Genomic DNA, 134,999 nt, shown 5'->3' with positions numbered 1-134,999 from the left:
TTTCTAGGGTGCAAAGCAAAGAATACGAATCCCAATAGCAGACACTAGAGAAGGCTAACTTTAGTTTAAAAAATGCTGAAAGTGAAGTTTGTGGTGGAGAGGCCAAAAGAGAAAAGAGCAGTCTCTGACTGACTTATTTAGCTAGGGGTGTTTATTATTCTAGTAACTATGTCTTGGTATTAACCAAGTGAAGGTAAATACTTTCACAAAACACAAATAATAGATATTACTCTGTGATCATGATGCAGTGAGAAAAAAAAATATTTAAAAATTTTAAGTACTAAAGTTAGAAGTTTAGTTATCACAATTTTTGTTTGAGGGGGAATCCAAAGAGTGCCAGGTGATCTCACTGAGTTATGAAGACAGAGACTGGAGTTCAGAGAGGACAAAGGGGCCTTTTACAAAAAAGAGAACTAGAAAGGAGTTAGCACACAGAAAGAACTCTACATGTCTAAAAAAAGAAATTCCATCAAATCTTTGGCAGAGTACTGACACACACATCTATGAGAAGAAAATACCTCTTGTAGAAGATGGGGAAAAAACTACTGTAAGCAATAAACCACATTATCCCTAGAGCTCAAAAAAGAAGTTTAAGCTCCCAACAGCCAGAGTAGACTTTGTAGGACACACAGCACAAGGTAGAATCCTCATAATGGTATTTTCTTAGCAGTTGGAATAAATCAGTACTAGTTTAAAGGCTGCTCTGATGCACTTTAAAAAGCTTAAGAGAAGGCTTAAAATTATTTAACTGATTTTAAATGAAATAAAGTCAGATCTGAACAAGATATAATCATACTTAATACAACAAATGTTAGCAGCAAAAAACATAAAATCAACAATTTCTGACATCTAATTAAAAGATATTAGACGTTCAAAGATGCAGGAGGAATATAAACCAGGAGCAGGAGAAATATTATTCAATAGAAACAGATCCAGATAAGTTCACTGGCAAAAATTACCAAATGTTTAAGGGGGAAATAATATCAATTCTACACACTCTTTCTTATGGACTGAATGTTTGTGTCCCCTCAAAATTCATATGTTGCAGCTTCAACCTCCAATGTGATTGCATTTGGAATAGGGCCTTTGTGCAGATATTTAAGGTTAAATGTGGCTGTGCTCTCTCTACCCTGTGAGTGCACAGAGACAGGTGCCTATCTACAAGCCAGGAAGAGTCCTCAGGGGAAATGATTGGCTTGGACCTTGATCTGGGGCTTCTAGCTTTCAAAACTACAAGAAAATAAACTGCTTTCTGAAAGACACTTTTAAGAAAATAAAAGGCAAGTCACCAAGTGGAACAACATATTAGCAAAACATATCTGACAAATAATTGCACCAGAGTATAAGAAGCATTCTTGTAGCTTAATATATAGTAAGACAAAAACCCTAACTTAAAAATTGGGCAAAGCATTTGATTAGACACTCCCACAAAGAAGTTGTTTTTTGTTTTTTTTTTACAAAGAAGTTTTATAAATTTTAAGAAAGTCAATGAAAAGATGCTCAACATTAGGGCAAAGCAAGATAAAACCAATGAGATACTGAAAATGACCGCATCAAAATTCTAACATTACTAACCATTGGTGAGGTCATAAATCAACTGAAAGTCTCATACATTCCTTATAGGAATGTAGAATGATTCAGCTACTTTGGAAAATTTGGCAACTTTTTCATAAACTTAAGCAGGAACTTATCATACTGTCCAGTAACAACACTATAACAACTCTCATCTCCTGAAGAGAAATTAAAGTTTACATTTACAAAAAAAAAAAAAAAAAAGAACTTATCTTAATCTTAAACATGCATAGAAGACGTATTAATAAAAGCCCCAAACTAGAAATAGCCTGAATGTCCATCACCTGTTGACTAGAAAAACGAATTGTGCTCTACCCATGCAATGGAATAACACTTAGCAATTCCATATGACTGATATATATGACTACATAGAAGAATATTAAAGTCATTATGATCAGTGAAAGTAGCCGGACACAGAAGAGTACATATTGTGTGATTCCATTTAAATGAATTCCTAGAAAAGGCAAAGTTAAAGTGATTTAAAAAAAAAAAAAAAAAGCATATCAGTTGCCAGTCGCTGGGTCTAGGGGTATGGGTAAGAGATTTAGTTAAAAAGGACACAAGGAAACTTTTAAGGATGGTGGAAATGTTCTATATTGTGATTGTTGTTGTTTTACAGCTACATACTTTTCCAAAATTCGTTAAACACACTTGAAAAAGGTGAAATTTATTAATGGAATCATACTTTACAAAGCTAATTTTGAAAAAACTAACTGTAATAGAAGAAGTGAAAAGTAATTTGTCATAAAATCTATGGTAAGGAAATATAAAAAAACTGTTCTTTTAATGCTTAAAATCTTGAAAACACAATGTTTCTAAATTTTTACTTGTTTTTCTACAAATCTTGGGCCACTCGTTGGCTTTGAACCTTTTTAAATACAAATGAGTCAATTAAGATGAGATGGTAACTTTACTTAGATTGAACAGATGTCAATATCTTTTGTGGAAAAATAGAGAATGGGGGAATGTGGGGAGGGAGAGAGAAAGAGAGACAGAGGGACACACAGAGAGAGACACAGACACAGAGAAAGACACAGAGAGAGAGGGAATAAATCTACAAATCTATAAAAGGAAAGATGGAACAAAAAGAGTGAGATTTATAAGGGAAGAAAGTAAAGATAGCTGAAAAATGACAAATTAGAACAGACACAATCGGAAGGGAGTGAGGGAGGAACCAGAAGGCCCATAAAATCAAAATGTGTTCACAGGAATTCCCTAGTGGTCCAGTGGTTAGGACTCCACACTTTCACTGACGAGGGCGTGGGTTCGATCCCTGGTCAGGGAAATAAGATCCCGCAAGCTGTGCAGCACAACCAAAAAAAACCCCAACAATACAAAATGTATTTACAATTCCCATCTTCGTCTTCTGTGTTCAAACATGTATATATTCAATTATCCTTTCAACCAATATTTATGAAGCACCTACTATGTGCCAGACACAGTTGAATGTACAGATAATTTTATTTTAATTTTATTATTATTATTTATTATTATTTTTAACATCTTTATTGGAGTATAATTGCTTTACAGTGGTGTGTTAGTTTCTGCTTTATAACAAAGTGAATCAGTTATACATATACATATATCCCCATATCTCTTCCCTCAGACAGCTCAGTGGTGTCTAAAGACTAGATGGTTGTGGCTAAAACTTCCAAAACTATGTTGAATAATAATGGTGAGAGTGAGCAACCTTGTCTTGTTCCTGATCTTAGTGGAAATGGTTTCAGTTTTCACCATTGAGGATGATGTTGGCTGTGGGTTTGTCATATATGGCCTTTATTATGTTGACGAAAGTTCCCTCTATGCCTACTTTCTGGAGGGTTTTTATCATAAATAGGTGTTGAATTGTGACGAAAGCTTTCTCTGCATCGATTGAGATGATCATATGGTTTTTCTCCTTCAGTTAGTTAATATGGTGTATCACACTGATTGATTTGTGTATACTGAAGAATCCTTGCATTCCTGGAATAAACCCCACTTGATCATGGTGTATGATCGTTTTAATGTGCTGTTGGATTCTGTTTGCTAGTATTTTGTTGAGGATTTTTGCATCTATGTTCATCAGTGATATTGGCCTGTTGTTTTCTTTCTTTGTGACATCTTTGTCTGGTTTTGGTATCAGGGTGATGGTGGCCTCGTAGAATGAGTTGGGGAGTGTTCCTCCCTCTGCTATATTTTGGAAGAGTTTGAGAAGGATAGGTGTTAGCTCTTCTCTAAATGTTTGATAGAATTCGCTTGTGAAGCCATCTGGTCCTGGGCTTTTGTTTGTTGGAAGATTTTTAATCACAGTTTCAATTTCGGTGCTTGTGATTGGTCTTCATATTTTCTGTTTCTTCCTGGTTCAGTCTCGGAAGGTTGTGCATTTCTAAGAATTTGTCCATTTCTTCCAGGTTGTCCATTTTATTGGCATAGAGTTGTTTGTAGTAAACTGTCATGACCCGGTGTATTTCTGCAGTGTCATTTGTTACTTCTCCTTTTTCATTTCTAATTCTATTGATTTGAATATTCTCCGTTTTTTTCCTTGATGAGTCTGGCTAATGGTTTATCAATTTTGTTTATCTTTCAAAGAACGAGCTTTTAGCTTTATTGATGTTTGTTATCATTTCCTTCATTTCTTTTTGATTTATTTGTGATCTGATCTTTATGATTTCTTTCCTTCCTAACTTTGGGGTTATTTTGTTCCTCTTTCTCTAATTGCTTTACATGTAAGGTTAGGTTGTTTATTTGAGATGTTTCTTCTTTCTTAAGGTAGGATTGTATTGCTATAAACTTCCCTCTTGAAACTGCTTTTGCTGCATCACATAGGTTTTGGGTTGTCATGTTTTCATTGTCATTTGTTTCTAGGTATTTTTTGATTTCCTCTTTGATTTCTTCAGTGATCTCTTGCTTATTAAGTAGTGTATTGTTTAGCCTCCATGTGTTTGTATTTTTTACAGATTTTTTTCCTGTAATTGATATCTAGTCTCATAGCATTGTGGTTGGAAAAGATACTTGATATGATTTCAATTTTCTTAAATTTATCAACGCTTCATTTGTGACCCAAGATATGATCTCTCCTGGAGGATGTTCCATGAGCACTTGAGAAGAATGTGTATTCTGTTGTTTTTGGATGGAATGTCCTATAAATATCAATTAAGTCCATCTTGTTTAATGTACCCTTTAAAGCTTGTGTTTCCTTATTTATTTTCATTTTGGATAATCTGTTCACTGGTGAAAGTGGAATGTTAAAGCCCCTACTATGATTGTGTTACTGTCGATTTCCCCTTTAATGGCTCTTAAAATTTGCCTTATGTATTGAGGTGCTCCTATGTTGGGTGCATAAATATTTACAATTGTTATATCTTTTTCTTGGATTGATCCCTTGATCATTATGTAGTGTCCTTCTTTGTCTCTTGTAATAGTCTTTATTTTAAAGTATATTTTGTCTGATATGAGAATTGCTACTGCAGCTTTCTTTTGATTTCCATTTGCATGGAATATCTTTTTCAATCCCCTCACTTTCAGTCTGTATGTGTCCCTAGGTCTGAAGTGGGTCTCTTGTAGACAGCACATATACAGGTTTTTGTATCCATTCAGGCAGTCTATGTCTTTTGGTTGGAGCATTTAATCCATTTACATTTAATGTAATTATCAATATGTATGTTCCTGTTACTATTTTCTTAATTGTTTTGGGTTGGTTATTGTAGGTCTTTTCCTTCTCTTGTGTTTCCTGCCTACAGAAGTTCCTGTAGCATTTGTTATAAAACTGGTTTGGTTGTGCTGAATTCTCTTAGCTTTTGCTTGTCTGTAAAGGTTTTAATTTCTCCATCATTCTGAATGAGATCCTTGCTGTGTAGAGTAATCTTGGTTGTAGGTTTTCCTCCTTCATCACTTTAAATATGTCCTTCCACTCCCTTCTGGCTTGCAGAGTTTCTGCTGAAAGATCAGCTGTTAACCTTATGGGGATTCCGTTGTGTGTTGTTTGTTGTTTTTCCCTTGCTGCTTTTAGTATTTTTTTTTTTTTTGTATCTAATTTTTGATCATTTGACTAATAAGTGTTTTGGCGTGTTTCTCCTTGGATTTATCCTGTATAGGACTCTCTGTGCTTCCTGGACTTGATTGACTATTTCCTTTCCCATATTAGGGAAGTTTTCAACTATAATCTCTTCAAATATTTTCTCAGTCCCTTTCTTTTTCTCTTCTTCTTCTGGGACCCCTATAATTCGAATGTTGGTGTCTTTAATGTTGTCCCAGTGGTCTCTGAGACTGTCCTCAGTTCTTTTTATTCTTTTTTCTTTATTCTCCTCTGCAGTAGTTATTTCCACTATTTTATCTTCCAGGTCACTTATCCGTTCTTCTGCCTCAGTTATTCTGCTATTGATCCCTTCTAGAGAATTTTTAATTCTATTTATTGTGTTTTTCATCACTGTTTGTTTGCTCTTTAGTTCTTCTAGGTCCTGGTTAAACGTTTCTTGTATTTTCTTCATTCTATTTCCAAGATTTTGGATCATCTTTACTATCATTATTCTGAATTCTTTTTCAGGTAGACTGTCTGTTTCCTCTTCATTTGTTAGGTCTGGTGGGTTTTTGCCTTGCTCCTTCATCTGCTGTGTGTTTCTCTGTCTTCTCATTTTGCTTAACTTACTGTGTTTGGGGTGTCCTTTTTGCAGGCTACAGCTTCGTAGTTCCCGTTGTTTTTGGTGTCTGTCCCCAGTGGCTAAGGTTGGTTTAGTGGGTTGTTTATGCCTCCTGGTGGAGTGGACTAGTGTCTGTGTTCTGGTGGATGAGGCTGGATCTTGTCTTTCTGGTGGGCAGGTCCACGTCTGGTAGTGTGTTTTGGGGTGTCTGTGGCCTTATTATCATTTTAGGCAGCCTGTATACTAATGGATGGGGTTGTGTTCCTATCTTGCTAGTTGTTTGGCATAGGGTGTCCAGCACTGTAGCTTGCTGGTCATTGAGTGGAGCTGGGTCTTTGCGTTGAGATGGAGATCTCTTGGAGATTTTCACCATTAGATATTACATGGAGCTGGAAGGTCTCTTGTGGATCAGTGTCCTGAACTTGGCTCTCCCACCTCAGAGGCACACCCCTGATGATTGGCTGGAGCACCAGGAGCCTGTCATCCACACGGCTCAGAATAAAAGGGAGAAAAAAAAGAAGGAAATAAAGAGTAAGATAAAATAAAATAAAGTAAAATAAAATAAAATAAAGTTATTTAAATGAAAAATAATTATTAAAAAATATTTTAAAGAAGTAATTAAAAAAAAAAGAAAGAAAGAAAGAGAGAAGAGAGCAACCAAACCAAAAAACAAATCCACCAATTATAACAAGTGCTAAAATCTTTACTAAAAAAACCCAAAAAACAATAAAATGGACAGACAGAACCCTAGGACAAATGGTAAAAGCAAAGCTATACAGAGTAAATCACACACAGAAGCATACACATACAAACTCACAAAAAAGAAAAAGGGAAAAAATAATATATCGTTGCTCCCAAAGTCCATCTCCTCAATTTGGGATGATTCGTTGTCTATTCAGGTATTCCACAGATGCAGGGTACATCAATTTGATTGTGGAGATTTAATCCGCTGCTCCTGAAGCTGCTGGGAGAAATTTCCCTTTCTCTTCTATGTTCGCACTGCTCCTGGGATTCAGCTTTGGATTTGGCCCTGCCTCTGTGTGTAGGTCGCCTGAGGGCGTCTGTTCTTCGCTCAGACAGGATGGGGTTAAAGTAGCAGCTGATTCAGGGGCGCTGGCTCACTCAGGCCGAGGGGAGGGAGGGGTACGGAATTCGGGGCGAGCCTGCAGTGGCAGAGGCTGGTGTGATGTTGCACCAGCCTGAGGCTTGCCATGTGTTCTCCCGGTGAAGTTGTCCCTGGATCACGGTACCCTGGCAGTGGCGGGCTGCACAGGCTCCCGGGAGGGGAGGTGCGGATAGTGACCTGTGCTTGCACACAGGCTTCTTGGTGGCTGCAGCAGCAGCCTTAGCATCTCATGCCGGTCTCTGTGGTCCGCGCTGATAGCCGCAGCTTGCCCCTGTCTCTGGAGCTCCATTAAGCGGTGCTTTTAAGCCCCTCTCCACGTACCAGGAAACAAAGAGGCAAGAAAAAGTCTCTTGCCTCTTCAGCAGCTCCACACTTTTTCCCTGACTCCCTCCCAGTTAGCTGTGGTACACTAGCCCCCTTCAGGCTGTGTTCACGCAGCCAACCCCAGTCCTCTCCCTTGGATCCGACCTCCGAAGCCCGAGCCACAGCTCCCAGCTCCCAACAGTCCCAGCGGGTGAGCAGACAAGCCTCTCGGGCTGGTGAGTGCTGGTCGGCACCGATCCTCTGTGCAGGAATCTCTCTGCTTTGCCCTCTGCACCCCTGTTGCTGCGCTCTCCTCCGTGGCTCCGAAGTTTCCCCTCTCTGCCACCCGCAGTCTCCGCCTGCTAAGGGGCTTCCTAGTGAGAGGAAACCTTTCCTCCTTCACATTAAAGGCTGTGCCTCCACAGCTCCCTCCCACTGGTGCAAGTCCCATCCCTATTTTTTGTCTCTTTTTTTTCTTTTTTGTTTTGCCCTACCCAGATATGTGGGGAGTTTCTTGCCTTTTGGGAGGCCTGATGTCTTCTGCCAGCATTCAATAGGTGTTCTCTAGGAGTTGTTCCACATGTAGATGTGTTTCTGATGTATTTGTGGGGAGGAAGGTGATCTCCATGTCTTACTCTTCTGCCATCTTGAAGCTGCTCCTCCTGAAATTTTTTCTGCCCAGCTAGTGACTCTAGGTATTCTTTGATAATTCTATATCTCATTTAATCTCACCCTCCTTGTACTTCCACAACATGTTTTTCTTTATATTTAATGCATTCCCTCATTTTTGTGTACATTGACCTATGATTTTTCCTCTACTGCACATCAACATAATTAATAACTCATTTGTAGAGCACACATTTTGCCAAATTCTTTCATATGTTTATTGAATTTATTCTTCACAACATAAAGTAAATGACATTGACAAGTATGAAATGTGTAAGGCAGGTGTGATTATTTTTTTCATTATAGAAATAAGATAATTATATCTATGAAGTGTCATATTTGTAACAATAATCAAACTGTTTTGACTTAAATGGTACTTTTTTTTTTTTTTGAAATTCACGTTCTTTTATTTATTTATTTATGACTGTGTTGAGTCTTCGTTTCTGTGTGAGGGCTTTCTCTAGTTGCGGCAAGTGGGGACCACTCTTCATCGTGGTGCGCGGGCCTCTCACCATCGCGGCCTCTCTTGTTGCGGAGCACAGGCTCCAGACGCGCAGGCTCAGTAATTGTGGCTCACGGGCCCAGTTGCTCTGTGGCATGTGGGATCTTCCCAGACCAGGGCTCGAACCCACGTCCCCTGCATTGGCAGGCAGATTCTCAACCACTGCGCCACCAGGGAAGCCCGGTACTTTTTTTTTTAATTTATCAATGTTTTCTCCTTGAGGAAACAGACCATGAGTCATATATGTCTTCACTTTTAAGGGTACTGGAGAGCATTTCAAGAATAATGATTTATTGTAATTGTTGGATGAGTAGGTCAATTTTTTTTTAATCTGCTGAATATATAAAAATTTCTATTTTATTTTGTTATTCAACAATGTATAGCATGTGATCTTGGGCATGGAGATTAACAGACCTTTCACTGTTCATTAGATTTGGTTCAGGCTAATATTAAGAATTCTTATGGGAGATAACCTCATTGTAGTTTTGATTTACACTTCTCTAATAATTAATGATGTTGAGCATCTTTTCATGTGCTTTTTGGCCATCTGTATGTCTTCTTTGGAGAAATGTCTCCTTAGATCTTCTACTCATTTTTGATTGGGTTGTCTGTTTTTTTGATATAGAACTGCATGTGCTGTTTGTATATTTTTGAGATTAATCATGTGTTGTGCACTTCATTTGCAAATATTTTCTCCCATTCTGTGGATCGTCTTTTTGTTTTGTTTATGGTTTCCTTTGCTGTGCAAAAGCTTTTGAGTTTAATTAGGTCCCATTTGTTTCTTTTTGTTTTTATTTTCATTACTCTAGAAGGTAGATCCAAAAAGATATCACCTCACACCTGTCAGAATGGCCATCATCAAAAAGTCTAGAAACAATAAATGCTGGAGAGGGTGTGGAGAAAAGGGAACTCTCCTACACTGTTGGTGGGAATGTAAATTTGTACAACCACTCTGGAGAACAGTATGGAGACTCCTTAAAAAACTAAAAATTGAACTACCATATGATCCAGCGATCCCACTCCTCAGTATATATCTGAAGAAAACCATAATCAAAAAGATACATGCACCCTGATGCTCATTTCAGTATATCCAACAACCAAGACATGGAAGCAACCTAAATATCCATTGACAGAGAAATGGATAAAGATGTCGTGGCACACATATACAATGGAATACTACTCAGCCACAAAAAGAATGAAATAATGCCATTTGCAAGAGCATGGATGGACCAAGAGATTACCAGACTCATGAAGTAAGTCAGACAAAGACAAATATCATATGATATCACTTATATGTGGAATCGAAAAATAAATGATACAAATGAACTTTTTTACAAAACCAAGCAGACTCACAGACTTCAAAAACAAACTTATGCCCACCAAAGGGGAAATGTGAGGGGGGGAGGAATAAATTAGGAGTTTGGGATTAACATATACACACTACTGTATATAAAATAGATGATCAACAAGGACCTACTGTATAATACAGTTAACTCAGTATTCTGTAATAAACTTTATGGGAAAAGAATCTGAAAAAGAATGGATATATGTATATTTATAACTGAATAACTTAGCTGTACACCTGAAACTAACACAACATTGTAAATCAACTATACTCCATATAAAATTAAAATTAAATTAAAAAAAAAAGCATTCTCAAGGGAGAATCTAGCTAGTAACTGTGAGTCAGAAGAAGCACTAGGAAAATGGTTTAAATTATAAATGTTTCCAGAAATATTTCACAACCTACTGACTCTACCGTATAGATCTCTTTGATTATTTGTCCTCTTAGACCTGACAAGACTTTTGTTCTTTCATAGTCACACATGAGTCACATGACCTAATTTTTCCTGTGAAGTCTTTCTCCATCCCTGTTTCCCTCTCTCACTGTAACCACAGCTTCTTATCTGTAATTATCTCCCAAAGAGAAGACTAGAGTATTCCTCTGACTGTTTTCCTAAGCATATATTATGTTGGACAGTGTTGAATTGATCCATGGGCTTCATCAATACAGCCTTTTAGGTAAGCCGCCTAGTATCCAAACTCAGTGTGAGTCTCCTTGGTACCCAAATCTATGCTTGCAAATTACTGTTTCACTTTCCCCTATAAACAGCTTTCTGAAGCATTCTGGACTGCTTCAAAAGAATTTATCTCCCTGTCAAGAAATACTGAATTCTAATATGCCCCTTTGTCTCTCACTAAGCCATTTGAAAAATTCCATCAGTAAAGCAATTTACACACTAAAGTTTGTAAAGTCTCATGACTCTTCACAGTAAATACGTAATAATGCAACTATATGGATTGTGACACTAAGGATTAACTAAGTACCCCAAATTGGGAAAATATATATTATTTATGTATATATTTATATTTATCACATATAATCATAAATATGTATTTATATTTATTATATTATATATGCTGTACCCTACACTCAGCTATCTCTGAAATTGTCGCTACGTCAGTTATTCTGAAATTTAACTTGGGATATGGATTTACTGACAAAAGAAATACACACTCTTTCCAAAGGTAAAGAGAAATGATAATTTGGAGAAAATATAGTGACAATTAGTTATGATGAAAAGAGAATCAGACCATCTAGAACAGTTTCCTACCTTGTGTATTTTATCAGGGTTCCAATGCCAATTCAGTGTTACAGTTATATTCTTCCAAAATAGTCTTCACATTGTTGGAAGCATACTTTGTTCTTCACTCAAAAGAGGCAAAGATCAACTTAGTATGAAAATCACTGGTCAAAGACTCTGGATTCTTAACTTTATCACTCCTAATTTAGTGACATTGGGAAAGTCCCTGTACCTCCTGGGTCTATGTTTCCCCACCTAGGAAGTGAGAAAAGAGGTCCTGACTTTGTGTAGTTCAGCTTTCTATGGCTCTAGAGTTTTTAGACATGAGGTGTGAGCCTAGGCCAATGTGCTAGTTCCCAACACTCAATAAATTGCAGTGGCTTAGAGCCTTGCCACCTACTCTTTTAGAGATAGTATCTGATAATCATCAGGGATTGAGGTTCCTCAGTTCTAGAGCCTTGGTTCTGGTTAGGAGTCCTTCAGGGACTTCTCTCTTCTTTCATCAGAGAGAGTAAAAGATTTTTCTTTCTCAACTTTGTAATTTCTTCTCATTAGTTGCAGGGCTTTGTGTAATATGTAACTTGTAAAACTCTTCTGGTCATCTCTGGGGATTTAAAACTTGCAGGATTCATATTCTGCCCATAACCAAGGCTTCCTGCAACTTCATAAGTTTCGTTTTGGCAGGGAGGGGAGTAACCTGCATCCCTAATGCTCATTCAATTCACTTTTCCACTCATTATAAACACTTTCCCTCTAATCACTGATTCTTCCCTGGGTATCATTTAAGAGCTTACAGTGTTTAAAGACTGTACTATGGGAGAACTCAGAAAAGTATTAGGAATAGTATCTTCTTACAGGGATGGATACCTTGGTGGAAGAAATGTTATGGACCCAAATTGGGTCTGCTCACCCATTCCCACTAAAACCAATGTACTGACTTTGGGTGTGATGAAGGAAAGTGTAGCATTTATTACAAGGCCAGGCAAGGAGAATTGGTGGCAGTGCTCAAAAAAATCTGAACTCCCAAATGGATTTCAGGGAAGGATTTTTAAAGGCAAGTTGAGGGAGAGAGTTGCAGGTTGTGTGATCAGTTCATGAACGATTCTCTGATTTTTTGATGGTGAGGTAACAGGGTGGTGTCTCAGGGGTTAACACCACCTCATCAATCTTCAGGGTCCAGGCAGATTGGGAGCTACATGCTCATGTCATCATGAAATTAACTTCTTCCACTCAGTGGATGTTTTAATATCCATAAAACAACTCAGGAATGTATGTCAGACACTGTTATCTATGTCCTCCAGGGAGAAAGTAAAGGTTGTGTAACTCTGCTATGTGGCTGATGTATTGTTTAGTGTTACGAGTTCTCCTGGAACAACTACTGTTTTTGTTACTACGTGTTCACATTCTTCCAATTATTAACAATTGAACCAGACTTTTGTGACTCAGGGGAGGTCTGGGAGACTAAAGCTTTTCTACAAATAAGATGTAGGCAGAGGACATCGGGGGAGGGAAGGCCCCATAGGGACCTGCTTGATTACAACTCCCCATTTTCTCTGATATTCCTCAGTTGTGAGGGGGAACAAGTGCAGGACAAGAAAGGGAATAAAGTTATGGATAGAGAGGTTAATCATAAACTTGACAGAGGAACTTGGTCTTAGGGGGACTCATTTTCAGAATAAAGGTAGAGCCAATGAAAGTGAGTTATCCTGTAGTGTGTTGAGAACTCAAACAGTGGTCAGACAAGATAAGAGAAAATGAGCCAGAGTGGTCAGAGAAGGTATCATGGAGAAGTGTTGGGAAGACTTCTAAAACAAGAAATGTTGGTATTCTAGTTCATGGTGGGATAAAGTATCTTGTTGTAGTCCAACACTTCCACTGATGTAATGACTACATAAAATTTGTTAAATAAACATATTTCAAAAGTAGTATAGATATATAGATATTGGATTGGCCAAAAAGTTCATTCGGTTTCAAGTAAAAATAAAAGACACATTTTTCATGTTCACCAAGAACTTTATTGAACAAAGTGTTCATTAATCTAATGAACTTTTTGGCCAAACCAATACATAGATATAATGACACTGAGATTTTAAAAACCCTTAAAGAATATATATGGATGACTAAGGGGAACCTGGAAAGATGTTCAGCTTTATAAGTCATTAGGATATACAAATTAGAAGTACAATATGATTCTACTACAGAACTATTAGATGTCTAAAAATTAAAAAAAAAAAAAAGGCCATACTAGTATTAGTGAAGATTTAGAAAACGGTAACTCATACACTTCTGTTGGTGATATAAAAATGACAAAATATATGGGCATTTTGGTGAAGTTTTTGACAATTTTTTAAAAAGTTTAATTTGCTTATATCCCAGACTAAATGTTATATATTAAATTTATTTGTTATCCCCTCTAAATACAACTAAATAACCTGGAAATAATTCAACAGACAATAATAAATGACTCTGAAAAGGGAAAAGGAGAATATGGATAGACTGGGGAATTCAGGACTTGAAGAATATACCACAGTGAGTCCCCAAATATTTTATTTTATCCCCCATTTATCTCAGACTGGGATGTGGAAAGCCTTGTAAACTTCGACCTGAAGCTGTCAATGGGCATGAGCAAAAAAAAAAAAAAAAAGAGGAAGGAGATTAAATTAAATACTAAAAATATGTTCTCTCTTGCCAAAAGACCAGGAAACCAGAAGGGACTTAATAGAGAGACACATAGTCAATGGCAGTGGGGACTCTACTCTGCCTGTAGCTGTAGTGTCAGCAGACCTGGAATTCTAACTCAGTCCCCACTTCATACCAGCAAGCCCTGCCTGTCTGTCTAAAGTAGCATTGCCAGCAAGGCCTGGAAAGTAGCCCATCCTACATCTAACAGGAAGATAAACCATATCCTGTACCACAAGATCAAAAAATTAAAGGGATGAAACTGTACAGAATTTATTATGGTTCTCCAACCTGATAGAATCAGTTAGAAATCAACAGCAGAAAGACTATAGGAAAATTTATGAACATGTGAAAAAAATTTCTAAACAATCCATGGGTCATAGAGGAGGTCTCAAAGAAAATAAAAACAATACATATACCTGAATCAAAATGAAATTACAACTTAAAATTTGTGGGATGCAGCTAAAGCAGTACTGAAAAGTACATTTATAGCAATAACTGCTTACATTAGAGAAGAAATGTCTCAAATAAATAATCTAAGTTCTATCTCCAGAAACTAGTAAAAGAAGAACAAAATTGTTTCCCAACTTCATTATAGGTTTAATACAATGCCTTTCAAAAATCCCAGAAAGGTTTTGTTTGTTTGTTTTTGTAGAGAAAGAAAAAATTAATCTGTAATTTATATGGAAAGTCACAAGCCCTTGAATATCTACAACAGTTCTTGAAAAAGAAGAATAAAATGAAAGTAATCACTCCATCTGATATTAACATCTACTGTATAGCTACATTAATCAAGACAGTGCAATATTGGCAGAATTTATTAAAGAGCCTGACTTCATATTTTGGTTTTCTGACAGTTTATAAACCATTATATCCCTTCCTCTTCCCCTTCTACCACACATCTGGGCAAGCTGATAAAAAAGGCCAGTGCTCCAACCAGGGAAGGCTTCTGCATGGGAAATCTCACCCTGCATTCTCTCCCTAGTCCTCATAAAAATGCCAAGCCAGTCTCCTCTTCCCACTGCATCAAGTCATTTAAGATCTCTTTGGGAAATGTCCTTTATATTGGGAGTTGTCCATTCTTAGTAAGGGGAGGTAAATAATCTCCCCACATAAAATATTCCCTTACATTGCATATATTGATATTTTAATATACTTCAGTAGTTATTTTTTTTTTTAATTTAATGGAATTTAAATGCAATAGTAATTTGTTACCTTGCATCTTACATTTAAAACATAACTTTTATTTTCTCTATGAACTTTGCTGATATATGTTTATATATATACATATATACTACTTATAAGTTTCTAACTGATCATCTTATCAAACTTCTCTGCAACAACATATTTACAGGTTGATTTTTTAATCTTTTAATATATTTTTGGTAAAAGAAAATTTGAATAAATGTAAATAAAAATTTGATAGAAAATTATCCATGAATAAGAGATGCTTCAAAAATTAATATATATCTAATATATATCTAATGGATAATATGTATTCATTATATTTATTATAATGAATAAATAATATTTATTCATTATAATATATTTATTAGATATGTTCAATAGATATATCTAATATATCCATGAATAATATTTCTTTTTGCTAAAACAAGATTGATCAGGATTATTTTTATTCCAGTTTTCAAAAAAATAAATGCAGCTTAATTCTCTGAATTCCTTCTAAGTTATATTTCATTAGTAGCCTAATGGTCCATCATTAAAAGTGAGTTTTAATAATTTATTGGAGGACAATATTATTACTTCTTTTTTCCTATTGTTTTTTAAAAACAATGATGTGAAATCTACTGGGCTTGCAAAAAAAATTATTGCCTATCGTTAACATTCAACTTTTCAATTTCTGAAAATCTTATCATGAAAGGATTTTCCATTTATTATCAAGTGATTGTCAGTTATAATTGTTTATCTATTACTTATAAACACTTTGACAAACTTTTCTATATTCAGAAGTTTGGGGGAAATATAAATACTATTGATTTCAATCACCTTGTTCAGTAGACTTTTTATTAAAATCTTTAGCTTATAACATACTTCAGCTATCTATAGATCTATCCCTCTATTTCCCTAATATTCAAAAATGTTTGAGTTAACAGATTTCACTCATTCTATTTAGGAAACTCTCTGTGATAAAACTTATCTGACAAAAATAGGACCTCTGCTTCCAGAGGATGAAGTAGGAATACTTTTCCTCATTCCTCCCACTTAGTACAACTAAAAACTGGGCATTATATCTAAAACATATAGAAGTCTCTGAAATCAACACAGATGCTTTCCCAACAAAAACAAACAAACAAAAAAGCCCTGCTCCTTCTAGTCAAAGGACCAGAAAAGCGGCTGCCTATTAAGACAGAAGAAAAACTATTACTTAGAGAAGTACCATTTTACTACAGATAAATACCATAGAAAATACTCTAACACCACCTGCACCCATACCAAATAAAGTAGGGAGCTTGAATTTCCACGCTTATGAGGCTGTAACAAGGTGCCCTAACATCTTCTCTGGGATGATGTCAGAGAAGGGTAAGTAGGGAACTAGAATCCCTGAAGGTTGGTAATTAGCTCCCCTCATTGCTGAGTGAACACCAAACAGGAAAACCCCAAAGAAATCCACACCAAGATACAAATAGTCAAACTTCTGAAAACTAAAGATAAAGGAATAATCTTGAGATCGCTGAAAAAAAAAAAAGACATTTTACCTATAGTGAAAAACAATTAAGTACAGATTTTTCATCAGAAATAGAAGGAAGTGTTTTGCAGAGAAATGAATTTCTTTGCCAGCTGATGGGTGGTATGTGTTTTCAAAATTTCATAAACATGAGCACTTAAGAGAAAAACCTAATTTTCCAGAGAAAGCAACATCTTCAGCTTAATATAATTTAATTGTCCAAAGAGCAGATGCAAATGGTCTAACACTAATAACCTATTTCAAACTTTTATTATTTTAATTTTTCAATTTACTTTTTATTGAGATAATGAGGAATCATTGGTTTATAACATTATTAAATTTAATGTGCACAATTTTATATGTCCAGTTCTGTATATACTATAGTGTGGTAACCACCAAAATTTTAGTTTCCATTCATCACCATATAGTTGATCCCATTTACCCTTTTCCCTCTCCCCAGATGCTTCTCCTCTGGTAACCATTACTCTGTTTTAGATATCTATGTGTTTATTTTGTTTGGATTGGTTTGTTCATTTATTTTGTTTGCTTGTTTGTCCTTATATTCCACATTAAAAGCTTTTATTTATTTTTTAAAATTTTTATTGGAGTATAGTTGATTTACAAATTTGTGTTAGTTTCAGGTATACAGCACAGTGAAATCAGTTATACATATAATCACTCTTTTTTTTTTTAGATTCTTTTCTCATATAGGTCACTACAGAGTATTGAGTAGAGTTCCCTGTGCTATACAGCAGGTTCTTATTAGTTATCTATTTTATCTGTTAGTTATCTATATCAATGTGTATATGTCAGTCCCAGTCTCCCAATTTATCCCTCTCCCTGCTTATCCCCTGGTAACCATAAATTTGTTTTCTACACCTGTGACACTACTTTTGTTTTGTAAATAAGTTCATTTGTACCCTTTCTTTTTTAGATTCCACATATAAGTGATATCATATGATATTTGTCTTTCTGTGTCTGAGTTACTTCACTCAGTATGATAATATCTAAGTCCATCATATTGCAGCAAATGACTCTTTAAACTCTTCCCAAAAAATTGCAGAGGAAGGAACACTCCCAAGCTCATTCTACGAGGCCACCATCACCCTGACACCAAAACCAGACAAAGATGTCATAAAAAAAGAAAACTACAGACCAATATCACTGATGAACATAGATGCAAAAATCCTCAACAAAATACTAGCAAACCAAATCCAGCAACACATTAAAAGGATCATACATCATGATCAAGTGGGATTTATCCCAGGGGTACAAGGACTCTTCAGTATACGCATATCAATCAATGTGATACACCATATTAACAAACTGAAGAATAAAAACCATATGATCATCTCAGTAGATGCAGAAAAAGCTTTTGACAAAATTCAACACCCACTTATGATAAAAACTCTGCAGAAAGTAGTCATAGAGGGAACCTGCCTCAACATAATAAAGGCCATATATGGAAATGACTATTAAGCTAATGATATGAAAAACCAGAGAATCGTGACTCACCAAAACGTTGAACATCAAAGACAGCCTCTTCAATAAGTGGTGCTGGGAAAACTGGACAGCTACATGTAAAAGCATGAAATTAGAACACTCCCTGACACCATACACAAAAATAAGCTTAAAATGGATTAAAGACCTAAGTGTAAGGCCAGACACTATCAAACTCTTAGAGGAAAACATAGGCAGAACACTCTATGACATAAATCACAGCAAGATCCTTTTTGATCCCCCTCCTAGAGAAATGGAAATAAAAACACAAATAAACAAATGGGACCTAATGAAACTTAAAAGCTTTTGCACAGCAAAGGAAACCATAAACAAGACAAAAAGACAACCCTCAGAATGGCAGAAAATATTTGCAAATGAAGCAACTGACAAAGGATTAATCTCCAATATATATAAACAGCTCATGCAGCTCAATATTAAAAAAACAGACAACCCAATCCCAAAATGGGCAGAAGACCTAAATAGACATTTCTCCAAAGAAGACATACAGATTGCCAAGAAGCACATGAAAAGCTGCTCAACATCACTAATTATTAGAGAAATGTAAATCAAAACTACAATGAGTTATCACCTCACACTGGTTAGAATGGTCATCATCAGAAAATCTACAAACAAGAAATGCTGGAGAGGGTGTGGAGAAAAGGGAACCCTCTTGCACTGTTGGTGGTAATGTAAATTGATTCAGCCACTATGGAGAACAGTATGGAGGTTCCTTAAAAAACTAAAAATAGAATTACCATATGACCCAGCAATCCCACTACTTGGCATATACTCACAGAAAACCATAATTCAAAAAGACACAAGCACCCCAATGTTCACAGCAGCACTATTTACAATAGCCAGGTTCTGGAAGCAACCTAAATGCCCATCGACAGACAAATGGATAAAGAAGATGTGGTACATATATACAGTGGAATATTACTCAGCCATAAAAAGGAACGAAACTGGGTCATTTGTAGAGACGTGGATGGATCTAGAGACCGTCATACAGAGTGAAGTAAGTCAGAAAGAGGAAAACAAATATTGTATATTAACGCATATATGTGGAACCTAGAAAAGTGGTACAGATGAACTGGTTTGCAGGGCAGAAATTGAGACACATATGTCGAGAACAAACGTATGGACACCAAGGAGGGAAAGCGGCGGGGGGGCTTGTGGTGGTGGTGTGATGAATTGGGCGATTGGGATTGACATGTTTAATGTATACACTGATGTGTATAAAATTGATGACTAATAAGGACCTGCTGTGTAAAAAAATAAATTAAATAAAATTCAAAATTTAAAAAAAATAATAAATTAAAAAAAAAATCTACAGACAGTAAATGCTGGAGAGGGTGTGGAGAAAACAGAACCCTCCTACACTGTTGGTGGGAAAGTAAATTGGTACAACCACTATGGAGAAAAGTATGGTGGGTCCTTACAAAACTAAAAATTGAACTACCATATGATCCAGGAATCCCAGTGCTGGGCATATATCTGAAGGAAACCATAGTCGAAAAGATACATGCACCCCAATGTTCATTGTGGCACTATTTACAATAGCCAGGATATGGAAGCAACCTAAATGTCCATCAACAGAGGAATGGATAAAGAAGATGTGGTACATATACACAATGGAATATTACTCAGCCATAAGAAAATAACAAAATAATGTCATTTGCAGCAACGTGGGTGAACCTAGAGTTTGTCATATTGAGTGAACTAAGTCAGACAGGGAAAGACAAATATATGATATCACTCATATGTGGAATCTAAAAAATAAAAGGGTACAAATGAACTTGTCCACTAAATAGAAATAGAGTTACTGATGTAGAAAACAAACCTATGGTTACCAGGGGGTAAGGGGTGTAGGGATAAATTGGGAGACCGGGATTGACATATACACACTACTATGTATGAAATAGATAACTAGTAAGTACCTACTGTGTAGCACAGGGAACTCTACTCAATACTCTGTAATGACCTCTATGGGGAAAGAAGCTAAAAAAAGAGTTGATAAATGTATATATATAACCGATTCACTTTACTGTACAGCAGAAACTAACACAATATTGTAAATAAACTATACTCCAACAAATATTAATTAAAAAATTAAAATAAAAAAATAAAATGAGAAAAAAATGTTTGATGTGTTAAGTGTATAAATTTGTTTCTGTTTTCTTTAAATAAAATCTCTTTCAGAAAAAAAAAAAGAAAATGATACAATGTTTGATGCAAAATAGATATATAAATTATTGTTTGAATCACAATCTTAGCATCCCTTTGTTCACATTTCCTTTTCTGCTTTTCCCAGAAGAATATTTCCATTCAATGACAAGCACAAATAGATTGCTTCCTGAAACATGGCCCACTGGGACTGGAGAATCTTCAGAGAGAGAAGCTGTTTTGATGGAAGTAGATATGACTCACCACATGGGCATAGGGGTTTGGAAGATTCCCTGTTATCATTTGGGAACATCACTCTTTGTTCAGAATAGGAGTTTCTGAGCTGGATCTCAGGTCCCTTCTCCCACAGGCAGTGGGTCAGTCTAGTACATGGATGCTGAAAGGCAGGACTAGCCCTCATTATGAGCCTCTTCAGGTGAGTGGAGAATCCTCTTTTGCCTAATCTGTCAGGGACAGTGGAGCCTGACAGCTGATCTTTGGCTAAGGGATATGCAACTTGCCCTGAGCTCTGACTTTTCCTTCAGTGCTCTGCATAGACTCACATGAAAAAGGGCTTGTGGAACGGGTGTTATAGATACAAGAGATTATTGTTGAGCAAACTGTGTCTTATTCTGTATTCATGTTACTGTCCTACAGTGTCTGAGAAGAGTCATCATTGTTTGGGGGAAATAATGTTAGATTAGGACTCAAGGCACTTTTTCTCTGGTCTTGGCTTTCTATGACTTCAAGAAAGTCACTTTACCATCTTGGCTCTGTTGCTTAGTCTATAAAATAATATCCATCAATCCACCAACCTCAAGTTCTAACAGGCAACATGTCTGTGTCCACATGTGTATTATGTGGCAGTGTTATGTACGAGGTTGGTATGAATGTATGTGTGTTGTACATATCTACATATGTATGTGCTCTCTGAATATATATGCATTTACAATGTATGTGCACTGTAATGGTAATGTAATATTACCATTAATGTAATATTAATGGTAAATGTGCAGTGCAGAGTTTTGAATGTGTAAAATGTGCATAATTATGTGTGAGTGCTTTGCATGGGTATGCATGTATATATGTGCCTGCATATGTGTAGTCATGTATGTATGTGCACATATGTGCATATTGTGTATATTTGTATTCATGTATGCACATATACACATGTGAGAATAGATCCATACCTCCGTGTGTCTAATAAGTGTATTTCTGAAGTTTATTGCTGTCTAAAAAAGAGCTTTCTTTTTGAGTTACAACAGGTACAAAGAAATGAGAATCCACCTCATCTTGCCTTCTAAAGAAACAAGGCATCTTCTGGCAAGGTGGAAAGAATCAAATCTATCAGGGATGTCACTCAGAATGGAGCAAACCAATGCAACCTTCTGCAGGGGCTTTGTATTCCTTGGCTCCTCCATCTTTGGGAAACTGCAACTCCTGCTCTTCGCATTGTTCGTCTCCCTGTATCTTTTCACCCTGACCAACAATGTCTTCAGTATCATAGTCATCAGGCTCAACAGCCATCTGCACACCCCCATGTACCTCTTCCTTTCCTTCCTACCTTTCTCTGAGACCTGCTATACCTTGGGCATTATCCCTAGGATGCTTTCCGGCCTGGTCAGGGGCGGGCAGGTCATATCCTATGTGGGCTGTGCTGTCCAAATGTTCTTCTCTGCTTCGTGGGCCTGTACCACCTGCTTCCTCCTGGCTGTCATGGGCTTTGACAGATATGTAGCCATCTGTGCCCCACTACACTATGCCAGCCGGGTTGGCACCTCCTTCTTGAGTGGGTATCTCTTTGGGATGGGGATGACACTGGTCATTTTCCACCTTCCGTTTGCATCTCCCATGAGATCCAGCACTTTTTTTGTGACACGCTGCCAGTGCTGAGCCTGGCCTGTAGAGATACAGGCCTGAGTGAGCTAGGGATCCTTACCCTCAGCCTGTTGGTCATCCTGGTCTCCTTCTCCTTCATCACTATCTCCTACACCTGCATCCTGACAGCAATCCTGAGGATCCCCTCCAATGAGGGGAGGAAGAAGGCCTTCTCTACTTGCCCCTCACACCTCACAGTGGTCATTGTTCACTATGGCTGTGCCTCCTTCATGTACCTGAGACCCAAAGCCAGTTACTCTCTTGAGCGGGACCAGCTTATTGCTGTCATCTATACTGTGGTGACTTCCCTCCTCAATCCCACTGTTAATAGTCTAAGAAATCGGGCTGTGCAGACAACCCTGAGAAATGCTTTCCGAGGGAGATTGCTGGGTAAAGGATGAAGGCTACCCTAATGGGACAGTCTCCTCTATGTAGGCTGGACATACCCCAGAAACCCAGGCCAATGGGCCAGATATTCAGGGCTTTAGGCCAAAGCTACCCCACCTCCAATTCCCCGAGAGAGCCCCATCCTGTCTCTTGCATGCCCCCCCAGGGCTTCTGGGGAATGCAGATGCAGGGCTTCCTGCTCTTGTTACTGTGCTTAACTCACACTGATCTCAGAATCTGAATTTTCACTTTCAGCCTCCCATACACCATGCTTAGTTCCTGAAACCCAGCTCATTAAGAATTTTCTAACTGAGCTGAACAAGATGAGGGGAGTTTCAAGTGCCCAAGTTCAAAACAGGGCTGGCTGGGGCCCTGCCAGGGATACTGTAGAGATTTCTAAAATCATTACATAATTAGATTATCTGACCAATAATGTTCTTTCAAGATCTGAAACTCAGTGACTATCAGGTTGGCAAATCAGTTTGAATGCTTTCCTAAATGAAGAGGTCAGTTATTATTATTTTTTCTCTCCCAAAAGGTGTCTTTAATCTTTTTATGTAGTTGTCTTCTTTATCTCTGGCTCATTATTACTTTGGCCTCTTCTTTTTAATTGGCTCTTCTAGTTGGGTAACTTCTATTTCAGAAAATATATTTATTTCCTATTTTCCTCAATAATAGCTGTTGCTCTCTAATGGCCTCCTAATCTTGGGTGTAAGGACCTCCTCACTTGGGTCACTCCCTAGTATGGATACTACTCTTTAGAATCTATGGTGGAACTCTCTATCCTGCCTATTTTACTTTCCACTCACAATATGTCATGCACGGTACCAGACATTTCTAGGGATAAGTAAAGGTGGAATGAATTCACACAGTTGTCAGGAAGGAGTTTGAATACAGATTCTGCCACTTACAGTGTGACCCTGGGTAAGTTATTTAATCCTTCTCAGCTTCAAAGTCCTCACCTGTAAAATGGTTGTAGCTTTGTAGTTTTGTGTTGCTGACTAAACAGGGTCATACATGTAAATAATTTAGTGCAATAACTGGATCATAATAATCTTCCAATAAATGTCAGCTGCTACTATTAATAATGTGCTAAGCAAAGTGATACTGGCTTTTAGTTTAGGGAGAGGTTATTCTCGGTGGAGGATCAGAGCAGATTTCATGTCTAAGGTAGTACTTGAATTTGTTCCCAAAGAATGAGTAAATTTTGAATGCAGTAAGTGGAAATAAAGTACATATATTCTAAGGAGACGGAACAGAATAACTACAGTCTCAGTGACAAGACAATGTAGGCTTATTACAGAGTGTGGTGAGTTGTCCAGAGGGACAAAAATATCTCACAAATGATGGGTGAAGTTAACTTGGGTTAAGATTTCTTTGAGGAGAGCATTGTGAATACCTTGCTTCAGACTTGATGCTTTTGGCAGTGGAAGGTAGGACACAGTATACCTTTGAGCAGAGAGTGGAGTTGAATCTGGGAAGTGATTTAGGAAGATTAATCCAGAAGCAGAGAGGATGATAAATCTCACCAAGCAGAAAACAGAGGCAAGAAGATCAGTAAGAAATCCATTGCCATCATTTAAAGAAAGGCAAAAAGACCTGAACAAGGATAGAGGTATTGGAAACTGAAAGAAATTGAAACATAAGAGATTTTGAAAATGTCAGATTCGTGTGATTCTTCAGTGAGTTAGAAGTGGGACAAGACTTAAGAGAGAGGAAAGAACTTACATTGGGGGAATGTTTTTTCAGATAGGAATCCATATTTTTCCATGCTCTCAGGGAAGAAACACATCCTTAGGGAGATTTCGGTGGAAATCAAATTTGGCAGGAAGAAAGCGAGTCCAGGAGAAGAGAATAGGTTGTAGAGAAGTAGGAGATTTAGTTAAATGGCAGAAAGGACTTGGGTTAAGGGAGAAAAGCCATGTACTCTAGGTTCCTTTTCACTAGGTCTGGAAGTAATCTCCTCATTGCATTGAGGTATTTGAGCAAATTCATTTCCAAAACGTATTCAGTTCATCTAGCATAACATTCCCTAAATGCACACTCAGCAATGATGGGTAAAGATGTTCTAAAAATTGCTATGTAATACTCAAAGGTCAATCTACCTTCCAAATGTGGTAGTCTTAAGTATGAAAGGGTATAAAAATCACATGAGGGGTCTTTCAGTATATGTTCCTGGAAGCCATCTCAATAGACCTTGACACAATTGATCTGGGGTGACAGGCAGAAATAGTTTACAAAATGTGCCTAGGTGATTCAAATTCCCTCCTTGGATTGCGAATATGGCCATGTGCTTAAAAAGAACAAATCCTCCTCCCAGTTATATACACAGATATACACATAGCAAAGCAGAGGTTCCTCTGATGTGAACATGACCACATATGCCCAACTCATGGTTCTTTAAAGAGCCAATTAATTCCATAAAGCTCTGGAGTCAGATTTCCTGAGTTTAAAGCCTAGCTTTGCCACTTTTTATATGTGTGACCTAGAGGAAGTTTATTAACATTTCTGTGCCTCCATTCTCAATGGCAAAATGAAATTTTAACAGTATCTATTTTGTAGGCCTTTTTGTGATGATTAAGATAAAATCTTTATAATAGAGTCTGCCATACATGAAACACCCAATATGACCATATTTTATTTTATTTTTTTTAAAGAAATTCCTTTATTTATTTATTTATTTTTGGCTGTGTTGGGTTTTCGTTTCTGTGCAAGGGCTTTCTCTTGTTACGGCAAGCGGGGGCCACTCTTCATCACGGTGCACGGGCCTCTCACTATCGCGGCCTCTCTTGTTGTGGAGCACAGGCTCCAGACGCGCAGGCTCAGTAGTTGTGGCTCACGGGCCTAGTTGCTCCGCGGCATGTGGGATCTTCCCAGACCAGGGCTCGAATCCGTGTCCCCTGCATTGGCAGACAGATTCTCAACCACTGCGCCACCAGGGAAGCCCGACCATATTTTATTATTTGGAGTTTCTAGGCAGTATCACTTTAGCTTGACATATTTGTTACCTAGTTCATGCTGGCAGAAGCCAGCGCCGGCAGTGTCCAGCATCTTATATTTCATGATATAACCATCTAAAGAAGAGTAAAGTGCTGTTACCTGGCACAGTGTCTGACTGGAGAATGTAGGAAGATGGACCTAGATCCAGAGACCTGAGAAGAGTAGATACTGGGAAATGGATCAGGCTATAGGAAAAAAGAATCAGATGGCTTCCAGGCAAATGTTTGGCATCAGGGAAGCCCATAAAATGTAAAAGGGAGAGTTCTGTTAAGAGTGGAACAGTTTTTGAATCCCAACCAAGCAGTAGGAATCATAAAAGAAAAATCAAGAATGTAGCCACAGGGCTGGGTCTCAGAGGCAGGTTCCCCTCTATAAATTGTAAAGAAGAGAGTTACCAAGAAGCAGCAGGGATTCCAGTTCAAAGTAAGTAAACAGAACGTCAAGAAAAGATCACTATGAAATATGAGGAACTTAACCCTGAGATCAAGAGGAAAATTTGATACAAGTTCTAATTGTTATAATATTATAAATTGAATATTTATAGTCCCCAATTAAGTTATGTATGATAATTCCCATATTACCATTTTTTGCTTGAGTGTATGGGTGGTCAGAATTTGATTTCAGAAGACGCTGTATGTAACTCTAACAGTACCATCTTCTTAGGGCATTTTTGTTGATTCTTTAGATAAATACTATCTTCTTTAGCCTCTACATTATTAATCTCTTTTTATGAGATGGTACTAATGGTCCTTTGCCTTAAAGACTCACCACATGCCTAATAATCTGATTTAGGACTTACAGATACTTGGCAGGGTTCAGGAGAAGAATGGAACCATAGTCACCTTTGCCTTTGGTTATTACAAACATACATTTTTTAGATTTTCCATATTCGGGCAGTGTGATATTAAATGATACTGAATTTTGATGGCTTACTGGGCTATGAATATTTTCACCTGTAATCATATTTGGTAACTCATAATTTGGTAACACAATTTAGACATTTATGAACATTTTTTGAAATACTTTTTTTATTGTCATATTTCATAGCACCCAATTGTTTAAGCAAAAATCAGTAAAAACACTTATACATTATTAGCAGCAAAGACAGCTTTATAGTTTTAACCAAAATTTCTTTAAATGGCTCCTTGTGACAGGATTTGTCCCTTAGCAAGGACTAATTTCTATGCAAAGAATGGGATTGAGACTTGAAATGGTAACCAAGTGGCAATATACATGGATTGGGAGGTAGAGACTGTTCGTGCAGGATACAAAAACAGCTAGGCAGTTTCATACTGAGCAAAGAAATGAACTAAGTCTTCTCACAAGCAAATGACACCATAAATTTTGACAAGTCAGAACAGAATGTCAGCATTCAAACCTGTTCAGATCAAACCTGGTCTGGAAATTATTTGGAAACAGCACCACCTCTTGTTTCTTTTCTTTTCTTTTCTTTTTTCTTTTTGAGCTATTTTTTTTTATTAGAGTATAATTGCTTTCCAATGTTGTGTTAGTTTCTGCTGTACAGTGAAGTGAATCAGCTATATATATACCTATATCCCCTCCCTCTTGGATTTCCTTCCCCCACATCCCACTCATCTAGGTCACCACAGAGCACCGAGCCGAGCTCCCTGTGCTATACAGCAGGTTCCCACTAGCTATCTATTTTACACATGGTACTGTATTTATGTCAAACCTAATCTCCCAATTCATCCCACCCTCCCTTCCCCCTCTGTGTCCACATGTCCGTTCTCTACGTCTGTGTCTCTATTCCTGCCCTGCAAATAGGTTCATCTGTACCATTTTTCTAGATTCCACATATATGCGTTAATATACAATCTTTGTTTTTCTCTTTCTGACTTACTTCACTCCGTGGAAGCAACCTAAACGTCCATCGAAAGATGAATGAATAAAGAAGATGTGGTACATATATATATAAAGGAATATTACTCAGCCATATATAGGAACAAAATTGGGTCATTTGTTTTTTTCCTTAATTCTATAAAAATTCTACTGACTCTTAACACTAATAGGAGATATAAGTAAATCAAAACAAGGATTCTTTTTATCACATTAAAATTTTGGAGAAAATTCAGGGACATACAGGACAAAAAGAAGACCTTCCATGCTCATATTTTGCTGTTCTGAGAGTAATAACATTCACTCTAATGGGGAAGTATGAAAAATGGACAGATTGAGAAGAAAATGTGTGTTGTGCTGGTCTTCTCTGTGTGATTCCATTTCATAGACTAAAATATTGGGGTTTCCCAGAATATCAAATATCTCCATTTTCAAATGTAAGAATTTAAACACATTTCAAGCTCAAGAAACATTGTTTGTAAGTTATCTTGCATCTTATGTATCTACTGTATCCAAGCACTTATTTACAGTGTAATTAGCTGCCTATATTTACATTACAGTACAATTCTCAGAAATATAGAAACCCAATTGAGTCAGGAACATTTTACTTCATATTGCTCTATCAAAAAGAACTTCAAAAATGTTTTTTTAAAGGAAATACTTTATTCTATAATCAGAAAAAAAAAACCCCAAAATAATAAGGATAGGTAGAACCCAACAAACGAAAAATAGAGACCTTGTTTAATACCCCTCAGCAGTGACTAGTTGCATGTAAAATAAACCCATGGCCTCCTCTCCTCCAATTTTGTTAATGCCTTTATCTCCCAAGCTCGAGAATTTTTTCAGGTCCTGCAATAAATGTAAAACACACACACACACACACACACACACGACTATCTTTCCACTCTCTGTACTTGCCTGTCTCCTTCATCTCCCAATACTTCCCACAACACCAAGATTCTCTGACCCAGGAAAAGCTGCTTATCACTTGCCAAAGTAGGAATTGATGAAGCCAACATAATCATAGCCAGCAGGCTGGCTTCGGCCCCGTGGGTCCATGTATTGCTGCATATGTGAGGCACAGAATGACACTTGTTCTGGGGTTAGGGCCTGAAACATAAAAAAAAAAAAAAAAAAAAAAAGAAATACAGTAATAAGAATTAAAAATAGCTGGCTCTTTGGGGCTTCTAATATGCCCTAAACTCAGGAAGTGGAGAGACTTTGGAAGAAGAAACCAGCCCTGGTCCTATCACGTGCTTTACTTATAGAAAGAAATCTATAATTTCTAATGAATAAGACCAACTCATCTCTTCAACTTAGTTCTTATCCAAAGAGTCCCATCTCACTCTGGCTGCACTATCTACACCATTCTCTAAATTTGACTTATTAAATAAACAGGATAAATAAATAACCTTAAAAGCCAAGTAGCATGTTTGGGATTGACATTGATAGTCATTAGAGATTGACTGTAGGTTTTTGAGTTGTGTCAAGACAACATGAGTGAGCAAAGCAAATGATATCTAGTGCATAATACTATCTGAGAAAAAGTGGGGGAGGGGAATGTGGTTGCCTATGGTAAGTAGGCAGCCAAGCCCGAGATGAACAAAATATAGATTATGATGAGAGTGTAATGAGAGTGGATGCAAACTGGAATCTGACCTGCTTCATGTCCTCTTTGGTAATATAGGCCTTGCCCTCTGCCAAGGCTTGGAAAGCATCCTCTAGTTCATTGCTGGACTTGATGTTCTCTGACTCCTTGTCGATCAGGAAGTCGGTATAGTCGGTTTGTGAGATATAGCCCTTTCTGTTGGAGAAATAGATCAGGAATTGTCCCCTCTTAAGACAAAGAGGAAGGCAGATCCCTTTCTCATCCTACTCAGTGTCTCAGACAGAGAGAAGCTGGATTCTCCAAGTGCTTTTCCCATCTCAGCTCTCTGAGACTATGGGCTAGGATCTCTATTTGACCCACATCCTCATGCCCTTACAACCAAATAAACCGTTTCCTAAGTTCTAGCCTCTGTTTCCACATGGGTCAGTCAGCCTGACTCTCTAAGTAGAATTTGGGGATTTTCCACTAACACCAGTCTCTAAGTATCTCAAGCTCTTCAAGTTGAGTTGAAGACCTCTATTTCTGATCTTCTTTGGTCCTTGGTATAAGAAAGAATTGGTCCTTAATAGTAACATAATCCCTCTATGACTCTGTTCCACCCTCACAAGCACACAACAACCCCATCTGCAGGAGGTGGCCTTTGAATAATCCATATCTCATTAAGATCTTACACAAGGGAAGGAATTATTCTCTCAAGTTCCTTTCTCAGAATCAGCTGAAATTCATAGATCAAACATAAACCAGGAATTGAACAAATTGCAGAGCTGGTGCCTGAGTTGGAGTTAGTGCCATGAACTTCTGAGCTAATCCTAAAAGGGCACCAAAAGCTGCTCAATTCATTTATGGTAGTCTGTATATTCCTACTCTCAAGATGAATTAATTTCATATTTTATGGATCATTTTACTTTCTGTGCTTGTCTCCCCCTCCCCAAGCCTCATTCCCTGCTATGGTCTGGCCCTTGGTCTTCCTCCTACCTCCCTGGATCAACAGCATCCAGGAATTTCTCAAACTTGGGCTCAGGTTCACCTTCCTCCACCATGGGCAAGTAGTAATTGAGCCCTCTCAGGCAGGACCGGAAATCTTTGTGACTTAAGCGACCTGTCAGATTCTCATCGAAGTGCCTAAAGAATAAAAACATTTTATCAAGTTCAATAGGAATCAGATTAAAAAAGAAAATAATAGTTCTTGTTGTACTAGTTGGGGCTTTAGTAACATTTCATAAGGTTATCAGTTGAGTGGAGAGCTTGCCTGTGTTTCCACACTTTTTTTTAAAACTTAATGGATGGAGGGAAATGAATAAAATGTTGAACATAAAATAAATGTATTTCCTAAAATCAAGGAATCTCATAGACATACTAAAAGCCAAGACTTGAAGCTAAATAACGTATCTAGATCTTCAATTAAGATCCTACTAAACCACATTGAGGGAAAAAAAAATAATAGTTACTTGGAAATTCATTCTGATTGTCTGGAAAACAAAGAACCAATCAACTCTGAAGTTATACTCACCTGAAGGCTGTTTCAAACTCCTGTAGTGTCTCTTTACTCAGACCAGTGATGTCTCTGAAAGGAAAAACAAAAATTAACCCATGAAATAAACAGAGAAATAAAAAAGACATGCCATAAGAATAAGAGAGGAATTTTAGTGACTATTATGCTAGTCAAGTGATCTAGTTCAGGGGTTGGCAAACTATGGTCCATGGGCCAAATCCAGTCGGTCACTCACTTTTGTATAGTCAGTGAACTGAGAATGGTTTTTACATGATTAAAAATAATCAAAAGAAGAAGTCTGTTTCCTTAAACATTAAAAATTATGAGAAGTTCAAATTTCAGTGTCCATAAATAAAATTTTATTGGAACATGTCCATGCTCATTCATTTATGAATTATCAATAGATGTTTTCTCTTCACAACAGCAGTGTTGAGTAGTTAAACCAGAGGTTATATGTCTCACAAATTGTACGATATTTATTATCAAGATCTTTACAGAAAAAGTTTGCCAATCTCTGATCCAGATAACTAATGCTGCCAAAATAGCTATGGAGAACTAAGGCTGCTCTGATATAATTAATTTATTTAGAAAAAAAATGAAATTTTCTCTTCTGCTCTATACTTTGAATATTTATTTCATTCTAGACATTTCGGGGGGAATTTTACAAAAGGGAACGCTTTCTGAAGAGGTCATATAAGATGGTGAATAGACTCAGAGAAATGGATGGTGAGTAGACACAGGGAGATGGGACCACTGTGACCCAGTTTATAATAGCCTCCTATAAAAAGAGAAATATTCATTCTGTGGGTCAGTAAAGAGAGAGAATATCGGTTCTGGGGATAGTGAATGTACTATCACTGAAGCAACTCCTGTATACAGTACCCCAAACTTTAGCTCTTGGAGCTAAGTCTCTAATACCTAACACCACCCACACCCTTGCCCAGCCCTGGCTGTAGGTTCTCAATACCTGGCTTGGATCTGTTGTTCCAGACTGTGTTGCCTTCTCATCCCAAGCTGGTAGAGCTGGTCCCATTGCTGAGCCAGCCCAATGGTGCTGTATTTAATGTCTAGGACCAGAGCCTCTTCTAAATTTTCCCCCAGGTCCTCAATCTTGGTCAGCTTACGCTTCATTGCCTGGATCTCCTTCTGCTTCCTCTGGAAAAAGACAAAGAGAGGCAGTCACCCAGCATATGAGATCCAAACCTAGGGATGATACAGAAGGTAAGAAGCTGATAAATTTAGACTTCCCTTCATTGTTCCTTTTCAATTATCTTCAGGAGTTTTCCTGTCCTCTGTAAAAAATGAACTACTCAGGAAAACCACCTCACTTATATTTGTATTCCTCCTTTATAAAGTGGCAGAAAGGTTAACTGATATGACTTCTATCATTCTGGTAATCTGTAGTATATAAATTTAAGTGTTAACAGTTATATACTGCAGATAAAGAAGGGTAGGATTTCCAGGATCCATGCTCCCAGTGATCTGCATCATGAATTATTTGCACTATTGATTGTGGTTGAGCTCTGAGGTCCACTTAAACTTCCCAGTGTTCACACTTCAGTGTCCTTCATTGGCTTGGACAGACTTCCACAAGACTCTTCTGTTATTCAGACATATTATATGCCAAACATCTGCATTTAGGTCATGTTTTCTGAACAAGGGAATGTCTTTTCCTAAAGAGGAGAGGAGTGAATTGGTTGTGATGAGCGGGGTAGTTGTGAAAACATATTAGATATTACAACGGTTTGTGGCCCTCCAAAAATCAATCCTGTCTGACAACATCTTTTTAGCATTAAGTTCTCTCATTAGGGATAAATTAGATTTAATTAGTTAATTTTTTCTTCTGGTGGTGGGGGGAAAGAAAATAAGGTTAAGGTTAAAAACACTGTTCTAGCCTACTGCTTTTTTTTTTTTCTTGCCATTTTATTTTATTTTTTTAACATCTTTATTAGAGTATAATTGTTTTACAATGGTGCGTCAATTTCTGCTTTATAACAAAGTGAATCCGTTATACATATACATATGTTCCCATATCTCTTCCCTCTTGCATCTCCCTCCCTCCCACCCTCCCTATCCCACCCCTCTAGGTGGCCACAAAGCACCAAGCTGATCTTCCTGCTCTATGCGGCTGTTTCCCACTAGCTATCTATTTTACGTTTGGTAGTGTATATATGTCCATGCCACTCTCTCACTTTGTCTCAGCTTACCCTTCCCCCTACCCATATCCTCAAGTCCATTCTCTAGTAGGTCTGTATCTTTATTCCCATCTTGCCCCTAGGTTCTTCTGACCATTTTCTTTCTTTTTTTTTTTTTAGATTCCATATATATGTGTTAGCATACAGTATTTGTTTTTCTCTTTCTGACTTACTTCACTCTGTATGACAGTCTCTAGGTCCATCCACCTCACTACAAATAACTCAGTTTCATTCCTCTTTATGGCTGAGTAATATTCCATTGTATATATGTATCACATCTTCTTTATCCATTCATCTGTTGATGGACACTTGGGTTGCTTCCACCTCCTGGCTATTGTAAATAGAGCTGCAATGAGCATTTTGGTACATGACTTTTGAATTATGGTTTTCTCAGGGTATATGCCCAGTAGTGGGATTGCTGGGTCGCATGGTAGTTCTATTTGTAGTTTTTTAAGGAACCTCCATACTGTTCTCCATAGTGGCTGAATCAGTCTACATTCCCACCAACAGTGCAAGAGGGTTCCCTTTTCTCCACACCCTCTCCAGCATTTCTTGTTTGTAGATTTTTTGATGATGACCATTCTGACTGGTGTGAGATGATATCTCATTGTAGTTTTGATTTGCATTTCTCCAATGATTAATGATGTTGAGCATTCTTTCATGTGTTTGTTGGCAATCTGTATATCTTCTTTGGAGAAATGTCTATTTAGGTCTTCTGCCCATTTTTGGATTGGGTTGTTTGTTTTTTGATATTGAGCTGCATGAGTTGCCTGTATGTTTTGGAGATTAATCCTTTGTCAGTTGCTTCATTTGCAAATATTTTCTCCCATTCTGAGGGTTGTCTTTTCGTCTTGTTTATGGTTTCCTTTGCTGTGCAAAAGCTTTTAAGTTTCATTAGGTCCCATTTGTTTATTTTTGTTTTTATTTCCATTTCTCTACGAGGTGTAGCCCACTGCTTCACTCAATTATTAAGAGATAATCTAGATTCAAATTTATTTTCTTACCACATCAAATAATAACAGAAATTTGTCAATGTTACAAGTTGTAGGCCAGGAACTTTTGCATTTGTTCCCTTACTTAATCATTAGAGTAAGTCTATAATGTAGCTATTATTGACTCCATTGTATAGATACAGAAATTGAAGTTGAGATTTAAGCAAACTGTCATCCATGTCCATGAAGTGGTGGCCAAAGGTTAGAATGCAAATTGTTGGCAAGGTTGACACCAGAGCCTTAGGCTTTTGACTTTTGGGCCAGGGGACTTACCTAAAAGAATCACCAGCTTCCTCTGCATAGTTTTTCTTGCACTTTTTGTAATTCCAGCAATGTTTAGAGCTAATGAATGAACATTACTTACTTTATTTGCTTCCAGCTGGGATTCCAGAGTTCCTGTTTCTTTCAGCAAAGATCTAGTTAAGAACCAGAGGAAAACATTATTTATAATATCAGAGGTCAGTATTTTACACAAACAGACCAACTCAAAACCCCTACACTTCTATAGTTCTTCCAAGTTATATGGCCTTTCTGAAATGAATTTTCACAATGCCAAATTTTCACGAGACCAAACCCTCTCTGTTTATTGGCAACAAATGAAAAGGAAAGTAAGGCTGTCCCAGTTCTTCTCTGCCTACGAGAAAGTTTCCATACTTCCCTCCTAGTTATTATTCTTGGATATATACCCTTAACCTAATGTAGGCAAGACTTCACCTACTGGGGTGTAGGGTCAGAATGATATACACTTTGCTTCTCTTTCTTACCCCACATTTTACTTAGGGACCATCAGATTGCAATGGGATGAAGACGCTTTAGTACTAAGGCCTCCTAAACTAATTATTTCGAATGATACGACAAAACAAACATGATAACATAAAATACTGACCCATCCAGAAAATAATCCCTGGATATGGAGGTCCAGAACAGGAATCAGAAGAGAGAAAAGTGAAATCACATGTTAGCATGGTTTACTGAAATGATCTTCTTTCTTCAGATTTATGATACATTCTAAATTCTTTGTACCTAGAAAGTATGAACCTGTTCCACCCACTGTCCCCAAAGTGTCCCCCACACTGAGAAGCTCAGAGCCTTCTGTGCATCTCTTTACTTTAGGATGAAGGGCTCAGGTGTCAGGTGATATGCTCAGTGTTGGGCACCTGCTGCCAGGGGAGGAGGGACCAAAACCAGAGGCAAAGGAGGGTGAGCTGTGTATCCTCTGCTTTCTGTCAGATGTTTTATTTAGCCATGATACAGAATTTCTTTTTGTTCATTGTCTGATTTATCCTTGTCAATGTGTTTGTAGGAACAGTAGCATGGATTGTCTAAACCAACACTTTAACTCCACAATGCTGACCCACCTGCTGAATACAGTTTACCAACTTTGACCATTTACTCATTTATTATACCTTCTTAGTTTCCTCTTTTCCAGGTCATTTGCCCCAGAAGATGTGACAAATGTTATTCTCATGTATAGAACATTTTGCATTTAATAAAAGCAATTAGTATATATTATCTCACTTTATTCTCTTCACAGTTTTAGTAGTCAAGCAACATAATAATTTCCTATGAAGTATTCACAGTGTACTCTGCTCTGGTTGTGCCAATAAATACATATGTGACCTTGATCAAGTCAAGTTATCTACTGAACTTCTTTCCACATTTGGAAACAGTGGTAATAGGATCAGCTCTGTACACTTTTCAAGGTTGCTCTGAAAGTTGAGATAATGGATCATAGAAATACTTTGTAAAGTACAAGGGGAAGGCAAACATAAGGGACTGCTATTATTTTTAGACTGTAATTATAGGCAAGAGGGAAAAAAAGTGAGAGTATCAAGGAGAGAATACAGAATGGGCAACGAGATGAAATTCTCATTTCTCAATTTTGCAATGATTGATTTAGAGTACAGTCGATTCCAAATACAAAGCACAGACAGGATATGGTGATTTTAGGACAGCATAAATACTGTAAGAGTTCCCCTTCCTTCCCATAGTTATGTATTTCATCCCTATAGTAAATGGAAAGTATAGCATAGGGATCATGAGTTTGGGGGTATCACAGCACACCTGGTCTGCACGATCCAATCAAGGAAGGCACTGGCATTCTGTTCAAATTCTTGGCACATCTCAAAGTTCTTGACCTGTCTTGCCTCTTCCTTTTCCAGCTCCTGCTCTCTTTCCTAAAACCCCAAATCACAGATAGTAATGTGCACATTGCAGACCTTTCTTTGCAATAAAATAACTGTTTCTGAGGCTCACCTGCACATCTTCCTTCTTCCAAATCTCACCTATCTTCCACTACTATTGCCTGTGTGCTCACTTTTCTTCCAGCCCACCTCTTCTCATCTCAGAAATGTGAAAGAAGCTTATGCAACTTCCCATAACTACTTACAGGTGTTACCAAGCCCAGTAACAAATAAACTAGTAACAAAAGCAAATCTTTCCTCAACTCAATTTTTTTCCAGTTGAAATTTCATTTAAATGAACATAAAAGTAGCTTTAAAGGAAAAGATAATGAGTTGCCAAATGAAACTGGTGATTTTATAGTGAAATTTTTCTTTGTAAAATTTTAAAATACTTTCCATAGCTTCCATAATGAGCATTACTATAGACAGACAAAAATTAAACACAAACACATTAAAAAGGCACTTTTGGAGATGTGTATAAAATAGAGAATGCCTTGGAGTATATACACTGTAAAGATATATACAAACCTCATGGACTTCTCATAACCTATTTTTAGAGCCATCTCCTGGAGCTCGTGCTTGCTTCCTTGAATCACCACTCAACACCCAGATGCTTGAGACTCTAACCTATAGGGCATAGGGCTATGCCTGTTGTGAACATATTTCCAAAATTTTTCTTAGATTGTCTCAGTGCATGACTGCTGTCCCAATATAATTATTAATAGTGTTTCTTTCTTTCTCAAAAGTCCCCAAACTTGGATAATATATCAAGTGAGCATGCTCACTATAGCTAGAGGAACTCTCTGCTCTGCCCCAACCTACCTTGATGATGTCAGATAGGTGATTCCAGATCCTTTCCAGCACCTCCACTGTTAACCAGGTATAGGGGCTAGAGGACACATTTAAGGCCTTAATCTGCTGGTCTAGCTCTAGCAAGTAGTTGAAGTCTCCTTGAGCCCTTGCCAAGGAGGCCAAAAAGCTCTCATGGTCCTTCTGCAGCCGCCGTATTGCATCCAGTGAGACACAGCGCACAGACTCTGACAGATCCTCCTCAGCATTCTCACACCAGTTGTTGAAAGCTGAAGCCTTGTGTGCAAATTCCATGAATAGATCCTCGGCCTATAGAGGGAAAAAAAAAGACACCTCCATCTTTTCTGATAAAGCTCGTCAGCAGAAAAGAAGATTGAGGATAATAAAAATGATGGTCTTCAAGAATTTTCAGGGCCAACACTCTAAAAGGGCAGAACTAAAACCAATGGAGACCATGTGATCAGATGGATGGACATGCAAGTTCAAGGTACAAGCCCTGATCCTAGCATTTTCTCTTTTTCTTCCAACACTTACAAATGAAGTTGGATGACTTCTAGGATTATATTAGCTATAAGATTCCAAAAGTGGCAAGGGTAGATTTCAATGATAAGATTTCATGATTTCTTGTTCTGACGTCTGTGTTCCAAGTCTACTTGGTACATAGTAAACATGCACAAATAAATGTTAAATGAATGAATGGATAATTGATTGAATAAAAAGTATCATTTGTGGGATAAGCATTTCTTCTTTCTCTCCTCTGATCTTCTGCAGACCACACTTCTTTGATGTCTCTTTGCATATAATGAGTTCTCATCCTACCTTCCTTCTAAACCTTGTTCAGGGCTCATCTCATGCCTGAATCCCCCGCTTAAACCCATTTCCTACCCTCTAACCTGTATCCTTATCCATGCAATACTCTTTGGAGTTATTCATATGCTCTGAATGACTTTGAATTTCTAAATGAGAGAAATAGCATGGATTGTCCCAAACAGTAGGTAATAGAAAAGTTTTAGATTTAAAATACATCACATAGGGACTTCCCTGTTGGCTCGGTGGTTAAGAATCTCCCTGTCAATGCAGGGGACACGGGTTTGAGCCCTGGTCCGGGAAGATCCCACATGCTGCAGAGCAACTAAGCCAATGTGCCACAACTACTGAGCCTGCACTCTAGAGCCTGCGAGCCACAACCACTGAAGCCCATGCACCTAGAACCCGTGCTCCACAACAAGAGAAGCCACCGCAATGAGAAACCCGTGCACCGCAACAAAGAGTAGCCCCCACTCGCCGCAACTAGAGAAAGCCCGCGCGCAGCAACGAAGACCCAACACAGCCAAAAATAAATAAATAAATAAATAAATTTATAACAAAAAAATGAAATAAAATACATCATATAGTTTGGGTCAGCAGATTGTACTTTCAAAGAGATTTATGTTATACAGATATGAAAATCAGTTTTCATCTCCAAACATAGGAGTTAAAGAGGAGAAAATTGACCCAAATGGAAGGAGATTACAAAGGTATTACACCATTACACCTTCTCTGTATTCATTTCAGCAATCTATACGCTAAAATAGACTAAACACAGAGAAAACTAATATTGCCCCTACCCAAGAAGGACATGAAAACCTATAAATAATGCCATATTATTTTCATAATATTATGTATCAACTGAAGATTTTACAAAGATTTTAAAATCATAAAATAAAATAACAAAACTCTTTGCAGTTTGAAAATTAAGTAAAATAGAATCAGAACATGAAGTATCTTCTTATGTAGAATGTGTGTATGTACATATATGTGTGTGTGTGTGTATATATATAGATATGGATATGCAGTTGCCCATTAATTGCTTTAAATTTTCACTTAAGATTAATTTCTGTAGGTTCCATGTCCTTCAATAGAGTAGAAATTAGTTAAGGGTCTGATTTTTTATTTGTGTGTTTTCTGATTCCTGTAACTCCCTACCTTAACTTGTTGCCAAATGCAATACTTCTTATGGTCTAGAAATACTCAGTAATTTCACTGATCATCTTGACTTCCTTTTACTATTAATATTTTTATCATCAACATCCAATACCTTAGCAGCCACCACTAGAAAGAACATTTTAATAACTTATATCCATATAGAACTTGGTGGTTTATATTGCATTTTCAGATCTATTATCTCTTTTAATAGTAATAACATAGAACCAGATATGATGGTGATATTACCCTATTTTATAGATAAAGAAATCAAGGTTCAGAAATGTTAAGTGACACATGCAAGGTCTCCCAGCTAGGAAAGATGAGAACATAAGTTATACTTGTCTAATATTCCTTTTATATGAGTTACAAAAAAAGACAAGGACAACTTTGACTCCTACATGCCAGTATTAGTTCTTCCTTACAGTAAGATGTTCTATCGCTTGTCTCACCTACCTGTTTCCATTATATGTACCTGGCTTCCATCATAAGTCAGCTGGATAACTGATAAATCAGTCAAAAAAATACTCCCTATCAATCTAAAAAAATGAATTGCTTCTTGCTCATAAGAATGTCTTCCTGATTCTTTGCAATGTACTCACTTAAATGTCTATAGTATTCAAACACGGTTTCCAGTATCTATTTCTGGATTTCATGGCTAAAGTACAGATAATCTAGGACTGATGGTGGTTCATCATTTTTTTTTTTTTTTACCTTCTGTAGGGGCAGCTGTTTTTCCAGCAATTCCTGTCTGTGGGCTTCAGAAGCTTCCAGCAGCTGTTCCCAGAGCCTCAGCAGGGCAGCATGGCGCTTCTTAATGGCTTCGGTCTGGCTGTGCTCAGCAGCCACCAGTTGGTCCTTCAGGTCTGTTATCTCAGACAGTCTCTCTTGCTGGAAGCTCTGCAGACTGGCATGCAGTGTGTCCTGAGAAAGACCCATAGAGAAGCTGTGAACAGAAAAATAATGCAGATTCCAAGGGGTCATTCATACCTGGGTTCCACAAGATTGGACCTACACAAGAGTTTAGAGTGATGCCCAAGGAAAAGGAAATAGGATTTAGAGACTTTCGTAAACATTTGGGATTGGAATTATAGTTAAATTCCAGTGCTTTAAAATTGGATTTTAGATTAGGTACAAAATTAATATTAAGGGAGTATTGGAGCATGATGTGATATTCCAAATTTTTCCAAATCAAAACTAAATCCTTCCTAAGGCTCACATTCTAAGACTCTTTTATATCACTTATTAGATTTGACATTCTAATTAGCAGTAGTGCACTACTAGAAATCGTGGAAGTATGCAAACTAACAAAAGACCTTATACAGGTGCCAGTTATACAAATGATTGTGTGTGTGTTCATGTGTGTGTGCAAATGATATCAGAATCACAAAATTCAGGATGTTCCATTTCCAGCTTTAACAGGGTGGTATGTATTTGACCAACTCTCCCTTTGAGAACAACTTTTAATGCTGGATAAAAGTACAAAAAATCAGCTGTTTGAAAGGAATCAGAATGCAACTCAGGTAGCTATAACTTAATGGATCAAAATTCCAGGGAGAAGGAAATAGTAGCAAACTAAGAGTAATACTCTCTATCACTTTTCCCTTTGAAGTATAAGCTGTACAGGGTGAGGTAGTGGAGGAAGCAGATGCTCAGATCTTTTGATCATCTCATGGAACTAAAGGAACAAAAATTGGAGTTCTGGGAAACTGGGTCATCCACGGTTTGAGGAAATCATGAAAAGGGAGATGCAGAAAAGGAGGCTCAATAATCTCCCTGTATGTCCCCCTCAGGGTATTTATAGATTCCTAAACACGAGTCTTAGAAGTCAAGCAGAAAACAGTAGCTAAGAATGTAAAATCTAAAGAATCTAAAGTCTAAAGAATCTAAAATCTAAGAGTTTTCTGCAGTCACACAGTACTGAGATCAGGACACATCAAGTAGGAGCAGACTTAGTGAAAGAGGTTTAGTTGAAACCTCTAAAGGCCCTAGGTTTAAGAGCAAACTGAAAAAGGCTAGTCCTCAGGAAAACTGAAATCACATCTTGAATCATTACTGAAAAAAGTGGGGTTGCATAGGGGATAGGGTAGGGGAGGTGTTGAATTATAGCTTTAAATAAAACTCATGAATTAATTACTTTAAATGTAAATGGATTCACTACTCCATTAAAATCATCAATAGATAATAAATCAATACTCATCTATATGATATTTATAAAAGACACATCTAAGACATACAGACACTCTGCACTTCTATGTTCATTGCAACATTATTCACAGTAACCAAGATACGGAAGCAAACTAAGTGCCCATCAACAGAACAATAGATAAAGAAGATATGTGATATACACATATGGAATATTATTCAGTCATGAGGAAGAAGGAAATCTTGCTGTTTGCAACAAATTGGATGAAACTTGAGGGCATTATGCTAAGTGAAATAAGTGTCAGAGAGAAAGACAAATATTGTATAATGTTACTTACATGTGGAATCTAAAAAAGCCAAACTTAGAGAAACAGCCAAACTTAGAGTACATTGGTGGTTGCCAGGGGCTGGGAGGTGAGGGAAATGGGGAGAAATTGGTCAAAGGGAACAAACTTCCATTTATAAGATTAACAAGTGCTGGAGAGCTAATGCATAGCATGGTTATTATACCTAATATTTCTATATTATGTACTTTAAAGTTGCTAAGAGAGTAGATCTTAAATGTTCTCACCTTAAAAAAGAAATGGTAATTATGTCACAGGATGAAGGTGTTAGCTAATGCTACAGTGGTAACCATTTTGCAATTTATAAATGTACCAAGTCAACAACAAAAACAAGAAATATAAAGGCATAAAAATATTTTTAAAGGGTTGGAAATAGATATACATTGCAAACAGTAAACAAAAGAAAATTGGTATAGTATACTAATATATGAAAAAAAATTTAAGAAGTGTTAAAAAAAGTGTCATTGGAGAGAAAGAGAAACTTTTCATAATTAAAAGAATCAATTCATCAAGATTATTTCATAATTGTAAATGTCAACACAACTTTTAACCTAGCTTTAAAATATATAAAAATAAAATATTTAAACAACATAAGTAACAAAATCTGATGGGTAATATACATTATTGCAAAATCCACATTCTTTTCAATTGTACAAAGACTATTCACTAAAAGAGACCATTTGTTGGATATAGACCTCCTAAAATAATATAGATTGTATTTTTAAAGTACAGTTAAATAAAACAGATATAAATGTCAAAAAAGATAATTAGAAAATTCCCAAATATTTGGAAATTAAGCAATAAATGACAGAATAACCAATGGGTCAAAAAAGAAATTAAGTTAGAAATAACAGAACATTTTTAATTGAATGATAACAAAAATAGCATATGAAATTTGTGAGATGCAGCTAAGGGTTTACTTAGAGGAAAATGTATATCCTCAAATCAATATATTAGAAAAGAAGAATGGTTAAGTATTTAACAACCTCAATATCTATCTTAAAATTTAAAAAAATCAAGTAATATCAAAGGAAGTTAAAAAATAATAAAGATATAAAAAGATATTAATGGACTATAGTACAAAGATACAACAGAGAAAAATTATATAGCCCAAAGTTGGTTCTCTAATAAAAATGAACACCTACTGGCAAGACTGATGAGAGAGAGAAAACTAGCAAATTATCTCTATCACGAAGGAAAGGGGAACAATATTACAGGTCCTACAGACAGTAAAACCACAAATTTAGGAATGAAATAATCCTCTGTGAAGCTTCTGTGTGATGTGGGTCTTGGACTTCATGGGCATCTATCAACAAGGCAACCCTGCTCTCACCTGCTTTGCCAGGAGAGTGAGGAAGGCAGCGAGGTCTGCGCCATTGCCATTGGTCTTCAGGCTTGTTTCTTTCTCAGCTGAAGAGCAAAGATAATTAATAAGAAGGGAAATAGAGTTGGTCTTGTATCAGCCTTGGTAAAGAGAAAAGGAATATTTACTATAGGCCACAAGAGAGCCTCCTGACTCTCAAAACAGATGATTCATTGGAATATGGGGGGTGTAGGGTCCAGTGAATTGTTTTTCTAGACTTATGCAGGATAAAACTGATTGAAACAGAGCTGGAGCCAAGAGGACTTCTGAATGTTTCATAAGGAAAACTGCAGACTAGACATAAATTATAAGTAAATCAAGCACACAGTTTATTGCTAGAATGTTTTGCCATGGGCCTATCTTGCTGAATATCACATGTGAAATCACCAGTTTCCAAAAAAGATGTTCTCTGGAATTATAGTACTTAGTTATCCCCTCAGCATGTGTCTCTGTGTGTTTGTGTGTGTGTGGGCATGTGTGTGTTTGCACATGTGTGAGTGTAATTGTAATTGTGTCCAGACGGAATAGGAGTAATGAAGGGAGCATCTTTCTTCCCATGGTAAGCAACAGAGCCCCAGGATCCATTCTATAAATGGAATTGTCAGCGTTTCTCAAACCTAAGACTCTGGCCCTCACATGTCGTACCTATCCAGGCCTCAACCACATCAGCCTTCCAGATGAACTGCTGAAAGTCATAATCATCTTCCAGTTGTAACTTCCAAGCAGCCATTGCCTTGGCCAGAGAAGGGACCTTCTCTTTTAGAGCCTCTATCTTGGTAGAAATCTTCTCTTTATGCTGACTTTCCTCCTGTAACACCAAGGTCGAAAGGAGGAGAGACAGATATACTGATGAGTGTCCAGGGACAGAAATGTGAATTCTTTAGTGCTATTAAAAAGCTCTCATCTCTCCCATTCCAAATATATAGCTACTCTCTTCTAGGTCTAGTGAAATTATTCTATTATTCACCTATAATAGAATAATATCTATTCCGCCCAGATGATTATTTCTACCCCAGCATTTGGACAATCTTCTCATGTTTGTCCATATAAGTGTGATCTTCTTAGTTGGCATAAGCATCTCGAAGGTACAGAGTCATCTTTGTTTAGGATTCTTTTGTATTCTTTAGGATTCAGCATTTAGATCACTAAGCCTCTGTTAAAACAGGCAGCTAAACAAAACAATAGTTCTCAAATCACAAAGAGGTTTCAGTGGGGTCCTCATCTCTAGAGGCATGCAAAGAAATTTCTTCACATTCTTACAATACTCTATGACCAAAGCAAGTCACGTATAAGATATTTTCAAAGGCCATATTCTGCAGAGGATAAGAGTAAGAGTGTCAACAAATGATTTTTTAAAAACTCTAAAAAGTGTACCTATAAGAACTTGAAAAAAAACTTCCAGAAAACAGAAATTGAATAAATAATTATTTACTGAAACAATAACAACAATAACAAAAAAGCAGCTTAGAAGAGATTATCAAAGTTCTATGTATGATTTTAGCACTGCTCATGATTCTACATTTGGGCCAATCCCTTTTTGAAAATCCTTTTTTGACCCAGAACCCCTAGCGCAGCTCACTTTGTTCAGGATGTCTTCTCCTTGAGCACACACATTTTGCACTCGGATCTCATGGACAGCGAAGTCATTCTCCAAAGCTTCGAGTTTCTTCAACAAGCTCTGTGTAAATGAGTCAGTGAGAATCAAAACTTCCAAGACTAGACAATCTATCCCACTCACATTCTGATTCCCTTTGATGCCACTCACCAGGGATGATTCAACTAAATTGGCAGACTAGATGAGTGTCCACTTACTCCTGCATAGCTCCACTAAATTCCTCTCCCCAAACTCTTCACTTGCCAGAAAGGCAATCTTACCAGAAAAAGAGCCAAAGGAATACAAGTGACATTGTTTCTAACTTACCATGTGACCTTAGACTTTTCTGGATTTGGGAATGAGTGTTGATCAAGGTAATACATAAGGATTTCTTCACATTGAAATTTACATAATTCTAGGAAACATTCCATCTAGCAGAAAAATATTAAGTATCAAGAACATCGTATACTAAGAACTGACCTGAAAGTTTTCTTCCACCAGAAGAAAGATTCTAATTTTACAGGTGAAAATGTTGACTACTTAAGAAAAGATTCAAATTGAAGAGAAGAAAATTGATCCATTCAGCCTGTTACTCACCTGAGTAGCAGCCAAAGTGTCTCCAGAATCCCCTCGGGTAACCATAGTTTCCTTTTCACTGATCCAAGCTTCCTCCTCCTCAGCATTCTCCATGAATTCCAAGTATTCTAGGGACTCTCCCAACCGAATCCCTCTGTAAGAGGAAAGTAAATCCCAAAAGATAAGAAAAAACTAGTAAGCAGTGGGAATGTAGCAGAGTGGAACTATCTTGTAAGATTTTAATTGGCTATAGGACTATATGGTTATAAGGGAGAAAAATATTCCATCATTCTTTTATTACTAAGCACTGCGTGTAATATTAAGACTGGGGGGATGTATAAAGTAAAACGGGGATGTGAGGGACAATGTGGTATGAAGAATAACACGTATAGGGTGACAATGATAAAAGACAGCTGCAAGTAAGCACAAGAGTAGAGGTATATTCAGAACACAGAGGCAGTGTCATTTCTGCCTGGGGTACATGGGGAAAGCTTCATGGAAGACTTGGCATTTGAGCAGGCACTTAGAAATTAGACAGAGATTGGTAGCTGGGGAGAAATGCTGAGCAAGCACTCAAGTGTCTTCTCAATACCAACCCAATACCTGCAATACAAGAAGAGAATTGGGCCTCATAGCCCCAACTCACCGAGTCTTGGTCAACTCTTTGAGCTGGTTCCAGTGTTGAACAAACTGATCCAGCCTCTCCCGGATCTCCTCTCGCCCCACGGCAGCCTTGTCTCCCAGCCTCTCTGCCATATCCAGCACATTCTGAAGAACACACCCCCTCCATGTCACGTTACCCCACAACCTCTCCCCATTTATCCACAGTTTCCTGGCAAAGTATCTAGCCCTTCACACCCTCTGGCTCATTTACAAACTGGAGGTACTCGAGGTGGTCCTGACAATCCTGGGAGAATGAAGAAAGCTGCATTAAGATCTAGCAAGCTAAACTTCACCAAGTATTCGAACAAATACCTTGATGTTTGAATGAGGCTACTTTCCAGGATCTGCTTTATGCATTATTCGTGGTCACAGGGTGACCCTGCTGCCAAGCCAAGACTCAAGGTTGCCCTCTTCATACAGCTCAGCTCAGGTACAGCTTTTCCAGATGTCCCAACCTGTAACCTAATTGTCAGCAATTGTGCCCTGGACTAAAAGTGCTCCTTCCACGGAAGAGCATGAGTTTCCATGCAGATTCTTCTATTCATGGGAGACAAAATGTGGAGGAGAACACTTGTGAACTCTACAACTAACTCTCTGTGTGACCTTGGCATGCCACCTTCACGTTTTGTAACCTCAACCTATTTATCCATAACATGGACTACTATTAGATTATCCCAGTCTTTTCAGGTTTCATATTCCTACCTGGATGGTGGGTTCATGTGCCACCAACTCCCCTTCTAGGCGTTTGTGCTTCTTCAGTAAGTTCTGAACCCCCTGCAGATCCCTCCCGTAATCCTGGGATCGCACTCGTACCAACTTCTCCCTAAGACCAAGGAAAAAACAAAAAATGCAGACTTTAGACATCTGACGTCATCCTAAAATGAAGGTTTTCTAAGAGTGTGTGTTTGGCTGGGGGTGGGGTGGGGGTAAATTCTGGAACACTGTGGTGTCATTAATCACAAAGTTAATTAGAGGCAGAGGCTTTCAGCAAAATATTTGACTTATGGCAATACAAATTAAAATAACATACTGATCTCTGCCATATGCATAGCCATAACAGCCTTCCCATTACTTCCTTTGCCTGTCTATGTGTGTATCTTCTCCTCTTTGCTCAAGAACTTACAGTAATGTTTCTCTTTCAAAAAACGTGAAAATTAGAGACACACACACCTACATATATACATATACAAACATATATGCATATATGACCTTTGTTATTTTTGTCTATTAATATCAGTAACTAATTTAAGTAGAATAGGTATAAAGAGGGACATTATAGGAATCATGGCCGTTGGATAGGTTCTGAGTGTAAAATGTTTGAATATCACCATGAAGCTTGGTAAAAGACTTCGTAGACAAGATTATATCATCTTACTAATTCTAAAAAGGTTCAAAAATGTCCTACTAGCTGCCCTATGCACATTTCTTTCCTCTAATTCATTGATTACAAATAAGAATCAGCAGGTTTGTAGAAGAGGAACATGATGAGGCAGGGTGGAAGCAGGGCAAGTAATTTAATTTGCTAAGATTTTCCAATCATATTTTTTACAACAAAAGTAGAATTAGCAATAATACCATAGCAGCATAGCAGCATTTTATGCCAGTGTCAAGTTCAGTGGCATATTACAAGAGATACACAAGATACAGAAAGAATCACGACAATGATCTCATCAGTCCGGTAAGTTGTAAATGCTCAGCTCTCTCATTCAGAATGAGCATTACACATTCTATGAACTATCCAAAACAAATATATACAGTTTCTTAATTTTCTTCCCAGAATGTATGTGAACTGCTCCCCACTCCCTCCGTGCTTGTCTCCCTCTGCCTGCGTACAGTGAAAAAATTTGTGAAAAATAAAACCAATGTTCATTTTAGGCTAAGGCAGACATGAGTAAGAAGTAAAGCGAACTGCAAGAAGCAACTATGTATTTCATTTCAGCATCAAATAAGAACATGTTTGGTGGGTTATCTATTTTCTTGGACTATCTATGCAACGTGAGCTGGCAGTACATACTCTATCCAGAATTCCTCATTGTCTAGGTCCTGGAAGAACTGGAACAAGGCATAGGCCTCTTTCAGTTTCTCATGGTGTTCAGCTGCCAATTTCTGGACTTTCAGGAAGCGCTCATTGACATTATCCCTTTTCTCCACAATCTGGTCAGTATTGAAAGTCCCGCTGGAGATCAGATCTGCAGCCAACATATTCAGGTCCTCGAGTGCATCCTAGAAAGCCCAAGTGTCCTCAGTGAATAGTATAGTATAGATATTAAGTAGACCCTGGACTTTAACCACCACTAGTTCAAGTTCAAAGACTGGGTCAAATAGATCAATTTTGAAGATAATGAATTTGACCTTATGCTCTTTTAACTCAGATTGGATAAGTGCAAGACCAGAGGCAATATGGATAGCATGGCTACATTATTCGAACTATACATTTGGCCTTCTGATGTTTTCCCCTGTATTTTCTTCCTCTCCCCATATGGAAAATAAGACCTTGGTGAACAATGCTGTGTCTCCAAGCAGAACTATCTTTTCACAGTGCAGATTATGACACAGATTGATGGACTGAAATATTCAAGAAGAAGCTACTCTATTGGTAATATTCTTCAGCTGGTCCCATCCAGAACACAGCCTCCTTCTGTGTCTCTTTGCATTCTAAGTCTGCCCCTTAGTGATGTCACAGGGAATATCATCAAGTCCTGAAACTGAACTTAGAAAGCCTTTGACTTCTTGCCCTTTCTGTGGGTATCTGTGTTACCCAATAAAACCGATAATATAAAATGCTCCAGTGTGAAATGAACACCTGTCAGAATGTTTATTACAGCTCCCAGGACACATCTATGCTTGATATTAGGATACAACTGGAATGCTCCATAGAATTTTCAGAGTGTATTTATAGTTCAACTCCACAGCCTGTGTCCCCTATTTTTTTTTTTTTTTCAGTAGTTCTGTAAAATAAACTTCTATTTTCTCTCAAAGACCAGATCAGATATTCAGCTTTGGAAGAGAGTGAGTTTATATGCATAGGTCATTAAAAAGTAAACAAGATCATTTTTAGGATCTACTTCTTGGAGTCTTAGAATCTATTCAATATAATTTAATGAAAATAGGTTAATGGCTCTGAAGCCCATGGACTTGACCTGATTATAATGACTGATGGATAAGAACACTACGTTCAGTTTTGCAAGTCTATGTTCTCAAATGGACTCCGAAGACAGGAGAGAGAAAAGTCACAAACATTTCCATTCTGGCCAGAGGAGTGGGATTCCAACACTACTTACCTTTCGGGCCAACATCTCTGTTTCCAATAGCTGATGCTTCTTGAGCAAGTTTCCTGCCGAAGCCAAATCCCTGGCGTGATCTTTCATGGACAGCAGTGTCTCTGCCTGGGAATGGAAGGATAAACAAATAAAGCTGCCAGACACAAACTGCCTTTAAGGAGACCAAGATTAGCAACTACATCCCCAAAGTTTTCCCAAGAAGAGTCAAGGAAATTGTTCATGCAAAAGTCTGTTTATCTGACAAGTATTTATTAAGCTCCCATGCCCACACCATTTCCAGGTATAATTACCTCTGAGAGCCAGAACTCAAAGTCCCGGATGCCTGTGTTGAACCTCTGCTGGCGACTAGCTTCGTTGAGCTTCTGTCCTTTGTCAATTGTTCTCTCAAACAAGTAGTCCCAGTTTTTCTCCAACTCTTCTACTTGACCCTAGCCTCCCAAAATTGAGTGGTCATTATGGTGTTTAGGGTCCTGTGACAACTTGAAAGGATAACGTAGGGAGGCTCTGGAGTTAGGGTCTAGTCAAAATCTGCCAGTACTGGAATCTTATATATTGATATTTTAAATCAGTTATGCTGGTTTAAATCTGGGAAAGCAACGGGAGGTGTTAGAAGAAATTTTGAATAAAGGGTCATGGGCTGATTACGGAGGCTGATGCCTAAATATCAAAGCTCTTAGTAGTAAGGATAGAAAATATAAGGCAAGCATGATAACACATAAGAATTAAGTCTAAAGCTTTCTTGGAGGTCAAGGTACTGAGAATGATGGGAGTGATAAGGTCTGAGCATCACTATTTTCCTCCGCCTTTGTGCAAAAATCAAAGGAAAGACAATTCACTATGAAACATATTCCATATCCCTACACATGGAAACATTGAAAGAGTATAAAAGATTTCTCTTCATGTGCCTTTGTAGCCCAAAACCCATTGTGAGCAGAACCTACCTTCATGGTCTCTTCATTGCCATCACATGCCCTCCTCTCAATCAGAGTGTTCCCCAAGGTGATGACTCCTTTCACCTGCTCAGCTCGGCCATAGACCTCATTTTCAAAGGTCTTGTGCTTCAGATATTTTCTCTGAAGGGAAAGCAGAAACTAAGTTACCACCTAATTTAGGAAGCAAGATGAGATAAATTCTGTTTAAAAGGAAGAGTTAACATTTCTATCATAACCAAGGTGATGATAACTTCTGAAGAACTCACTCCACGTTAGACTCAGAAGTCCCTGAAGGCAGTGACAGTGCTCTGAACAGTAAGGAAGTGTTCAGTATCGCAAGGTGACCATTCATCCAACAATCTGAGTATGTTGAAGTTTTCTAAGATTCTTATCTTGAACTTGCCTGAATGTTGGTGGGGTCTTTGTAGGATTCATCACAGGCTATGGGCAGCATCTCACTGATCCATTCTTCTTGGTCCTTGAGGTCATGGTAGAATTGTTTTAGGTCAGCATAGTCTCCAAGTTTCGTTCGCTCAGCAATCAGCTGTTCTTTGAGAGCGTTCCATCTGGAAATCGGGGCTAGATTACTCTCTGTCCTCTACCATTCCACCAAGCTTTGATGCCATATTCATGAATCTTCTTATTTGCTTACCTACCCTTTCTCCTCTCATTATTTATATATTTATATGTCATGTATATAACATAGTTATATATTATTTATTCATATATTTCCTTATATATTACATATTATTATATATTTATGTTATATATAACACAGTCTCATTATTTTCAGATATGAAATAAAGTGATTAAGTCAGGTAATTTCTAAGGTAACTTCCAAGTCTTTCATTCTATGAGTCTAGATCAGAACATTTCCCAAATTTTCAAGGTAGTTTTAGGCATTTAGAAATGAGAACTCAGTGTTACTACCATCTTCAATGTTAACAAAGAGGCCACTTTGCTACATCTACCTATAACTCACAAAACAAGTGCTCAGGACTGACCTGTCTAGTACCCGTTGGCGCCGAGCAGCAATCTCTTCCTTGGCATAGTGGTCATTAGCTATGAGCTGCTCAGCAAAAAGTTCTAGCTCAGTGATCTTCTCTTCCTAGATAAAAGAAAGAGAAAAAAACCCAGATGCACAGAAATTAGGCCCTTCATGCAATCCCAGACTCCCTCCTAGAAAAGGACGGTGATATCCTTTGTGGCTTCACAAAGGGAAACAAAACTAAGGCCAAAAGGTAGATGCCTTATGGGGAGGTGGATTTTAACTCAACAAGAGGAGAAACGATAATGATACAAAAATGAGCTACTTCCCATCTCAGCATGGTGCTGAGTTCCCTATAGAAGAGACACTTCCCATGGCCATTGTAGAAGATGATTCCTACATTGGATGGGATGTTAGACAGTATATTAAATAGCTTCCAATTCTAAAAGTCAAGTTTTAAAAAGCTGGATTTAAAGTAAAAAGTCCAATGTCACATGCGACTTGGCTAAGACTAAGCCACCATGTGCCCTGCCTACTTCAGAGTTTTCTCTAAGAATCAAATGGGAATTAAAATAAGTATAAACCACAAACGTGTAGAATTTCTGTTATTATTACTAATAGTTATTATTGGAATTCTTATGTTAGTTGTTATTACCTGGGCAGTGATTGCTTTGTCCAAATCATCACGTTTCTTCATCAAGGCCTCCAGACTGTCTAAGGAACCCTTATCATCTGACCTTAGGTAATTCTCACGTACCACCATCCAGCTCTCAGCCTGATCACAGTTCCCTCGGAAAAACTATGGGGAATAAAGTTGAATGTATATGATATATTCATTCCAGGTGGACAGAGGAAATTATCTCCCCAGTCTCCTGTGATATTGATATAAGGGACCCTGTAAGGGGTGCCAATATTCTTCCAAGAAACATTCATACCATAAATCTTAGCTATACTGGACCTTTTACTCTTCCCTGAAAAGATGTTTTATGTTCTCATATAAGCTATACTCCATTCTTGGGGTACTATTTCCCATATCCTATACATAAGTACTGGCTGGTTATTTCTTTCAGACTCTAATAAACTCTGGTATTTTTCAGGGTAGCCTGTGACACTCTCACTCCCTTCCCTCAAAAGCGTTAATCACTCCGTCTGCCATAATCTCAAAACACTCATACATTTTATCAGTGATTATCTTACTGTATGAGAATGATCTGCCTACATGTCTAATTTCATTACTTTTAGAAAAGAGACACTATCTTACTAATCTTTGTGTTCCCAGGGCCCTGCACACAGTAGGTTCTCAATAAAACTCAATCAATCAAACCCTCAATCAATCAATAAAGTATAATCACCCAATTTTACGCCCCCCATGCCCTGGGACTGACCCCCATTTTGTTTGTTTTTTTAACAGGAATAAGGAGTAAAGAACACCACAATGAACAGTCTACAGAGCAGGAAATACAATGTCAGATAATCAAGAGATGCCCTTATGCTTTCAGCATGGAAGTCCAGTGAAATAAGCACGTGTATTAACCATGTAAAATTACATAGATGGAACAGACTGCAGCTAATCCTGCCTAATGATTGGGAATTTGCAGTACCTGCAATTCCAGACACTGATCTAGCATCTTCTTGCGTTGTTCCCAAGCTTTCTCCAACTCATCTCTCTCTAGTTTGACAGCTTGAAGCTTTTCTTCAATTTCAGGGCTGGCACGGTGCCCACTGCTTATAAGATCTGTACCGAAGTCTTCTAAGGCTTGGAAGGTGGGAGCCTCGGCCTCCATTTCAGCAAGATGCTCCTGTGGCAAAAAGGGGGCAGAGACTGGTGAGGCCAGTGACATCTCACCAAAGTTGTAAAATGAGGGAAGGTTGTGAGGTCATGTGATCAGGCACTACGGCTTTTGTAACCATACCTGGTGTCGCTCTATCATGATCTCTGTGCCAGTTAAATCCTCAGCTAGCTCCCGGGATGATACCATGCCACCAATGCCACTGAGCCAATTCTGTTGGTCCCTAGAGAAAGAGACATATTGAGATTGACAAGAGAACCTTGTAACTTGCTATAGAACTGTCTGTCCTTGGGCTTTTTCTCCTCTAAAAAACATTTCCATATCAGTATTTTCTATCAGGTTTATATACTTCACACATTTTAGATTTGTTGTTTTCACTTTATAACTTAATAATAGCATTCCCTTGCATTTGAAATTTTCTTCACTTATTATCTCTTTTGATTCTTGCAATAATTTTGTGTAGAATTCTGGGAATTCTTTTTTTTTCCATTTTGGATATGAAGAAGTTGGCCTAGAGAATGTAAGCAATTTTCCCATGTGCTAAAACTAAAAGCAGACATCTGGAGTAGAACCCAGACACTGGAATCCTGGACTGGTACATATTCCATTACTGCTAACAAGTCCTGTTCCTTTAAAGTGGATAGATCTTGGGTTTAAAGATCTATTTTAGTATAGAATCTCAGGGAAGGCATGTCTTTCTTCTTACTTTTATTCCCAATAGAATCCAGTACATGTTTCTGTCCAACACATACACACACATAGCACCTCCACCCCCTACTCCTGTGCTATTGACTAAATCAGGGCCATTTCCCACTCTTTTAGCAGTCAAGAAATTAGACAAGGAAAGCTCAAGTACATCTGCTCCAGATGGTAAATGTCAAATAATAATGCATTGACTTAAAAAATTATATATGATGGTCAGATTAAGCATCTCATGAAGAATGCCCTTGCTCTTGTTTGTTAAATAGGAATCAGTAGCTTTAGGGCAGAATGGTCTCTTCTTTTGTAAATTTATTTATTCACTTATTTAAACAACTGAGTTTTATTGGGTGTTTACTAAGCACCAAACATTGTGAAAGAGATATATTTGTGCCTTCCAGGAGCTCACACTTTATACTGAAAGAAGAAAAAAAAAAAGCAAACAAAACATAGACACTAATACATATTTTTAAAAAGTACTAAAAAGCAAGACTGTCCTAAAGAGATAAAATAAGGTGTTAGAGTTGCTCTGAGGGTGGGGATATTGCTTTTGAAATATTGAAAAGTAAGACTTCATAAAGAGAAAGAGGCGGCATTTAACTTGGAATCTGAATTACAGGTAGAACCTATATATACAGAGATATATGAGCATATATATGATTTGGGAGAATGAGTATGGATGCGATTTATTTATACTGTATGAAAAACTATAGCTTTCCAGAGACCCTGAATTGGGGAGGGTGTTACCAAGGGCAACTGCAATCATTTGCCAAAGTTTCCCCCTTTTTTCTTCAAAAGTGTTGCATTGCAAAATACTACTTCCTGAACCCTCAATTCTAAATGATCCTCTCAGCAGACTGATATGATGGGGCAGGATGTGAGAACTGTTCCACAGAAAAAGTGCATATTTGCTAAAACGTGATAATGTCTAAGGTCTTTAGCAAGGCAGTGAAACTTCTCCAGGACTTGATTTTAACATTTCTGAGTTTATCTCTTGCTAGTTCTCCTTACCCCTGTGACATACAAAACCCAGGCTCTAGCTGTCCCCACATCATGGGTATTCTGTACCTTTCTTATTCTCACACTTTTGTTTGCATAGTTCCATCTATTTGCTAGGATGTGTGTTTTGGGCTGTATTATGTTCTACCATGGTTATCTGTATTCTTCTTTGCTTCTCCAGTAGACTAACCCCCCCTATATCCTGTAATTCCTGATATAACACCTTATATATAATATACACTCTATAGAAACTTACTTAATTGGTATAGATAACCACACATTCCTTCAAACTGAAATATTTCAGTTTGAAGGAATTGGCTTGAGATACTGAAAATGAGAATTTTGTGCCTTACTGGAGGTACAATCTGGGCCTAGAGGCACACTCCAAACCCAGCAGTGAAGAGCACCTGTACCTAGACTGCTCCTAGATGCTCTGCTCATGGGCCAGACTTGGAAATTGCCCACACCACCTGGTGGAAGTCTGCCTCTGGAGCTTTACCTGGCCTGGCTGAGGAACAGGAAGAATTTTAGGTCCTCCTGTAGGTTCTCCTTACGTTCCTCCGTAAGCCCAAGCAGGTCATTCCAGGCCTCATTCAGCTCCAGTCGCTGCCTCTGCAGGTCATCGGTGGCATCTGGGTGGGACTCACTGAGCCGATCTGCTGTCTCCCCCAATACAGACACCTAGGAAGTCAAGAGCTCTGATAATCAGCCTGGAGTAACACCTGAATCTTAGGAAAGGAAGAGTTCCAAGCCCCGGTGGTGCTCCTTCCTCAAATAGACTTCAATGAGGTACAAGAACACCTTGCTACTTTATAAAATATTGTACATTTAAGAATAAACCTTTGTAAAAATAAATAAACAAACAAATAAATAAATATATAACAAGGCTATCAGGCACGGTGATTGACTCGGTGGCAAATGTCTAATTTTTAATGTGAAAATCTATTCAATGTAGACATTTTCTGTGCTTCTTTTTGCTTTATATGATAATGCAAGTTCTATGATGTCTCTGATTTTTCCAAAGTGTATTTGGCAAGCTCTAGAGATTATTTTTTGGTCAGAGTAGGATTAAGCTCCTTCAATCCCTTGCTAAGGAAACTCTGTACCATACTCAGGCGTAGATCTGGCCATTTCCTATTTATCTTAGGCTGCTGACCTCCAACTAACTTCTGTAAGTTCTGGCCTATTGGAACTCACTAAAGAGGTACTTAGATAGTAGGAAGTTCATTTACAATATATTTTCCCTCAATGTAATTTGGTGCAGCCACTGTGGAAAACAGTATGGAGGTTCCTCAGAAAACTAAAAATAAGTTTTTAAGAAGAATTCTAAGAATTCTAAGAATTACCCTATGATCCAGCAATCCCACTCCTGGGCATATATCCAGACAAAACTATAATTCAAAAGATACATGCACCCCTATGTTCATAGCAGCACCATTTACAATAGCCAAGACATGGAAGCATACTAAATGTCCATCGACAGATGAATGGATAAAGAAGATGTGGTATATATACAAAGGAATATTACTCAGCCATAAAAAGGAATGAAATAATGCCCTTTGCAGCAACATGGATGCAACTAGATATTATCATACTAAGTGAAGTAAGTCAGAAATAGAAAGACAAATACCATATGATATCACTTATATGTGGAATCTAAAATATAACACAAATGAACCTACCTATGAAACAGAAACAGAATCATGGACATAGAGAACAGACTGGTGGTTGCCAAGGGGGAGGGGCTTGGGGGAGGAATGGAGTGGGAGGTTGGGGTTAGCAGATGCAAGCTTTTCTATATAGAATGGATAAACAATAAGGTCCTACTGTATAGCCCAGATAACTATATTCAATATCCTATGATAAACCATAATAGAAAAGAATATAAAGAAAGAATGTATATATATATATATATATATATATATATATATATGTATAACTGAATTACTTTGCTGTACAGCAGTAATTAACACAACTTTGTAAATCAACTATAATTTTTAAAAATTTAAAAAGTTTTCCCTCCATGTGAATGGTCCTGGGGCATGTCCTCTTAGTGGACTTGCCTTAGGGACAAGGTAAAAGTACAAGTATGCAGTAGGATAAAGAGAACTATAAGAATAAGAGACTGGACAATAAAACCAAAGAAAAGGACATTAATAGGTATAAATATGAAGATGAATGTGTTGGAAAAGCTTAAAAGCACGTCTCACCTTTTCCTCCAGGGGTATGAGGTCCCTCTCAAAGCCCTCATGCTGTCGCTGAAGGGCTTGAACACTGAACAAGTCTGAGCCAGGGTCAGCAGCACTGAGGGTCTGGCACTTCTTCTCAATCTGTTCCTTGGTGTCATCTGCTTCTCTGGTACATGAGAGTGAAGAGTTTAAGAATAATAGGCATACTAGAGGCAGACTAGCTGAGTTCATAAAGAAGTCATCACTACCACCATCATCATCCTTTTTAATGTGTTAGAACTTAGGTGCATTTAATCTTTACAACAACTACTTGAGGCCTAGTTACTATTACCAGTCCCATTTCACATATGAGAAAACTAAAGCTTAAGAGGCTAAGCAGAAAAAAAAAAAGAAATTAACTATTTTTTCAAGGTTATACCACTGCCAAATGGTGGAGCCTAACTTTCAACCAGGTAGCCTGATGGAAAACTCCATGCTTAACTGTTACGTTTCATGATTTTCCAACTTAAGCCATTCTAAACAAGACCTGTCTGCTTCAGTTTTCCCTTCTCCGAATATTCAAAAATACATTTATACACAGTAAAGGTGTTTGGCTTTCATTAGGCTTGTTCATTCATTTGTTTGCTTACTTAGTTGTGTGTGTTTCTTAGTATAGACACAGATTTGGAAATCAGACATAAAAAATTGTTGAATCAGCAGTTGGAGTCAATATGGTGTTTCTTGCCCTCTACTGTCTACTTCTAGTTCAGAAATGTAATTACTTAAACCTCTTGTTTCAACTTCAATTTTCATTCACTATCATGAAAACATATAAAGACTGCTAATTATGTATGTACCAGGGCCCAAGCCTAGGTACTAGAAAATTGAAGTTTGTTGTCTGGGAGTAGTCTATGTGTCAAGTGAGCAATCTACTACTGAAGCGCCTGATTTCTGATTTTCTCCAGGAAGAAGGGTTAAATTTATAGCTATGGATCTACTATACTAAGTAGAATTGGCAGTTCTTGAGCGGGTTCTAGAGTAGCACTGTTTTCAGTTAAAATTCTTACCTGTGAAACATTTGGACAGCATGGGCACTGCCCAACAGCTGGCGCTGTTCCTCTGCCAGCCTCTGCAAGGACCCCCAGCGGGCATTCAATTCCTGAAAGAGGCAAACACAGACTTTAGTTAGGGAGCTAACTCAGACAGCTCAGTGGTGTCTAAAGACTAGATGGTTGTGGCTAAGACTTCCAAAACTGTGTTGAATAATAGTGGTGAGAGTGGGCAAACTTGTCTTGTTCCTGATCTTAGTGGGAACAGTTTCACTTTTTCACCATTGAGGACGATGTTGACTGTGGGTTTGTCATATATGGCCTTTATTATGTTGAGGAAAGTTCCCTCTATCCCTAATTTCTGGAGGGTTTTTATCATAAATGGGGGTTGAATTTTGTAGAAAGGTTTCTCTGCATCTATTGAGATGATCATATGGTTTTTCTCATTCAATTTGGTTATATGATGTATCACGTTGATTGATTTGCGTATGTTAAAGAATCCTTGCATTCCTGGGATAAATCCCACTTGATCATAGTGTATGATCCTTTTAATGTGCTGTTGGATTCTGTTTGCTAGTATTTTGTTGAGGATTTTTGCATCTATGGTCGTCAGTGATATTGGCCTGTAGTTTTCTTTCTTTGTGACATCTTTGTCTGGTTTTGGTATCAGAGTGATGGTAGCTTCGTAGAATGAGTTTGGGAGTGTTCCTCTGCTATATTTTGGAAGAGTTTCAGAAGGATAGGTGTTAGCTCTTTTCTAAAGGTTTGATAGAATTCTCCTGTGAAGCCATCTGGTCCTGGGCTTTTGTTTGTTGGAAGATTTTTAATCACAGTTTCAATTTCAGTGCTTGTGATTGGTCTGTTCATATTTGCTATTTCTTCCTGGTTCAGTCTCAGAAGGTTGTGCATTTCTAAGAATTTGTCCATTTTTTCCAGGTTGTCCATTTTATTGGTATAGAGTTGCTTGTAGTAATCTCTCATGATCGTTTGTATTTCTGCAGTGTCAGTTGTGACTTCTCCTTTTTCATTTCTAATTCTGTTAATTTGAGTCTTCTCCCTTTTTTTCTGGATAAGTCTGGCTAATGGTTTATCAATTTTGTTTATCTTCTCAAAGAACCAGCTTTTAGTTTTATTGATCTTTTCTATCATTTCCTTCATTTCTTTTTCATTTATTTCTGATCTGATCTTTATGATTTTTTTCCTTCTGCTAACTTTGTTTTTTATTTTTTTTCATTCTCTAATTGCTTTAGGTGTAAGGTTAGGTTGTTTATTTGAGATGTTTCTTGTTTCTTTAGGTAGGATTGTATTGCTATAAACTTCCCTATTAGAACTGCTTTTGCTGCATCCCATAGGTTTTGGGTCATTGTGTTTTCATTGTCATTTGTTTCTAGGTATTTTTTGATTTCCTCTTTAGCCACAGCAATCAGAGAAGAAAAAGAAATAAAAAGAATCCAAATCGGAAAAGAAGTAAAGCTGTCACTGTTTGCAGATGACATGATACTATACATAGAGAATCTAAAGATTCTACCAGAAAACTACTAGAGCTAATCAATGAATTTGGCAAAGTAGCAGGATACAAAATTAATGCACAGAAATATCTTGCATTCCTATACACTAATGATGAAAAATCTGAAAGTGAAATTAAGAAAACACTCTCATTTACCATTGCAACAAAAAGAATAAAATATCTAGGAATAAACCTACCTAAGGAGACAAGAGACCTATATGGTGAAAATTATAAGACACTGATGAAAGAAATTAAAGATGATACAAACAGATGGAGAGATAGACCATGTTATTGGATTGGAAGAATCAACATTGTGAAAATGACTATACTACCCAGAGCAATCTACAGATTCAATGCAATCATTATCAAACTACCACTGCTATTTTTCACAGAACTAGAACAAAAAATTTCACAATTTTTATGGAAACACAACAGACCCTGAATAGCCAAAGCAATCTTGAGAAAGAAAAACGGAGCTGGAGGAATCAGGCTCCCTGACTTCAGACTATACTACAAAGCTACAGTAATCAAGACAGTATGGTACTGGCACACACAGAAATATAGACCAATGGAACATGATAGAAAGTCCAGAGATAAACCCATGCACATATGGTCACCTTATCTTTGATAAAGGAGGCAAGAATATACAGTGGAGAAAAGACAGCCTCTTTAATAAGTGATGCTGCGAAAACTGGACAGCTACATTTAAAAGAATGAAATTAGAACACTCCCTAACACCATACACAAAAGTAAGCTCAAAATGGATTAAAGACCTAAATGTAAGGCCAGACAACATCAAACTCTTATAGGAAAATATAGGCAGAACACTCTATGACAAAAAATCACAGCAAGATCCTTTTTGACACACCTCCTAGAGAAATGGAAATAAAAACAAATGGGACCTAATGAAACGTCAAAGCTTTTGCACAACAAAGGAAACCATAAACAAGACGAAAAGACAACCCTCAGAATGGGAGAAAATATTTGCAAATGAAGCAACTGACCAAGGATTAATCTCCAAAATTTACAAGCAGCTCATGCAGCTCAATATCAAAAAAAAAACAAACAACCCAATCCAAAAATGGACAGAAGACCTAAATAGACATTTCTCCAAAGAAGATATACAGATTGACTACAGATACATGAAAGAATGCTCAACATCATTAATCATTAGAGAAATGCAAATCAAAACTACAATGAGGTATCACCTCACACCGTCAGAATGGCTTTCATCAAAAAATCTACAAACAATAAATGCTGGGGAGGGTGTGGAGAAAAGGGAACCCTCTTGCACTGTTGGTGGGAATGTAAATTTATACAGCCACGATGAAGAACAGTATGGAGGTTCCTTAAAAAACTAAAAATAGAACTATCATACGTCCCAGCAATCCCAGTACTGGGCATGTACCCTGAGAAAACCATAATTCATGTACCAAAATGTTCATTGCAGCTCTATTTACAATAGCCAGGACATGGAAGCAACCTAAGTGTCCATCAACAGATGAATGGATAAAGAAGATGTGGCAATGGAATGGAACAATGGAATATTACTCAGCCATAAAGAGGAACGAAACTGAGTTATTTGTAGTGAGGTGGATGGACCTAGAGACTGTCATACAGAGTGAAGTAAGTCAGAAAGAGAAAAACGAATACCGTATGCTAACACATATATATGGAATCTAAAAAAAAAAAAAAAAGTGGTCATGAAGAGCCTAGGGGCAAGACAGGACTAAAGATGCAGACCTAATAGAGAATGGACTTGAGGATATGGGGAGGGGGAAGGGTAAGCTGGGACAAAGTGAGAGAGTGGCATGGACATATATACACTACCAAATGTAAAATAGATAGCTAGTGGGAAGCGGCTGCATGGCACAGGGATATCAGCTCGGTGCTTTGTGACCACCTAGAGGGGTGGGATAGGGAGGGTGGGAGGGAGGGAGATGCAAGAGGGAAGAGATATGGGGACATATGTATATGTATAACTGATTCACTTTGTTATAAAGCAGAAACTAACACACGATTGTAAAGCAATTATAACCCAGTAAAGATGTTAAAAAAAAAAAAAAAAAAGACTAGATGGGGCTTAAACCCTGGTTGTTTTCATGTTATCTCCTTTAGAAAATGCACAGGTTCCTTTCTTTCTTGGATAGCTTGAACTTGGGTCTCAACTATGCCAATGTAGTTAAGAAAGGAATTTGTTTTCTTCTGAAACTGATGTTCTAGGGTGGAACAATCCACCTTAGAGCAGCAATTGATGTTGGCTGCCACAGAGATATATTACAACCTCTAAAAAATGAGTGGAAAGTGTTGCCTTGGTAGTTAGAAGGTATTACCTTTCTCTATGAGAAATATAATACCGCTCTGTGTCTTGAAATTACTAAACCAGGTAGCCTCTTAGAACCCTATTTTACTGTAGAGAGTAAGCAAATTGTTCCTATGCACTTTCCTTCTCACTCTTACCCCAGGTCAATCACCACAAAAGGAGGCAGAGACTTCATCCTCACTGGTTTATGACAACTCAGAGAACTGGACTAGACATTCTATTAATTCATTACATCTTTTATGGAACCACAAGTCCAAATCTGAGTCAGGTCTAGAATGCCTTTTCCCCCATCTCTATTACCTATATTCTTCTTTCATCAGATTTTATTAGAGTATCTCTTCCAGTAAACTTTATTGATTAACCACTTCCCACTGTCATAGTTCCTTTATCTGCATTTTCTTTGTATTCATGCATTTGATCACTGAATTTCTTGTGGCGATGGGGGGTGTGTGGCAATTTATAGATTTCAGATCAGTTAAAATGGATACATGGCTGGACTATCTGAACTATTTCCTTTGACCTTTCCTGTAGCTAGCTCCATACTGTCATTACCTTCTGCATGTTCTAGTTGATCTTCAGAATATGAAATTAAGTATTTTTAAATGAAATGAAGATTTCCCAAACCTGGTGGTGAGAAGAAATAAGGAGCCATAGTTACCTGCTGTATTTGAGCTCCTTCTGGTGTCAGAAGCTCTTCAAATTGAAGATCATCAGCCACCTTGTTGATATCCCTCAGCCGAGGCTCATTGGTCTTCAAATCCTAGGTGGGAAAATGTATCCAAAGCAGTATAAATCCCCTTCTCAAGAATCTTTCATACTTACCTGCTCATCTTTGCCCCGACTTGGCTACAGGTTAAAACATATTGCTAACCACATTTGCAGAACACAGCAAACTGCCTTCCTCCAATCTGCCACAAAGAAGAGTACCTTTAAACTCCCTGATACCCAGTGGCTATCAAAAACGTGACAAGAGAGCTGTTATTTATATGGATTATGGAGCACATTAATTTTCCTAGATTTCTCCCTGGATTAAATTATACCATCAAAGGAGTCTATACCTGAGCCATGTAATGTTCTTTGCTACCAATACAAATTCCTCCACCTTTTGTAGAATTTCATTGCCTAAGTTGCAATTTGCTTATATTAAGATGTTGTAACAGCTCTAGGGAACTCATCACCATGTCTACGGTGATGACATTGTTTATTTCACTATGAAATGGGCTTTTAATGAGTTTCCTCATGGAAGTCTCATTCTTGGTATTCTTTTATAAATTGTACCCTCTTTTTTTCCCCTTCCCTTTCTTTCACTTCTCTCTCTCTCCATATGTATATATATGTGCTTTATCTTTATCTATCTATCTATCTATCGATCGATCAATCGATAGCTTTGTATAGTTTTGAGTTCCATGTGTAAGGAAAGTATCATATGGAAAAGAAAGGAGGAAGTAGTTTATACTAATTGCTAGTTAAAATAATGGAATGGATCTGAGAGAATAAAGGAGAATGGAAAAGTTTTAGGTAGGCAGAAAATTAGAAATTTTCTGGTTGTAAAGTCAGGTTGTTCTTCCCACCTTTCCATCCAAACTTCTGCCCCATAATTAGATCTTGCAAGAGTCTCACAACACCCCATCTCAACCTGGGCAGCAGGAACACAAGACAGTATAGGACAAGTTGTGAAGATTCTGGGAGACCAGCACTTCCAGTAGGATGTGGGAATGGCAGGAACTGCAGGCTGCAAAGTCAGGGTGACTAGTTTCCTCTGCATTTTCCTTCCACTTGTAATATCCAGAGAAATATTTGAAATGTGGAAGTCTCAGTAGTTTTGGGGAGGATATTTAGCAAATATGAAATTAAGGAGTTACTGAGGAGGAGATATGGGGTAAAAGGAAATGATGATAACCCTCATAAAGCCATCTAGAGGAGTTGGTTCCTCTTTCTCACCATTTGGAACTCATCAAACTTTTTCTGCAGCTCCCAAACATCATCTAATTCCACCCCGCTGTTTTCTGCCTTTTTTTCTCGGATCCAGTCCAGCATGTCTCCTGCCTCATAGGCCAGCAAAAACTCATTGTAACGTTGCAATAGACGACGTCTGCGTTCTTCTGCCCGATCCAGGAGAGAAAGGTACCTGGGTGAAGAAACAAAGAGAATGGGAAATCTGGAATAAGAGATGGAGAAAACACAGAAGAGTAGAGGCAGGGTGAGAAAGGGAGAGAATGAAAGGGACAAAAATGAGAGGGAGGAAAAAATCAAAAGAAAACAGTAAAGAGAAGAGGAAATAAAGATGGAAGGAAAATAGCATTGAGAACAGAGAGACAAAAGTGTTTCATTTAAAAACAATAAAAATGTCAATGTTCCAACAGTATGACTGGCAATATGCCTTCCTCATTCTATAGAAGTGAAAATCTCACATTCCTATTGACAACTGGATATGAAGTAGCCTGGCATAGTAAAGTTCACACGGAAGTCAGAAGACCTTTTGATAACCTTGAAAGAGTGAAAGAGTGCCAGGCAGGGAGTCAGAATACGTGACCCTAATATGTGTCTGACCTCTGGCACTTGACTTAATGGTTCTGGGGTTCCCTTTCCTCATTTAAAAAGTAAAGGGTTTGAATTACCTTAAGTTTACTTTCAGCTCTTAAAATCTGTGAATTTGCAAAGCATCCTTAATCTAACAGATATAGAATCATAAGACGTGTTTTTGACCAATCTGAAATGTTTGGCCAAACACTGTTCTGTTCTTCAGCCTTCAGAACTTACTGGTTCTCAATCTGTTCCTGACGCTGGGTGATGTTGCCTGGCTCTTCTCGCCTCCGTTGTGGGAGCATAGGAAACTCATCACGGGCAAGTTTCCTGACGTAGACAGCTGGCACAAAGCCTTGGTGATCATCAGTTTCCACTTTCCACCAGTCCTAAAGGGAGAGAAAATCCCCACTTCTTCCTTAGTTCTTGGAAAAGCCACATATAGGAGAAGTTTTAACCCTCATAACTAAGTCTCTAGGCAAAGGGACAGGCTGATGACCAGATGAAGCAAACCATTGCTTATGGGTAGCATATAATTTTTATATATTACAAAGAAGATACATCAGAAGTTGCAGGAATTGCAGAGATAAGCCTCTGAAGTCAAGGAATCTGATACTTGATGTTAGATCCTTAACTGTGATGAGGTTTTCAAAAACTGACAGCCATTCTCTTCATGATGGGGCATTTTGTCCACTAGGAATTCACAGAAAACCCATAGGGCCAGAATCGAACTGGGGCTTTTCGTGGGTGAAGCACCTGCATATGACAATATTGTATAATAACTTCTCACCATCCCTCTCCCAGAGCCCCTAAATATTGTGTGTTGCCCTGAAATTCACCTATGCCAATGCTTTATGCTTAAGTATGACCTTGATCTCCACAGGAGGGTTGCTATACTAACTGCTCTGGAGTTAACATCCTCAGAGAATAATGTGGTGAAATGAAGACTGAGCAAAGAGAAAAGAGGACTGGAACACAGCTTATTTGATAATAAAAATCTTGCTTTTCTAAAAAAATTACTTGCCCTCAGAGTAACAAATCCCAAGCTCTCTTTTTTTCTTCTCAATCATTTTTGGGGATTAATGAAGCATTAGAATATAAAAATATTTCTCGTGCTCTTATGAGAAATATATTTAAAATCCTAGACAATACTTTGTCAGTATTCTCACAGCCATAAGGGCTAAAGAAAATCTAAGTTGACCAAAAACTTATCCTTAACCAGGCTCCTCTTAACCCCAGCCATTTTTGTTCCATTACTAGGAACAATGGGTCAGAAGAGGAGCAAGGAAAGATGAGAAGAAATAGGCAGTTTAATCCTGTAAACATATTACAGAATTGTCACTCATGGCTTACATGTCTTTGGGCTAGTTACTTAAGCTCTTTGAGTCCTCACTTTGTTAACTGTAAAATTGGTATTATAATCTCAAAAGATATGTACAGGATCCTACACAGCATCTGGAGGAATGATACTGCTCAATAAATTATGGTTATTTAAGAGAGAGAGAAATAGAAAAATATTGGCTGGTTAAAATATGGGTATCTGGCAGGGTTGGGAGAGTCGACTGCAAGAGCCACCCTGTTGATGGGGAGAAAGGTAGAAGGGAAAGTCACCTTGTTGATGGAACTGAGCAGTGTTAAGATATCATCTTTCTTCATGGTGACTTCTCGGGGGCTGCGGGCCTGGAAGTCATATAAGGCCACAACCCTCTCTTCTCGAGCAGCTTCCTCCACTGGTGCAGCCTGTTGTTGCTGAACAAAAACAGTAAGCAGAACAAGCCAGTCACCCATAGGAAAGATTTCCCTGTACAGCCTACCCATGGTGGGCCATCCCTGCACCTTACAGGAGAGGGGAGCCCCTGGCTGAAATCTCTTACATGGCTGCCAGTAACAGAGCTACTGCAATATGCCATCTTCAGAGATATCGTTCCATCCTAACACTTCTCAGGGGACAGGCGGGCTGGGAAATATGAACACAGAGTGAGCAAGTAAGAATGTAAGTTTTCAAAAACATATTAAATGCTCTAAACCACCAGTTCTTAAGCAGACAATAAAGGATTGTATGCATCCATGTTCCAGAAAATTGTTTGAGAAAGTGAAAGACCCACTATCTCTCATCACCTTCTCCATTCCCATTGGAGCTGAAGATGTACTTCCCCTTACATATCCCTCTGATTTTGTATCCTTCAAGTACTGTTTCCTCATAACTTACAATTCATAAATCCATCTGTTTTTGTGTAGGCACCCACTGTGCAGAGCTTGAGGAAGGCACAGCACCAAAGCTCTCTAAATATATATTGACTTGACATAGTGAGTCTATGTCTTTTCTACTCCCAATGTATGGATTCAGAGCCCCTCATAAGACAGAATTCCTTGAATGTCAGAAGTGTACCTCTGTTGCTTCCACTATACCATGAGATACCCATATCATTTAGTTGATTCCAGCTCCCATCACTCTTCAAGACATTTATTTTCACCTTGCAGTCTAGCCATTCTCACATTCTCAATCCTTTGCATTTCCCATTTCTCAAATACACTTGATTATTTTGTGCTTCAGTGCATTTGCTCTCATAGCTTATTCACTAGAAGAGCCCTTCTTCTCATTATCTGCATAGTAAACTACCTTTAAAAAAAATAAACTGGCTTGCCTCAGCTATGAAGGTTTTCCTATCTTCCAGCACTCTTATTTCAAGAGAATGAAAGACTCCTTTCTTTGAGATTCTTTTTCCTGTTCATATATCTATTATATGCAATTATTTGTTAAAATTTATGACCTAATAGACTGTAATTTTCCTTCAAGTCAGGATTATTTTTTATTCATGCTTGCACATGGTAGACATTTAATAAGTGTCAGTATATTAAAAAAAAAAACCTAAGAAAGGGAGGAAATAAATCAGGAGGGAATATAAGAGGAGAGATGCAAATAAAAGAAGTAAGAAAAGAAGGAGAATGAAAATATAAAATGAAAAAGGAAAGCAAAAAAATAATATACCAGTGAGTAAATGATAATACTTACTGAGAAATTCTTATAAACTAAATCTCTGTAGGTGCTACAAAGATGCTACAGTGCCTGCCTAAAGATCACAGGACTATTTTCTATTGCAGTTGCTTCCTGGACTATGTAAAGTAAAAACTGGTAACAAAGAGAATCTCCTAATTAATTCCTTTTACTCTGTGGTGGAGAATGTGATTCTTGTCATACCTAAGTCCTTCTTACCTGACAGGCTTCTGCCTGATCCCGAAGAGCTTGCATACTGTTTCCAAAAGCCTTTAGATCCACCAGAAAGGCCTCATGCTTCTTTAGAAGAGCCTGAATTTGTTGATGGGAAGATCATCAGAAGCAAATACAGGAAGAACACTAAGCATCCCTGGGGAGGGTTTCAACTATTGTTTTGTGTTATACTTATTGTCCTAATTCCTGGTACGAGACACTCTCCACCTATAATAAATTTTTTAACTCTAAATTTGCAAGTATCAAGAAAATAAGAGTTAAATGAACAACAATATCAATATATTTGCTTTAGTCAAAATAAAGTCAAATTGCAAGTGTTTTCTCAATGCACATCACAGCTGAAAAAGGATACTGCTGAAAACATTGCTTTGTAGGATTAAATATTGGCATAAGTTTAGATGCCCATGTCAAGTATTTCTAGTGCATAGGGTTTGTGAAATACTATACTGGCTGACCATAGGACAATGAGCAAAACAAAGAAATGGATATAAAGGGTAATTATGACCTTTGAAGTTCTTCTTGCCCCAACGTGTCTGCCTGACTTTATTACAATAAAGTAATTAAGTATATGTTAAAACTATGGTTGGTTTGTGAAATCCCAAGCTCAGTCTGGGAAATTTAGGATGGGACCAAGACAGGCATAGATGTCTGGTCATGCCTTTTTGGGCTTAGATAATCTCTAAGAAATATGGATCTCTGTGGGGTTAGGAAAACGTGGTGTATCTTTTGTGATTTCTGTTAAATCAGGTTATCCCAGCAGATGAAAGCCAAAGGTTATCACTCTGGAAACTCCAAAAAATCTGAGAAAACCTGCAGTTGTCACACAATCTAATCAGGTACTAATTTGGTACTAATTTGGTGAGTACTAGACAATATCCTTCCCTGTGCCCACCTTACCCCAGCTGCTTCTTCATCAGCCCCATAGTTAGTGTTGTCTACTATAGGTTCCCTCTCTCTAATCCATGCTTCTGCTTCATGCAGGTCAGCTAGGTATTGCTGGAACTGGACATTGGCTTCAAGATCATTCTGCCGTCTAGCAGCTCGAGCCTGGAGAGATTCCATATTCTCATTCAAACTCTTGACCCTAGAGGCCACATCTTCTGCAGCAAAGTGTCCTATGGAGTAGTTATAGAAAAGGAGAGTTTTACCCTCATTAATGTCCATTATACTTTAATCCTTTTGGTGACCTGGGAGAGAGAAAGGGAGCCATGAGAATGATGCTGCATGTAGTCAATGTGACATTTCACCTAAGTTCCTGGGAACTGGGATGTCATAAGTGAGATTAAGCATCAATAGATGCTAATGGGGGATAGGGTATATGTGTGGTGGTGAATTGGGTGGTACAATCTCTGATATACAGACTGAAAACAAAATACCTATGTGTGGGTACTGCTCAGAGTTCCAAAAACTTGTATTCTCTAGCTTAAGCAGAAAATTCAGCATATTTTCATTTCTTTTTTTTTTTTAAATATCAGTGAATTAAAATTCATTCTTAGGATTGTGTTAAGTATGTTTTTTAGAATTTGGTGAACACCTCCACAGATAAACCAAGAAGATACAGTGAAGTGTTGGCAAAAATCAACAAGCAGATTTTCATTTTTGCCCATAAAAGATTTATTACTACAGGAATTGTTCTCCCATCCTAAACAACTAGAAAACAAGACAGAGTGTAAGATACAATGATTTTCAGAAGATAGGCAGAGGAGTGTGACTCCTGAGAGAAGGGAAAGAAATGAGCTATGCCTTATGATTGCCACAGTTTATGCCTGGGGCAGTTTGTAGACTGCAGTGCTGGGAGGACTAGCCCAAATAGAACTAGCAATCACACCATGCTGAGGAGACAGAGATCAGAGTTGGGGGAAGACAAGACAGCTAGAGCTTGTGGAGCAGAGTACTGAGAAGGGTGCTGTACTGGGGATGGAGTTTTGGGGATACACAGTGAGGTCCCATGAAGTATGTGACTGATTACTCCTTTGCACGCATGTGTCAGGAAACTCTTCAAGGGTAAGGAAAAGAAGACTGGAAAGCAGTAGGCCAAAAAACTCTTAAGGTCATATAGAGTTGTGAATAATTAAAATTAGCTCCCACCAAAGTGAAAAGATATTATAATACATGAAGTAGTATCCTCAGAAGGGTTATACCTTAGTAGTGGACTAGTCTCTAAATTAGTTCCAGAATAAAAACTTCCCTGGAAGAACCATAAGAAAGCAGATCCAAGAAGCTCAACGACTGCAAAGCTAAAGAAACAAAGACCACTACACCAAGTTATATTGTAATCAAATTGGCGCAAATTGGTGAAAACCAGTGATAAAAGAGTCAGAGGAAAAAAGACATCACGTACAAAAGAGCAAAGATAGTAATGAGAGCAGACTTCTCACCAGAAACTCAGCAAGTCAGAAGACAGTGCAGCAGCATCTTTAAAATGCTCAAAGAAAGACAATATCAGCCAAGAATTTTATATCCAGTGAAAATGTATTTCAAAAATGAAGGCAAAAGGAAGTCTTTTAGACCGAAACAAAAGCCCAGAGAATTTATTATTAGCAGGACTTCACTACAGGAAATGTTAGAAGAACTTCATGTAGAAGGAAAATTATACAGGTAAAAGTATCAACGTAGATAAAGGAATGAAGCCCTAAAATTGAAAAAAAAACTTCTCATATATTTGGCACAGTGATGACAGGTCAATTCAATCTGAATCATACATACCTTCCTCTACCATTTTGTTCCCCCTCTCTGTTATCACTTGGATGCGTGGCTCATGGCTGGCAATATTAGCCTGGATGACTTGGTGTCTGTTCAGAAGATTCTTGGAGGAAATCAGGTCCTTGCCTAGGGATAAAAATAATTTCAAGGTCATTGTTATAGTGCACAGAATAATAAGAAGCTACTGTACTTCTTTTTAACTCTTGGACCTACAAGTTCTTCCCATTGAAGTTCATTAAGTGGGCTTCCTAAAATTTATGCTGTTTGTCTGAATTAACTCTGCTCAGCTTTGTTCTTCCCCTTGCCTCTTTGTACTAAGAAAATGCATTATTCTATAAAAGACAATGAATAAATCACTCTTCTCTTTGGATGACAGGTAGCAAGGCACGTAACTCTTCAGCTCAAACTTCCAATAATTTCATGCAACCAATTTTCTTTCAACATGCTGTGGTATAAAAAGCAGGATCTTCCACTTGCTTATTTCTATGGATGCCAGAAAGTTATTAAGTCCTCTAAACTAAAAATAACTGTTTTGTAGTTTTCTTTGTAAAGATTAGACAAAACCTACAAAAAGTGCGTCGCTCATTGGTTAACACTAACAAGCACATAATAAATACTATGTACTGTTAATTTCCTGCTTCTAAAGTCCCCAGTTCCAGCTGTCTACTTCATCCTCCCTGTCTCCCATCCACACTTCTACTCTCTTTCCTCCAAAATTTTCTTCCATATACTTCACACTAAATATCTCCAGAAACCCTCTATGCCCGTCTCTCCCTCAAAGAGATCTTTTCTCTTCTAGGATGTTTTCCCAGACAAGCCCCTCTGTTGTCATATGGTCCAGCCTCTCATAGATGTACCCAATACATGTATATTAAGTTTGCATTATATTTATGTGCACTTTTTTTCTGTATTTCAATGCAAGTGTCCTGGCACTAACAATGGTGGACTGATAGATTCCAAAGGAAAGGAAATTATGTACTTTATCTGCTGCTTCACCCCTTTTATCCTTGTAATAGCTCATACATATCCTTGTGATAGCTCCCCTTATAAAAGGGAGCCACTGACAATATAAACAAAAACACTTGTGACCTCAAACGCTAACCATGACTGCTCAGCCAAGGACCTTGGCAATAACTTAACTTAGAGCAAGTAGCAAAAAGCTGGTCACTTTAGCTCTTCCCAGAGGCCTTAAATTCATGGCATTCTTCATGTCTGGTTTTAGGAGGTAAACTTCTCAGTATGAATTATTAAAAAATCCTTTTTTTTTTTTGGAAAGCAGGAAAAATTTTCAAGAGTCTAAGGGGAAAGACCTGAGGGCAAACTTTGCTACTGTATCCCAGATCTCTCAAACTATCTGCAGACCTTGGTCTTCTCCTTATGGCTCCGCCTGCTCGGGCTGTACGGCTGTACTAACCAAGGTAGGTGGAAGCTGCAGAAGGTTCAGTCTCTTGGATCCAGGCCTCCTCATCCTCTGTGTCTCTGCAGATCTGGTGCAGGAGGAGAAGGTCAACGAGCTTATTCTTCCGGTTGGCCAGTCGCTTTTTCAGGTCTTCAAACCGAGACACCAGGGACTCCTGCCTTGCCCGTATGTCCCCAGCATTGGGATGGCCTATTTCTTCAATATATGCTGCCAGGTCTGTGAGGGTGTCCACCTGGTCCTGAGGAAAAAATAGCATCGGTGTCAGAAAATCCCATCATTCAGTAAAAAAGGATGAAAGTTGGGCATTTGGCATGGAGGGCAGGACGGGGGGTGGGTGGTAATGAGGAGAATCAGCTCTATATGTGCTCATGTATAAACTTCTAATCAGTGAAATAGAGTGGGAAAGTTTGCTACACTAAGAACCAATTCTTCAAGCTAAAGGCTATTTATAAGAAAGTAGTTCTGAAACCACGTGTTAGAAAGGACAAAATATGTATAGAGTGTGCCAAAGAAATCAGGGAAACCAGAACTACAAATGCTTGCTTGTTTGGGAGTAGTGATAAATTGAGGCCCCAAAGAAAACAGCAGGAGGCTTTTTCTATCTCAGTTCCCTTTCCAGCCGCTTTCTCACCCTTTAAAATGATCTGGAACTGTAAATAACAAGGAAATTTCTGAGGCTTAGGTTTGTTGCATAGCAGGAACCATGCCTATGAGATGAAATGTGACGTTACAAAAACAAATGTCAGAACCTCAGAAAGAGAAATTAAAAGGCCTTTCTTTGGCCACTAACTAATTGTATGAATTTAAGTAAATAACGGTCCCCATTTGGGTCGTATCTGAGAAAGGAGGAAAATAGAAACAGAAGTTTGAAGGATTTTCCTAGAAATAAAATTTTAATCGTATTACTATATGGTAAAATAGATACGAGAGATTCATTTCATCTTTATTAATGAGGTCAACTGTAACTGGTATAGCAGGAGCACAGAACACAGGATTTTTGTTTGTCTACTTGTTTCATTTTGTTGTTGGAATGGGGGTGGTGGTGATAAGAGAAGTTCTTCAAAAAATGGATGAGCAGCAGGTATTGGTTTTACTTATTCTACTTTGCCATCCAGTGCTCAACCTACACAGGGTTTGATCTATCTCTTCTTAATTTGGAACAAACCATTGATCATCAATAGCTTCTTAAAATGTATACTCACTTCTCCGTAAAGAAATAAAGGCTCTGCAAAGAGTTAAAATTAAAATCTCCTACTAACCAACTGTTCTCATCTCTTAGGACATTTTAACTTTGAAAAACATCATTGTGTAATAGAGCGATTTTCAAACATCATAAATGTCATCATGATTATGGTTTCACTGTACTATTTGAAAGCTAATGTAGTGCAAGATGCTTCAGACTAAAGAGATAGACTTGGCTGCTAGTCAATTGCCATTTTATCCAGCTCTTCACCTATTTTCATAATAGTTTCCTCATCTATATAATAAGGACTTTGGGCTAGAGAATACTCATGATCTTTTCCAGCTTTAATAGTCCGTAGCTAAAATTTTTTTTGCAAGCATGATATCTTAGCCACTACTCCAACTAGGAGTGTAACCAAGGAGAATCCTATGGGGCCTTCCCGGGACAGATCCCTCCCATACCCTCTGTTTTAGCTCCTCTCTGAAGTTGCCAGGTAATAGTATCTGATGCATATTTCCTGAGTTTTTCAGATGCTAAAACCAGCACCAAATGGAAGAAATTAACTAGAATACTTGATGATCGTGAGCACATAGCTCCCAGACCTTCTGGAACTGAAGGATTAATAAGGTTAACTGCCATGTTAGCTCAGCATCAACCGATCAGAGAATTGTGCACGAGCTGATCACATACCCCGCGACACCCCCTCTCTCTCCTGGTCTTTAAAAATGCTTTGCTGAAACCCTTCGGGGAGTTCTGGTTTTTTTGGGCTCAAGTTGAGGCAGGAGATAGATGGCCCCCAGGCTGAACAGTTTCTCCCCTGTGGACAGATACTCCAAAATAGCAGGAGAGAGGAGTTGAACCCTGCCTAGGTAAGAGATAAAAACCACATATTCCTCATTCTTGAAGTCAAGGAGACCTTCCCAACTACACATGTGCAGAAAGGCTCCCTGAAGGTAGAAAGGAAGGGGGCGCTACCCCATAGTAAGTGATGTCAACCTACACATAAGCCTCTTTGCTGGAATCCATCTTTGCTAAGAGATGTGCACGCACACAAGGGAGAACCCTGAGATATACCAAATATAGACTCAGAACCAGGAAAAGCAAGATGATTACCCAAAGGAAACATGGAAGAAATGCCCCATATTAGTGATTCAAACTATCACGAGGGCGCGACTCTCTCTCTGAGCCCACTCGTGTGTCTATCCACACATACTCATTTTCCTCCTAATAAACACTTTACTTGTTTCACTACTTTCCGTCTCTCTGTGGAAATTCATTTCTACACAGCTGATGGGCCAGGGTCTTGTCACTGGCCACTGGTCCCTGGTTGCCTAGTGGCTAGGATTCAGTGCTCTCACTGCCACAGTCCGAGCTCAATACCTCTCCGGGAACCGAAACTCTGCTCCAAGCTGCTACAGGCTGAGGCATATGAAATCAAAGCCACCCATTCTTGCATGGCCCTGCAATACACCTTTCTCTGCTCCAAACTCCGAGATTTCGGTTTGTTGGGCCTCACTGTGCATTGAGCACAAGAGCTTGTGTTCCATAACAGGAGAACAAATTCCTGGTGATTGAATTTCCAAAATAGGGTCAAACTTTCCAGAATAGGGTCAAATACTCCTACTTATTACATGTTTACACATTCTGTTCCAAACTTTCCAAAATAGGGTCCAACTTTCCAAAATAGGGTCCTAACTTTCCAAAATAGGGTCAAATATTCCTATTTATTACATGTTTACATACGCTGTTCCTCTTCTTTGTAAGTTTTTATTTACTTTTCACCAAATCTTTTCTTTTTCCTTCTTTGAAGATCTGTTGCAAACTCTCTTCATCCATTTAGATTTCAAAGCTATCTTTATATGGTTTTCCTAACTCCAGCCTTTTACTTCAAGCTCCATCAAACCATACCTAGAGCTAAGTAAGTGACTGGGTTTGTTTTGTTTATTTCTATTTTCTGTAGATTATTCTGTCTTTTCCTTTTAACTAAGAGTAATCAAAGAGCAGACATCATAAAAGTGTATTTTAGCAGGACAAATCAGTGGGACTTTGTAGGGAACAGCAGAATAACTTTTAAATACAAGCTAGGATTCCTGGGATGAGAGATTGAGTCAGCTGGAAGTGGATTTCCACTGAGTTCTCCAGAAACTCACATGCAGTATCTATACTCTAGAAACTCATTGGATAAATTTATTTAAAATAACAGTGTGGTGGGATTTCAGTGGGTAACTCTGTAACTAAGGGCCTAGCCATCCGCTTCTTAGTCCTGGCCCTGCTGTTAATTTTTTCTGTGACATTGGGGAAGATACTTCACTTCTCTGGGTTTCAAGTTTCTTAAGAAAAAAAAAAATGGTACGATTAAAAATATTTTCAAACTTTGAATTGCAGGATGCCAAAATAGAAAGAGGCAATTTTATAAAAACTTTTATTTTACAAGTGAGGATACAGAGATGTGAAAAGGTGAAAAGATACACCAAATATCACAGAACTAGTAAGTGATAAGGCTATATATAAAACCCAGGTTTTTGGATTGAGAGTACAATGTTATATTTAGAAGAGTCAATAAAGTCTTGTATCAGCCATGGGGTTCTGACAAAAGACACAAGGCACCCAGGAGAAAGGCTGGATTAAAGGAGATATTGGAAAGAGATAGTTGACCAACTAGAAGTTTTGAATTTTTACCTTTGGTTTCCTGCTCTCTCTCTCTTTTTTTTTAAACAATAATTACTTATGATCAGTGTGCTCAGAACATATACAGGTGATCTGGCCTATAATTGGCCAAAGAGCTAGCAACAAACCTGACGAGCAGCCATGGCAGACTCCAGGAGGCCGTGTTTCCTGAGCAGATTCTGTATATCAGCCAGACCTTTCCCATAATCCTCAGACTTAGCCTGCCATTCTACCTCCTCCAGCCAGTGCTTCAGGTCTTCTGCATTATTTTCAAATTGCAGTTGCTTGTTAGCTTCATATAACTGGGTCCCTAGGAAAAGACAGCAAGTATAAGACAGGTGTCATAACTGATCCTCATTACATGCTAAAACATGTTACATCAACTTAAGGAGCAATAAAATATTTTGACCCTCCAGTGGGAAAAAGTATAACTGTCTCCCATGTGATTATACAAGAACTTACCATAAATTTGTAGAATTCGGATGGTATTTGTTTTTGAAGATAGTAGTGTTCTCAAAACAAAGATAAACAATTTGTTCATTTCTTGTTGAGGTATAGTGCTGCTATGTTAGATTTTAACTATCTTGGGTATTTTCATGTCACTTGTTACTCTCTATTGAGACCTCCTTTTCAAAGGGATTCAAACACAAACACTGCATTTTCTGAGAGAAGTATAAAACTTGGGGTTGGCTCAGTTTGAAATTTTGAAGTGTCTTCTCCTGAATATCTTTCTTAGAACTTTGCTAGGCCTCTCTCTTGGTGCCTGTCCTTCATCACAAACCATGCCTACAATTTTCTCTTCCAGAGAATATCTTGATTATCCACATTGTTCTCAGCTAAATTCTTCATTCTATGATCTTATAGCAATTATTTGCGTTATTTCTGTGAAGCAATTACTATGATGTAGAGCAGCAGCAACTTCTTATTGTTACAATCAAGTTGAATTTTTTTTTTCCTAAACCAAAAATCAGGATGACATCCAACAAAATCAGTATGATGTATCTTTTCTATAACCAGGGCAGAGTCATGTCTATAGATGATGTTTATAACAAGGGGGATATTGACAGAGAAACTTTATTATTTGTGTTAATTATGGTAATTGATTAATTTTCCAAAATAAGAGGTGAAGTTAAATTTAAGTAGAGGCTATTCAAGCAGACATGGGAATTTTCTAAGAGCTTACCACAAAGCCTGGACATGCTCAGATAGGTAAAAAAAAAACAACAAGTCATCAAGCCCTATTCGTAAGAATAAAATATCATGGGAACATCATATGTGGCACCAACAATATTTTAATGTCTAATTTTATACCCTGGGTCAGAAAACCTTGTTTCATCTATAGAACCAAAATATGTATAATCTAATTTAAGGACACTAGTTTTAGGTGCATAGCCAATACTGAATTCATGGTATCTGAATATTTATTCAAGAGGAAGAAAAAAGTGGAAAAAAAAGTGAAGAAAACAAAAGTAATTTCAGTTGAAAAGACCTACATACATGAAGAAAACATAAAATTGTGTTAATATATAGTGTGATAAATTTAGGTTAGATTTTTAAATTTCTTGACCAGTAGAGGAAGACACAGGGAAGCAAATGAGTAGCATCCCTTGTTATAGAGGTCACTAGGTAAACTCAAGGTGGTAAAGATGAAGAAGGTGGGTTTCAGAATTTAGGAATTCGTTTTCAACAAGACTCTGCTTCTAACCTTTCTGTGCTGTAGCCTCCAGCAATTCCGTCCATAGTTTGGCAACTTCACTCAAACGAACATCCACACTTTCAGAGGCATAATGATTGCTCTCAATCATCTCCTGGCCAGTTTTCTGTAGGTTATTGAGCTGGATCTCATTAGCTGCCAATTCTTCTTCAAAGACTTGCTGCTTTTGAACCTGGCTCTTCAAGTTCTGTGTATCCTGAGACAAAATGAAAACAATTAAAGAAAACCATTCCTTGAAGAATGAGGGGCAGACATTTTGAGGACAGGAATTTCTTTTCACTATAAATCTAACTGAACTAAAAAGAGGATATAAGGCAGAACTGTCCTAGTCCAAGTATAGAGCCAGAAGAGGCTTAGGAAACTGTGTGACCAATCCCTCCTCTATACAAATGACAGACATGGCTAATCAACCCCTGAATTTATTTCTATTGAGTCTGGATATAGTCTGAAGATCATTTTAAATACGACACCCCATGCAAGCATTAACAATCTATCAGAGCTGTCATGAAAGATGGAGATTATTTTCCATTCCTGTCCTAGTATATGAAACATCCATCCTTTTGTCGCATATACAGAAGATCTGTTTACCCTGCACACACTGGAACCATAACTCCTCAGGAGAACACAAGCACATAGTGCTGAGTTTTCCAGAATGAAAGGTACAGATTAGATGCTCAAAGTTCTATAAAAAAACGTAAGAACAAAAGCATCAGAGGTATACATTTAAGACTAAATGATATCTAGAAAGTAAATACTGTGAATAGATATTGGCCTAGAAATCAAAAGACTAATTCTAGCCCTGATTGTAAATGCAAAAATTTGTGAGTATATATGTGTGTGTGCATAATAGTTTATATTGTGAGTGAAAAATATGTGTTTACACAAGCAGAAGGTAAAGAAACCTATGTATAGCTCAGAGATAATTCAGAAATTTTTCAAAGTCATACAAACTAAGACAGGAGAGGGACAGAATTCAAGCCCAGTTTTTACCTTCTCCAAAAAGAATTCATGCTTCTACCCCTTATGTTAAACTGCATTCTAAACATTGATTCTTGGCTAACCTTGGGCAACTCACTTCACAATTCAGATCCTTGGTTTCTTCATCTGTAAAATAAGGAGTTGTTCCTTTCCAGCTACAAAACCGTGTAAGTCTATATTATATCAAACCATTAGGTTACTTTTGAGTTCCGGGTAGCTTGAATGTACATTATGATTAGACACAACATTTTCCTACTATAAGCGTGCAGAGGGCAACAGAAAAGGGGATAAGCAGCTAAATAAGGAGAGTTCCTCCCTTCCTCCGTTCTGTTAAGGACCACTGGAAATTGTGCCAGAGAAAAGGGGTGATGGGTAACAGAGTGTAGGAAAACCGGAAACTAGATGTACAGTCTTGGAGGAGTCATTGCCCTTCTCTGAGACTCTGTCTCTCCACCTATAAAACGAGGCTCACCAGCTGAACGCTATTGTCCTTTCAGTTCCAAGACTAATTCCATGAAATTCAGTCCCGATGAGTATGTCCAGGGTCTGCAGTTTGCAAATCCTGCCTACCTTGTAATCTTCATCATCTGCCAACTTTTTCTTCTTGTTGATCCAGTTCTTTAAGTCATCTGAGTCCTGATACAGTCGCTGCAGAAGCAATGAATCCTCCAGCAATCTGCGTCGAGTGGCAGCCCTTTCACGTAAAGCATTCTGTCGGGCCAACAGCTGGAAAAACCATAAACAAACTCACTGTCAGCAAAATCAAATATGGATACATGAGATTCACTGCCCACCAAGGTTATCATGCTCTAACACTTTCCCTGATCCCGTGCATAAGCAGGCAGAGGCACATCTGGGACCTTGGACATACCCCATCCCGGATAGCAGCAATGTTCTCTGAATCATAATGGTCATTATCAATCAGTTTGGTTGCAGTCTTGTCTAAGGTCTGGAAAAAAAAAAAAAAAAGAGTGGTTTTCCTTCAGTGGCCACTGAGTAAGTGGCCCCAGTTTGGCTAGCTGTTTAAAAGGGAAGCATGACAATGTCGGAAGTAGACAAGTTTCAGGGTCAGAAGATCTAGGTCCTACTTCTGATTTCTGTTATAAATTGTATTTCAAAATGTATTGTATCTCAGGCAGGTTAATTACCTTCTCTATGTCACAATTTTTCTTTTTTAAATCTAATTTACAGTAAATGAATCCTGATGTCACTACGAGGTGAATATCTGATCTAGTCTTAAATTTTTAAGAAGAAGCCTTATTGATATAGTCACGTCCAGTGCCACCTGTCTCTATCTACCTATCTATCTATCTGTCTATCTATTCATCCTTCCATCCATCATATATCATATATACTTTTATCTACATCTATATCTCTAGCTACATGGGGAATGGAGTCACAAATTATAGACATGAATTTTTACTCATATTCATTCGTGATTCCCAAAATTGCTAGGGCTCAGGATGGATTAATTGATTGGGAATAGGAAAGTGATCTAAAATAAACAATAGCATTTTATAAACAGTAATTTATTTTACACGGTTAGATTTTACCAGTGAAAATCAACTTAACAAGCATATGGACTGGGAATGACCATATTAAGCTCTGTATTGACTGAAGACTAACAGAGAAGACTTGGAATTTTGTTGTTAGTGTGGTTGTTGCTGCTGGTGGTGGTATACATGCACACGTACAAGTTTAAAGTCAGCACTGTTCTAGGGAACATACAGTAGATTGGACAAGTAAAGTCTTCCTCACACTTCTCTGAGACTTGCTTATGTATTGACATAAGACATTTTCTGGGACATTGTACTTACAGTTCACAGGAAGACTATAGTAGCATTAAAGGAGAAACACATAGATGAATATATACAGGAAAAAATAGATACTACTTAGATATCTAGATATTACTAAAGAAAACCAAATGGAGATATTATTGGAGGGGAAAAATATAAAAAGTAAATAATACATTCAAACTTTTAAGTTATGATTCTATGTCGGATATGGATCCAATAGTTTCTATTTATACTACAGAAAAAATAAGACAATCATGCACTTTATCAGAAAATATAAATGGCTCAAAATCATTAAAACTTTCTAAATATGTTTTGTGGAATAGAAATGTATTGATAAAAAATGGGTATGATTATTTTTCTGGATGTTTTCTCTTTAAAGAACAACCCTCATGTTATGCCTGACAGTTATGAGTGATTCTAAGGATTGGTATTGTATGAGATGATATATACAAACATGAAGCCAATACCCAAACCAGGGCCCATTTCTTACTGTGATCTTCTCCTCCTGGGCAGTAAAGGCTTCCTCAAAGTCATCATGCTTTTGAAGAAGGGCTTCAACACTGCCCAAGGAGTTTCCCAAGTCCTCATTTTCCAGGAAGGCCTATAGAAGACAGAAAGATACATCCCAGCTGTACCTCACTGGTGAGAAACATTCCCTTTAGAATATCTCTGAGAAAGGAGTAAGGAAGGAGGTGAGGGGAATAGAGAGCAAGGTGGGAATTAGCACAAAGTAGGAGAGGAGATAGAGGCTAACATTTAGCAGCAGGAGCTTGAGTCCCTTCCCAATCTTCTCATACAACTTTATCACTTTTGTCTCTGTGTCTGAACCAACCAATCTAGGCACAATTCTGAGATCTCAAACACTCAAGAGGACCACTCACCTCCTCCAGGAAATCTCTCGTTAACCCTGCCTGACTCATTACGTTTTCTCTTGCTGAACTCTTAACAACTGGATATTCATTTCACCTCATGTTCAGTAGAGCTTAAAGACTCTCTGCTTTGTATTTAGGTATTTTTCTGTGCATTTGTCCATGAGGGAATTTCAAGAGCCCCACAGAGAGGGCCAATCTTTTCTCCTCCTTGTGGCTCACCCTCCAGTTCCCAGGTGAACTGAAGTGGTTGTAAGGGTGTTGATAGTAGTAAGTAAGGAGAAGGAGAAATGGCTTCTGGACACTTTCTGAGCCCCTTTGTTACCTCTTGTCTACTCATCCAACTGTCCACTTGCTCACTGTCACGGTAGAAGAGGTGCAGTTCCAGGCACTGCTCATACTGCTGCCAACGCTTGTCCCACAGTTCCAGCAGAGCATCCCAATGGGAGGTAAGTGCTGCCATCTTTGGAAAGGAAGAGATAATGTGCCAGGAAGATATTAAATTAATTTATTTTATCCTATATTCACTGAGCATCTAATAAATGCAAGGCTTTTTGAAGGATACAAAAATGAATAGGAAATGGGCTTTTCTCTTAAGGCTGCAACATCTAAGTGAATCACTGTAGTATAGGAAAAACGGGATAAATACCATAACAGAGGTACACCACACTTAATATGTATAAATAAAGAAGAAAAGATTAATTCTGATTCGAAGAACCAGGGAGTAGAAGTATAGAAAGTACTGTATCAAACAAAGATTTGAAGGGCAGGGAGGTGTGGATCAGGATTGTAGGAGGACATAATACCCCAAGCAAGTAATTACTCCAAGTAATCATTAGATTATATGAAGTGCTCCAGAGGAAAGTGCAATATCTTAAAAAGGTAAACATTTAATGAAATTCAAGTTTATAGGGCACTTAAATGATCAGATTGAGAAGTTTGCATTTTATTCCAAAAGCAAATAAAAACCATCACGGTGAAAGTGACATTCACAAACTCATAAAAGCCTTTGTTTCTGCCCAAGCATCTGCCCAAGAAATTCCAGCTTATTAAACAGGTGCTGTGTTAACTCCATTAAAAAGACAGTAACAATTCTCAGAATCCCAGGATAATAGGTAAGTTTTCAAGGATTTAGGGTCCCACTATTCGTTTGGCAGGAAATAGTTAAAAATAAAAATCCGTATTATAATTTTCCCATAGAGTTCTTGATGAACTGAAAATACGGTCATCTCAACCTTCATCATATAACACTGGGGGCTGTGCTTGGAATCTAATGATACGCAAAGAGCCTGCAAATCTTATTTCAGTTGTCATCCCAAGGAGTTCCTGTGACTCTGTGACTGGAGTAAAATGTCTCAGGGATCAAGAGGTTTAGCTGAGCCCTTGGGATCTAGGAGGTTAGGATGATGGCAAACCTGAATCTTCATTCAGTGGAATTCTGAGTGTTTAAAGCTTTCCTGTTGCTTAATGGAGACTTGAGAAACACAGATATAGGAAAATCAGTTTGATTTGAGGTTGTATAGAGGAGAGAAGAAAGGGAGCCATGTGCCAGGAACCATACTAGGTACCTTAGGGAACCCAAAGATAAATAAGGTGTAGCCCTCAAAGAATTCACCATCTAGAGATGAGCATGGGAAAGTGATAAAACAGAGCACATGTGACAAGGCAAGATGGTATGGAGGTTTCAAATTAGGTAGAAGGTAGGTGATGAAATTAGTTAGGTTGATGAAGTAATGTCTCAGAGGTGAGGAAACACACATCAAGTCCTGAGAACTTCAAATGCCTCAAATTAGCTAAAGCAACATATGAAGGAAGCAGGGTGATATTTGGGCCCATATTAAGATGTTTATACATCTCCTGTCCTCTTTCAGAGATTGTCATATTAGTATGGGATTAAGTGAAGGCTTAATATGTATCAAAATTTCACAAATTCTGTTAAACTAGATTACCTTATCCATGACTTCGTCAGATGCTTCATGATTGGCATCCAGCAGGGCTCGACCAGTCTCATTAGCAGATTGAAATCGGTCATCATAAGAGTCAATCTCATTCTGTGGTCACGAGACAAAATGTTTTAAACTGCAGCAAGAAACCTTCTGGCATTGTTGGAAACCGCCCTCTTCCTCCTACTAGGGAGGCCTTTCCTCTCTACCTTATGCTGCTGATGCCTGTCCAGTAGGGCTTCCCCACCAGTCACATCTGTGGGCAGCTCATCAGCATTGATCAAAGCAGTCTTCTCCTTCATCCAGCCTGAGAGCTCATCATAGTCAGATAAGAACCTCTGGTACCTGAGGGAAAGGTAAGGGAAAAGACAGGAAGGAAGAACCAGATACAAATGGACTTTGAACAAAGAGTCAGGGTTGGGTTGGGCTAAGATGTACAACATGTGCCTTGCCCTAATCCTACACCTCCCATTCCTCTGATGTACTTCCTATTCCTTTAGCAGTGCAGGTTGTAAATCCTTCACTCCAGGTTATGTATTCCTAGGGCAGATGTGTCACTGTGTGATGAAGCACTTGGACATGACATCTCCAACATCACAAAGTCACATCCCAGATGCACTTGAAGTAGAATAAAGTACTCACAAGGAGGCCAATAAATAAGGACATAACATAACCAACAGGAAGCCTAAGGGACGACTAGAGTTAGGGTTAGGAGCCCTCATGTATTTTAGTTCACCCTTCACCATATCAGTAAAAACAAAAACTACAAAAAAAAAGATTACCTATTCAAAGAAATCAAAAGCTCACCAGTTCATTTTAAATCATATCAATAAGATAAACACTATTTCCTCGTGATTTAATAACTAATCATAAAAATTAACTACTGAAATGATGTCCAGGTGTTTTGTAAGCTGACCTACATTCAGGAAATAATTCTAGATTTATTTTGTGTTCTTCAGCTTGCAAATTAATTCCAGTTCCTTAGCTAGGGCCAGGATTTTGACATGTTTCTTCAGCTAATTTTTCAGCTCTATGGACCACTTCATAGCTTCTTACAAATGTACAAACAGAGGAAAACAGGAAGGGTACAGGTGAAAGGAGGTGTCATGCTGAGGATTATATCAGCCTGCAAAGGACTTCTCCTGGCAAATTAAAATTTCTTTTGTCTCTACTGAGCAAGCAGGAGGGTTGGGTCACTCATTATTTTACTCCTTTCACTCTTTTATTTCTGCTTTTGATGTTATACTTTGACCTAGAGATAGGTAAAGCAATAGAGAAGAAGGATTTCTCACCTATAAGAAGCCTGCAGCTTTTCATATCTGCTGGTAGCCAAGGTGCGAATGTGTCCCCAGTTGGAGACCAGATCCTCTTTCATCTGCTGGATCTGCGCTGCATCTGAAGGATGGGAAAGCTTCAACTTGTCTGCTTTGGCACATAACTCCTTCACCTTTGGGATGAAAAAGAAACCTAGTATGTGAAGGTGGGTCAACTGTATGGTGATGGATGGCAACTTTGTAGTATATACGGATGTCTAATTATAATGCTGTACATCTGAAACTTATATAATTAAAAAAAAAGAAAAAAGAAAAAGAAACACAGTGGGAAATCCAAGCATTCTGGTCCTCTTGGCAAAGTTTTATGGGAAGAATGTAACATAATAATCATAAGAATTAGAATAATTTATTAGTGCTTTTATATTGATATATTTATATTAATATACTCATGTAACTATATTAACAGTAATAATTTACTGATTACTTTTTGTCTCTCATTGTGCTAAGCACTTCATATGCATTTTCTTGTTTTATAGTCTTCCTTTAATAATACTGTGAGGCAAAACTATTCTTTTTCCCCTTGTATGTGAAAACTGTGAGGTTGAGTATTTTATTTGCCCAAGGTCATTGAGCTAGTCAGTGTCAGAAGCAATGTTTAGACATACATCTGTCCTTCATTACCCTCTATACTAACTCCATAAATATTATTGTGGGAATCAGAAAGACATTTCTGCCAAGGAAAATTTCTGCCAAGAAAATTTCAGTAATGCCAGGCCGTTTTGAGCACAATTCTTGAAGAGCAGGCTTACTAGGGCAAATTCCACATGTTACCATTAGACCTTCTACTATACCCAACTGTAATTAGGTGTTGTCTAGGACTTGAGATTTCATTATCATTATTCATTAAATCATGGTATTTTATCATCCATAATTAGAAAAAAAAAAGACCAAAGAGGAAAAATGAGGAAGAACAAAAGAAGTAGAATGGTGAAATCATTTTCAGAAACTGGACCCAGGGACAGAGCTATGATTAAAGCATAGCAAGTAGGGATCTTCCTGTGGGCTGACTCCACTGTAGAAGCTCAGACGTAATTAAAGTTATGGTTAAGTTGTGACGGGAAGAAGTAAGAATGGGAATCATTCAAGAAAACAGGCTTGCTCCAATTTCTAGTGTGTCTATACCTACTGTAGGTATAGGAACTGGGGTTTTCCAGTTTCCAGAAGAAAACCCAAAGGTGGGTTTAGTAATGTGTTTTGTTTTTTTTTTAACATATTTATTGGAGTATAATTGCTTTACAATGATGTGTTAGTTTCTGCTTTATAACAAAGTGAATCAGCTATACATATACATATATCACCATATCTTCTCCCTCTTGCATCTCCCTATCCCACCACTCTAGGTGGTCACACAGCACTGAGCAGATCTCCCTGTGCTATGCAGCTGCTTCCCACTAGCTGTCTATTTTACATTTGGTAGTATATATAAGTCCATACCACTCTCTCACTTTGTCTCAGCTTATCCTTCCCCCTCCCTGTGTCCTCAAGTCCATTCTCTACATCTGCATCTTTATTCTGTCCTGCCCCTAGGTTCTTCAGAACCATTTTTTGTTGTTGTTATTGTTTTTTTAGATTATATATATATGTGTTAGCATACGGTATTTGTTTTTCTCTTTCTGACTTACTTCACTCTGTATGACAGACTCTAGGTCCATCCACTTCACTACAGATAACTCAATTTCATTTCTTTTTATGGCTGAGTAATATTCCATTGTATATATGTGCCACATCTTCTTTATCCATTCACCTGTCAATGGACACTTAGGTTGCTTCCATGTCCTGGCTATTGTAAATAGTGCTATAATGAACATTGTGGTACACGACTCTTTTTGAATTATGGTTTCCTCAGGGTATATGCCCAGTAGTGGGATTGCTGGGTCGTATGGTAGTTCTATTTTCAGTTTTTTAAGAACCTCCATACTGGTCTCCATAGTGGCTGTATCAACTTACATTCCCACCAACAGTGCAAGAGGGTTCCCTTTTCTCCACACCCTCTCTAGCATTTATTGTTTGTAGACTATTTGATGATGGCTATTCTGACTGGTGTGAGGTGATACCTCATTGTAGTTTTGATTTGCATTTCTCTAATGATTAGTGATGGTGAGCATTCTTTCATGTGTTTGTTGGCCATCTGTATATCTTCTTTGGAGAAATGTCTATTTAGGTCTTCTGCCCACTTTTGGATTGGGTTGTTTGTTTTTTTGATATTCAGCTGCATGAGCTAGTAATGTGTTTTAACTGTCTGAGTTTATTATAAAAGGGGAAGAAGAAGCTTACTCCTTTTTGACTCAGTGAAGGACAAAAAGAAACAAGGTTCAGTTCCAACAGGAGAAAGCATAATTAGATAAAAGAAAAGACTCTCTGGCCATAGGGTACTGAGTGAGATTAGGAAACCATTCTTGAAGCTATCTATTTTGGTTTAAATTATGAAATATATTACAAAAACATAAGCATATATAAAACATATATGTATATTTAAATAAAAATAATTAAATAAAATAAGAGATATCCAAGATTCATGTAAAAGTTATAAACTAGAATAAGGAGGTATATTCAAGTGGCACAAAATATCTCCTTCATTGAAATAGTGAATTTACTGTGTCCTATGGAGACGAGATGAACACCAAATGCCTCTTCTAGCTCAAGGGATTAGTCATTCCTCCAACAGGCTTACCTTGTCATTCATGACTGCAAGGTTCCTCTCAAGTGTCTTGTGACTGTGAAACAGTGCCTCAGAGCTCACAAGGTCTTTGCCATAGTCCTCAGAGGTGACTTGAGGCTCCTTCTCCTTAATCCACTGGATGGCTTCAGTCACATCCCTGTCAGACATCTCCATGAGCTCCAGCAAAGGAAGAAGGCAGGCATTCCAGGGCAAACAGCACACAGCAAGGACCAGTCTAGCTCACTCAGTCAGAAATTACCCTATCTTGCCCCACACTAGCAAAAAAGTAATGTAAAGTATTCTTGCTTTTAATGGTTTCCATTGAGAGTTAGAGACTTGGGCATCCTGACAATTGAGCCTCCGGATATACTTCCTACACCTGGGTCAGCTCTTCACGAATGTCCTTCTTCCCAACTTCACCCTCCATTCCCTTCAAGTTCTTAATCTGCTTTTCTTGCCTCTGCAGAGCTTCCATCACTAATTTACCAGTGCTATTTGTATTGCTTTAATCTCCATTAGACACATAATTGGCTATAGAGTGGGTCACAATTTTCTTAACTACTCTCTCCCTTGTTGTCTTAAAGGCAAGCACATGAGTTTCTTTTTTTAGAGGTATTGGCCACTAATTGCTAACAGTAGACAGAGGCTAACACAAATAACAAACATGGTGCTATTGCAGTTTCCTACAGTTCATTGGTGAGATTCCTACCTTTTGAATCGCTGGAGGTCTGCAGAACTGGACAGCATTTTCTGTCGTTGGAGAGCCAGACCATGGAGCCGCTCCCAGGCTGCATTCACTTCCTCCTGCTTTGACTGAATCAAGGGCAGCTCAGGATGCTTTTCCTGTGGGAGAAAGTCAATGCTGGACTAATGCAAAAAATCATTTAAACACTTCTTATTTCACATTGGTCCATACTTTGTCAGAAGTGGAGGATGGCCATTTAGCCAGATATTACACTTCACCTTAGCCCTGCTCCCTAACTCTTACTTGATCCACATCACCAAAATCTAGAAAACCAAACCGCCAGATATTGTATCTTTTGCCCACAGCTCCAGACTAGCTTACTAACACAGGTTGTCCAACCTCATTATTTTCAGAACTCCATCATGTTGATGTCTGCTAACTCCCCTCAAGATCCTGGAAACCAAGGAAAAGAAGAGAAAATTCCCTTTGTGAAATCTGACTTAATTTTTCAAAACTCTAATACTGTGTGTCTTGGTTCTTTTGGGGTCCTGATACCTTTGAGAATCTAATGAGAGCTATTTCCCTCTTTGCAGAATTATACAGACATGCAGATAAACTTAATTTTGCAGAAAACTTCACACATTTTTGCAAACTAACTGAAGCAATGAGATTTATGAATACTAGATTAAACTAGCAGCATCAGCCCATTTTGATACTTGACAATTTTGAGTAGTTCCCAAATGCCCAAGTCTCCCTACTCCTCCTATCCCCATTTATTCCCATTTCCATTTCTATTTTGAAGCCTCATCAGACTGAATTTTCTGCTTCTCCTTCCTTGCTTATAAATAGAAATGATATTCTATGAGCCCCAGCACTTAGGCATCAAGAGGCCTTTCAGCTTCTGTTCTTACCTTCTTGGAACACATAAAAAAGCATGATCTACTGAAAGATGAGAGAGCATATGGAGAAAACCTTCATTTTCCTTGCTAAATCTCCAGACATGGGAGCAAGGCCATTTTAGACCCTCTAGCCCAACTGACTCATTGTATAACTGCAGTTACTTAAGAATACCAGGTGAGATCAGCAGAATAACCCAGCTGAGCAGCTGAGTCACTGAATCATGAATCAGTGAATCTGATTCACTGAAAAAAATAGGTTGTTTGTGGTAGTTTGGTAGATAGTAATAGCTAACTTAAAAATCTCCACAATAAGAAAAAGGTGATAGAGGGAGAAAATTTGGGGACTGTTGGAAACGTGGCCTGGAAAAAAATTGAGAAATATGTTATTTTCCCCTACTCCAGTACCCATTCATCCTGAAATCTTGGTTCTATTAACACAGAAACATCATTCCCATTATAAAGTTGCAGTGATAATGAAACCTTAAATGGAAAAGCATGATAGCCAACTGTTAGAATTTCTAATTCCTTCATGTACATATAAAATCAGACTGACTTCCCAGTTCTCACATATGTTAGGATTATTGATTCACACACTGAGTTTTTAGATGCCCAGAAATTAAAAACTTATCTAAGCACTTAAGAAAATGAAGGTAAATCTGCCTCCTTTTCCCTTCCCCCCAAAACACAAAAAAAATTAGTTTAATGATATCATATATATTATGATAGCCCACCATTATTTTATATTCTTTGCCACTTTATTCTGGTTCTTCTTCATGAAGAAAGAGTGCTTCATAAATTTGAGAAATCAATGTACTGCATGGTGCAGGAGTAACCCCATTGTGGATTGAATTCCTTTATGTAAACACATATACACTCACTCACTCACATCTCCATTTCCGTGGACTGGCAAGGGATAAATTCAGAAAGGAAAGGAAACTGCTCCGGGCATGTTGCTCCAGGGACAAGCATACCTCTGCTTTCTCACAATGTCCTATATCTTTCATGTCCCATCTACTAATGGCCAGAGAGTCTTCTTGAAGATCAAACCCTTTCCCTGGCTTGGCTCTCTTGTTTCCCACCTCACCTCAGCACACTCATTGGCATATTGGTTCACTCCATTCACTCTCTCCTTTCGAACTGCCAGATCCGCTTGGAAATCTTCAAACTTCTTATGCAGAACCTCTGTGCGCTCCCAGTCCTCACCCAGCTCCACTGATGTCACTATAGCCTCCTGTAGACAGAGAAAACTCCGTTAAGTCACCCGTAAACATTTAGGAATTCCTGCAGGTCAAATGCCCAAAATCCTTGCTCACATTCCCAGGATAACTCAGAAGTAGATACTGGTGGAACTTGGGAGAACCCTTCAGGAAAGAGCCAGAAGCAGCAGTGTATTTCCTGAGGTGGCATTCTGGCCCAGGGAACAGTGGTCTTTGGGGTAATTCTTTGGAGAGACCAGGAACATTGTTGGCAAAAGCCCCTGGGAACACCCTTTTGTGTTTTGGAACCTGAAAAATAAATTCATCCTGGTTCTACTCAATTCAACATACTGAGCATTTACAAAAGTATTGTGCTATGCACTTGCTTGTGTAAATGTTCAGTCCTAACCATAGGATTATTCTTTAAGTATGTAGAAAATAAAAACCTCCCTAGTTATAGGTACTGAGAGACAAAGAATTAGGTAAAGAACTGCAATGCTCTAAGCTGGACACAGAGTAAGAGCGAAAATCTAGGAGTGAAGGCTCATGGAAGGTAGAACGGGGACAATCCTAGATCATCTTTCAATGCAGTTTTTGTGTAAGTCTTGTCTTCTTCATATTCAGATGCATACATTTAGACTTATCCCCCTACAATGTTAACTACCTCCAGAATACCCCTAAATCTTTGCCAACATTCCTCTTTCTTCCAAGGAACTAAGCCCAGGAAGAGACATCCTGACTTCTTTATGAAAGGTCTGCATTAAATGGCTATGGGTGTCTGGGGCAGATGGATGGGAAGTCCTATATGTATACTGTTTGGTCCTATACCTTGTCTCCAATCCACTCCAAGATGTCAGCACACTCCTGTAAGTACTGCTGAAGCTTCAGGGCCTGCAGCAGCAGGGTGCCCTTCTCTTGAGTCAGCTCCAGCAGCAGGTCCCACAGGTGGCTGAGTTCCTCCAGAAGGACCTATGGGGAAAGTAAAACCACTCAGGCACAGTACCTGCTGTGGAGCAGCAGGTATAGACTCAGAAACCTGTGCAGAGAGGGACCTGGATAAAAATCCCTCCTCCCCTTCACTCGGGCATTAATTGAGCAACAGATATTTAAAGGAGGAAATAGGACATGTATGTGAATAACAATTAAACCATATGATCTTCCATAATAGAAAAAACTTAATAATGTTTTGGGGTTTTAGAGGATGAAGTGATTACAGACAATAAGACAGGATAGAATAAGAATTTATGAAAGAGTGCTCATTTGAATTGGACCTTGAGGGATAGATAGAATTTTGATAGGTAGACAATGGGCAGAGGGTGTTCAAAGTACTGAAAAAGGCATAGAAAAAACTTAGCATGGACTGTTTGTCAGAAAGGATAAGAGTTACAACGTTTTTCTGACTTATAAAGGAAATAGTGGTACCAAAGCAATGAGAATTTGGGAGTATATAGTTGAGGGCCCTAACGCCAAGTTAGCTTAGAAGAGCAGATTTTACATATACTGTAAAATTGAAGGTGTCATATATGTTATGCCTTCAAGATTCTTGTATTTTTCAACTACTTCATGGCCCTAAGGTAACATGTAACATGTAGACCACATTTATCTCTGCATCCTGCCGTGGTACAGACTGATATAGCCCCAGTGAGTCTGATAGATGTGAAGATGTTTCAAACATTTCACAAATATTTTAATTAATGTAAGGGATTGGTTTTTGTATAAATTATACAAAATGATTTTTATTTTATGACAATAAATAAAATTTGAGATTTTCTTGTTACAGAGTCTTCTTTCTAATAAGGTTTATTCTGGTTAATGTCTGTATCGCCTGACCATGTTTTGTTGACAGTAAAGCAAACTAGAATTTGTTTGCTAAATATGGAACTACAGCCCTAATTTTTAAATATAACACAAATTTGTTTTGAAATTTTTTAAAAATATTTAAACAGTAAAAAAAATTCACTTATACGAAAAAGAACCTGAATTGACTGTATCAACACAAACTTGTTGGAAGAGTATATGAATTACGTCAGAAAAAAAGCTGATACATTAATAATGGGTTCCATAGTGGTGGTGATCTTCAGTCTTCAGGGTTTAGGGAAGACAAGGGATTTTAGGAGGTTTTTTTTCCCCCAAAATGAACAGATGAGAGGGTATGGAGGACTACAATAGTAGTCATAGTATGTGGGCTGTGAAGAGAAAGAGGCATCATAGACAAAGGGAGAAAGATTTCGGAGAAGATTCAAAGAAAGAGCATCCCTTGTTTAGAGAGTTTAAGGGACAAGGACCCTGAGGCTAGAAGAATTAAGTAGAAAGGACATTTCAGAAAACCAATTCATCTGGGTTGAAGTAGGTTTGATCTTGAGCCACCTATACTGTGGTGGCATAAGCAGGAATGTGATGCTGTTTGATGACAGCTTTGTATCATAGCTCTTCTCCCCACTCAAAGGAACACTAGGACATCCCATCATTTTTCCTGCCCCAACCCAAGTAAAAGATAAAAGGCTGTACCATGGTTCCAAGCCAGTTATATCAAGGTTTATACCTGTTGTAATCAATTAAAACTCTGATAACATAATCAACATAATAACTTAATTATAAACATCTCTCACAGAGCCCTGCCATAAATTTACCTTGGTGTCCTCATGGGCAAAATGCCCCTCAGGAAATCGAACTTTCCTGGTTTCTTCCAGCTCAGGAATGACCCTCGATTTTGCTTGCACCTCTGCTTCAAAGGATTCATGCTTCTGATATTTCCCCTGAAGATTAGAAATCAGAGTTTATGGCTAATGCAGCCTGGTCTCCCTGGAAGGGATGTTCTTTTATTCCTCTTCTTTCTTACAGTCAGAACTACTTGTTTCCCAACCTAGATTAAGTGATAACCTATGACCATATCTGGAGGAGACGTATCCTAAAAGAAGTGGTGGTGGCACCACTGCACTTAGGTTTTCAAAGGGTCCAAGGCTCAATGTCCAGGACCATAGAGGAAGTTTTTTTCCAGTCCCCACTGCCTTCGAGGAATTTCCAGTAAATATTATTTTAAATTCTCAATTGCCTTCTGTGGAAATGAAATAATGTAACACAGAGTTTTTCCTCTTCAGAAAAGAGGAACTAAATATTACTGAAAGTAGTGAAGAATGAGGAAGATGATCATGGCAACAATGGCTTTTTTCTTTAATTGAGAGGTTTTTGCATGCCAGATTATGCTTTTGCTGTCATATATAAATTGATCCATTTAGTAGATAACACTTTGTTCTTGTTCCAGGTGCTTCCTCTCCAATATCCATTGCATATTTTAGGCATGCAAGCCTTTCTTCTGATCCTGACTGTGCCTCTTTCTATAACATTGTACAAGTAGGAGTGGGAGCTTCCACCAAAACTCTCCACCTGACACCTCTCATTTGAACTTAACAAGAGGCATGAATAGTCATTTGGGAAAAACCCTGGTTAAATCATATCTTTCTGAAGAGAGCGAAGAGCAGTTGTTTCAGAAACATTGATGTCTCTTCACCTCAATTCCATCCTTAATGTCACAAAATATTGAAATCACATAGTGTGTCATAAATTCTTTGAATTCTCAGTGTTTGGCCCATGGGTTAACTTCAGAATGAATTTATAAAGTATTATCTAGAATGAGTTCCCTTTGTAAATAAGACATTGAGGCTTAAGGAGTTGAAGACGTGTTATTTAAAGACAGAATTACAGTCCCCAAAGTCTAATCTTTCTGTTACATCATCCCTTTACAGTTTACCAGATGCACACCTACATTATGAAAATGTTTCCCTCCCTAGAGATCTTAGAGTCTACTCTGGGGAAGTCAATGAAACTAAATGACCTGTATGTTAGTTGGGTCTTCATAGCTTTTATCGCCTGCAATCTTGATTTTCTCCAAGATCCATTTCTCGAGGTCATCTGCATCTCGTATGAAAACCTGGTAGTGATAGGAATCTTCAAGCTTCTGACCCCTCTCAGCAACCAGTTGCTTGAACCTTTGGTACCGGTTCAACACCTCCTGACGCCTCTCCTGGATCTCTTCTGCTGTTTCCAGCACCTTTGGTCCACCACTCTCCATAGCCTGCAAGTTAAAAAGCTTCTACCTATTGCTGGTTCTCAGATCTCTAGTATACTGTCCTTTTATATGTCTCAAGGTATTTACTCATATTGGACTTATGTTCAGATATCTTTAAGCCTATAAAAGCCTGTTTTTAGAAAAACTGTAGTACATTTATATAATTTTAACCATAAACAGCTACAACTTAGGCTAATAATTCTTGATCATTCAGAAAACTTTTCCAACTTTTCACATAAGTGTGTGCTAACATTAATAAATTTAATAAACTTAATAAAGTTCAATAAATGCTTCTTATTGGACTAATAATCGAAGACAAGTTTAAATTAGCAAAATCACAGAGTTTCAGATTGATAAAAAAGAAATATAATTTTATTGCTTTCAAAGGCTGAAAAGGTGTTAACATGTACTGATAAGGATGAACTTAATTGAATGAATAAATAAAAATGGCTTGCAATTAACTTGATGAATGATATATCCCAAAGTTTGAAAAGATTGAATTCTTCTTACATAAAAATATAACTAATATATTGTTTACTCTTTTTATTTGCTTTATTTATAAACACTACAAATCAAAAGTTTGGCACATTTGCAACCTAATTATCACAAATTTCAAATTATTAGCATCTCAGTAATTGGCTTTTGCTATATAAAACATTATATTACTATCAAACAACATAAAATATTATTTTCCTATAGTAGAATCCAACCTATTTATGACAACATTCAGCAAAATCTCCATAGGGTCCACCTTCATTCTTCTGGATATAAGCATAGTTTTCCTAGCTTACCGCAATGAAAACATTCAATATAAAGCTTAAATTTTAGTCTCCTTCTGCTATACATAATTGCTATTCTGTGGATGGCCTTTACAAGTTTGGCTATAGAATTAAATCCTTCTATGGAGACTCAAACCTTTACTGTGTGTTACTTTGCTCCAAGTTACTAGGTTGTTCTCCATGTGAACCCATGTAAACAGGTCATTGCTAGATTTTGGTGCTGCATAGTCAAAAGCTCAAGGTCATTGTTTAAAGTGAGACATTCATAAAAAGAGTTAAAATTAAACTTCTTTACTTCTTAAGAATCAAGAAACAATTGCTGATCCTGTCAAAGATAGTACAGAAAAGTCAAAGGAGACAGCTTTCCTAATTATATTGGTGACAAATTGTACTGTAAAGAATTCTGTACTCACGGTTTCCTTTGGAAAGTGTTAAGCTTTTCCTAAAGGTCAAGAACCTGTCAAAATAAAATGTATCCAAAAGACAGAGAGAGAGAGAGAGAGAGACAAAGAGAGAGAAAGAGAAACAATTCACATGTAGTTGTCTAGTCTAATTCAGATAGAGATGAGAGAAACGTTACATATGTGGCAAGACAACGAAAAAAAATAGCCCTTTACTTGGGCCAGAATCCCGCCAGCTACAATCTACATTATCTTCAGGAGACAGATTCAGCTGAGGCAGCTGCTAACTTTCACAGATGCTGGGTGACTCAGCGGCTTGCGGGACTATGGTTTTCAAAGTTTTTCAACAGGACTTTATAAAAAATGAAAGCAAAATTTTTAGAATGAAAAATTAGAAAAAAACTCAGTTATAGATGTAAGATAGAGGCAGTGTTAAGATGGTGTTTTGTTTCTTTGATTAGTTTTAGATTTTATATCTGACAGTTGTAAATCAGGAAGGAATTCTGGAATGCCCATTCTTCACACTCTGTGCAGAATTACAAGAACTCAGGGCATACATATGTTCTTGTTCTAGCCTATCTCTAGGAAATGCAAATCAACGACTCTGTCAAAACCCAGCTACAAATTTTTAGCATCCTTTAAGCAACAAGACATCCTAATTCTTGCTGTAGAGCCTTTGTCAAAATAGAAAGAAAATTTTATTCTTTGCCTCACAGATTGGGTTTTTAAAGTCTGATTTAGCCTTACCCTTAATCATTTAAATAAAAAGAACAAAGGAAGTAAGATATATGCTTTTTTATTTGCATTTTGTGAAACAAAAATTAGGATACTTCATTTGACAAACTAATGAATTCATAAAATATTTGAAAATTGGACAAAGTTCTAAACTGTAGGATAAAAGTCATCCTAATTTATGTATTATTTTTAATGGAGAGAAAAGAAACAGAAATCCTTCTCCAAACATATATATATATATAGTTCTTTTAGGCAACTTTACAAAAATGAAACAAACAAACCAAAAGAAAACAGTGGGATGGTTTCAGACCCTCCTAAAAAACAGTGGGTCTATCCATGCCAAACTTCATTCCAATATAAATCCAATTTGAATAATCTAGCTTTCATGGTCTACTAGGGCAGATCAAGGTTCTACATTTCTAGTTTCCTTTCTTCCTGGATCATCTCACCCAATGAAATTGAGAGAGCTTTAAATTCTCTTCTTGAAAATATAATATTTACTTTTTCACATAGTTTCTTTATATTAAAATCAAATTTGGGTGCTAAAAGCATGAACACAAATATTAGAGAATACATTATATCACATGAACCAGGGAAACTCTGACTGGAGTTGGTTAGGGAGGAAATATATTTTTAATCTTTATCCAAGAGATAAGAATCAATTCAAATCTACCGTGTCTTAATTTATATATTGACATGATTAATTTACATTAATTTCTACTCTTTAGAAGATTCTGTGAAGCAGATATTATCAACCTCATTTTTATATGAGAAAACAAAAGTAGTCTCTGAGAGGTAGTCTCATCCCATGGTTGTTTGGTTTGTAAGTATTTAAACAAAGGATAAAATCCATGTGAGTGTGACCATCATGCCACTCATCTATTTTAGTCAATCTTCTCTTAGTCCACCAATATTTCTGGTTGACTTATTCCAGGATCTTCTCACCAAGAGTGTCAACCATGTGATAGCATTGTAACCAAAGAAATATTAGGACCCAATTAGCAGGATTGGTCATCATGAAATAGAATAAAAGTGGACCAGAACAGTAGTCATTAGAGCAGGCATCAATGTGAAAGTGCACATGAGACAAGGAAGAGAATTTATACATCAAGACAGAAGTGTTCTTTGAGTTTTCAGTTGTCGCACCCAGGAGAGATTCATGCTAATAGTTTCTGTGCCAACACCCTGGCTGCCACTCTGGCTGCTGCTGACTTTAAATTCAGTCCCACCCTATCTTCTCACTCCCTTTAGATTGACAGAGTTTCTTCAGTCTCTGAGCATGTTTACCATTATTAGTACAAGTATCAGGGTGTCTCCTTGGGATTGATGGAAGGGCATGATGGAAAACTCTTAAACCCTGGTAGCTTAACACTTGGACCTCTGACCTTCTTGCCACTATTATAGTTTTCCAAGAATGTTTATTGGCTCTGAGGACATGGAGGCCTTGAGTACAGGGGACATAGGTAAAGAATGTATGAGAGACACTGTAGACGTTTAGAATCATGTATAATCTTTAAAATTGCATGTAGCCATGTATATAAATGAATGCTAAGAGGTTAAAGGGAAAGCGTGAGTTGATCACAGACAGCTTCATTAAAGAGAAGTCTTATATTCAGTTTTACAGGGTGGGAGTAATTTGGAGAGCTGTTTTATTTGATCATGGTTATCAGCTCTGGGCAGAACTGTGCTTCACACACTAGTTTTATCAGCACTGCCCAGCTTGCCTGAGTCTCTTCTTAGTTATCAGATCTTCTTTTCCTGGACTCAGAAGCTCCAAGAGATGCTTTATATCCCCAAATTCTAAAGTCTCCCCAATTTGCCACACTAAAATTCATATGCTTACTGTGGATATTTTGGAGTTCAACTTTCTCAGCCCATTTACCAACAAGGAAAAATATGTTAACTTTAACGTAAAACTAAGTTTTCCCATGGAATAGAAGTCATCATTATTTTATTTTTAAAATTTTATTTTTGTTTCTCTAGAGTTAGTTCTCATTTTAAAAGGTCTCAAATAGTTGTCTCCTAAATGGGTTAAAATATTAAATATTGTCATTCAAAAAAATAGAAAGACCTTTTTGCAGTGAACTGTATCCACTTTAACTCTTATCTCTTCTGGTCCTCTAAAGTTATTTGTCCCTTAACTCTATAAGGAAAATTACATAATTAAAGTTTACAATCCTATAATAAAAAATAAAACTCTTTTTTTCCCTTACCATTATCTTCTCTCACTCTCCCTTACTTATTTTATTATTTTTCTGTTTTATTTATTTGGTATTATTATTCAATGTGAATAAGAAAAAACAAAACCCATGATGTCTCCTTTAACAACAAACTATGTAATTATAATTGAAAAAGACCTTGGGATAATGGAAAGTGCACTGGATTTGAAACTGAAACCATCTAATCTGAAGACTCAATTCTACCATTTTATAATCAGATGAATATTGGAAATTTGCTTAAATTTTATTAAGTATATAATGGGAATAGTAATGACAAGGCTACTTATTCCAGAGAATTTTTATATGACTTAATTTAGATGGTTGATTAAAAAGCACTTTATTTAAATATACACAAAAAAGAATTTTTATTGTTATGAATAATGCCAAGCACATATATTTCATTTACTTCAAGTCATATATTTTGTTCTGAATCAGAAATCTGAAGTGCTTAACTTTTAAAGAATGATTTGCAATGTATCATTAGAAAATCTTATATAAAATTGCTGAATGTTTCCATCCAGTGATAATTATCTCTGAGTACAGCAACCCTTAAGGAAACCATATAGGCCTAAATCTTTACAAACTTTATAAAAATGGCATTTTTGGTGACATGGTCCTACTCAGGGAAGAAAGAGCACAACTAAAAAAAATATTTCTTATTAGAATAAAGGAAAGTAGGAGCCAGGACTAGACATTATTTCCTTTATAACCATGACTAAACTATGAAGTTTAATTCTTATATTTAAGGGTTTAGATTCCCAAGATATCAATAAAATCTTATTAAACATGTAAATAAAGGCCAGTCATTGAAATTTAAGTGGGTTATCTGTGACATTGCTTCATTTCACTATTAAAAATTACTCTAAGTGTAAATACACTATGTATCTTATCTTTATTCATTATCGCTGGCTCCCCTGCCATCCTCTGTTGAATGTGTGAATAGCCTTAGTTTTGTATAACATAACTTTTTTATAAATTATAATTTTGTCAGGAGACAAAGAATACCTCTGTTTATTTACTCTTTTTGTGAATCATTATTGAGCATTTCTCTGGGCAAAGAATTCTAACAGGCATGGGGAATATAGAGATGAACAAAATAAGATACCTACTTTTAAAGAGTTCACAAACTAGAGCGCTCACAGAAGACATGTAAACCATGACACAGGATAGAATAAAAATCATACTAAGTAGAAGCTCAAGAAATGTGTTACAGAAACACAAAACAAAGACTGTTTCTTTCTTGTTTCAGCTAATTATAGCAGGAGATGTTTTGCCAAATCTGGCTCCCTGTGCACCTATGCTAAATAAAAATACAGAGACAGAGAACTGGAAGATAAGAAATAGAGAGGCTTTTTATTTTCTTTGCCAGGCAAAGGGAAGACACAGTAGGCTAACACCTCGAGAATTGTGCCCCCCTCCTTGGGGAATCGGAAAAGATTTTATACGTGGGGCCCATGGTCTGGGGTAGGTGATAAGGATTAAAGTAGTGAAGGTCTTGCATTTCTTTTCTTCTGCAAATTCATGGCCAAAGCTGGCACCAGGGAGCTCAGCAAACTGGTTTGTTGTCACTGAAGTTATGGCTCGTGACCTTCTTTCTGAAATGAAGAGTGCTACAAGGGAGTGTAAGGGGAGAAGAAATGCCAAGTGCAAAGAGTAATTCATATGGAGTCAGAGAATAATCAGTTTTGTGAAGGACAAGTCTAGTTACAAGTGTTTGTTAGTAGTAACAGCTAAAGAATAACCAAGATTGCTTAACTCTTTCAGGCCTGTTTATGTTGTTTCTCCAGCCTGTTCATCATTTCCAAATTTTCCTTGTTTATCAGAAAAGTCTCATTTCTATTTTTGCTGCAACAGTGTCAGGACAGAGGTAGAATTTTATGAGTCCTTCTGGATTCAAAGAATAAACGACGGGACTGTGTGAGTCTTTGCCCCATTTTCTTTGTATTCCATGATTAATCAATCTCTGAGGACATTTCCTAAGTGAACAGAGATTGGATGGATAAATGTCCCACTTAGAGTCAGTGCACAGAAAAAATAAACACAGCAGCAACACACTGAAAACATAAATACAGATACTGGCATAAATATACTTTGTTAATGGGTATGTCTTTTGTCTTATTTGATAGTAGATTGGCATGTGTGCACTTTTATGGCTTCCTTGATCTCTTTGCTCCTTAGACTAGATAATTGAGTTAAAGGATGGCCATAACACTGCAAAGAGTGGGCTAATGGCCACTACAGGAAAAGGAATCCTTAGTAGAGAAGCACAGGGATGTAAAGGCTACATTTCCAAAAAAATATCAAGAAAATAGCAAGGTGGGAAGCACATGTAGAAAAGGCCTTTGGTTTCAGCCAACAGAGCAGATAATGTAGGATTACTGCAATGATACAAACATAACCCAAAACCACAAGCAGTATAACCATGATGATCTCCACAGCATGTACAATTTCTAAAACCTTGATTAAAATAATCTATCAGTGTTCATGCATGTCAGATTCAGGAGGAGGTCAAAGTTGCAAAAGATATTTTGAATTTGATTTGGACCACAAAATAATAGTGTAGATATCAAGCAATCTCAGGAAGTGGCATGAAGAAGCCACAGAAACAACAGCCTACAGTCAGCTGAGTGTAAGACTGAAGTGTTATGATTGTGGGGTAATAGAAGGGGTTGCAGATGGCCAGATATCTGTCTCTAGCCATGGTGGTGAGTTTGTAAAGCTCAGAAATGACAAGAGAGTAAAATAAATGCATATGCAGGAGGCACTTAGTCAGAGAAATGGTCTTCTGCTCGCTGACTTGATTGGAGAGTATCTTGTGGATGATGGTTATAGTATACCAGATCTCCAGGAAGGAGAGGACACTGATGAAGAAATACATAGGAGTGTGGAGGTGGGAATCCAGTTTGATGAAAAAGAAGACCATAAGGGTCCCAGTGATGATAAACAGGTAAATTAGGAGCAAGATATAAAAATAAGAGTTCATCTTCCTGCAAATGAAGAAAAAAAAAAATCCAGTGAATATGAATTCAATCACTGCTGTCTGACTTTTACTTAAAATCTTCTCAATGTGGGGCAGAAAAAAAAATAGAAAGAAAAAAGGAAGTAGTAATTGGATAATCAATTCATTCATTTATTATATTTTTATTTGTTCATTCAAGTATTTGGTCAGCGCTTACTATGTTCCATGTGCTGTGTAATATGGTCAAATGAGAGGGATCACTTAAAAAGAACCAATATTCCAAATGCATAAATTGCTGTATTTCTCCTAGCTAGCCACACCGTAAGATTCAGCTTATATAGTCAATTGCCTCTGTTACCCAAGAACACAACTTTATAATTAGCAGAATTGTCCCCTTTATATTTCCTTCATTTCTTTCCTCTATATCAGCCCCTCTCCTGCTCAGAATAAAGAATAAATCAGGGTTCAGCTCAAATAATACTTCCAATGAATTATTCTAGTTAGATTAAATTTATCTCTCTGTGGTACTCCCATAGCAATTAATTTTGCACTTTCTATATCATGGTTAATAATACAATACCTTGTCTGCTTCTCCAATTCCTTTTTATACTCTATTTTAATCAGATGTTTTACACTAATAAGTGCTCAGTAAACATGTGTGAATGTGGGAGGCAGGCTTGCACACCAGCACACTTAAGCAGTCATGACTCCAACACAATAGAAAGGCATACACAGCCCACATATAGGAGACATCCTTGTACGCTGTTGATGAGACTGTAAATTGGTGCAACCATTATGGAAAATAGTATGGAGATTTCTCAAAAAATTAAGAATAGAACTAGTACATGACCCAGCTATTCCACTCCTGGATATTTAACCAAAGAACACAAAAACTCTAATTTGAAAATATATTTGCACCCTTACATTCATGGCAGCATTATCCACAATAACCAAGATATGGAAGCAACCTGTGTCCATTGATGCTCAAATGGATAAAGAAGATGTGATACACACACACACAGACACACACACACAACGGATTATTAGTCAGCCATAGAAAAACAAAATCCTGGGCTTCCCTGGTGGCGCAGTGGTTGAGAATCTGCCTGCCAATGCAGGGGACACGGGTTCGAGCCCTGGTCTGGGAAGATCCCACATGCCACGGAGCAACTAAGCCCATGAACCACAACTACTGAGCCTGCACGTCTGGAGTCTGTGCCCCGCAACAAGAGAGGCCGTGACAGTGAAAGACCCACACACTGCGATGAAGAGTGTCCCCTGCTTGCCGCAACTAGAGAAAGCCCTCGCACAGAAATGAAGACCCAACACAGCCAAAAATAAATTAATTAATTAATTAATTTAAAAACAAAACGAAATCCTGCCATTTGCAGCAACATGAAGGAAACTTGAAAGTGTTATGCTAAATGAAATGAGTCAGATGGAGAAAGACAAATAATATATGATTTCACTCATATATGGAATCTTAAAAAAACAAACACAATAAAGCAAAAAAAACAGATACAGAAAACAGATTAGTGGTTAGCAGAGGGGAAGGCTAACCGTTAATTGGGTTAGTTGGGGAGAGGGTAAAATGGTGATGGATGGTAACTAGACTTGTGGTGGTGATCTCTTTGTAGCATATACAGATGTTGAATTATAATGCTTTCCACCTGAAACTTACATAATAAAAAATATATGAATGGAAATGAATTTTATTGAAAGTGGAGAGGTAAATAGCATATGGCTGAGCAAGTTGAATTCACAACTATGACAACTTTGACCTGAATTTTGAAAAGTGAGAAAAAGTTTGTCATCTCCCTTTTTCCTGTAGATGAGAGCAATAAATTCAGTTCTTCTCAGTGGGCATGTCCTATGTGGAGCAAACAAATAACATGGAGAAAGAAAATGATATATGTAATTGGAGTTGGAAAGAGTGTTTGACTACTTGATCTCCAATACTTTTTGGAAGAAGATAGGGAATAAATATATAAATGAAACAAATGCCTTATCCCACTTAATGGAACCTTCATTCTTCCAGTTCTTTAGACCAAATTCTTTGGAGTCAAGCTTGTCTCCTCTCTCACACCCCATATTCAATCAGTAAGCAAATCAATTAGTGATACCTTCACAATATTTCTAGAACCAACTACTTTTTTTTTTTAATTACAACTTCTTTATTATATAGAGTTTTAGTACTTACTCATTGGACAACAGATAACATTTTAAAGAAAGAAACAATATAAACTATATCCCTCTCCTCAAGAATAGACCTAATATAACTGCTTCAGGGGTCTCTTCACTTTGCATACCAGATATCCTAAAAGTTTATTGTGATATGATTTGAGATCACTGGATATTTTGGGCAGAAATTATTTCAAACAGAACCAGAGAGAAGTCACCTTGGCCACTGAAAGTCCTGGGAATGTCACAACAGCACTCCTGGTACTGTTGGAAAGAGTCCCCTATAGTCTTGAGATATTACAGTAGTTTGTGAGTCATGAATTTAGGGACACACGTTTTAGGAGCCAAGGCAATGCCAAGGGCCCCATGATGCCTGGTGATATTTGAAGGAATCTGATTCTTAGGATTCAGATGTAATGACCAAATGGACTTCTCATTCTAATTGTCAAAAGGAAGCCAAATTGCTGAATTGCTCTCTTGCTAGTACAGAGAAAAGGACACCGCAGTGTATTATGGAACTCCACCAGGTAAGAAGGCTTTATATGTAGCATATTCTACTGTCGGGTTTAATTCTGGGTTTAAAAACAAAACTCATAAAAATATATTGATTTCATTTACCATCTTCTCTCTTTTAAACCTACTACTCATAGGTGTACGACTTAATATTTGGAAATGGCAGGCCACAGGATTCATCCTTTTTATTTAAAATAGTATGTGTGTGTGTGTGTGTGTGTGTGTGTGTGTAGGTGTGTTTATTTTTTTTGCATATAACCTATGCACTTCCTCCCATATACTTTATTTTTTTAACACCTTTATTGGAGTATAATTGCTTTACAATGTAGTGTTAGTTTCTGCTGTATAACAAAGTGAATCAGCTATACATATACATATATCCCCATATCCCCTCCCTTTTGAGCCTCCCTCCCACTCTCCCTATCCCATCACTCTAGGTAGTCACACAGTACTGAGCTGATCTCCCTGTGCTATGCAGCTGCTTCTCACTAGCTATCCATTTTAGATTTGGTAGTGTATATATGTCAATGCTACTCTCTCACTTCTCTTTTACTTCACTATGTGTGACAAACTCTAGGTCTATCCACCTCACTACAAATAACTCAGTTTTGTTTCTTTTTATGTCTGAGTAGTATTCCATTGTATATATGTGCCACATCTTCTTTATCCATTCATCTGTCGATGGACACTTAAGTTGCTTCCACATCCTGGCTATTGTAAATAGAGGTGCAATGAACATTGTGGTACATGACTCTTTTTGAATTATGGTTTTCTCAGGGTATATGCCCAGTAGTGGGATTGCTGGGTCATATGGTAGTTCTATTTTTAGTTTTTTAAGGAACCTCCATACTGTTCTCCATAGTGGCTGTATCAATTTACATTCCCACCAACAGTGCAAGCAGGTTCCCTTTTCTCCAAACCCTCTCCACATTTATTGTTTGTAGATTTTTTGATGATGGCCTTTCTGACCAGTATGAGGTGATATCACATTGTGGTTTTGATTTGCATTTCTCTAATGATTGGTGATGTTGAGCATCCTTTCATGTGTTTGTTGGCAATCTGTATATCTTCTTTGGAGAAATGTCTACTTAGGTCTTCTGCCCATTTTTGGATTGAGTTGTTTGTTTTTTTGACTTTGAGCTGCTTGTATATTTTGGAGATTTATCCTTTGTCAGTTGCTTCATTTGCAAATATTTTCTCCCATTCTGAGGGTTGTCTTTATGCCTTGTTTATGGTTTCCTTTGCTGTGCAAAAGATTTTTAGGTTTCATTAGGTCCCATTTGTTTATTTTTATTTTTATTTCCATTTCTTCAGGAGGTGGGTCAAAAATGATCTTGCTGTGATTTATGTCATAGAGTGTTCTGCCTATGTTTTCCTCTAAGAGTTTTATAGTGTTTGGTCTTACATTTAGGTCTTTAATCCAGTTTGAGTTTATTTTTGTGTATGGTGTTAGGGAGTGTTCTAATTTCATTCTTTTACATATAGCTGTCCATTTTTCCCAGCACCACTTATTGAAGAGGCTGTCTTTTCTCCATTGTATGTTCTTGCCTCCTTTAGAACCAACTACTTCTTAAAACATTCATACTGCAACCCTGGCCCAAGCCATCAACCCTTGCCTGGATTTTGCATAACCTCCAAAAGTGTCTGCTTTTGCTGTTGCCCTCTTTCAGTCTATCCTCAGCGCCAAACTAAGATAAATCCTATTAAAAGGTAAATGAAATAATTTTGCTTCTCTGCCGAAAACCCTCCAATGGGTCCTACTTTACTCCAAATGAAAAGCAAAAGCCTTTACAATGGTCTTTTAGTTCTTATGTAATCTGGCCCAACAAAACTTTTTCTGACTTCATCATCTATGTCTCCACATCCACCCCAATCGCTCTATCCATATGCCACCTGGAATGTCCTTACATTATAGTCTTTGCACTTCCATGCCCTCTACCTAGAACATTCTTCCTTGAAATATTCACATGCCTAGAACTTATTTTCTTGTACTTCTTTTGGCCATAATTCAAATAATACTTGCTGAGAGATGCCGTTCCTGATTACCTTACTTAAAATTAATCACATTCTAGCCCCAAAACTCCTTATTCGCTAACCGTATCTTATTGTTTTTTCTCCCTACCATCTCTTACTACCATTTAAAATATAATTACATTTTACTTAGATTATTGTCCACCATCCTTTCATATGTAGACTCCGTGAGTACAAGGATTTTTTTCTCTTTATAAAATAGTTTTATATGTAATGCCTAGAACAGCAAGTGGTACAGAGTTGGCATGTAATTCCCTCTTTAGAATTATATGATATATACCATTTCTATTCCTTTCAGGTTGCTGTTACATACAGAGCAAGTTTCTTGAAATACCTAAGACAGAGATAGGTCAAAGTCCCTATGGCTGATGGAAAAGATGTAATTAGGTAACCATACTCATATTACAGAGGAAAAGTGGTGAAAGTGTTAATTGCGTCAGGCTATGAATATGTGCAAACGAATAGGTTAGAATAGTGATGGGAGGAGAAATTCTGAACTTATAAGTAAAATATCTAAGAAATTGTTTCCTAGCTATATAATGATCAACATTTTAAAACCTTCAGCCTGCCATTAAGTTTTAGATTGTTCATACCTACTTGCCCTAAGGTAAAAGAATTTAAAAGAGTAACAAACACTCTTTTTCTAGGAATCTAGATGCTTTGTTTCAATAGACAAACCTCTGAAAATCTATTATTCAAACTGCAGGAAAGTTAACAAGAGCAAAATAATGTCAGCAATGGAACGGTAACTCATAGCATCTCCTCCTTTTTGCACTCTCCATAGATGTGACAGTACAGAAAATCAGAAGTCATGAAGCAATTCAATAGTCATTTATTGAGGCCATTATTATGTAGAGCCCAGTGCTAGGCACAGGGAGCAATGCACATATGAACCAATGACACAGTGCTTCAAGTAGGATGTATTAATGATAATTCAAGGTAGAAAGCAAGCAGTGTCATAAGAGTGGCACAGATAAAGTACAATGAAACTTCAGAGCAGTTACTGCCCATTGTCTCTGGAGTCAGAGTGTTGGGATTCCTGTCCTTATTTGGCTACTTTTATGGGTAAATTACTTACCTGCTCTTTGTCTCAGTATTTTCAACTGCAAGTTAGAAATGATGAGATGACTTATATTGTAAGTATTAAATAAAGTAAGAGATGTGAAACACTATGTGCTTGGCACATAGAGAAAATAAATGTTAGTTATAATCAAAATAATTATTTATTCTCATTTTTTAAAGGGATGAATAAGTTAAAATATGCTTATTAGGAGAGTTTAAGAACAGCACAGTCAGTAATGCTGAGACAATACTATTAAGTATTGCTTTGGTGAGAAAAGCATGGCAGTTTGAAGTCTGGACTCATTTTTGTTACTTGCTCTATCATTAGCTAACTATGTGAACTTAAAAAGTCTGTTTGCTTCAATTGTTTTCTTGTTTTTTGTTTTTTGATCTGCACAATGGATGTGATAATATCAACTGCATGAGTTTGTATGAGGATTAAGTGAGTTAATCCAGTGAAAACTTGGTTTATAGGCCATAGTTCTTATTAAAACCAGCCTCAAGTCCTCAAGCCCATGTTGGTTTGTACCAAAAACTTTTCCTAAATTAAATGCAAGTAGAGTTCTAAAGGTATATAAATAAAGATTAAAAAATAAAGGTAAGTATATAATAAATATTCTTCATGTCTCAGAACAAATACAATTTCTCTTTGCAATTTTTCTTGGTTTTCCAGCACAGTTACTAATTCTGCCATGATTTTATGAATTTTGTTGTTATTACTTTTTATATTGTACTTCTATGGGCCTCTCCAATTCTTTAGTGGAAACTCTTTTAGGTAGAGGTTGTATCTTTGTCCAGAACTTACCACACTGCTTGACATGTAAAATTTGCTCAATAATTAATTGTTCAATATGTTCATGCAGATAAGATTTCTGATATTTAAAAAAGTGATGGAAAGTAGTTAACAGTGAACATAAATAACCATCTTCAGATTACGTGTCATTAGTTATGAAGGATTTTCAGTAAGTGATTATATACTCTTTCATTCATTTATTTATGTATTTAATATAATCTCCCCAAAATATCATAAAATATAATAAGCAGGTTGGTGAGGTGGGAAGCAATGTGAGAGAACTCACTGCTCAACCCTCAGCAACGTGAATTCAAAAAAAATCACTGTAAGAAGTTCCACCAGTAGATTAGCGCCGTGATCTCCCCTCTGAATGGTGTCCTTACTTTTGACCATCAGACACTGCCATATGCTGTTTCTTTTCCTTTTGTTTTTCTCTCAGTTTGGAATCTTCTTTATTCAACACACATGAACACACACACGCATGCACAGATACACACAGGTTAGCTAGGAAAATTACATTCACAATTTGGAGTGAGGGCGTATTTAATCTTAGAACCTTTATAAGCAGCGTAGTAAAGCAATAAGATCTAAGTTTTAAGAAATAAAGTAGTCTCAGTTGGGAGAGCAGATAGAAGGTGAGAAAGTATGGATGTAAAAAGGTAGTTTCAGCTATATGCATTTTTAGGGACAATGATAAATTTTGAGGGACTAGGAAAGTGATAAATACATTTTATATTTTAAGGCAGTACAAGAACTTTTAAACATAAAATTCTCTCTGTTTGTCCATTTGGACCTCCTCTCTCTCTCCATAATGTGCAGTGTGCATCTGCATTACACATCAAAAAGAACTTCTCAAAGATGGGAGTGTCTGCTGGACCGTAAAGATCGGTTTTTTTCCTTTCTTCTGACCCTAGCAATGTAACTTCTTTAAAAAAAATATTGTCCTTTCCCAACTCTGTAGGGAGTCATGATGACTTGATGCTTGCTTTGTAACTGCTTGCCTGGACTATGTATCCTTGTTGAACTTTATGTAAAATATCAATATGCCATTTTGATGCATGATATTTTGTCTCAAAAATGTATCTGACTGTGCCTTTGACCTCTAACAGGAGGAACAGTTCTCAGAGCTTTCTGAGAGCCTGTCTCCCTGGTTATAATGCTCAGTTTGGCTCAAATAAAGTTCCCTTTATTCTTCTTAACTTGATTGTTAATTGGACTTTTATTGAGAAATTGATTATATACTACAAAATCTTAAAACAGACAAAACAGATAAGAAAACTGTGTAACCCTTTCATATGCTGGAGATTTATGTATATCAATTCTGTAACAATATTGTACTTAGAAAAGTACAGTTAAAATAATTAATCAATCAGTAATTTCATTCCTCATGTTTTATGTAGAACATTAAAAATACATACACTATTTAAACCCAGCAACACTTCTCGTACCCCTTTTTCCCTCTTCCCTTATTTTCTTACACTAAGTATACTTTCTGAAGACTTTCCTTTACCAAGACCTCTCCACCCACAACCTATGATTTTTCTCACATTTTCTCTCTTCTCTATCTGAATTCTTTATCAGATAGCATTATCCTCTTCTTATAAGACATTTCCCTTTACTTCTGTCTTTGCATCATAAGACAAGGGTGAGGATGAGGGCATAGCTATGGCACACTAGTGGGGAAGTGAGGCTGACTACCATAGGATTCCTAGGTGGGCTAGGGAAGAGTGAAAATCTACTAATATTTGCATAGTAATCAGCTTTATTATTGCATCCCCATGAGGTGTGAGCCTTGGAGAAAAGCACCTTTTATGAAGCATAAAGAGAAGAATCCACAAGAGAAAGAGCCCTCAAACAAAATAAGATTTAAAAAAATAGAGTCCAGCACCCTGAAATCCAAGGGAGAAGAGGTTGAAAGGGAAGCACTGTTGTACAATATGGTTGATCAGTTGTCTGGGACAATCAGAATGCAGCATGGTGATATTGGTTTATTTACTTAGTAGATATTTATTGATATTATTGCTTAATTAATAAGTACAAAACATTTGATTACAGTGAAACCAAGGATTACATTTTTCAATTTATCATGAAAAAATATTGATTAGCTAATGAATAGATTAGTTATATTACTTTACTTTTTTTTAGAGCCAAGGTTTTTGTTTGTTCATTTATTGCACTTAAAATATTCTTCAGTGACCTTCTTGGCCTGAGATTCTTTGCCATAGTCCTTAACTACCACAGAACTGCAACCAACCCTTTTACGGGGTTTCTCTCTCTGTCAGTTTTAAAGAGACCTATCCATTCTCCTCATTTCTAGTGGTCATTGATATTAATGAAGTTGATTTGGGGTTCAGCAAAACAGCCTCCACTAACTTGACACACAGGCTCATTAGAGGTAGACGCAGGGCTTACTGCCTGTTATTGACACAGACATGGAATTAATATTGTGTAGTACTGCCAAGATATAAATCATACAAGGGATTCATAATAGAACCTGCTGAAAAACATCTAGACTGTTATTTATCAATACATGAATACTCAATTAGAAATTAGGGTTATCCTTCAGGTATATCCATTGGGAATACCATGGAGAGAACTTAGTCTTATGAAGATGGTTTTTCAATTACCATATCTTACAAACAGAATTCTCGACTCTGTTAAAATTAGTAAATTTTTAACCAGATTACTTCCACAAATTAAATTTACCTTGAATAAACTGAGTGGTGGAAAACTTAATCAAAAAAGTCAGATCCAAAATATGTCAAATTGAATAAAGTTTGAAAGAGACTATTGAGTTCAGTTATTAGTGAATTTTGTTTATTGGTGACTTTTGGGAGACCCGTTTTAGCAAAAGGCTGATGGGAAAGACGTATTGCAGAGAGTTGAGGATAAAAAGGCTCCAACAATTATATAGACTCCCAACTGCTAGATCTTACTTGAGGTCCCTGGTCTTTTGAAAAATGATGTTAGCTTGACTTATGTGTTTTTTTTTATAGCTTCCTTTATCTCTTTATTCCTCAGATAGATAATGGGGTTAAAAAAAGGGAGACAAAACTACAAAATCCAGAGCAATGGCTGTATCTCAGAATAAGGAGTAGGTGGCAGAGAAGTGTAGGTACATGAGAGCCACACTGCCAAAGAAAACCAGAAAGACAGTGAGGTGGGAGATGGATGTGGAAAATGCCTTGCAATGACCCTCCGCTGAACGAATACGTAGAATTACAGCCACAATACCAACATAGGACATGAAAATGAGCATCACACCTGTAATGATCTCCACTGCATGGACAACATCCACTGCCTGAATCATGATGATGTCTTGTGTGTCTGGGCAGGCCAGGCTTGGCACTGGGAGGAAGTCACAAAAGATATGCTCAAGGTGATTAGAGCCACAAAATAGCAGTGTGGAGATCCAGGCAATCTCAGTGAGGGGCATGATAAAGCCACAAATACAGCAGCTTAAAGTCAGCAGGGCACGTAGCTTAGGGGTTATGATAGTGGGATAATGAAGAGGGCTGCAGATGACCAGGTAACAGTCAAAAGCCATAGCTGTCAGGAGACAAAACCTCACTCATGCCTGTGGAATGAAAGAAATACATCTGCAGGAGACAACCACTTAAGGAAATACTCTTCTCACTAAGCAGGCAAGACAGAACCTTTGGTATGGTAGCTGTGGTTTACCAGATCTCCAGAAAAGAAAGGGCATTAATAAAGTACATGGGAGTGTGGAGGTGAGTATTCAGCTGGACCATTGTGATGATGACTAGGTTTCCAACAACAATGAAAACATAAATGAAGAGCAGTGGAACAAAACAGATGACAGGATCTCCCCAGGAATAAGGGGAAGCAGAGAAGATAAACTGAGCTGTGGTTTGATTGGGGCTCTCCATCTCCAGGTGAGAAATGAGATTTCAATTCCTACTGCACTCAAGCCTTCTAGGAGATGCTTACTATTGGTCATAGAGTGAGTACACTTATCAAATACCAGCATCTGAATAAATCCATGTATTTGGGCTGTAGAAGAAGAAGGAATATTCCATATTCCATAGATACTTACAACTAAAATTGGAGTATGGAAAAAAAAATACAGTCAGAAAACACAGCCAGTATATTAGACCAATGATTCTCAAAATTCAGCATGCATCAGGATCACTTGGAGGGCTTGTTAAAACTGAGATTACGGGTCCCCATCCTGAGAGTTTCTAATTCAGTAGGTCTGGGGTAGGGTCAAAGAATTTTCATTTCTAACAGATTTCCAGGCAATGCTAATCCTGCTGATCAGAGGACCATATTTTAAAACCACTGCATTTAGACAAAGAAAGAACTAGATGAGGTAGTGAAAGAATAGCAAGGTGATGTTTTTGCCCATATTCAAGTCTTCTTGATTTTCTAACAATCTCCCCATAACTGTTTCAAAATTCTTCCTTCTAAACTCTCAGTTCCTCATCTGATTCTTGGCATATGATTTAATTGAATATTTTAATGATGAAGACAGACATCATTAATAAATTCCACCATCTTCCTCCCTTTTCTGCCTCTAAATAACACATCCTTTCTTTCATCTCTCTTTTCCTTCTCCATCTCCTAGGAAAATTGATCTCAAATGTATTTTGTATCAGAAGTCTTTAGTCAAATGAAATAATTGATGGAAACTGACTATGTCAAGAAATAAATGCAAAGCTCTTCTAGTATAATTATATGGGGTGGATGGGTGGAGAGAGAGAGCTGTAGTGTTCTGTAGAATACAGTTTAAATAGAACACATTTTAATATATTGTCCTATTCCTTTATCTCCTGTTCAGAACCATTTGTTTTACTTTCTTTAATGATTTCCTCTCTTCTGCTATCAAATATGCACAAATCTTATCTTGAGAGGACAGTCCTATCTCTATTCAGACTATTTCTCTCCTTTGTATCAACACCATTATTTTCTATCATGTTAATATGTATTTACTGTCTTCATTCCCTCCTGAATCCCTTTGAATCAACTATCTTTCAACTTTCCATATCTCTTTTCTTAAGTTATACCAATGACTTTCTGATTGAAAATTCAATGGCCTCCCTCTGTCTTTGTTGCCACTAACCTTTGAAGGTCAATCACCCAATCCTTGGAAGTCTTTCCTTCTTTTGCCTATTCCACACTACATTATACAGGTTTACCTCATTGGCTATTCTGTCTTCCACCTCTCAAGTTTATGGAAATAACACAAAATTCTATCTTTGTTCTTTGTTTCTCATTCCATATTCCCTTCTTCAGAGAGAACTCATTTACTCAAGATTATTGATCAGCTCCTTAGGTTTTCAACTCTCATTAATTAATGTGACTCCAGAGTTACTTGTTTTGTATCTCAGTCCTGAGCCCCACATTTTCTTTGACTCTCCCACTTAGATGCCTCACCTTGACCCAAAGTTGCCACCTCCACCTGTTATGGAGTGAATTGGGTCTTTTCCCCAAAATTCATATGTTGAAATTCTAACCCCGATACCTCAAAATGTGACTGTATTCAGAGATAGGGTCTGTAAAGAGATTATTAAATTAAAATGAGGTTATTAGGTTGGGCCCTAATCTGATATGACCAGTGTCATAAGAAGAGGAAATTTGGACACAATTTCAGAAGGAGGCTTATAGGAAAATTCAAGGAAAGGCAGCCATTTACAAGCCAAGGAGAAAGGCCTTGGAAGAAATCAACTCTGTCAAAACCTTGATCTCAGACTTCTACCTTCCAGAACTGTGAGAAAATAAATTCTTGTTCAAGCCATTCAGTCTGATACTTTGTTAACCCCAACACTCAACCAATTTCCCTTGCTGATTTTCTTATTTTTGTTCTTCTAGATACCAACTTTACACATTTTTGCATCTATTGTCCCATCATGTCTCAAACCTAATTAATCATCAAAGTCTGCTTAACTGTTTTTTTGCTGTATTACCAATATCTTTTATTTCCATTGTCTTACCCCTAATTCAATGTCTAGTCATAATGTCTACACTATTGTAGTGGGTTTCCAAATGTTTCTGCTTCCGGTCTTACTTTTCTCATACAAGCCTCCATTCCCTCAAGATCTATCTTGCTAGAGCATCAGTTTACTCATGTGACTCCCCTTCCACACCTATACTTAAGTTTTACATTCTCATCATTTTCTTCCTCTAAATTGTCCCTTCTTTAAAAAGGAAACAATCTCAAATCCTCTAGGATAACACTTTTCTAATCACTGAGATAGGAAAAAAATAAGCTCCCTTTTTGTCTGTCGTTGATTAATAACTTTGTGTTGTGTGTGCATTAGGAAAGGGCACTTTATTAATGGTCTATTATTTATATTAGCTATAGATATATTTCTTCATTGATTATGTGATTAAGTCCCATCAAACTCCCAACTACATCATCTTTCTTTAATATTGCGCTGAAACGATTTTTTGTTATTTCAGCAGAAAACAAAGCCATCTTATCTACTGTTGCTGTAAAAATTATTCATTACCAGTCCAGTTTAGTAAACCTGTTATTAATCCAAACATGTCACTTTCATTTTCTGGTCTCTGAATATTCCTGAAAGAAATCTTTCCTGCCTGAAATATCCTCTTGTTCTTTCCAAGCTCTGCCTCCTTTTTATTTTATTTAATTTTTTTTGAATTTTTGAATTTTATTTATTTTTTTTATACAGCAGGTTCTTATTAGTTATGCATTTTATACATATTAGTGTATATATGTCAATCCCAGTCTCCCAATCTGCCTCCTTTTTAAACTAACCAAATTCTACATGTGTTTTTTCTAGTTTTAACAAGCTAATCTCACATGTCTCTAATCACTCTATTTCCTGTAATATTTATATATCTATATATCTTTTCCTCAAAATAATTTTCCCTTTTAAAGATTGATTTTTCATATGCATATCTGATCTTTCCCATAAGTCTTGATGTCCCCGGTAGTAGTCACCACATCTTGTGACTATGGTCCTATGAACTAAACTGGTCTACTAGTTCAAGAAAGTGCCCCTGTGCAGACCCAGGTCTAATTTCCTATTCTATTGAAGAGATGTGGCCTAGCCAAAGAAAAGGTAAGGAAAATCGAAACCAAAAAGAAAAACTATTAGACTTTCCCCAGTGAACACTTTATCTTTATCCAAAACTCAGTAAAGTTAAGTCTAGTACAATTGTCAGTGACGTTAATACCTAACAGTGAACTGGAAATCTCACTTGATTCCTGAAACACTGATTCCTGAAACATTTCAGAAATCAATCACAATGCTCATTTGTTGTTTTAAAGCCATCCCATGAGCTTTGACCCCCTTTGTATCCCACCCATTTCTTGGGAAATTTAGTAACTGAAATCATTTTTCTTTGTACTAACTTGCCTTATAACAATCTTTCCTGATTCCCCCTTGCCCAGCCTTCCCAACAGTTACTCACAGTATCTACATTCATACTAGGGCTGTCTATTGTCATGTGTGAGTATTTTTCTTTCTCTGGATACCTACCATTCCCCAAAATTAGTTAATTTACTGACCTTGTTGCTGTTGGGTTCCAAAGTTGGAATAAACATGGGTGAAGACTCTATCTTTCTCTACCCTGATGTGGTCAACCATGTAAAGCTACTGAGACAAGAGACAAGCATCTTTTTCTCTGCTGCTATGTTTCTACCCTGAGCTATCCATCTAAACTATATTTCTTTCATCAGTCAGTGATTAAAAAGATCTGACTTTCCTGTAGAGCTCTTTCCCTCTCCCCCACACCTTTGTGTGTACAAGTATATCTTTTCCTAAGCCTAACTAGAAAGGGAAGATGGACTCTTGGGAATTCTACACAAGTGAGTTAAGATAAGTAAGAAAACAATCATTCACGTAATGGTTCCAATTAGGAAAAAAGTTCAGGCCTGTAATTAGGAGAACCCCAATCTGAGGCAACTCCAATCCAGGAAAAATGAGAAAATCCAGGAACTTGAGTCATTGAAATAAATGTTTGTTTGTTTGTTTTTTAACTTCCTTTTCTATGGCACTTCTGATTGGATTAGCTTTTAACTAAATCAAAAGCTGAAATTCCAAGAGTCAGATCTGAAGAATGTTAATGCAGTAGAGGGGAGGAGATTTGTGGAACAATAAAAAGAGTGATCTGGGCTTACATCTACTTACTTATTTCTAAGACATTCAGCCAAATTTTGGAAAAATAATTGGCCTTCCATATGCTCCACCTATTAGCCCCATATTGAAATTTGTAGCCAGTGTTTTAGCTAATCATGTAGATTTTTCCCTGTTTTGCCTCTTTTTTTGTGCATAAAGATCAGGGAAGAGAAATGACAGGCAGGACAGTACCCCAAAGGTTAAAGCAAATCAATAGTTTTGTATGTTACTCCTATTAAGATTGTTTCCATTTTCATTCATTTATTCACTAAAATTTCTGAGAATAAAAAAGATTAATAAAATGTAATCCATTTCCTTCATTTCTTTAAATGTAATGACTTTTCTTCCTCAAAATAAGCTAAATAAATATGCAGTAATGAGTGGTATTATGAGTTCAGACAAAAACACTCTCACAAATTTTCCTAATACAACAGTTACTAGTTAAAGAATATCACATAGAATTAATAAGAATTTTGTGCCACATTTGGACTAACCCAAAACATTTTGCTTATGTACATATGACAAGCAACAAGGATAAAAATGTAGAATTGTCTTTTCTACTTGTTAAAATTCAATCTGTTGTGCATATTTCTTTTTCCCACATGGTTTGAAGAGTTTTTTAGCATTCATTTTACCTTGAAAGATTTTTTAATTCCATAACTTTATTTTCAAACACAAATCAAGTGCAACGTGACTCTAAGCCACCCACACAATGAAGAAAAAATGTAGGAAGGAGAATGTAATGTCCAAAGGATGACTCTTTTGCATCTCTTTACTTTCCACTACTCCACCCCTGCTCTATTTCTAAATGATCTCAAATCCCTTTAATGTGTAAAAGTTTTTTAACATACAAAAGAACAGGCAGCATGGTTAAATAACTACACATCTGATGCAGGTAATCTTTCTGGAAATAATAGAATTATTTTAAAAGATTATTAACAATACAGTTCTAAAATACCTACAACCCGAAAGAATATCTTAAGATTCAGATAAGAAGCATTAGTTATTAAATTTCTGCAATCTCAGGATGGTACAATGTCAGACAAAGCCCACACACAGCAGAGTACAGTAATTTATTAAGTGTTTCACACATGGTTTTTAAAACAATAATCATTTATCCTCACACACATAAGTCTGTTAATCAGCTGCAATAGGATGAGCTATGCTCAACTTCAGGCTCTGGGCTTTGCGTTCCGGGCTCCAGGCACCAGGCTTCAGGCAGGTTGGGTTCAGGTCACCTCCACATGTCTCTCGTTCTCTGAACCAGTGACTCTGAGACAGGGCTTCATATGGGTCCAGTGATGAAAGGGAAGCAGCTATCTGAAGCAAACCTAACTACAAAGGAACATATTCAATACCTGTAACATTCATTGGTATCTCAATAGTCAATTAAAGGAAAAGCCCAATCCAAATCTGTGTGACAGGAAAGTATATGTTACCCACCATGAATCCATTCGTTGTAAAGTTATGAGTTTATAAATCTGTTGCAGGGATGTGAAGAATTGGGACCAAAGACCCAAATTACCAGTTTCTTATTATAGTTGTACTGCAATTTCAGCTTGCCAGTGATAGAATTGATATGCTCCACAGAATAACTAGACTTTCATTTAACCTATACATCAGTTTCCACACTATTGAAGTTGTATCAAAAGTGTTACATTGATACATTATTTGCGCAACCATTTACAAAAGCAATATTTTTACCAAGAGCTATAAACATATTTGCACATTTGCTTTTAATGTCAATTTCTTGAAATTTACCTTGAAACAGAAGTTTTTGAAAATGGAAAGGGCTTTATGCAAGAAAATGATAATTGCCCTATTTATAAGAATGGTGATAGTCAAAAAACAATATAGAGAAACAAACAATAGAGAAACAAAATGGAGAAATAATTTGTATGTCCAATCAGTGAAATACTTTACCATAATTAAACTGAGGGTTTTGAATATATTGTGGAAACATGAATACATTTTAGTACATAATTTTGTTTTAACATATTTATTATCATATCACATATATATTATCTTAAAAATATTATACAAATTACATATTTTAACACAACATGGAAGGAAAAATAAACAATGTTTTAGAGAGGTGGATTAAATCATTAATAAATTTGATTGACTTTAGATGGAAATATATGCATTTATTATGTTTTAACGCTCTCTTGCATTGATTCTAAATAAGATAATAAGTTTCCATGGGTAGGAATCTGACCTTCCTAACTGCTTTATTATAGTAGTTAACACAATACCAAATGCAGTCCATGATGTCCCAGTCATGATACTATCACATGCAGATCACATCAGTACCTGTATTTTTTTCTTTTTTTAATTGAAGTATAGTTGATTTACAGTGTGTGTTAGTTTCAGGTGTACAACAAAGTGATTCAGATATATATATACACATATATATGTATATATATATATACACACACATATATATATGTGTGTGTGTATGTGTGTATACATATATATATATACATACATATATATATTCTTTTCTATTTACCATAGCCAAGACATGGAAGCAACCTAAATATCCATCTAAAGATGAATGGATAAATAAGATGTGGTATATTTATACAATGGAATGTTACTCAGCCATTAAAAAGCATGAAATAATGTCATTTGCAGCCACATGGATGGAGATAGAGATTATCATACTAAGTGAAGTAAGCCAGCCAGTACATGTATTTTAAATGTCAGCAAAGCTGACTGAAAAAGAAACAAAGATAGGGGGATAAAGTCAATGGCCTGGGTGCCAGAAATTCTTGCTTCTTCTTAATGTCCAGTAACTTATTGAAAGGGCTTAGAGAAATCACCTTAGTAACACAGAGAGTTATCATGTACTGTCACTGAACTACATGGGCTTCATAAGGAAACTAAGAGTATTGTAAAGACAGGTTAAATACCAAAGAAAGGCATTGAGTAGTAAAGGTAATACCTATTAATATTATATTAACATTTATACAATTAATCATTTTGAAGTAACAGAGTAAATTAAAATCAAATAAACAAGACTATAGATACAGAAAAAAAATTACACTGACCCTAGAAAGTCAGAAATAGAATTGTTATTGTTGTCATCTCTGTAAGTCCTTGGAGGACTTTCTTTTTTTTTTTTTTTTAAACATCTTTATTGAAGTATAATTGCCTTACAATGGTGTGTTATCTTCTGCTTTATAACAAAGTTAATCAGTTATACATATACAATATGTTCCCATATCTCTTCCCTCTTGCATCTCCCTCCCTCCCACCCTCCCCATCCCACCCCTCTAGGTGGTCACAAAGCACCGAGCTGATCTCCCTGTGCTATGCGGCTGCTTCCCACTAGCTATCTATTTTACATTTGGTAGTGTATATATGTCCATGACACTCTCTCACCCTGTCACATCTCACCCCTCCCCCTCCCCATATCCTCAAGTCCATTCTCTAGTAGGTCTGTGTCTTTATTCCCGTCTTGCCACTAGGTTCTTCATGGCTTTTTTTTCCCTTAGATTCCGTATATATGTGTTAGCATACTGTATTTGTTTTTCTCTTTCTGACTTACTTCACTCTGTATGACAGACTCTAACTCCATCCACCTCATTACAAATACCTCCATTTCATTTCTTTTTATGGCTGAGTAATATTCCATTGTATATATGTGCCACATCTTCTTTATCCATTCATCTGTCGATGGACATTTAGGTTGCTTCCATGTCCTGGCTATTGTAAATAGAGCTGCAATGAACATTTTGGTACATGACTCTTTTTGAACTATGGTTTTCTCAGGGTATATGCCCAGTAGTGGGATTGCTGGGTCGTATGGTAGTTCTATTTGTAGTTTTTGAAGGAACCTCCATACTGTTCTCCATAGTGGCTGTATCAATTTACATTCCCACCAATAGTGCAAGAGAGTTCCCTTTCCTCCACACCCTCTCCAGCATTTATTGTTTCTAGATTTTTTGATGATGGCCATTCTGACCGGTGTGAGATGATATCTCATTGTAGTTTTGATTTGCATTTCTCTAATGATTAATGATGTTGAGCATTCTTTCATGTGTCTGTAGGCCATCTGTATATCTTCTTTGGAGAAATGTCTATTTAGGTCTTCTGCCCATTTTTGGATTGGGTTGTTCGTTTTTTTGTTATTGAGCTGCATGAGCTGCTTGTAAATCTTGGAGATTAATCCTTTGTCAGTTGCTTCATTTGCAAATATTTTCTCCCATTCTGAGGGTTGTCTTTTGGTCTTGTTTATGGTTTCCTTTGCTGTGCAAAAGCTTTTAAGTTTCATTAGGTCCCATTTGTTTATTTGTGTTCTTATTTCCATTTCTCTGGGAGCTGGGTCAAAAAGAATCTTGCTGTGATGTATGTCATAGAGTGTTCTGCCTATGTTTTCCTCTAAGAGTTTGATAGTGTCTGGTCTTACACTTAGGTCTTTAATCCATTTTGAGTTTATTTTTGTGTATGGTGTCAGGGAGTGTTCTAATTTCATGCTTTTACATGTACCTGTCCAGTTTTCCCAGCACCACTTATTGAAGAGGCTGTCTTTTCTCCACTGTATATGCTTGCCTCCTTTATCAAAGATAAGGTGACCATATGTGCATGGGTTTATCTCTGGGCTTTCTATCCCGTTCCATTGATCAATATTTCTGTTTTTGTGCCAGTACCAAACTGTCTTGATTACTGTAGCTTTGTAATATAGTCTGAAGTCAGGGAGCCTGATTCCCCCAGCTCCATTTTTCGTTCTCAAGATTGCTTTGGCTGTTCGGGGTCTTTTGTGTTTCCATACAAATTGTGAAATTTTTTGTTCTAGTTCTGTGAAAAATGCCAGTGGTAGTTTGATAGGGATTGCATTGAATCTGTAGATTGCTTTGGGTAGTAGAGTCATTTTCACAATGTTGATTCTTCCAATCCAGGAACATGGTATATCTTTCCATCTATTTCTATCATCTTTAATTTCTTTCATCAGTGTCTTATAATTTTCTGCATACAGGTCTTTTGTCTCCTTAGGTAGGTTTATTCCTAGATATTTTATTCTTTTTGTTGCAATGGTAAACGGGAGTGTTTTCTTAATTTCACTTTCAGATTTTTCGTCATTAGTGTATAGAAATGCAAGAGATTTCTGTGCATTAATTTTGTATCCTGCTACTTTACCAAATTCATTGATTAGCTCTAGTAGTTTTCTGGTAGCATCTTTAGGATTCTCTATGTATAGTATCATGTCATCTGCAAAGAGTGACAGCTTTACTTCTTCTTTTCCGATTTGGATTCCTTTTATTTCTTTGTCTTCTCTGATTGCTGTGGCTAACACTTCCAAAACTATGTTGAATAATAGTGGTGAGAGTGGGCAACCTTGTCTTGTTCCTGATCTTAGTGGAAATGGTTTCAGTTTTTCACCATTGAGGACAATGTTGGCTGTGGGTTTGTCATATATGGCCTTTATTATGTTGAGGAAAGTTCCCTCTATGCCTACTTTCTGCAGGGCTTTTATCATAAATGGGTGTTGAATTTTGTCGAAAGCTTTCTCTGCATCTATTGAGATGATCATATGGTTTATCTCCTTCAATTTGTTAATATGGTGTATCACGTTGATTGATTTGCGTATATTGAAGAATCCTTGCATTCCTGGGATAAACCCCACTTGATCATGGTGTATGATCCTTTTAATGTGCTGTTGGATTCTGTTTGCGAGTATTTTGTTGAGGATTTTTGCATCTATGTTCATCAGTGATATTGGCCTGTAGTTTTCTTTCTTTGTGACATCTTTGTCTGGTTTTGGTATCAGGGTGATGGTGGCCTCGTAGAATGAGTTTGGGAGTGTTCCTCCCTCTGCAATATTTTGGAAGAGTTTGAGAAGGATAGGTGTTAGCTCTTCTCTAAATGTTTGATAGAATTCACCTGTGAAGCCATCTGGTCCTGGGCTTTTGTTTGTTGGAAGGTCTTTAATCACAGTTTCAATTTCAGTGCTTGTGATTGGTCTGTTCATATTTTCTATTTCTTCCTGGTTCAGTCTCGGCAGTTTGTGCATTTCTAAGAATCTGTCCATTTCTTCCAGGTTGTCCATTTTATTGGCGTAGAGTTGCTTGTAGTAATCTCTCATGATCTTTTGTATTTCTGCAGTGTCAGTGGTTACTTCTCCTTTTTCATTTCTAATTCTATTGATTTGAGTCTTCTCCCTTTTTCTCTTGATGAGTCTGGCTAATGGTTTATCAATTTTGTTTATCTTCTCAAAGAACCAGCTTTTAGTTTTATTGATTTTTGCTATTGTTTCCTTCATTTCTTTTTCATTTATTTCTGACCTGATCTTTATGATTTCTTTCCTTCTGCTAGCTTTGGGGTTTTTTTGTTCTTCTTTCTCTAATTGCTTTAGGTGCAAGGTTAGGTTGTTTATTCGAGATGTTTCCTGTTTCTTGAGGTAGGCTTGTATTGCTATAAACTTCCCTCTTAGCACTGCTTTTGCTGCGTCCCATAGGATTTGGGTCGTCGTATCTCCATTGTCATTTGTTTCTAGGTATTTTTTGATTTCCCCTTTGATTTCTTCAGTGATCACTTCGTTATTAAGTAGTGTATTGTGTAGCCTCCATGTGTTTGTATTTTTTACAGATCTTTTCCTGTAATTGATATCTAGTCTCATAGCGTTGTGGTCGGAAAAGATACTTGATACGATTTCAATTTTCTTAAATTTACCAAGGCTTGATTTGTGACCCAAGATATGATCTATCCTGGAGAATGTTCCATGCGCACTTGAGAAGAATGTGTATTCTGTTGTTTTTGGGTGGAATGTCCTATAAATATCAATTAAGTCCATCTTGTTTAATGTATCATTTAAAGCTTGTGTTTCCTTCTTTATTTTCATTTTGGATGATCTGTCCATTGGTGAAAGTGGGGTGTTAAAGTCCCCTACTATGATTGTGTTGCTGTCAATTTCCCCTTTTATGGCTGTTAGTATTTGCCTTATGTATTGAGGTGATCCTATGTTGGGTGCATAAATATTTACAATTGTTATACCTTCCTCTTGGATCGATCCCTTGATCATTATATAGTGTCCTTCTTTGTCTCTTATAATATTCTTTATTTTAAAGTCTATTTTGTCGGATATGAGAATTGCTACTCCAGCTTTCTTTTGATTTCCATTTGCATGGAATATCTTTTTCCATCCCCTCACTTTCAGTCTGTATGTGTCTCTAGGTCTGAAGTGGGTCTCTTGTAGACAGCATATATATGGGTCTTGTTTTTGTATCCATTCAGCCAGTCTGTGTCTTTTGGTGGGAGCATTTAATCCATTTACATTCAAGGTGATTATCAATATGTATGTTCCTATTCCCATTTTCTTAAATGTTTTGGGTTTGTTATTGTAGGTGTTTTCCTTCTCTTGTGTTTCTTGCCTAGAGAAGTTCCTTTAGCATTTGTTGTAAAGCTGGTTTGGTGGTGCTGAACTCTCTCAGCTTTTGCTTGTCTGTAAAGGTTTTAATTTCTCCATCACATCTGAATGAGATCCTTGCTGGGTAGAGTAATCTTGGTTGTAGGTTTTTCTCCTTCATCACTTTAAGTATATCCTGCCACTCCCTTCTGGCTTGCAGAGTTTCTGCTGAAAGATCAGATGTTAACCTTATGGGGATTCCCTTGTGTGTTATTTGTTGTTTTTCCCTTGCTGCTTTTAATATGTTTTCTTTATATTTAATTTTTGACAGTTTGATTAATATGTGTCTTGGCGTGTTTCTCCTTGGGTTTATCCTGTATGGGACTCTCTGTGCTTCCTGGACTTGATTAACTATTTCCTTTCCCATATTAGGGAAGTTTTCAACTAAAATCTCTTCAAATATTTTCTCAGTCCCTTTCTTTTTCTCTTCTTCTTCTGGGACCCCTATAATTCGAATGTTGGTGCGTTTAATGTTGTCCCAGATGTCTCTGAGACTGTCCTCAGTTCTTTTCATTCTTTTTTCTTTATCCTGCTCTGCAGTAGTTATTTCCACCATTTTATCTTCCAGGTCACTTATCCTTTCTTCTGCCTCAGTTATTCTGCTATTGATCCCATCTAGAGTATTTTTAATTTCATTTATTGTGTTTTTCTTCGTTGCTTGGTTCCTCTTTAGTTCTTCTACGTCCTTGTTAAATGTTTCTTGCATTTTGTCTATTCTATTTCCAAGATTTTGGATCATCCTTACTATCATTATTCTGAATTCTTTTTCAGGTAGACTACCTATTTCCTCTTCATTTGTTAGGTCTGGTGTGTTTTGACCCTGCTCCTTCATCTGCTGTGTGTTTTTCTGTCGTCTCATTTTGCTTATCTTACTGTGTTTGGGGTCTCCTTTTCACAGGCTGCAGGTTCGTAGTTCCCGTTGTTTTTGGTATCTGTCCCCAGTGGGTAAGGTTGGTTCAGTGGGTTGTGTAGGCTTCCTGGTGGAGGGGACTATTGCCTGTGTTCTGGTGGATGAGGTTGAATCTTGTCTTTCTGGTGGGCACGTCCACATCTGGTGGTGTGTTTTGGGGTGTCTGTGGCCTTATGATTTTAGGCAGCCTCCCTGCTAATGGATGGGGCTGTGTTCCTGTCTTGCTAGTTGTTTGGCATAGGGTGTCCAGCCCTGTAGCTTGCTGGTCGTTGAGTGAAGCTGGGTCTTGATGTTGAGATGGAGATCTCTGAGAGATTTTTGCCGTTTGGTATTACGTGGAGCTGGTAGGTCTCTTGTGAACCAGTGTCCTGAAGTTGGCTCTCCCACCTCAGAGGCACAGCCCTGATGCCTGGCTGAAGCACCAAGAGCCTTTCATCCACACAGCTCAGAATATAAGGGAGAAAAAAATAGAAAGAAAAAAAGAGGATAAAATAAAATAAAATAAAGCTATTATAATAAAAAATAAGAAAAAAAATTATTAAGAGTAAATGTATTCAGAAAATTTTTTTTTAATTTTTATAAATAGATTTATTAATTTTTTATAGTAAAAAATAAGAAAAAAAATTTTTAAGAAAAAAATTTTTAATTTTTTAAAATAAAAAATATGAAAAAACTTATTAAAATTTTTTTTAATTTCTAAAAATAGAAAATACGGAAAAAATTATTAAGAAAACATATATTAGGAAAAAAAATTTTTTTAAGTAAAAAAAAAAAAAAAAAAAAAAAAAAATGGATGGACCTAACCCTAGGACTGATGGTGAAAGCAAAGCTATACAGACAAAATCTCACCCAGAAGCATACACATATACACTCACAAAAAAAGGAAAAGGGGAAATTAATATATCCTTCTCCTAAAGTCCACCTTTTGAATTTGGGATGATTCATTGTCTATTCAGGTATTCAACAGATGCAGGCACATCAAGTTGTTTGTGGAGCTTTAATCCGCTGCTTCTGAGGCTGCTCTGGAGGACTTTCTTTACCAGTCTATTCACCAGCTTATGGGGAAGAAAGTTGGACTAATTGTATAATTCTTTGAAACCCTAGTCTATTTGGGCTCAATATTTTGTGAAGAAGTTCCCTTTGTATAGAGGACTGCAGCCTAAATTACATACCAGATATATTAAACACCTTTGGGGAGCAGAGGAGCTTCTTAATAGCATCTTTCATGTCCTTATTTCTCAGGCTATATATAATGGGGTTGAAAAAGGGAGCAAGCACAGAGAATGTTAGAGCAATGGTGGTGTCCCAGAATGGGTATATAAGTAGCAGTGAATCTAAGATACATGAGGGCCACACTGCCAAAAAACAGCAGGAAGACAGCAATGTGCACAGCACAGGTGAAAAAGGCCTTTTTATGACCTTCAGCTGAAGGGATGCCCTGGATAACAATGATAATTCGAATGTAAGAAAGATAAATAATCAGACCTGTTATTAGAATAGCGAGAGCATGAATCACATCTTGCACCAAGATCACAAAGGCATCCGTGCAGGCTAAATTTAATAAAGGAGTGAAATCACAGAAGATCTGATGGATTTGGTAGGGACCACAGAAAGGTAGGATAGAAATCCACATAATCTCAGGTAGAAGGATGAGGAAACCAAAGATACAAGATCCTGCAGAAAGCTGAGCACATAGTCAGGGAGTCCTGATGGTCAGGTAGTGGAGTGTGTTTCAGATGGCAACATACCTGTCAATGGCCATGACAGTCAGCAAGCCTCCTTCAGTGTTTCCGAGTGAATGGAAGAAGTACATCTGCAAGAGACAGCCAATGAAAGAGATGGTGTTTTTATTGCTGATCAGATTAGAGAGCGTCTTAGGAATGGTGGCTGTGGTGTATCAGATCTCAAGAAATGAAAAGATACTTACGAAGTTATACATGGGATTGTTAAGATGGGCATCCAGCCTTATAGCAAAGAAGATCATTAGGTTCTTGATTACAATAAATGTGTAGATGAAAAGTAAAGGAAAAAAGTATAGGAGGCCACCATCCTGGAGTTTGGGGACCCCAGTGAAGATAAACTCAGTCACTGCTGAAAGATTTCCACTCTCCATATCCCCAGAAGAGCTACCTGTGAATGAAGAAGAGGGTACACCCAACTAACAGAGAAGAAAATCAGTGCAGCATAAATGTAAATGGTATTTTGTTACCTGGTATTTTTGTGTTTTGACATTTCCCAGATTCAAAATAACTGATAACCTGTCTATATCTCTCATCTTTTTGTTTGAGAGACAATATAGCATGATGATTAGTAGCATGGGTTCAAATCAAACATTCTGAGCCTGAATTTTCATTCTGCCACTTATTAGTTGGGTAAATAGGCAAGTTACATAATCTCTCTGAGCCTCAGAGTCTTCTGTAGTTGAAAAATATTAGTGCAGAATTATGAGTATTAAAGGAATTAATGTATCAAAGTCCATCATATTAATATTGATCCATATTTGTTAGTTATCATTTCCTACCTTGAACAGCTTTCTAAAAGAATAATATTAACAATTTATTAACTGTTAATTGTCATTAACAATTTATTAATTGTCATTTAGATCTTGTTCACTCCTCAATCACTTGCTGTGTGACTGCTTTCTCTACTACTATACAGAAGCCATTCTGTCCTATGTATCAGTGACATGGTAACTGCAAAACAGTGAAAAAGTTTCAGTCATTACATTACAACTACACTTTGGCATCAGAAACTACTGATTGCTACTACTTGAAGATTATCTTCCTTGGCTCTCATGAAACCACCGTCTCCAGGTTTGCCTTCTTCCTGAATGGAAGCTTCCTCTCGGGTGTTTTGTTGTAACACTGTTTCTTATTTTATGTGTTATAAACTCATCTTCTTGACCCATTCTATAAATGGCTCTGTGCTCCAACTTCCTGCTGTGGTCCCTAAAACCATGTCCTTCCTTGTTGTTGATGAACACATACTCTCTGTAGTTTTCCGTTCTTTCAGATCTCCAGCACAGATATGTTTCCTGAACTTTAGACCTGTATATCCAATATTCCCCATCTGCCACTCTCTCATGCTGCACTATGGAAATTTTCAGAGTTCACCATGATTTCTCCTGGGTCATTGCTTATGTGAATGTTAACCCTCTTCTTAGAAGCCTCTCTTACTCCCTTTTCTTCACTTGAATACTTCCTAGGCTTTCCTCAAATTTCAGCTCAACCATTGCCTCCTATCAGAAGCTCTACAAATCTTGCTGTGGTCTCATCTCCTTCCCTACATTCACACACACACACAAACACACACACACACACACACACACCTGGGTTTATTCTCATCTGTGTGTCCTACAGAAGGATTCTACCATAATCCTTATTATGTCTTATTGTAACTTATTTGTTTAACTTCACTAGACTGTGAGCTTCTATTACAGCAGTATCAACATTTTGTCTTTCACAACCCCTGGCATGTATTAAGCACTTGAAAGTAGCTATTTTTTAATGAATATGTTTGGATCAGACTTACAAACATAATTAAAGGTAGAAAAATCCAGAATACTGGTAGGAAGGAAACTTATAAGCACTTATATCTTAGACAGCTGTAAACTCTGAATAACTAGATGTTATTTCTGATTATAAATATGCAGAGCCCAGAACTCCAAAGATGGCGATTTCTCATAAACCCTAGTCCAATGCCAAAATTCAAGCCTGTCCAAATCTTCATTATTTGAATCTTTAGAGTGTGTCTCATCCTCAACATAGGAAATGAATACTTCCTTTCCAGACCTCAGTGACCCTCAACTCACCTCTGCCAGATACAGTAGGGGTCATCCTTTTCCCTGGGTCTCTGCATTCTTTTTTTTTTTTTTTTCTTTTTTTAAAGTATTTATTTATTTATTTATGGCTGTGTTGGGTCTCGTGCGAGGGCTTTCTCTAGTTGTGGCAAGCGGGGGCCACTCTTCATCGCGGTGCGCGGGCCTCTCACTGTCGCGGCCTCTCTCGTTGCGGAGCACAGGCTCCAGACGCGCAGGCTCAGTAATTGTGGCTCACGGGCTCAGCTGCTCCGCGGCATGTGGGATCTTCCCAGACCAGGGCTCAAACCCGTGTCCCTTGCATTGGCAGGCAGATTCTCAACCACTGCGCCACCAGGGAAGCCCTCTGCATTCTTAAATGTTCCTTCATCTTCTCTGGAAGGGTTGTTACAGCCATCTTAAGAAAAATACTAAAAAGGAAATGAGTTCCACAGGGGCTTCATCCATTGGTAATAAATAGAAAGCAATCTTATTTTTCCCCATGGGGTCAATTATCAGAGTGCATCTGCAGTTTTTTCTCAGTAGATCTCCAGATCAAAGGGGAATCAGTGCTCCAAGGAAGACTTACAGGTTCTGGTAACCATTGTTACCCCTTTTCTTGTCATCATTATGATTTAACCAGCCAGTCTCCATTTAGGTAGGGAATTGAAAGTGTATCATATACAGAAGAGCCTTGATTGGACCCATTCCTTTCAAAAACACTAGAAATAAGACATGTTGAAGGAGACTTACTGGCATGTTAATTATTGTGAATAAATGAATGAATAGATAAAGGAACAGTTTCCATGAAAACAGGTGATTTGGAAGTGTGCCACACTAAACAAGATGGAAGAATGGCAAGTTTTTTCTCCAATATACACAGGGTTTTCCTTCAGATTGTTTCTATTGATTCTGCTGAACTCTTTATATTCCCAGTTTTTCACCACAAAATGTGTTAAAGATTTGTATGTGCTTCTTGTATACCACTTCCTTCCACTCATTCTTTCTGAAATCCCTATAATTTCTTCTCACCTTGCTGCCATAAGAAATACCTCCAAAAATTTTATGAATTTATGAACATAAATAAAAACATATCTATTTGCTGTAAAAATGGAATTCTTCTGTGTGTGAGAAGACTTATTAACATAAGATTGTATTTGTTCCAATGTAACAAAATATATCTGCCCATTTAAAAGCAAACTCAATGGAGTCTATTTGTGGTAGGATGAGTAACTATAAAAAAATAATTTAAAATTTCATGTGGCACAGCAAATGTTTGAAAATAACCATGAAAATTTGGATAACGAAGGCTTACTTAGAGAAATAATTAACTGCTAGATATTCAAACTTATTGTAAAGCTACAATTATCCTATCAATATTGTGTAAGGACATGCATATGTCAACATGTTAGAGGGTAGATAGCTAGTTCCAGAAACCAATAGGGGAAGAAATGAAGCATTTCTTGTGGCAAAATGTGGTATTGCATCACTGGAGAGGATGATTTATTTAATATGATCTGGACATAAGTGGATACATAAAAAACAAAATAATTTTAAATCATTATTTTGCACCACATCCAAAAATTACTTCAAAGAGATTAAAAAAGAGAAGAAAGGAAATAATAATTAGACAAAATATATATGGGGAAGAATTTCTTAATCAAGAAAAAGATATAAAACCAAAAAGAAAAATATAGAGATAGTTGGCTAACTAAAATTTATCCCCTCCCCAAAGCAAATATAATAGTGTATTTTTTTCAGAAAAAAATTTTTTAATGATAATTCATGTACAAAAGTGCAAAACTTATAAATATGTATCTAAATAAAATTTTACATTGTGAACATACTTGTCTAAACTCTACACAAATCAAGTATGACTTCTATTTTATCCTGTTAACAAACATGTCCTGTTTGTTCACCTGTATTTTTCTTTTATTTTTAACATCCTTATTGGAGTATAATTGTTTTCCAATGTTGTGTTAGTTTCTGCTGTATAACAAGGTGAATCAGTTATATGCATACTTATATCCCCATATTCCCTCCCTCTTGTGCCTCCCTCCCACCCTCCCTTTCCCACCCCTCTAGATGGTCACAAAGCACCCAGCTCATATCCCTGTGTGATGCCGCTGCTTCCCACTAGCTATCTACTTTACGTTTGGTAGTGTATATATGTCAATGCTACTCTTTCACTTTGTCCCAGCTTACCCTTCCCCTTCCCCACGTCCTCAAGTCCATTCTTTACGTCTGCGTCTTTATTACTGTCATGCCCCTAGGTTCTTCAGAACCTGTTTTTTTTTTTTTCCTGTTTTTTTTAGATTCCACTTATATGTGTCAGCATGTGGTATTTGTCTTTCTCTTTCTGACTTACTTCACTCTGTATGACAGACTCTAGGTCCATCCACCTCACTACAAATAATTCAATTTCATTTCTTTTATGGCTGAGTAATATTCCATTGTATATGTGTGCCATATCTTCTTTATCCATTCATCTGTTGATGGACACTTAGGCTTCTCCCAAGTCCTGGCTATTAGAAATAGTGCTGCAATGAACATTGTGGTACATGTCTCTTTTTGAATGATGGTTTTCTCAGGATATATACGTCCAGTAGTGGGGTTGCTGGGTCATATGGTAGTTCTATTTTTAGATTTTTAAGGAACCTCCATACTGTTCTCCATAGTGGCTCTATCAATTTACATTCCCACCAACAGTGCAAGAGGGTTCCCTTTTCTCCACACCCTCTCCAGCAGTTATTGTTTGTAGATTTCTTGATGAAAGCCATTCTGACGGTGTGAGGTGATACCTCATTGTAGTTTTGACTTGCATTTCTCTAGTGATTAATAATGTTGAACATTCTTGTATGTGTTTGTTGGCAATCGGTATATCTTCTTTGGAGAAATGTCTATTTAGGTCTTCTGCCCATTTTTGGATTGGGTTGTTTGTTTTTTTGATATTGAGCTGCATGAGCTGCTTGTATATTTTGGAGATTAAACCTTTGCCAGTTGCTTTGTTTGCAGATATTTTCTTCAATACTGAGGGTTGTCTTTTTGTCTTCTTTATGGTTTCCTTTACTGTGCAAAAGCTTTGAAGTTTCATTAGGTCTCATTTGTTTATTTTTGTTTTTATTTCCACTTTTCTAGGAGGTAGGTCAAAAGGATCTTGCTGTGATTTATGTCATAGAGAGTTCTTCCTATGTTTTCCTCTAAGAGTTTTTTTAGTGTCTGGCCTTACATTTAGATCTTTAGTCTATTTGGAGTTTATTTTTGTGTATGGTGTTAGGAAGTGTTCTAATTTCATTCTGTTACATGTAGCTGTCCAGTTTTCACAGCACCCCTTATTGAACAGGCTGTCTTTTCTCCATTGTGTATTCTTGCCTCCTTTGTCAAAAATAAGGTGACCATATGTGCGTGGGTTTATCTCTGGGCTTTCTATCCTGTTCCATTGATCAATATTTCTGTTTTTGTGCCAGTACCAAACTGTCTTGATTACTGTAGCTTTGTAATATAGTCTGAAGTCAGGGAGCCTGATTCCTCCAGCTCCATTTTTCGTTCTCAAGATTGCTTTGGCTATTCGGGGTCTTTTGTGTTTCCATACAAATTGTGAAATTTTTTGTTCTACTGCTGTGAAGAGTGCCAATGATAGCTTGATAAGGATTGCACTGAATCTGTAGATTGCTTTGTGTAGTATAGTCATTTTCACAATATTGATTCTTCCAATCCAAGAACATGGTATATCTCTCCATCTGTTGGTATCATCTTTCATCAGTGTCTTATAGTTTTCTGCATACAGGTCTTTTGTCTCCTTATGAAGGTTTATTCCTAGGTATTTTATTCTTTTTGTTGCATTGGTAAATGGGATTGTTTCCTTAATTTCTCTCAGATTTTTCATTGTTGGTGAATAGGAATGCAAGATATTTCTGTGCATAAATCTTGTATCCTGCTACTTTAACAAATTCATTGATTAGCTCTAGTAGTTTTCTGGTAACATCTTTAGGACTCTCTATGTATAGTATCATGTCGTCTGCAAACAGTGACAGTTTTAATTCTTCTTTTCTGATTTGGATTCCTTTTATTTCTTCTTCTTTGATTGCTGTGGCTAAAACTTGCAAAACTATGTTGAATAATAGCAATGAGAGTGGGCAACCTTGTCTTGTTCCTGATCTTAGAGGAAATGGTTCCAGTTTTTCACTACAGAGAATGATGTTGGCTGTGTGTTTGTCATATATGGCCTTTATTATGTTGAGGTAGGTTACCTCTATGCCTACTTTCTGGAGAGTTTTTATCATAAATGGATGTTGAATTTTGTTGAAGGCTTTTTCTGCATCTGTCGAGATTATAATATGGATTTTATCCTTCAGTTTGTTAATATGGTGTATCACATTGATTGATTTGCATATATTGAAGAATCCTTGCATTCCTGGGATAAACCCCACCTGATCATGGTGTATGATCTTTTAAATGTGTTTTTGGATTCTGTTGCTAGTAATTTGTTGAGGATTTTTGCATCTATGTTCATTAGTGATATTGGTCTGTAGTTTTCTTTTTTTGTGACATCTTTGTGTGGTTTTGGCATCAGGGTCATGGTGGCCTTGTAGAATGAGTTTTGGAGTGTTCCTCCCTCTGCTGTATTTTGGAAGAGTTTGAGAATGATAGGTGTTAGCTCTTCTCTAAATGTTTGATAAAATTCAGCTGTGAAGCTATCTGGTCCTGGGCTTTTGCTTGTTGGAAGATTTTTAATCACACTTTCAATTCCAGTGCTTGTGATTGGTCTGTTCATATTTTCTATTTTTTCCTCATTCAGCCTTGGAAGGTTGTGCTTTTCTAAAAATTTGCCCATTTCTTCCAGGTTGTCCATTTTATTGGCATATTGTTGCTTGTAGTAGTCTCTCATGAGCCTTTGTATTTCTGCAGTGTCAGTTGTCACTTCTCCTTTTTCATTTCTAATTCTGTTGATTTGAGTCTTCTCCCTTTTTTTTTCTTGATGAGTCTGGCTAATGGTCTATCAGTTTTGTTTATCTTCAGAAAGAACCAGCTTTTAGTTTTATTGATCTTTGCTACTGTTTCCCTCATTTCTTTTTCATTTATTTCTAATCTGATCTTTATGTTTTCTTTCCTTCTGCTAACTTGAGTTTTTTTGTTGTTGTTGTTTTTCTTCTCTCTCTAATTGCTTTAGGTGTAAGGATATGTTGTTTATTTGAGATTTTTCCTGTTTCTTGAGGTAGGATTGTATTGCTATAAACTTCCCTCTTAGAACAGCCTTTGCTGCATCCCATAGTTTTTTGGGTCGTTGTGCTTTCATTGTCATTTGTTTCTAGGTATTTTTTGATTTCCTCTTTAATTCCTTCAGTGATCTCTTGGTTATTTAGTAGCATTTTGTTTAGCCTCCATGTGTTTGTATTTTTTACAGTCTTTTAATTGATATTTAGTCTCATAACGTTGTGGTCAGGAAAGATTTTATGATTGATAAGATTTCACTTTTCTTAAATTTACTGAGGCTTGATTTGTGACCCAAGATATACTCTATCCTGGAGAATGTTCCATAAGCACTTGAGAAGAAAGTGTATTCTGTTGTTTTTGGATGGAATGTCCTATAAATATCAATTAAGTTTATCTGGTCTAATTTGTCTTTTAAAGCTTGTGTTTCCCTATTTATTTTCATTTTGGGTGATTGGTCCATTGGTGAAAGTGAGGTGTTAAAGTCCCCTACTATTACTGTGTTACTATCAATCTCCCCTTTTATGGCTGTTGGCATTTGCCTTATGTATTGAGGTGTTCCCGTGTTGGGTGCAGAAATATTTACAATTGTTATATCATCTTCCTGGATTGATCCCTTGATCATTATGTAGTGTCCTTCTTTGTCTCTTGTAATAGTCTTTATTTTAAAGTCTATTTTGTCTGATATGAGAATTGCTACTCCAGATTTCTTTTGATTTCTATTTGCATGGAATATCTTATTCCATTTCCTCACTTTCAGTCTGTATGTGTCCCTAGGTCTGAAGTGCATCTCTTGTAGACAACATATACATGAGTCTTGCTTTTGTATCCATTCAGCCAGTCTGTTTCTTTTGGTTGGAGCATTTAATCCATTTACATTTAAGGTAATTATCGATATGTGTGTTCTTATTACCATTTTCTTAATTATTTTGGGTTTGTTATTGTTGGTCTTTTCCTTCTCTTGTGTTTCCTGCCTAGAGAAGTTCCTTTAGCATTTATTGTAAAGATGGTTTGGTGGTGCTGAATTCTCTTAGCTTTTGCTTGTCTGTAAAAATTTTAATTTCTCCATCAAATCTGAATGAGATCCTTGCTGGGTAAAGTAAACTTGGTTGTATGTTTTTCTCTTTCATCACTTTAAATATGTCCTGCCACACCCTTCTGGCTTGCGGAATTTCTGCTGAAAGATCATCTGTTAACCTTATGGGGTTTTCCTTGTATGCTATTCTTTGCTTTTCCCTTGCTGCTTTTAATATTTTTTCTTTGAAGTTAATTTTTGATAGTTTGATTAATATATGTCTTGGCATGTTTCTCCTTGGTTTTATCCTGTATGGGACTCTCTGCACTTCCTGGATTTGATTGACTATTTCCTTTCCCATATTAGGGAAGTTTTCAACTATAATCTCTTCAAATATTTTCCCAGACCCTTTTTTTTCTCTTCTTCTGGGACACCTATAATTTGAATGTTGGTGCATTTAATGTTGTCCCAGAGGTCTCTGAGACTGTTTCAATTCTTTTCATTCTTTTCTCTTTATTCTGCTCTGTGGCAGTTGTTTCCACTATTTTATCTTCCAGGTCACTTATCCATTCTTCTGCCTCACTTATTCTGCTATTGATTACTTCTAGAGTATTTTTAATTTCATTTATTTTTGTTCATGTTTGTTTGTTCTTTAGTTCTTCTAGGTCCTTGTTAAATGTTTTTTTATATTTTCTCCATTCTATTTTGAAGATTTTGGATCATCTTTATTATCATTACTCTGAATTCTTTTTCCAGTAGACTGCCTATTTCCTCTTCATTTGTTTGGTCTGCTGGGTTTTCACCTTGCTCCTTCACCTGTTGCATTTTTTTTTTTTTTCTCATTTTGTTTAACTTACTGTGTTTGGGGTCTCGTTTTCTAAGGCAGCAGGTTTGTAGTCCCCATTATTTTTGGTGTCTTCCCCCAGTGGGTGTGGTTGTTTCAGTGGCTTGTGTAGGCTTCCTGGTGGAGGGGACTGGTGCCTGTGTTCCAGTGAGTGGGTCTCTATCTTGTCCTTCTGGTGGGCAGGGCTGCATCCAGTAGTTTGTTTTGGAGTGTCTGTTAACTTAGTATGCCTTTAGGCAGCCTCCCTGCTAATGGGTGGGGTTGTGTTCCTGTCTTGCTAGTTGTTTGGCATGGGGTATCCAGAACTGGAGCTTGCTGGCCGTTGGGTCGAGCTGGGTCTTAGCGTTGAGATGAAGGTCTCTGGGAGAGCTCTCACCAATTGATATTATGTGGGGCAGGGAGTTTTCTGGTGGTCCAAGGTCCTGGACTCAGCCCTTCCACCTCAGAGGCTCAGGTCTAGCACCCAGCCGGAGCACCAAGACCCTGTCAGCCACACGGCTCAGAGAAAAGCAGAATGAAAAAACAAAAACAAAAACAATAAAACAAACGGAGAGAACCTTAGGAAAAATGGTAAAAGCAAACCTATACAGACAAAATCACACAAAGAAGCATACACATACACACTCACAAAATAGAAAAAGGAGAAAAAAATATATATATTAAAAAAAGGAAGAGAGCAATGAAACCAATAAACAAATCCAGCAATGATAATAAACACTAAATACTAAACTAAGATAAACATAAAACCAGAAACAAATTAGATGCAGAATGCAAGTCTACAGTTGCTCCCTAAGTCCACCGCCTCAATTTTGGGAACATTCGTTGTCTATTCAGGTATTCTTCAGATGCAGGGTTTATCAAATTGATTGTGGGGATTTAATCTGCTTCTCCTGAGGGTGCACAGAGAAATTTCCCTTTTTCTTCTTTGTTCGCACAGCTCCTGGGTTTCAACTTTGGTTTTGGCCCTCCCTCTGCTTGTAGGCTGC

The 134,999-nt window shown here is 37.4% G+C and overlaps 3 protein-coding genes and 1 pseudogene across 4 annotated transcripts; 1 reads left to right on the top strand and 3 right to left on the bottom strand.

The window, feature by feature from the left end:
* Positions 1–19,559: 19,559 nt before the first annotated feature.
* Positions 19,560–25,209, top strand: OR10Z1 (olfactory receptor family 10 subfamily Z member 1). Its single transcript, XM_082406767.1, is given in 2 exon segments — positions 19,560–22,229; positions 22,232–25,209. Coding segments are annotated over 2 exon segments (1,002 nt in total). The 5' UTR covers positions 19,560–21,673; the 3' UTR covers positions 22,678–25,209.
* A 126-nt stretch (positions 25,210–25,335) lies between these two features.
* On the bottom strand, positions 25,336–99,743 carry SPTA1 (spectrin alpha, erythrocytic 1). The gene is made up of 51 exons (XM_082407761.1): positions 92,815–99,743; positions 91,613–91,738; positions 89,811–89,951; positions 88,871–89,017; positions 86,912–87,045; positions 86,215–86,359; positions 83,502–83,656; positions 82,419–82,554; positions 82,216–82,317; positions 80,592–80,729; positions 79,888–79,998; positions 78,473–78,550; positions 78,172–78,327; positions 76,615–76,819; positions 75,038–75,219; positions 71,054–71,297; positions 69,643–69,765; positions 67,834–68,051; positions 66,922–67,014; positions 65,319–65,456; positions 63,945–64,096; positions 63,126–63,312; positions 61,843–61,944; positions 57,373–57,464; positions 56,348–56,492; positions 54,637–54,818; positions 52,563–52,662; positions 52,251–52,448; positions 51,305–51,448; positions 50,666–50,769; positions 50,065–50,227; positions 49,671–49,802; positions 49,020–49,157; positions 48,730–48,834; positions 47,463–47,671; positions 46,151–46,271; positions 45,432–45,553; positions 44,807–44,939; positions 44,195–44,293; positions 43,261–43,423; positions 42,586–42,662; positions 39,478–39,687; positions 36,814–37,110; positions 35,873–35,985; positions 34,695–34,739; positions 34,173–34,224; positions 31,589–31,776; positions 30,640–30,693; positions 30,105–30,251; positions 29,180–29,324; positions 25,336–28,630 (listed from the first exon to the last, which is right to left on the bottom strand). Exons 1-51 carry the CDS (start codon positions 93,049–93,051, stop codon positions 28,505–28,507), a joined length of 7,254 nt encoding a protein of 2,417 aa, XP_082263887.1. The 5' UTR covers positions 93,052–99,743; the 3' UTR covers positions 25,336–28,504.
* A 5,810-nt stretch (positions 99,744–105,553) lies between these two features.
* Positions 105,554–112,493, bottom strand: OR6K2 (olfactory receptor family 6 subfamily K member 2). Its single transcript, XM_082406911.1, is given in 6 exon segments — positions 105,554–109,710; positions 109,713–109,769; positions 109,771–109,803; positions 109,807–110,283; positions 110,285–110,398; positions 110,402–112,493. Coding segments are annotated over 6 exon segments (948 nt in total). The 5' UTR covers positions 110,612–112,493; the 3' UTR covers positions 105,554–109,653.
* An 11,684-nt stretch (positions 112,494–124,177) lies between these two features.
* On the bottom strand, positions 124,178–127,063 carry LOC309635539 (olfactory receptor 6K3-like; annotated as a pseudogene). Its single transcript has one exon. The product of its transcript is annotated as an olfactory receptor 6K3-like (transcript).
* Between the last annotated feature and the right edge of the window lie 7,936 nt (positions 127,064–134,999).

Source organism: Balaenoptera borealis, assembly GCF_965194805.1.
Source record: "Balaenoptera borealis genome assembly, chromosome: 1".
NCBI classification, from domain to species: Eukaryota; Metazoa; Chordata; class Mammalia; order Artiodactyla; family Balaenopteridae; genus Balaenoptera; species Balaenoptera borealis.
The sequence above is the reverse complement of the archived record's forward strand: the minus strand, read 5'-3'. Positions and strand labels throughout refer to the sequence as shown.

Coding starts and splice junctions, on each gene's coding strand:
- SPTA1 (XM_082407761.1), bottom strand. CDS start 93,051: ATGGAGAGTGGTGGACCAAAGGTGCTGGAAACAGCAGAAGAGATCCAG. Junction 83,657..86,214: donor TTGCAGTCATGAATGACAAG/GTAAGCCTGTTG, acceptor TTCATCCCAAAG/GTGAAGGAGTTATGTGCCAA. Junction 68,052..69,642: donor GAACAAAATGGTAGAGGAAG/GTATGTATGATT, acceptor ACTACTCCATAG/GACACTTTGCTGCAGAAGAT.